At 39.2% G+C, this 144,179-nt stretch overlaps 1 protein-coding gene across 2 annotated transcripts; it reads right to left on the minus strand.

The window, feature by feature from the left end:
• Positions 1–4,404: 4,404 nt before the first annotated feature.
• LOC137103969 (leucine-rich repeat transmembrane neuronal protein 4) lies at positions 4,405–107,543 on the minus strand. 2 transcript variants are annotated; one of them, XM_067484749.1, is made up of 3 exons: positions 106,680–107,543; positions 96,575–98,136; positions 4,405–11,689 (listed from the first exon to the last, which is right to left on the minus strand). In XM_067484749.1, exons 1-3 carry the CDS (start codon positions 106,681–106,683, stop codon positions 11,369–11,371), a joined length of 1,887 nt encoding a protein of 628 aa, XP_067340850.1. In that variant the 5' UTR covers positions 106,684–107,543; the 3' UTR covers positions 4,405–11,368. The 2 variants fall into 2 exon arrangements, 1 of the variants encoding a protein (XP_067340850.1); XR_010911622.1 differs by having other exon boundaries at positions 11,552–11,689; positions 96,512–98,136.
• Between the last annotated feature and the right edge of the window lie 36,636 nt (positions 107,544–144,179).

Raw genomic sequence — 144,179 nt, forward strand, 5'->3', positions numbered from 1 at the left:
TCAGACCTTACTTTTAATCTTTCAGATAAGGTGTGTGTTTAGAAACGCCAGTATTCTTCCAAAGTGTAGCAATTTCGTGTATTTTGATATGATGCTGCTGACAGCATTTCATTTTATCTTGCATTTATGATTTTATGCCGATGGGACATATATTTTTCTTTTTTTTTATTGTGCTAAAAAAGATTAAATGTTCCTAGGCCCTTTTTTGATTACCTGTTTTGAATTAATAAAACAGACATGTTGCAACATGTTCTCATCCCAAAGTGTCGATAATCACACTTCCCATAGCGTCAAATTGCGTTCCTTTTTAACATCCTTTGCCGAATCATATTAACGCCACATCGATGACAATGTACCCATTTTGGACAGAAAAGACAGCTGGTATGACAGAGAAGTACGTGAAGCCATTTATGTTCGCATGGATAAGTAACGAAATGTTAAACAAAAAGAAAGAAATCCAGCTGACATGATTCAATCATTGGATAAACAAACCTGGATCTTTACCGATATATGGCACAACAACATCACAGTAAAATTAAGTTGCAAGACAAATTGCATAAAAATAAAATGCTACATACAGTGACAACATCATACTTCCTCACTACAGTAACCATGTGTGTCATGTTGTGTAACGTCATAGTGCATAACATCTCGCTCTAGAGTTGAATGGTCTACTTGTGTCTTGTATTTTGAGACTTTTTCAGTTTATATTCGACATCATTACTTTAGGCATTCATAATTTAAGCGCAAGTTTCCTGAAAGCTCCATATGTCGATCCCCGATGAAACGGGTACCTTAAGCGTCCACATGTAACGCGGACGGTCTGGACAAATTGTCCGTCTGCGTTGCCTTTCCTTGGCAATAATATTGGGCTTCAATTACTGTACATTTCTAGATCCAAGATTGCATGAATCAATGTGTGTATAGTCATTAGCAGTATCAGTTACTTGTTAGCAAGAATTGATTGGGTCACATCCAGTGTTTGCCAGCTGGTTTAATGACGAAGGTTTGGTGAATAAGTAGGATAACTCCTGACGTTTGTCGTGACGTTGCTCCAGAGGCTGTGTGATCATCAGAGGAGAAAAGTAAAAGATAGTAACACTCCATGTCTTGAAAACTGTTGTGAGCTGGACTGTGAACAGGCCTGTCATGTTCCTCCAAGGCAGTGATGCCATGATGGTTGCATCTGAAGTGACAGTGGGCTGAAACAAACAGATCTCCCATCTCTGTGACACTGACAGTACTCCTTCGCTGAGAGTATTTGGTTCACTCAGAATAAGTCAGCTGCATGCATCAAGTTTACTTCCTTGCTGTTTCCATGCCAGAACTGTCACCCAAAAGTTTGTAAAATAAACACTAACTCTGAAATGTAGGTTATCTGGCTGCTGTTTTTCCAATGACTTCTGCCTTTTCAGTAGTTTGGTGACTTACTGTGTGCGTTAGTTTGAGGACAGGAATAGTGCCAGGAATAACAGTCCACACAAGTAGTGGGGTACTGAGATTATACTCTCAATATCGAGTGTGTTTTGTGCCATCAACCAGTTTTCTGTGTGGATCAGCAGCCTAATGTCCAATAGCATCATAAGCATCTCAAGGAATAAGGAAGAAAAACCAAAAAAGCACAATTATATTGTCCACTATGGTTTACAGGTAATGCTAATTGTGGTTGGCCATGGCTAGAAGTTTACTTGTGCACTCTAAAGGTGTACTAACACACACAGAATTACATTGCTATAAGGGCAAGAAAATATAAATTATTCAAACCCTATTTATGCATAAACTCTGTGCTTAAATGCATGCTTCCTGCACTGAATCGTACACTGCTATGAGGTTAAGTGCACGCATCCGGCATCAATCATTATGTCCATACTTACACAAGCCTCATTCTGGTGTGGGCAGTATAGGGGAATAGAGAATATTTCATCATATGTTTAGATAATTAGCAAACATGGAACAATATGTGCTTATTGAAGAGGTTACAGAGAGGACAAGAAGACACAGGGTGTGTCTGTGTCATTACATACATAGCGGCATGTATTAAACTGAGATGGTTCATCACGCTGAGTCCTGTCTTCCATTGGTTTATGTTTTCTACCCAAATAATGGTTTAAACGACCACTTTGTTGAGTTAAATCTACTAGGATAAGGATTGGAAAATACAACTTAAAATTCTGGGTTGTTAGTGATTACAAGTACTTATTTTAATTTGGGTTAGTTTCATACTAAGAAAATTATTGTTAAAAATGAATTGTTATGATATGATGGAACAATAAAACCAACACAAATTGTCCCTGGGATATTTTTATTGCCACAACCAAAATGCTACATGCATTATTTAAAATGTATAAAACTGTAAAATGTATTAAAATCATGCGCCTCTGAGGAAATCTCTCAATAATTACATCACATTAAGTAAAAAACATTTTCGATAAAATGAATGAACTAACTTGTCACAAATAAAAACACATCTTGAAAATTGAACTTAACACATCTTGAAAATGAACTACTGAACCAGAGTGTTGCCTAGGTTCAAATCTTGGAAAATATTTCAGCTCTTAACACAACTTCATAAGCAAAAGGGATGGCTGCTCCAACGCTGTCCCATTTATTATCAAGATGCTGACCAAAGGAGCAGAATATAAAAAAAAATTGTCTTAACTCACAGGCTGGACATCAGTGAAGGCCATGTGAGTTTCCAGGTTGCTGGGGCGAAAAACTCTTTCCCACTTTGTGAAGTGAAGTTGGAAGCAAAGCAGGCAGCAGCTGCGATGCTATGTCACCTTATTGTTCTGTAAAAATAAATAGCTGTCAAATGTCTTTTCTTCCAGTGAATCCATAGAGGTCCATTTAAACTATGATGGACTCGATAAAGGTAGCTTTAGAATGCTCCAAATTGCTTACCACTGCTCTCTTAAAAGTTATGATTGACAAGATTTAAGCCCAAAAAATAAAATCATCTTTAGGAACATGAAGAATCAAATACCAATTTTAAAAATCTAAATACCTGCTGATAGCAAATCTATGTTGGCAGGAGGTTCGACTGTCTTCTCTTTTCTGGCCAGGTGAAGTATCTTTGTTGAGAACACAGGGTTTCTACTTTCTGAAAAGACTTGAGTTTCTTGTGGCACTTGTGGCATTGAATTCACCCACCTCCCGTAGTGCCGTCTTTTCCGGACATTGCAAAGGTGCTTCTCTAAATAACCTGTTGCAGGTTTATGTTTCTTCCCTGGGGTGAACCATGTGTCCTAAAATTTTGGAAGTACACAAAACACATTAGGAAAAGACAGATTCTTTCTCTGGGTTTAATCATAGTTTGCCTGTGTCATGACATTGGGGTCAAACGCAACCAATATTTAACCCAGCAGCCCCAACCCAGCTGACCAAACAAAAAAAATCTAAGCGAACCAATGATTTTAGTGATTTTTCAAACTTCCTTTTGAAGGAAAATCCTCAGGTCTTCCAGAAAATGTTGGATGATTTTTCTTTACCAACTTGTTTCTGTTCCCCCATATTCCTATGGATAAATCATGATGCTCTCTCCACTATACTTCAACAGAAATATGTTGTTTTTATACACCACATGTAATGTTGAGTGTTCTTTCCAAACTGTTCAACCTTGGTTTCATCAGCCCACCAATCATTGCACGTCCTTAGTGCACTTAACAACATAACCATTATATTTGTAGTTGAGCTGCTGTTTTGGGGTGTAGTCCATTAATGACCCTGAAGCTCATTGTCATTATGTTGGCAGGTTTGAAAAACACCACTGTGCTGTCTTAAACACATCAGAAACTGCAGCTACAGGGAATGACAATGTCCTCACACATTAAGGGGGGCATTGTCACAATGTGATCACAGACTACAATGTGTCTCACATTGATTCTTCTTTTGGTGCCTTCTGTGGATCACATTGCTATTCTGAGGAAAGCACAGTCAGGCTAACCACAGGCTGTCAGCGTGGTTTTGTTCTTTCTCTTTGGACCCTGTGATTGCACTCCTGCAGGTGGTGAAATGTCCAGATTACACTCATTACTGTGAATTTGTTTAGATGTTTGTTGAGTGTTGAAATAGCTTTACTTGTCAGTTAAAGTGCAGCCCAGGAGTATTTTTGGACATCTGATTATAACTGAAGTGAATTTCCCTGGACACAGTTGTGGTATAATTGGCTAAGGACATTTTTAAAATTACAATGGAAAAGGCAGCGATGAAGCTTGGAGACTAAAGAAATCAGATGTGTCTCAGTTACAACACATCAACTTAGCCCAGTCCCAAACAGCCAGAACTGGATTCACTGTAAAAAAGCCAGAAGCTTGTAAAATCTCTGCACAGGGGACAGAAACAACTCTAAAATGATCAGATGAGACATGTTTATTTTACCATTAAGGTTTTAAGGTTAAAACATGAACAGATATCCCCAAAAGCTGGCATTGTAAATTACTTGTACTGAGGGTAAAACATTTACTTGAACATTAACAGGGTTTTGCTTAAATTTCACTTTTTTATTTTGGAACCTTCAGCCATTTGGCATAATGCAGTTTTAGGAACCATTATCTCAACCCCAGCTATCTCTGGGAAACAGTACATTCTTGGCTTGGAACTCACATTTATTGTCATAGTTCTTCTTCATAAAACGTTTAATGCTATGGAATTTATTGTAATTGCAATTGTGAACTGCTTGTGGCTGGTTAAATTAGAAACCTTCCATTTTTCAGCATGAATCTATGATTCGTCACCTGGTCACCTAATTTGAAAGTTGACACATTCTGGACTAACTGTGTGTTGGTACTGTTAGGGTCACAGACTGTAATTTGTCATTTGTCATTGGCATTGATTGGTTGCCAAGGTTAAAAAAAAGAAGCCAGACTTACCTAATATGAGCAGGTCTGAGAGATGCGAGAAGGACAAGAGTACAAATTGATGCACAAGAATATTGCCGATAGCACAGATCAATGCACAGCTGACATCACAGGTGGAGGATACCAGGCCTGGTCCAAGAGAGACTGTAGGGAATGAGTGGGAAGAAGTTGTGCCAAAACACAGTTCATCCGGGTTTAGGCAAGTCTGCTTTTACTCGAGACTGTGGTCTGGCTATAGTAGCTGATAAAACAATAACACTTTGTTGCTAGGTCTAGACAACTCAAATATAACAAACAACTTATCAGTACTATAGTTCAGCACTGACCATTCCAGCCATTGCAGTAAATGATACAATCATAAATAGTGCTTGACCCATAAGAACCCACAGTGACATAGGTATTATAAACACTTTTGAATGCCTTACAAAGTAAAATAAAATACTGAATATGCTGAACATACATGCCTTTGGTGGTCAATGACATCATTTCCAAAATGTAGCAATGATTTGGAAGTTTAAAAGTTAAACAATTAAACAGTTAAAGAGAAGTTCCAAATTATTTAACAATTATAAAAGACACATTTTAACATATGTACAGACCTTTCAAGCTACGTGGAAGATTAAAACAATTCAGAAATGTGTTCCATGTGGTGTGTGTTATATTCCCCATAATTTTCCTTCAAAAAAGGTTAGGGATCTCATGGGAGCACTGTAGAATACCGGGGAATTTTTTGCTGCACATTCATGAAGTAAACTGAATAGTCAAAATTCAATAAGAGAGGCATTTGCCTGTGCGATTTACATTAGCATTTTGAATCTTTAAAGGCACAGTATGTAACTTTTATGATTTTGTTTCTTTTTGGCAGCAATGTGCTGCATAACTTAACTTAACATGGAGAGGTGCTGCCAAAGCCTCGTGTGACAGCCGCACAGAGCAGCACTGGCAGCAGTGAAGAGAAATTCCCTTCAAAAAAACTTTCAGCAAGGCCCAACTTTATAACTTATCAGAGGAGGTCTCACCCTGTACTATATGCCAATTCACATCTGATTGATAGCTGTATTTTCAAAGACTTTTGCTTCAGACAATAAGGAAGGTCTTCTAGAACCAAACATGATATTAATGTACATCAGCATTATATGTTCATACTATATAAAGTATAACTAGTCAACTACTGTTGATGTAAAACTGGTAATGTTCCTCTATAACGCAAGTGACAGCATACTATTTTCAGGTAACCAAGACATAACAAGTCCCATCTTTAGATGTTTATTTCCGATATCATCATCAAAATTTTTACAAAACATTTTCTGACAATAATATACTCAAAGGAGAGCCATATTTTTGCGCTTGGACCAGGTCTCCACAAAAATGCTTTAGGTCTGAATACAGTAAAAAGAACAAAAAAGAAGAACAAAAAAAAAAATTAAAAAACAAAACAAAAAAAAATTTAACAACAAACCAACTACCAAAGAAAACAATGCAGCGCATATTTACACCCCACAGAAAGCATTGCTCTCTGCAGGAAATGGATGAGAAGGAGACAGCAGGGATCCTATGGTTTATATGAAAAGCATTTAAGAGGCAGCAAAAAATAGGGAAAGTGCTTTGAGCCTGCAAGGAAAGACTAACTCTGATATTGCTTTCTGACAGTTTCTCTCTGCTTTCTCTCTCACTGCAGTCTAGGGGCCAACTGCAGAAGTAGAAAGCAGATCATTTAAATAGAAACTCCTTCCTTCCGTCGGTGTTCGCATTAAATCCAATTACTGGTGTAAACGGGCTTTGTCAGACAAACAAAAAAGTGTGTTTCCCTGACAGAGGTTAATGATCATGCCTTCCTATTCTGTGTCCCCTCTGACATGAACAATGGCAGAAAAACAGAGTCAGGACAATATGTGTCAGAGGTTAAAGACTTCCTGCTAATGTGGAACAGCATGGAACAATAACAATCAATGGGGACCGGGGCTGGCCTGAACATCATTAATGGTGATGTTGGTTCAGAGGAGGTAGAGGAGTAGGTGCTGCTATAGATATGTGCACACACACTCACACACACACACACACACACACGCAGGCTTTATGGATACATGCAGGGTACAGCAAACTCACTAGCCATGCTACCAGTCACTCTCCGTCAATTTTTAGCATGAAGTTAAAGATAAAGTTATTAATTATTACCTCTTTTCACTCTGCACTCACACTGATTAAACACACTCACACAAAAGACAAACTCAAATTGGGAATCTAGAATGGGCAGATGGGGTGCATTAGCTTTTTTTTTCTGCTTAGCTGCCCTCTCGATGTTTATACATGCCGACTCTCTGGAGTCATGGCTGTGTGCTGTGTGAGTATGCCCGGACGCTAGTGTACCTGCGGCTAAGACACAGATGTATGGTAAAAAGAGAAAAAAAGAGCTGCAAATCCTCCTCTGAATTTGTAAATAATTTTTTCAAATCTATTTATCAGGTAATGTATAAGAACCTGCTGAACCATCTCAGATGGCCTTGGGTGAACTGGAATGGATGGGAGCATCGAAACCTGCAGTACTTTATTTATCTATTTATTTATTTGTGTTGCCTGTGTTTTGTATTTTCTTTTTTGTTTTTGCGAGAAAGGATTTAGGTGTGTTTGTTTCTGCAGTTACAGACCAACAATGTTAAGCTGATTTCAAGTTATCTAGTGTAAATTATAATTTGGATTCAAATAAGGTGTTTAACCCATATGAGTGTCTTTGTAAGTTGGATGCACAAAACTTAAAATTTAGAAGATGCAAATATGACTTTTGTTTAGTCTTAGTGTTCCTGTATGTGACTGCAGAATGTGTGTGATGTGTCATTTCATCCAGTAGAAATTAAGCTGCCTGGGACATTTAGAAACATCACAAAGCCTTTATTTTCACAGAGCAAAATGTCCTTGCTGTTGCACATTTGTCCCTCTGTATCCTCCCTATTGTGCAGCATTTCTGGCTCTCCCTTTCGTCTCCTCTGCCTTTCCTCTCCCCTTCGAGATTTGCATTTAGCTTCTCCTCTGAGCATAAACACTGAAATATGAAAGTTTTCACTGCGATTTTTTTTTAGACCTTTATTCACCCCACCCGAAGCAAAAGAGAAAAGAGGAAGAAAAAAAAAAAAAGACAAAAAGTGCTCTCAGTGGGGACTTGAGCCCAAACTTAAAGAGAAAAAAAGTGGTGTGGAGCTCGGGGTGTGCAAAACCATAAACAAACATAGCAGAAGAGAAAATAAAGCCTGTTGGCATTGCGGGGCTAGCGCAGACGGTCCTGGAGTTCAGCTCAAACATGCATCATTAGCATGCAGTGCCTGTGCTTCCAGCTCTCTGATGGCAAAAGAAATGGACAAAAGACTAAATAATTACTGGCAGCAGGATTTGAACATTCTGCTGAACATATCTGATTTTATCAGGGAGGTAGTCAAGATTAATCAATCCCTTATTAGTAGTTGATTGAATTGTGAACAATTCACAGATTCTATTAGCTTTTTCTAATTACACATGAAGGGTGAAGTAGCTTTGATCATTGTGTTTAGAATGAATTTAACCATTATCAGTGTTCTGAAAACTGAAGTAATCCGTACATATGGGGTACTAGGCTTTAGCAGGAGACTATTAAATGGAAATTCTGTCCTTAGAGTAAGTCCTCAACGCAAGCCTCTTTCTCAGCTCAACCTATAGTGCCAGGGATTTCTGCTTTCAGTGAGACAAGGGGCAGGAATGGGTCAGCAAACAAGTAGCTTTAAAATCACTGAAATTGTCCATGACCGGGCTTCTGGTTCTGGGGCAGTCCAGACTCGAAACATCTCCTGCACTGTTTGTCTCTGGTTCAGCGCTCCTCCCTAACTGGGCATAGTTTCTGAAAATATCAGCATGCGGACAGAAATAGAACATTATTAAACAGGTTTACCCGAGTCACGAGAGGCAGACATGAAATTCAGGCCAAGGAGTTAGCAGGGGTGATATAGAGCAAGGCAAGACAATACATGGATAGAATTTGAGAGAGCTCCCATTATAAAGACATTGGCACAGCTGCTATTACAAAGTAAACTCCACCAGCACTATTAAGCAACCGTACTGAGCGAATCAACTGCTTTTATGCAATGTCCTGTACACGAAGGGAACTAAACCCTTCTTAATCATGGAACCATGGAGACTTTTAGGTCATATGTTGCATTGGGGCTTGTTTTTGGTAAAACATTTAACAAAATAATGGCACATCAACTAGAACATCCTTGACAAGTTGAACTTTTGGATTCAAGAACAGCACAATTCTTCTTCTCCTGAATCAGACTCTAAAATGGCAGATAGTGTTGAAATTGTTAAACAAGAGGAGTAGTTCAGGATGTAATTAACAACACATTATATGGCCACCTCTAGCATGATGGGCTCTCAAACTATTTCTGAAGTCAGAACAGAAAATATGTATGAGGTTTGACACTTGTAGTACATCAAGATAACTGGGCTCCCAATCTTCCCTTCTTTTTGCCAGTAAAATGACTGAATTTGAGAAATAATCTCAGTAACATAACTTTTTTTAATGGTAGAATAGTGACGGGAGCAGATAGAAAAATATTTATCATTGAAACAACAGGAGCGTTGCAGAAGGAACTTCTTCACCCATCATCTTGGTAACAGATTCCCACTGGAAAGTCAATAAGGCTCCTCTTCTGTTCACAAGCAGTTTGTGTTTCAGAAGAAGTGAAGTTCATACTTTTTTTTTTTCATATTTAAAGATTCACTATTTACACGATAAATAAGTTCTATTTGATTTTGTCTTATAGAATTTCTTGACATCATCTGTGAGCACGCCAAAACTGTCTCCTTTTTTCCAAGCCAAAAAGACAAAATAATTAAACAAAACATTAGAATTCCCTATTTTTTCTTACAGTATCTTGAAGATATGCCCACTTTTGTGGGGGAAATTTGGCCCCTCGCAGTTTCATCTGCAAATCATTCAGTTGCACTGTGGGAGGACCAAGTACAGTTTTCCCAACTCCCTGCAGTATGACCACTGACATGTATTAAACGACCCCGGCGCACTGCTTGGATTAAGCCGGGGATGATATCTGAGAGGCCATCCCAGCCATATCTGAAGTCTTTATCAGCCTCATAAGTCAATGAGTAGCAGCGCTCGACAAGATGGCCAAAGGGTTACCGAATGCAATAAAGTCCAGCACTTCAGGCACACTTTCTGAAAAAAAAAGGAGATGTCAGGCAATATTCTCAGTACAGTCCATGGGTTCATACGCAGGTCAAAGAGAAGTTAACGTGCTGGTTCAACATGCCCCCACTCGGCACTGTTGTTCTCTGTGGTGGAGGGGAGAGTGGAGCACAATGGCCAGCGGTCTGCTAGCCCAGCAAGATGGTGCTCTCCAAACTGTCCAGTGTGATAAAAGTCAAACATTGACTCAACAACGTTTCCAATGACTGGGGCAGTGAGAGCGGCTTGACCTTCAGTAAAGTGGGCCGTTTTTAAGAATATATACAATACTTTGCATTCAAATGTACTTATGTTACCATGATGTTCCTCAATGTTACCTTTTTAAAGCATAGTCTCATTTAGTATCATTCAGCTGGAGTATAGTCATACACAAAGATGTGATAAAGGGCCCCTGTGCTCTATGTTAAAGAAATGTATGGAACATGCCATTAAACTGACATCGGAGGGATACTTACTTTGTTGATCTGTGAAGGCAAGCACAGTCCATTTAAAACTGTCAGGAGATTTGGTTGTAATTGTAATTGTATATGAGTTTTTTTAGGAAAAGTAGCTCATGTTCGTTAAAATAAAAAAAAATATATAAGTAAACTCTTTGGTTTGACATGCACATTAATGGGAACCAAAATGAAATTCCACATCCAGAGAACCAAAAAAAGAAGAGATAAAATAGTGTCATCATTTGCCTTCAGAACATGACCTATCTTTAGGAAGCAATGAGAGGATTTTGTGTTTATTTAAACTATTGAAAAGTTACTTTAATAAGAATCACAGTTAGAATCCCACCGCTCATCACAAGACATCTAACACACTCTCATTTTACTGCTCTTACTTTCTTTGATGTTTATTGCACTTTCCCTTTCTTTCTTGACTCAGTGCAGGTGGACTGCCATCATTTAGTGAACAGGTGTCCCAGGATGTAGACATGGAATATGGAAAAACACCTGATTTGAACTGTTGGCAGGTTATAATTTAACTTGTCATAACCATAATTCTTGTCATATTCTGGATTACCTCTCTGTCAGTCGGCTGTGAGATGTTTTAAATGAGGTGCTTTGGACAAAGAAATCAAAATGATCAGAAAGAAAATTTTCTCAACCTCTATTGTATTTGACACTGTGTGTTTCAAATGGCAAGTCCCTCTTGGCAGAAATTGAATGTTTTGTCCTCTAGTTGACATGTTCTGAAAACAAGGCCCCACTGAATAACCAGCTCGCCTGCCCCTTCATTTCAAAGTAACGGTGAATCAGAGGCCCGTGCCCCACTTGAAAGAACCATGCTCGGCTCACTAGCGTCCAAATTTGAGCGTGCCAGTGCGCTCTACAGGAGGAAAAGGACCACTGGGACACTCAGTTGGTGGTCTGAGGGGTGGTGGAGGAGAGCGGGGCCCTGGCATGGGGGCACCTATGCTGGCAGCAGAGGGTACAGCGGGCAGCGCCACTGTCTGTATGGTCCCCCTTTCACATGGCCCCAGGTCCTCCAGGCCCTCCAGGCCTTGTGGGGGTCCCTCATAGCCCATGTTGAGCCGCAGGGGTTGATGGGCCTGGCAGTAATCTACAATAGGCTGCTCATAGCGGTAGAAGGTCAATGCGCCCATCTGGTGGGGAACCTGTTATAGATGGGCGGAAAGCAGAGAAGAAAAGAGAAAGAGCGTGATGGAGAAGATAAAGTCAGAATGGAGGAAAGAGGCAGGATTGGACAAGAGTAAAAAGGAATATAGAAAGAGAGAGACGGGAAACAAAAAAGAACAGAAAGAAAAATGTTAACCATACATGTTTTAAAAAACGACCTTCAGCTTTAACAGAACAGTAAAAAAAAGATGTATGTATGGTCCCAAACTCCCCAAATGTCCTTTTACAGTCAACTGAGCTAATAAAAAGGTGTATGATAACTACAGTAACAGGATAATGCACAATTAAGACCTTAGTATTCAAACTATAGCCTCCCTGACTCTGCTTGATTGTGATGGGCATTTTAGAAATCTTTAGAAAATGCACACAGTGTTTTTTTTTCCTAATTTTAAGTGTTCAAGGCCAAAACATCTTTCCAGAAAAGCTGTAATAATACCTAGGATACTCCCATCTGCCAGACCCAATTGAATTTTTATTAAACAAAAAAATTACAGATGTTTATTTTATTCTTTTCAAATAAATATGACATACTTTAAGTCAGTGTTTCATTTTTTCACCAGTGCAGTTTATTTGTTACAATACATCTCATTGTGCCTGTGTGAGCCCGAGCATACATCACATTTAGTTTGGCAGCTCGATGCTGACCCTATGCAATCGTCCTCACATGTTGACCACCTGAGCCTCCAAATTCCCCAAATATACTTGCTGCAAGAGACCCTCCAAAATGTGTTCTGTGAAGCATCTGCGACACTTTTTTGTTTACAGCTGTGAGAAGCATCTCATGTAGAAGTCAGAGTATCATTCCTGTCCATGACTTGCACTATAATGCTCACTGTGAATGTCAGAAGAATAATATGTGTGATTGCAAGTGCGAATAGGCTCACAAACAACAGAACACATGACAAAATCACATATGCTTTAGTGCCCTACTTATGATTTGAGAGATGAAGCAAATAATGGGCCTGTGCACTCTACATTGCCATGTCACCCGTGTCACAGCCAAGAGCACTTGTCACATCTGGCTATAAGTCTGGTCCTGTGCTACCTCTTCAAACTTTAACACTGTGCCAAACAAACAGATTTGATATGTGACACTCTGTCTCCCTAACTTTAAACCACACAGTTATTTGCCTTGGAAAAAGAGAGGCCAATTATGAGATTTCCAACAGGCCGTGAAAACAGCAGGGTAAGATGGCAGCTGACCTGGATTAAACACTGCATGTTTTGGCAGAGCGACAGTTCATCAGATCTGTACATGCACAGCAACAAGAAGCAGACAACAACAGCAGGAGCTACAGATATGACACCAACACAGAACACATGAATAATACAACCCCTGACTCTTCGGGAGGCGTTGGAAGCAGAACAAGTATCACAGCTGCACCATCTTTCATCCACATCGTTAATGTTTTATTTTTAACCTTAACCAGTGATGGTCCCCAGACTTTGAGAGGAAAATATAAACTTGTGATTGACAAAAATGATTTTTACAAGAGAGTTCCTCTGCTTCAAAAATAAGATCATCCAATTTACAAAAAAGCATGTTCTTCCTGGTGGCTCCTCTTCATGAATGTTTTCAGTTTATGTGCCAAGATTGTGAGATTGCTGAGTTTCCACTCTCACACTGTGGAGGTGAAGTGAGTTTAATTTAGGCTTCTCCAAAGCATAGAGAACGTACTTTTGAACAGCAACACCATCCCACCAGAAACAATGGTCCTGTTAACCTCGATATAAGACATCACTGCGAACAGAATTACATAAACAGTCATTGCCAGTGAAGAAGTTGGTATTATGGAAAACAAAACAACAAAAGAGCAAGAGTCAATGTACTGAACTTCAGCCCTGCGTGTTTTTTCAGTTTAAAAATTTCAATGCATACAGTGTTGAAGCTGCTCCCACTCTCACATTACACCCAACTCTAAAATCAGATACTCTGGTATAATCCCACCTCTGCCCAGCTTCTACATTGAGGTACAGAGCAGTAGGAAACTTGTATAGATGAAGTTGGCAATGCAGCCAAGTTAAGGAGCAATGCAGGACATTGATAGTGTGATTTAAACACTAACTAACTGATGAGCTTTTTGAAACAAGCACAGTCATGAACATTGTTTCCTTTTCTTCTACACAGATGAAGAAATACAATGCAGTAACCATAAAACCTAGTGTTCTGAAACAGCCTGTTGCAGACTTAATCGTGCAACAACAGATTCTATTCACATTCGGCATCATCCTCCAGTTTACAGATCACTATAAAACTACTGTCTTGCAAAGTTTACATTTCCAGCAGTCGCATTAATGTAGCTGCAGCTGCAGCATAACAGAATGTGTCATTTATCTGGTCATATTCCCGTCAGCTTGAAGTCAATTTGCGGGCAACACCTTCAGCCAATTAGAGCAGGAGTTTATAAATCATGCAAATGTTATGTTAATCGCTCAAACTGCCCGATTGGGGGCGAAGAGGAACCTGGCCTGTGTTCAAGTACAGATTTAGGGAAATCTAAACTAATATCAGTGAATAAAATGTCGTAGATATTTTTAAAACACATATAATAGTTATAATAAATTAGTCAAAAGGAACTTTGATGCCAGCTCTTTAAGTAAACGGCTGGCAACAAACATGTCTCATTCAGATATCGTCGAACTTTAGCAGATAAAACCAATTTATTATGGTACCAGCAATCCTTTATAATTAATAAAGTTAACATGTAAAGTAATTCTGATATGAAGTCATATTTGAAGGAACATAAGAGAATTTAGGACAAGATTTTTTAAAAGAGGACCTACTGTGTCAATGAAATGCAGATATATGCTGGCAGACAAGTGGGAATAGTGTGTGTTTCTGAGTGTGTGTGTGTGTGTGTGTGTGTGTGTGTGTGTGTGTGTGCGCGTGGTGTGTGTGTGTGTATGAGTGTATGTGAGAGTGAGAGAGCAAGCACAGATTTCAAAGTCAAATGGAAATAGTCTGCTGTAACACAACTTGGCAGTTCAGGAATTACCCCGAACCACGCAGCAAAGATAAAGCCACGCTGAAAGCATTAACACCAGTTGTGTTTTAGATAAAAATAGTGTTTTTGTAGCCTCGGGCTTTACTGTAACACGCTTCCATTATGCAGTGTAGCATATAATCCAGCAATTGCATAACGCTGTAGTCATGTATTCATATAAAACAGCTGCTGAGAGCGTGTGTTTGGTCTAATGATAATGGATGAAAGCAGAACTTTTTTATTTTTACAAAATCACCTTCCAGTCCTTCAGATATTCAACTACATCAGCACACCTCAAGAAGCACCACCGTCCTTCATTCCATACCTCCTACCTCCTCAAATGGACTCCATTAAGCGAGACGGACTCATTACATTATAGGCACTCAGTGGATTACTCCCCTCAGTCCCCTTCCAGTTTAAACCCTTCCCCAGCCCTGCTGCCACTGCCGCCACCACCTCATCTCCCATCACACATCCAAGACCTCCTCAGCTCTGCTCACAGCTCCCTGCTCAGGTCCAGTGAATTAATTAACCGATATTAACTGTTTCATTGGATTCTATCAAATATGTGTGTGTGTGTGCACAGATTAGTGCATAGATGTCTGTCTGTGAATGTATTTGACACTGCAGGAAAAACTGGGAGAGGGAACAGAATAAACTGTAAAAATAGAGAGATAGACCACTATACAGTGTATTAAGAGAGAAAGTTGGTTTGAAATTCTGCCTAAATATTTCAATATACAGTGCATCTCTTAAAAGAACAAGTAATACTGAAAGATGCATATCAGTCTGCCTGACTTGGCTTGTTGAAAATAATGCTTTTTGCCAGAGTCAGTAAAAAAAAAAAAAGGTGTTGATATTTACCAGCCATCCATGAAGTTACAATGTACAGCTAGCTCATCAGGAATGCTATCAGCCTCTCTTTGTGCCTTTCAGCATTAGGAAATTATTAGTTCCTCACAATGAATGGTCTGTTGATACTGGGGAGACAGCCAAATATGTAAATGGATAACATCTGGTCAGAAATACATACAAAAATACAAGCTAGACAGTTTTTTCCCCCAAGTGTTCTAAATGTACATGGTTTGGATGGAAATTAATTTAGTTAAGTTGGGAGCTTATCTATCAGGTGGATCAATGCGGAAAAGTAAAAAAACAAAAAAAAATCATCATCACAGCTCTTTTTATCAAGAGTCACCGACAAAATCCTTTTCCTGCCTGTTAGATTAGTGCCGACAAGGTCCACCCATCCATTATCTTTCCCGTTTATCCTGTTAAGAGTTGAAGTGGTGCTGCAGCTGATCCCAGCCGACACTGGGTGAGAGGCAGTGTACAGCCTTCACAGATTGCTTATCAGCATTCAGGTATCCCTCATCCAATTTGTGTTGGAGTGTTATCATGCCATTGAAAAGCAAGTTATCATTCTCGCCCCATAGCTTTGGTAGGTACAGTATTGTGCAAAGGTTAGTACAGCCCTCTTTTAATTCAATGTTTTTTTTGTGTAAAAACATGATAAAAATCATCTGATTGTAGTGGGTCTTAGTATTAGGCACATACAGCCTAAGAAGAAAACATACAGCTTTTTTTTCATCTTGCTATTATTTATTTAAAAGAAAAAGCAGGCACAGCTCTCCTAAGTTCCTACCACAGTACTTCAATTGGTTTCAGGTCTGGATTTTGACCAAGCCATTCCAAAACCATGATTCTTTTATTTTTCCAACCATTCTGATGTAGTTTTACTGGGTCTGCTTTGGCTCATTGTCCTGATGCATGACCCAATATAGACCAAGATTTAGCTGTTGATCCCCTCACATTTGGCTCTAGAAAACTCTGGTATGGAGGAGTTCATGGTCTACTCAATAATTACAAGGGGCCCACGTTCTGTAGCTGCAAAACAAACCAAATCACCCGTTCACTGCCGTGCATAATTGTAGGTGTTTGTTTTTCATCAAAAATGACACAGGGCATCAACTTTGGTCTCATCTGTCCATAGGAAATTGTTCCAGAGGTTTTCTACTGGAAATCAAACAAACCATATTTGTAAGCTCACATAGCTCTTTTCTTTTCTGAAACTAAATTTTCTGAAAAGGCCTTTCTTGTATTTCTCTGAGATTTGCATGGTCGGACCCTGGGGTGAAATGTGCAGGGACGTCGACTTCTGGGAAGATTGGCAACTGTCTTGAATGCTTTCCACTGGTGAATGAGCTTTCTAACTGTGGAATGCTGATTTCCGTTCCACACGTTTTCTTTTATAACTCTTACCAGATTGATGTGCAGCAACAACTTTTCCCTCTAAGACCATTGCTCATGCCTTTCCCTCTTGGCATCATGTTAACACACACCTGAATGCTCCAAACCAGCAAACTGCCAAAACCTCAGCTTTTAAAAAGGTCTTCACACCTCCTGATTATCAATTCATCAAAGGCTGATGATCAGGAGCACCTGGCTGTAGCTTCCCCTCTGAAATATTTACACTTGAAATGAGATATGAACACTAACTGCAAGGTGGAGCCCCGGTGAAGAGCAATGTGTAAAAGTGTAGCAATGGTTCACGTCACTATGAGTCAGGAAGCAGGAAAACACGGGACATTTGAAAGGCAAAACAATGAGCCCAGCACTTATGAATTATGTATTTTAGCTAAAGATGAAGAAGGCACCAGAAATTATCCTCTTCCTGAAAAGAAGACATGTAAGAGCCTGGCAATCAGGAAGGTTTATAGGGTGCGGGAAAGCTTTTCTCATTCTTTTGCTCAATCACTGGAAACATTTAGGTTATGTCGGGGACAGTCAAAGTGGGAACCAAGCTTACAGCATAATCTTACTGGGGTACAATGCTCAAAGTAGCACAACTTCCATGTTTGATACATAAAACATTGTCTGACTAACACACAAATCAATGCTGCTGTTCATGTGTAGTCTTAGTTGGTCCAGGTGCAGCCTACATGGTACGGTATATTGCATATTGCAGCTCCTACCTGTCAGAATACATTTGCATAAATGAAAAAAATAAACCTTTTATTCCCTAGGCTGCACCACTGGATGTTCTTTTTTCCTTCTTTGGATTCCTGCCAGCAGTACCAGCATGTGCTTCCACTGACAATGACTGGCATCCTGTCTCTTCCTGGATTTCTATCTCCATATGCCTGAATACAATGTGACCTTAGGCCTCAGAGCTTTGACATGTCCTGCTTAAAGAGATTAAGATATCCAGACCAGTGTCATCATTTAAATCCTCTCTTTCACTGGCTATTGTGGGAGTTCTGCAGCTTTTGAGTGCATATTTGAAGACATGAAGACATTCTGCTGTTAATATGGTTTTTAACGGTGCTGTTCAAATTAAAAGTACCTTTTGTTAAGACATTTGTTTCTGTGTAGGACCACCTCTGTTTGTGAACAAATTGTGCACAATCAGCCTCTCTGCCTGATCAGGACGGACTGTAAAGACGTGATCACAGATCAGCAAAACATTTGTGGATACTTTAATGTAGACAGTTTCTACATCATTTCCTCATAACAGCTTTAATTTTTAACAGGCGTCATCAGCGACTCTTAAAAGAGTCACAAATCCCATAAATTCATTTTTACAGTATACCAGTGTCCCTTAGAAGTTGTGTTTCTTTTTTGCATTCATGCTTTTATGAACAACTAAGGAGGCAGTAACAGTGCCACAGGCAGACAATGCTAATGCCTCCCTGGGCTTTAGAAGCATTACGGTTCAAAAGTCTGCCGCTTTCCAAGCCAAACACTTTGATCCTCTCAAGTCACAGTATTGTGGCACACAGAAGCATAACAAAATGAAGAGGAGGTGTAACAGACTCCCACTGAAATGTTGCTTAGGCTTTTACTTTTCCTATATTCTCATTAATGTTCAGTTCTTGTGTGTGTGTTGGGAATTATTATGTTGGGAATTCTTAGTTATATCATTTTGCGTATGAAGTTCCTTTTTTGTCACACTGTGAATATCACAGCATATACCAGATTTTTTATTTCATACATTTTTAATAGTTTGCAAGATGTTTCTGTTTGTCTACATTGTGTTTTTGGAACAATAAACTATGTATTCATTGCTTGTTTGTTTCTTGTATGAGTTTTTAAGCTCACTAGTCGTTTGGGCCTACTAGAAATATGTCTTCATTAAATATTTTCTTTCTCTGATTGTCTGATCCTATCCCTCTAGTCCTTTTTGTAGACGTCTAGAGATGCATTGATGCACCATTGATGTAAAGGTTCAGTGTTTATGCTGTTGAAAATATGTTCAGTATAACAGCTCTGTTGTTGTACAAACTGCCACTGAGAATAATTCCGAGCTTCCAGAGAGTTCTGGCTTTTGTGCTTTTATTATTTTTCAAGGCACTGCAACATCGTTTCTTTGGCTTACAATGAGTCAAATGTATTTGTACCTATATTTTGCTTAATTAAATACCAACTGCATGGGTTGTACAGTGTTTAGAAAAGCAACTGGCAAACCAATATCCTGTAACTAAATGTGTGATCTGAAAATAATGGTGCAGATTGTTAACATAATTATGATTGGAATTATTGTATCTTAATAAATTACCATGATTGACCGTGCTGAATTCATTAATTTGGTCAACACAACTTCCTGTTAAAGGAATTATAAATGTATTAATAGTGGGTTATAATTGTAGGAGCAGTGGTCATAGTATTGACAGTAGTATTAGTGAAAGTAATAATAATGATAGCTGCTGGGATTATGGCAGTGGTGGTATAAACTGTAGCTGTAGTTGTAGTCAAACCTGCTATCGATGCCATTTATTAACTGTTATCTATTATTATAATTACTATATCTATAGGCCCCCCACTTAACATTTTAAGGGCTAACTTTGGGCTTACCACAAAAATACACGCTAATGGTTTAGGCACAAAAACAAGAGGTAAAGGTTGTAGGTGTGGAATGTATTGCTTCTAATATGTACTAGTAGGTGGTAGGTGCCTTACCAAACTACTACTATGGGCTTATAATGATTGATAAACTCAACATTCACTGACATGATAGTTTCAGCTTTATTTTATCACCTAAGTCAGGTCATATGGAAGATGAGTCATAACAACTGGACTATTTTTGTCAGTACCAAACTTTCCAATAATTGTCCAAGTTGCATCTTCAGCCTGAGGAAAGTTGGAGGGACATTTAATCATTTACTAACAGCCAACCAACTGGGTGAAGTTTACAATCATTAAAAAACAGTGATGTGATGAGTCTATTCCCCCCTGATGATAACTGCCCTCACAGTGAAAATCTTCATTCTACAAATGTTTGGTATACAGGGACACACACCAAGTCATGTACCTTGGAAAAAAACAACCCGTCTTCACCCGTCTTTCAGCTATGTCTGAAACAAAACATTTTCTTTTCAATTAAATTTTAGTCTTTCTAGTGAATTTAACTAAGATTTATGATTCATATGAAGTACAAAAGTCAGTGACTTTCGGCTTGTCCTTTCAGGGGTCGCCACAGTGGAATGTTTTCCGCACATTGATTTGGCATTAGTTTTTATACTGGAAGCCCCTCCCATTTTATCTGGGCTTGGGGCTGGCACCGAGGTGGCCCCCTGGTGCCTGGGTGGGGTCACACCTGGTTGGGTGGGATTTGAAACTGCTACCTTCTGCAGCCCAAGCCAATGCTCTACCACTGAGCCACCAGGCCCCCATTCATATTATGCACAACACTGAATAATTTAAAATAAGAAATTTAACACAGGGTGTATGTACAAGGTGTTTGAATATGAAAAGTACTGTTTTTTTTTTTTCGGCTTATCCCGTGAGTTCAGGTTCGCCACAGCGGATCATTGTCCGCATGTTGATTTGGCACAGTTTTTTATGCCGAATGTCCTTCCTGACGCAACCCTCCCCAATTTCTACCGGGCTTGGACAGCTGCACGGCTGGGGATGAGAACGAACTGTTAGGGTTTCAGTGTCTTTCCCAGAGACACTTTCGACATATAGCTGGGATGAATGTAAAAAGTACTGTATATGTGCATAATTGTGGATTAACATGTGGGCACGTGTCATTATGTAGTTAACAATATGTACACTGTGAGTGTGTTTGACTATGCATCCCCATCTGGATAAGTGTTGCCTTTCAAATGTATGCAGCTCTAACATGCGGGGGTAGTAAGCACAGATGTTTCTAGGTGGGCATCAGTGACACACAGCCCACTAGTCAGCTTTTCAGCAGAGCAGTGTGCATGGACGTGTCTGAGGGGGTGTGAAGCTAAACACCATCAGTTTGTTCTCAGACAGCACATCCCGAGAGGAAGACTTCCCAGCTGCATATGCAAGTGTTTGTGTCTACTGTGTATGTCAGTGTAATAGACGTAGTGTGTGTATTGGCATGCATATGTCTATGTGTTAACATCTGTGATAATCAAAGGCTGTGTGAAAGAATGTTGGCGTTGGGGAATCACCATTTTAGCACAAAAACATTATTCTTTTAGACAAAACAACCCACTTTCTTTCTTAAATGCTCCCCACATTTTACTTGGAAATACACCAATCAGCAATAACATTAACCCCCCCAGGTGGTAATAAGGTTGTGGCCGATTCGTGTGTTTCGCAATCCAGCAGATAAAGATAAAGCTCTAACTGCTGGGTCTTTCAGAGCTGCAGCCATTGACTGAGGTTAAAAAGGGCTTTCAGAAATGTGCTGTTTGTAGAGTCATAAAGGGTCAGTTAACTTTAGAGGCAGAGCGTACAACCTTGACATTCCCTTGTAGAGCTGTGTGTAAAAATGAGCCCATGTGTCCACGTTTTAAACTAATAGATTCTCTAAACAAGCCGTTAGCCTCCCACTAATTCCTTAATGACTGGAGGTCCCTTTATGTGCAGTGACTCTTGATTACAGGTCTCTGACACAACACACATTCTCACACACACACACACACACACACACACAGACAATGGGCACAGATAGACATGCTGACAAGCATAAACAAAACTCCGATCAGGAAGCTGCAATAAAAAAAAGAAAAGTGACAGGGAAAAAGTGAGAAAACACAGAGAAGAAAAGTGCAAGATCGAGGCCCCCTTCACGCTTCGATAAGTAGCGATAGCTCATCGCAGCCTCCTCCTACTCTACTGTATGTACGGTAAAGGAGCTTCTGCAGACCACAGCAAATGAGCCGTGAAATGTTACTCAATGCTCAACATGTTCCTTAGCCCGGTTTGCTCTCTCACACACACACACAGTACAACAAACAATTACTAAAACTAATGAAGGCAGGCTGAGAATCTGTAGAACAATAGAAATGAGACAGAAAGCTGGCAGTATACAGTATGTGCTCAATCTTGTTACATTCTTGTTTTTGAGTTTTCTGTTGTTCAAATTTCTGTCGGTACGTATTAGGGCTGCAACTAATTATCATTGTCATTGTTAATTATATTTTCAATAATTAATTTTCTATGTTAACTGTTAGAAAACGAAACAAAAAAGTTTACTTCATGGCAATATTCAAATTTAGAAAGACATTAAAGAACTAAATCAGCAAACCTTCACATTTGAGAAGTTGGAACCATAAAATATTTGGTATATTGCCTTATATGGTGACAAACCAATTATTGTAGTTGCAGATTGCTTTCTGCTGACCATGTCATGGACAAAAAGACTGCTTGTATACAGGATTTAGCCAAGGGTGTAATTCAAACCATTAGAAATCCCATTTAAGTTCCTTCCACTTTTATAGTTTCTAGTTGTTGTTTTTTTAATTCCAATTTTTGCCCTGAGTTTTAACCTGTCAGGCTATAACAGCCATATCGTACTGGCGGACATTGTTTTAGTCTATTTAGCCTGAATGAACTCTGAAGTCCAGCCAATTGAAGTTAAATCCCAAACTAACAGGTTTACCAACCTCAAAACCCCATACTCTAATAGAACCCACAAAAGTGATCTTAATCTTAATCCTAATCTTAACAACATTTGTTGCCATAACATTAAAAGGCCATGTCTCACTATGGCAACAAAATGGTGGCTAGTGTCACCCAATCATTTTATCAAAACACTCTCAAATTCTCAATTAGTGTGCAAGGGAGGATTTGGTTGTGCGCTATATAAAGTTATATTTGGGAATAAAATGTATCAAGGATAAACTTAAAGTTATTGTGTATGTCATGCATCATTACATATGCAACATACTTGTAATCAGAGCAACAATAATAAAAAGCCCCAGGTGATGTTTTATGGATTTCCTGTTAAATTTACTACAGCCAGTAGATGCAAATGTCCCTCCTGTATTGCTCATAATGACTGTGCTGGTAGGTAGTCTTTTTGACAAAGTATCAGTATGGGCTGATAATAACAGATAAACCCACTATTTACTGGCATGAAAATGTGTTCGATTATTTTAGTTTCAACTTTTTTTTGTCTGTGAAAAGTCTCATCACCTAAGTCAGGTCATCTGGAAGATGAGTCATAGCAACTGGACCTATTTTCTGTTAGTATAAAACTTTCCAATAATTGTCCAAGTTGCTTCAACACCCTGAGGAAAGTTGGAGGGACTTTTGAAATAATTGTCATTTAACTAACAGCCACCAAACAAGGTGAAGTTTACACCAAATGTCTTAAATCTGGGGCTCCTATATGTTTACCTTCATTCAGACACGATTTCTGTGTTGATTTTATGAAACACTTGTTGTTCCAGTCATGTGATAAGTCTGTTCTGCCCCCACCCCCGATGATAACTGCTGTCTGGTAATGTTTGGTATACAGGGACACACATCATGTACTGCATAATAAACAGTCTGTCTTACTCTGACAAAGTGAATTGATGACTTTACTGTAACTCTTGTTTAGTTTCTGTATTTTTTTTTATTCAATAAAAATTATAACAAACTTGGCGATGATGCAGTAGTGGTGGAAGTAATACTGATGGTACAACCTCTAAGCATTTTGGTAAACGTACAGTAGTAGCAGAGAAACAACAATACAACCCACACTTGTTGCACGAACACCCACAGGCCATGTCTTATAATAGCAACAAAATGGTGGCTAGTGTTACACAATTGTTTGATCCAAACACTAAAAAATTGTAGATTACAGCTGTGAAGCAATGTAATAGGTTAGGTATTAAATAAAGATGGATAAGGGATAAGCACAAAATCACAGTGTATGCAACATAATGTCTTTGTGTTCACAGTAACAACAACAGAAAGTCCTCTGCTTTGTATATATAACTCGTTGTGTCTATAGATAATATGTGACCGTATAAAGTACAATACAGGTTTTACTGTAAATATTGCCAAAATGTAATGTGACTTATAGAGCCATATTTTATAGGACAAGTCTGTTTAAAACACACAATTCTTCTGGGGGCTGTGATATAACTTAGCAGGCTCTTTGTGTAGCCACAACTTTTATTTTTATGTTATCTATATACATGTAAATGCTCAAAGTCAGGAAATGCTGATGTAATTTCATGGCTTAACAAATAAAATTTAATGGCCTTCAGTTCTGTTTATACAGTAAATCTCCTGCACCAACTGTAGTGAGCCCAAATGCAGATTAAGAAGGCAGAATGACAGCTTGTGTCAAAGGAGAGTAGTTTGTAGTGGTTTCATTTCTGCTGTCCTGTAATGAATTCAAATTTCTCAAATCTCTTGGCTGGTAATGTCTTGCATTATGTGCAGCTTCCCGCCATGGCAGCCCTGGCAGTGTGTCTGAGTAATGAGCATGACCCAACATAAACGCTGTGTGGCCAACTTGGCTCTACACTGGGAGCGTCAGTCGCACTTTAATCAGGGATATTGGGGAGGAGTGTGCTTGGAAAGGCAGGCAGAGGGTTTTAAAGACCTGACTAATAAGACATGTCAAAGGGAGCTGGGCTCCAGCCAGAACTGATATGGAGACCTTCTTCCTATCTGCTTCCCATCCTGCCTCACCACGTGCCGCCTCAACAACATTCGGACACAGATGGCCTTTTAACAATGCTGGACAGTCGCTGATGCAAACAAACAATGAGAAGCATCTCATAGCAGCATGTGACATTCATGGTTAATGATTTTTCTTTCCTTCTTTCTTGGCTCTGATAAGACAATATAACCTTGTCTGACTGTAAAAGTTAAAATAAGGTCAAGAATTTTTATATATCCCATCAAAAATAAACACATTGTTTTTCTGAAATGTGTGAAAGCGCTGTTCATTTTAATTAATGTTTGGCAAAAACATGGTGTCTTAGTCATTCCTCAGTCTCTTGGTGAATGAATTAGCATAAAGAGTTTATGAATCTAATGCCAAATATGTATTAGATTTATAAAGTGAACGCCATGTAACACTGAAAACAATCCTTTTGGTCCACATAGTTACAAATTATTCAAATATATAATCTGACATGGAGAACCTGGCTTTAGTATATGGTAAAGAAATCACATTTTGTGCGGTTTAACTGAGGCAGAATCGTAGCCACTAATTTAAATTAAAGCGAAAACAACAACTTATTTGGCAGTAATTATGATGGATTGTGGAGTGTTGAATTAATGAGGAGGCGTATGTTTTCATCTGAAAAGGTAATTAGCCACGGGGCTTAAGTAATCGTGGGAAAATCCAGGTCGTTGCAGGCATTCCCAGAGGGGACAGTTTTGCATACACTCACAGCAGAGCAAATTCCTCAAGGGAGAACCTTTTCACTGAGAAACCTTGACCAGACAGTTCCTCTGATGCAGGAACATCTCTAGTCTGAATTTCAATCAGAAGCCATGCAAATGAAGCCAAACACCAAGAAATGTTGTCGTCTTGAATTCAGAGAATTTGTGGCAGACAGCCTCTTTTTGATCACCTCCATTGTCTCACAAGAAGCATCGTCTGATGTCGGTTTCACCTTACTTCATTTACTGTGATACAAGAAATGCAATTACTTAGCTAAGACTCTGAATGTATGTATCATCCATCTATGTTTCTATTTACGTCCAGAGGATGCATAAACTGGTTTCCAAACTACTTTGGTACAGCAAAATTAGAACAGAATTGCATGGTATTTATTATATCCCACCAATCATAACCCACTTTTTCCTCTCCTTCAGTTTTATCCTTTAAATAAGTTTTAAAGTTTCATCCTCAAGCTGGAGTAGGTGAACTCACTTTTTTGGACATATATTCTGCATTTCCAGGGGCATTTTTTTTACCCTGAAGTTTTGGGCTGTATATTATAGTGTAATCATGTGCCTCTACACTCCAATTCGGCCACTGCTGCAGCTGCCAACTCTCTATATTGTATTTGCCACATGACTATGTTTCCTGGAATTGATCTATACAGTGTTGCTATTTGTAAAGTCAAACTTACAGTACGTCACCAAACTCATTTTATGTACTGTATACACCTCCTGCACCATCACACGTTATAGCCTTCTTTAAGTTAAAGAAATGGAAGCATTTGCCTAAGAAGTCAGACCAATTTAACATGAACAAAGACCAACACATTTCCTTTGTTAGTTTACTGTGTTGTTCTGCTCATAATGCAAACTAAAAACAGAGCAAAACATGTCGCTGTAAGCAGAGACAAGCAAACATTGAATGACGGGACCGATGGCACCTCAGTAAACCTTGTGAGACGCCTGTTTAGCAAATGGTAATTAAAACTGCCTGAATCCTCAAATCCCTGATAAATATTTCATCAGGTGGCTCTTGGTGATTGCTATTGTAATGAAGCAACAATATTCAAATTGCCTTTAGTGAAATTACTGCTGTACCCCTATCAGCACCCCCTCATCCTCCTAGAGTTAACACACACAGAAATGGCACAACCAATGAACACAAAATCTGCACATTGTACAGACACATGTACACTTGCAGAGTGACAAATGACACTTGTCATGCTTGTACACAAACACGTTCACGTGCTGGCCGCTTGTTCCAAAAAATAATCACACTTGAGTTATTTTTAGCATAGTTTACAGCGATATCTAAATTTAAATGGATGAATAGTTCATTGCAACAACAAAAAGAAACCGATGCGTGTTACTGATTTTGATATTTTGCTATCCAAAGACACATGTTTTCAAAGTCCATAAATGCAAAGAATGGGTCTGCATAGAAAAAAAAAAGATAAATGTCACGCCACTGTGTTATATGTCAAAATATACTAAAAACTGTCAATGCAAATAAAAGAAACTCCACTTGATCTACTATCAAGATTCCCAGTGTGAATGATTGTCCTCTTAGACACACGTCACTGTTAAATATTGCAGTTGCAAACCATAAAATGACTCTTGCACCACCTGAGGAGTTTTCAACAGGGGCACTGCAGGATTTCAGAGCACTTCTGTTAACAGATGATGTTACACAGCCAGAGTGTGGAGGTGGTGGTGTTGGAGGGGGGGGTGGGGGTGTCCATGTGGGGTTCGAAACCTGACAGAATTTTTTAACAATGAAATACCCCAGCCTGGTGCACTTTGACCAGCTTTCTGTCCAATCCTGCAGCAATATGTTTCCATGCTCTGACAGGCTCCCTGTCACTGTCTCCCACCTCATGTCCACATTGTTCTCGTACCTCATCTTATTTTATTTTTTTCTCTTTGTCTCATGTGTACCTGATTCTCTTATCTTGTCCTTCCTCTTGTTCAGTTAAGATTGTACACATCCATGTGGGACACAGTGAAAGCAATCAGCATAGATTGTAAAGCTTTAAGGATGTGTCATCATCCCACTCTTATCTACAATATTTAACTCAAAGGAAATCTGATTAAAACAAATTCAAATATTTTTTAAACTTCCGCCGTCTATTCTATGCTTTGATTTTCTTGTTAGAAATGGAAATGTTACTTAATTTTTAACTTATTTTTCAATGGAATGGCTTCTCATGTCCCACTCTTATGCCTTTAAATCCATGTATCTATTAAATCTTTTATTTTCAAAAACTAATACTTTCTAATACTGGCAGACCCTTTGCAGTGCTTGCTTAATGCAAAACCAAATTCTGTTTAACTGCTTAACTGTGCAAACTTTCCAATGAGGAGAAGTGACTGTGATTTACAGTGCAGTTATGTTGTTTTTGCATTACTATTAAGTGCGGAGCTGCTGTTGCTCACTGGGGGTGAACGAAAAACCCCCAACACAAACAATCAAAGCACTTTTCTCAGGCTTTGAAGTTACACAAAGTTGCACGTTGACAGTATTGTGAATTTGAAGGTAAAATTGCTGTCATAATTTAATTTTCTCAGCTCAAAGAAATGTTAGGATAAAGCTGACAAGCCTGTCCTCCAGCTGACTAGCTGACTAATGAGCTGGCAGACTGCAGACACAACAGGCATGTTGTTAAGAGACATCAGATAGAACAGTGACTCAAGTAAACACACTTTAGTAGATGTCATGTCTTTAAAAAATTGCTTTTGTACTTAGTGACAATGAATAGTTGGGCTGTAGCTTGTAGGCATTTTGCTACAATGCTTCCAGCCAAGTCAAGTGTCAGCCCAAACTAGCACTCAAGAGTCCGTCTGGCTGATAGTGACACTCAGCTTGCCAGCAGATAACACGCTGAGTTTTGCTGTCTTAGCAAATTTGACAATCAATCGTTTATTCAGTCAAACTGAGCAGATATTCATCACTCAAATAGATCCACATGCTGTATATTAATACTGCACTATGAATCATTTTTTTCTGACTTTACATTTCCTCTTCCCCAACGAAGCCCACAGACAAACGAAGCTTACAGAAGCAAGCTCAATTTGTGTCCTGTCGTATACTCCAGCAGAATATTAAGCTGAGGGATGTAAAATAACTGGCAGGCTCTAACCTGACTACAAAATAAAACATCCCCCAACATCCTTGTTCTAAGCACATCTGTGGCTACAGCTCTCGAATTGGACAATGGATGGTGAGGGGTGTCGGAAATTTGGAACTGTGAAATAAAGACCTTAGGGTTGTCTCTTGTCCTTGGTAGAGTAACTTATCTTCCTGAAATGGCATCGCATAGAAATTATTTTATGGATATTAGAGAAATATAGAAATTCATTATTACTGCCAGAACTTCCTTATGGGCATGATCATTCTGTAGGCTACTGGAATACTAATGCCTACTTTAACACCCTTGAGACCTTGTCAGACTTTTAAGAGACTGGATTTTGGTTTCTTGTCAGAAAGGTTCATTATCTCTCAAACTAAACAATATAATGATAATGATCTCATAGCATCATTGCGTGGTTTCAGACTAATTTGGCTTTAGTTTTATGCCCTTTCTTGTTTCTGTCCCAGTTTTCTTTCAGGTCCAAGTTAATACAAAAAAACCATTTGTTTCCTTAATTAAACAAAAGCTACTTCTATTTGCAGAAGATTCAAATGCTGAATGATTGTGATCATTAGCATTAGTGCTATCATTTGTTTTGTTCAGTCTTCCTTTGTTTTTTTACGATGGATGTCCTTCCTGCCACAGCCCTCCTCTTTTATCAGGGCGTGGGGCTGGCACCGAGATGGCCCTTGGTGGCTGGGAAGGACTGCACCTGGTGGGGTGGGATTTGAACCTGCAGCATTCTGCATCCCAATGCTCTACCACTGATCCACCAGGCCCCCTCTTTTAAGGATAAGGTAGGCTACTCAAAAATGCTATCTATTGTGAGCCACACTGTACATTTTCATTTGCCATAATAATAACAAACAAACAAAAAAATTGTTTAATCATGGATTTTCTTACTTGAACATTATTGTTGCTCCAACGGGCAATAATTGGCTAAGCAGGTATACTTGCCTAGCCAATTATTTGACATTTCTAGAAAACTGCATTGAAAACTATGTTAATTGCTAATTGTTTTTCAAAGAAAAAAAAGAAAAAACACATTTTAAGGGTTTGTAACAAAAACATGTCATTATAAGCTTGAATATTGCCAGAGTTGCAATGCATTTACAATAATGATTTCATAGATTTTATAGATTTATGATTAATCATAAATGTCTTCTTTACTTACTGAGCATTTTCAGACAATAGTCCTGTTTGTTGGATAGTCTGTCCATTAACATATTAAATGCATACTAATACCTACCGTGTGAATATATATAAGTCTCTTTTGTCTTTCTTAATATTTTATGAGGTAGAGCTCTTTCGAGTTTCTGGCATTATATCTGGCATTGTAGTATAGTATCTACTGCATGTAATGTTCAATAAAGTGGCTGTTACTAATTATCAGGCACAATTGGAAGCAGTAAGAAGTTTCTTTTTTTCTAAATTAATCTTAAGTTTTTAGGATATGAAGGCATTTTGTTCTCATCCAAAATTAAATGAATGTACTATCACTGAGAAAAGCAATGTCTGAGGATCCTGATGCCTCAATACCTCAAACAAAAACACCACCTGATGGACAGAATATGCCACATTCGTGCTTATGAGTCGATTTATCTTTTAATTTAAACAAGCTAATGAAGATAGTGGCTGTAGTAAAGGTGCTTTCCACATATGTACATGACAAGCAGTCAACCGATGATGTTCCAAAAGCCTTATCACATCTGAACGCCTCAAAATGCAACACACTCCTATACGAGAAAAAAAAAAAAAAAATGAACGAAAAAAGGAAACAAAGATTGAGAACACTTTTTTGAAGCCGCACTGATGTGTAACATGGAGTGATTCCTTCACTTCCTGTGTTTTAGACATGAAGGGGTCTGATGGCTCTTACCTTTTTACTGCATTTTCCCCCAGGGTAATTGCAGTTTCTTCCTTACTTTTAAAGCCCTGTCAGTCTGCCTGAGCTAAATGACAGCCTAGTGGTAACCGAATTACAAGGAGGAGAGGGAGCCAAGAATCACTTACGTATCTCTGACTTGCTTGCTAAGTGGTCTGATGGTGTGGTCATGTCCTCTGTATTGAGATAACCATTGCCATGGTGATTTCTTCAGACACATATCAAAATGCTCTGTTGGAAAGCCACATTATTTCATTATTAAAGTTCCATGCCATAGCAGAAACTATTGCTTATTTTAAGACAGAAAAAAAAATCCCCGGAGTCACACATTTCACCCGAAGATGAAGTATCGACTACCGCTTGCTTCAGTTTCTTTTTTTTTCTTTTTTTTTCTAATTTGTTTTAATGGCAGTGAGGCTGGAAACAGGATATACTTGCAAAATAAATGACAAAAGCACAATGTTCATGTTGAGTGTCTTAGAAAATTATGCAAAATTGTTAAGAGGGTTTTCAGTGCCATCATACTGTGATGATTTGTCTCATTCGTGGCTACAAAATGCTGTTTGAAATCACACAATGTGGCACCCTGGAGGAGCTGTTATTAGTACACTGTTTATGCATAGACAGTTGTGTAAATGTTCAAATTTCTCTGCAGCGTGCTTCAACGGTTAGGGTTTGCTAAGTTGAATATGATACATCAGGTCTTAATATTAGTGGAAATATTTATCTTTGTAGGAAAGGAAGGAGCATTTAAACAAATATTGTAGCTGTGACTTCCTATTACACTTAAAGAAGAATGATAACCATCATACTAATTGAACAATGCAATATAGTGTATGTGCAACCTTTTCATTAGGTTGTAAAATATAGACATATGTTGTTTTTCTGTGTTGCAAATCAAATTAACAGAAGAATGAAAGTTAAACAAACTGGCAATGAAACTGTAATTTAGTCAGCAAGTCAAATGTAAGTTCTACAGAAAGAAAATAAGAAGTCAACAATATCATAACTGAAGGTTAAATATGCAGTTTGTGTAATTTAATCTATCCCAAGTTACTGTTGTTTGTAGCCGTGATCAGGGAAGTATATTCATCATATTAGCACTGGATCACATCACTGCCTGGTTTCCAATATTCAATGAAACATTAGTCAAATATATTGGCAGCTCGGCTATAGTTTAACTCAGCAGATGTTTGACTCTAGATAATTCCACCATTGGTTCCAGCAGGTTCTGGCTGGCTTCCTCTCCTTCTGCTCTGCACTGTTTGCTAGAATGTTCAAAGTCCCACTACAATCTGCAGCAACAACAAATCTAACAGCGGGTGAGCTATAGCAGCAGGACACTAGCACGTTTATGATGAAAAACTGTAACTAACAGTTTGATCACGTAATCTTAGCCCGTGTCGTTCAATCAATGGTTAGCTTAATTGCAGTGTGAGAGCAGACTGGAGGCCTGTATTTTTCCCCAAATGTAATTTGGACACTTGTATTTAAAGAAGTGATACTGTATTTGAGTTCTTTCTGAGGTCGTACCAGTTTATTACTCACTCCCAACTAAACCAAAGCGGTAATAAAAAACAACTTTATTTTAATTAAAATATTTTATTCAAAAACATTATGTAAAGCTGCAAAGTGCTAAAAAGAGAAATATAAAAAAAAAGTCAAGAAAATATTTAAACGGCACCAAATTAATTTAGTTTACATTTGTTAGAACTTTTACTTATATACTTACATTTTAGAACACGTTCTTCAACTAGAGCGAAGAATTTCCGTTAGTGGTTCTACTTGTACTTTTACTTTTTAGTACTTGGACTTGTGCTCGAGTATTTAGTTTGTGCACTTCCACCTCCCTGACACAGATTTCGGACCTGTCCAGAGTGTAACCTGCCATTTGTCCAATGACATCTGGGATCAGTTCCAGCAACCCTGCAACCCTTAACAGGATAACAGGTTGAACAATGGATGGATGAATAGACTTATATTAAAACTGATGACAATACTGATTTGAACTATAAAAAACAAAAAGTGCATGTAAACATGTGCATTAATGTCACAAGATGGAATTTGTGACATTAAATTACATTATAACAACATATTGTTCGTTTAGGGTCATACATAGCTGATGTTTCTTATTCATGTTGGGACATTTTTCTCAGCTATGTATATGCACAACCAAGATATATGTCACTGAACATCTTGGCAGGATTATTTTTAGTTGCTTATACTGACATGCATAAAGTTCTTGGTAGTGAAAAACACTGGAGTCCCTCCACTTGGATTTTGGGCCCACTCTTTGAAAGACAGCTTCCATGGCATATCGTTGTGCTTTGATGTGTTTTCATGAAATCCTGAACTGCTCTAAAGTGTCACACTGTCATGCCACCCATTGGTCCACGGTGCTCTAACATGTCAGGAGTCGCTCTCGCCCACCCTGTAGATTTAACCTGCCTGTCATTTCCATAGCCTTTATTTATACAAAGCACTTAGAAAACAGAACTCCAGTTTACTGTTACACATGCACCTGAAGTGGATATGAGGTTTTTATTTTTATTTATTATGCAGCACATACTTTTAAAGACAGGGGGAAAATCAAGCAAATTATATTAGGAAAGCAAGAAAATTGCAGATTAGACAAGCATGCCAAAAGCAACACAACTCAAATTCAAACAAAAGTGGCTCATTTTCTAAATGGCTTTCAAGTATCCTTAGTAATTTTCTCCATTTTGGTTGTTTTCCACTTAAGTGAATGGAAAACTGGCCTTCTAGCTAAATATATAAACATAGGTGATATCATCTGTCTGTTGATAAGAGCTTTACTGTATCTGCCCCAAAATATCACCATATTTATGTAAATGTACATAAGTAGCCAAAAAATCCTTCTATTATTCAAGCTGTTGCCATGTTTCAAGATACAGTAAACCTTAATTGCATTTATTCTTAATTTAGCATGTACAGTGCATCCAGAAAGTATTCCCAGCACTTAACTTTTTACACATTCTTATTCCAAATCGATCAAATTCATTATTTTCCTCAAAATTCCACAAACAACACCCCATAATGACAACAAAAAAGAAGTTTGTTTAAACTCTTTACAAATTAATTAAAAATAAAAAAAATAAAATAATCACATGTACACATGGAGTATTCACCATTACACCCAAAATTGAGCTCTGGTACATCCTGCTTCCACTAATGATCCTTGAGATGTTTCTACAACTTGATTGGTGTCAAGCTGTGGGAAATCAGAGGATTGACATACATCTGTCTATATAAGGTCGCACAGTTAACAGTGCATGTCAGAGCACAAACCAACCCATGAAGTCCAAAGAATTGACCTCAGAGACAGGATTGTATCGAGGCACAGTTTGGGGAAGGGTAGAGAAGAAATTTCTGCAGCATTGAAGGTTCCGATGAGCACAGTGACCTTCGTCATCTGAAAATGGAAGAAGTTTGGAACCACCAGCCAAACTGAGCGATGGAGAGAGAAGGGCCTTAGTCAGGGCGGTGACCAAGAACCCGATGGTGACTTTAAAAGAGCTCCAGCATTTCTCTTGAGAGACAGGAGAACATTCCAGAAGAACAACCATCTCTGCAGCACTCCACCAATCAGGCCTGTATGGTGCATAGCCCAGACAGAAACCATTCCTCAGTAAAAGGCACATGACAGCCCGTCTGAAGGCCTCTCAAACCACGACAAAACAAAATTCTCTGGTCTGATGAAACAAATAATACAATTTTTGGCCTGAATGCCAAGTGTCATGTCTGGAGGAAATCTGGCACCACTCACCACCTGACCAATACTGTCGCTATAGTAAAGCATGATGGTGGCAGCATCATGCTGTGGGGATGTTTTTCAGTAGGAGGAATTGGGAGACTAGTCAGGATTGAGGGAAAGATGAAAGCAGCAATGTACAGAAACATCCTTGATGAAAACCTGTTCCATAAGGCTCTGGACCTGGGGCGAGACTGGGGCGATGGTTCATCTTTCAACGGGACAATGTCCCTAAGCATACAGCCAAGATTACAAAGGAGTGGCTCCGGGACAACTCTGTGAATGTCCTTAAGTGGCACAGACAGAGCCCAGACTTGAACCCGATTGAACATTTCTGGAGAGCTCTGAAAATGGATGTGCACCGACGCTCCTCATCCAACCTGATGGAGCTTGAGAGCTACTGTAAAGAAGAATGGGAGAAATTGCCCAAAAATAGTTGTGCCAAGCTTGTAGCATCATACTCAAACAGACTTCAGGCTGTAATTGGTGCTAAAGGTACTTCAACAAAGAATTAAGCAAAGGATGTAAATAATTCTGTAGATGTGATTTTTTTTTTGTTATTTATTTTTAATAAATTTGCAAAGAGTTCAAACTTTTATCACATTGTAATTATAGGGTATTGTTTGTAGAAGTTTGAGGAAAGTAATGAATTTTTAATCTATTTTGGAACAAGGCTGTAAAATAACAAAATGTGGAAAAAGTTAAGTGCTGTGAATCCGGATGCACTGTAAGGGCATCTGGAAATATGAATAAACATGAGAGTAAATAGATTTGGGTAGAGGGAAGACACTGATATGCAGAGCAACACTTATAAATGAGAATGGAAATGGTGAGGAAACAAGAGCGATGAAGAGAGAATAAAGATAAATTGGGAATGGGTAAAAGTGAGAGGGGGGGGGGAACAGAGATGTGGAGAAAGGAGAAAGACAAAAAGGACACATGAGAATACAGTCATGCGCCTACTGAGCCGTAGCGCTCATGGCTGGGCTGTGGCGCTCATTATTGATGTAGTAGAAAATTTGCGCCGACAGGAAACGAAGCTGCCAGCTGTCCCCCCCATTATGACATTATCTCAGAAGGATGGCCGACAGCAGCAGTGTATCCTATCACCCGAGCCACCCCTTGGCATGTCCAGGGGGGAGCTCGGTCCCACATGCACACTGTGTATGTACACACACACACAATTTCAAGTATTCAAATACACAGGGCCTTCCAACAGTATTAACAACGTCCCATTGTGTGTCACCACGAGGCAATAAACACAGCTTGAATTAGAACAAATTGCTCTGCAAAACAGGATGTGACACTGAACCGAGTGCAATACTGTTATTAAAATAGTGAGCTGAAGAAAGCAGAACTATATATGCAGCACACGACAAATTTGCTACATTTAATGTGGTTAGTCTATAATATCCCTCCACTGTTCAGTTAAATGTTGACTGAATTCTAGATGCAAAGCAGGGCACAATAAACCTGCATGGGACACATATTAAAGGATTAGTTCAGCAAAATTACATAACATGTGAGTATAAATGTGGTTCATTTACTTTTGTCAACAGGTTTCTCGTGTTTGTGTTACTGTAGGCCCCTTAGTTCCAAGCAAGACAATCTTTGCTTTTGCTTTGCAGAAATATGTCTGACAATAACTTTACTTAACTGCTTGCAAACAGTCACTAATTTTTTGGTTTGTGTGTTTGATTTTTGTGACCCTGACCATGCTCTTTCCTCAATTTAACCAAGCACTTTTAGTTACTTAATCCATTAACAGATTGTGAAAAAAATAACACTCTCCCCACCACCTTTCCTCCCAGACTGAAAGAGACACAAAATGCCTACAAATGAGAGCATAATATCCTTTGCAGTCACTGTGTCTCTTTATGATAATTTTTTGTGTTTTAATGATAATTTTTTGTTCCTTTGAGATTGTTTTGGGTTCATTTTGCTCCTCTTTTAACTGAGCTCGCTAAATTCTAAACAAAAAATATTAGCACTCACATTATACAAAGAGATTTAGGCACGTGGACTCGAAATGCAGTGGGCAAGTTGGCCACAGTGTGTCTAATGTTCTTGGCTGTTAATGTTTCTCAAAAATCCAAAGGGTAATGACAGCGACCTCCTTGTAGCACTGCGCAATTTAATGATCGCATATTGTGTTATGATGAAAAAGATTAATCGTTGCATCACAAATCACTCTGTTTGGCACATGCTTTTCTCTACACGGTGGGGATGCAGCAGTGTAGCAATGCAAACACACATGGAGAAGAGTAAAGGTGACACAAAACGGAGCAATTCAGAACAGGAGGAGGTGTAAGCAACAGTCAGCAACAGGTGGGTTGGTTGATTCATGTTGTGAATCAATCAACATATCCTACATTTTATACAACATCTTTAACCATTACATGTGCTTTTATTGCTTAAATTCCTCTATATACACTTTACAGATGACTGGATCTTAAAGCACTTTCAAAAATGTAAATGAAGTACAACCAGATTATGCAAATGCTTCCCTTCACATAAAAAAAAAAAAAAGTGGTTAAGCCTGTAGCTTCTGTGCTCCAGGCAGCACCACACCTGTGCCCACGACACCACCATGTAAGAATTGTTTCAAACAGTACAGAAACAATCTGCACATGAAAGTCCCGAATGTATATTGTACATTTTGTGACATGGTTAAATGTTGCACTTAATTGTAAGCACATAAAATAATCAATAATAATTTAATATATATTTTTATATATATATATATATATATATATATATATATTTTTACTATCAGCCTGTGCAATTGCTTTTGTTGAATTTACGGAAAATATGCTGTAATGTATGTATTGTTATCAGGAAATGACAGCTCTACTTCCTTGGCTGCAACGTTGTGGGGATATGAAAGGGCAAACAAACAAGTCATCCTGATATGTAGTGTAACCCACGTTAAGGCAACAAACAGCCTTCGGTTCTTTGTAAAAGTGCTGCCATGATGTTCAACAGGTAAAGCAAAATCCAGTTTCACATGGGCGGTCTCAGAGGGTGAAAGGATGGAGCTGTGACAAACGGATAAAAGGTAGCTTCACATACTTGAATACAATACATTAAAAATACTGGTCAATGAAGGACTGATATGCACATAATAACACCACCTTGGCTGGAGGGGACAGTATACCATTTGTACATCTCGCTGCCACCTCATGTTTTATGCACATATTAATGAGTTTCCTCTTGCCAAGATAGTACAGGTGATGTGTCTGTTTATGGCCCGGGCTCATTAAAACAGAAGGAGGATGGACTTTTTGGGTAGTGCCTTGGCAGGTTCTGTTACTTTCCTGTACAGCGTTATGAGTAAAGTTGACATCCTGCCGAGAAGGAGCCACCTCACAATGCGCTGCAACAGGCAGAGAAATAAATGTGAACACTGCCCAGTAACCAACACTGCAGGTCCCTGCACCAAGTGAATGCCATGCCAGCAGGGAGGCTTCCCTTACGGCCAGGAAACTCCACCAAGCAGGACAGGCAGAACAGGATGGATGTGAATGAGACCTACACCACCTGATTTTCACTTTAAGTCTGCAAGTGTCACGCTGATTAATGACTTTTCTGGATTATTTTGGACTTCTTCCCCACGTGATGAGGCTAAAAAGGCAGTTTAATTGAAATCATGAGAAAAGAAAAAAAAAGAACAGCTATTATTCCCACATTCTTGACCACCACACACACCACCACATTCTTTTTGTAGCTTCTACTGCCACTCAGTCATCACCTGGGGAGATGGCGAAGCATTTTTTTCTACATTTTTTTTGCTACTTCGATACAGTCATGCACTGAAGTGAATTCTCCAAATATCATCAATGCACTGCCCAGTGAGATCTAAGAGTTATACACTTAAGTGCAAAATATCGTCATCACCAATCAACTAAAATTGGTTGCTGACCTCTGTAGTGTGAGTTTAGCTCGAAATAAGGGAATGGACTTTGGGAGATCCCATGTGCTGTGTGTGTTTCAAATCAAACCTTCCCTACTGTATCTGTAGCATTTGTGTTTTTCTTCCTGGGGAGTACTTTGCATAAATTTCAGAACTCGTATCATGTTTAGAGATGCTAATATTCTCTGTGAATTGCAAACGTCATCTCCATCAACCCCTGCTGTATTTTGATGATAAAGGGCGACTTCACCAATTTTCAACTTGCTCTCTGTGACTTTGGTTTCATGCTGTTAAAATATTTTTCTATTCGAGCTGAATAACTCCTCCAGATGACATCACCCGGAGGGGTTTTTAATCACTAGGAGTTCAGATGATGTTATCTGTGGGAGCTCTGGAAAAGGAGGTTGACCAGGATTACAAACGCCATAGTAAAAGCAAAAAGACAACATTATCTGAATGGAAGTTTCCTCCAAACTATGTCATCTGGAGGCGTTTTTCAGCTAGAAGTAGAGAGATATTTTGACATGGGGAAGTCAATGGGAAGTTTAATGCCACATATGCACATGTACTACCCAAACTACTAAAAGCAAATTTAATGCCTGCATGCTAAACTAAGGAGGTATTAGAGCAGATAAGCACAAATAGGTCAACATCTTAATTGTGACCACGCAAGCTTGTCAGCATGCCAATGCTTCAGTTAAGTAAAAGTAAATGAATAAAAAGTAAAGCGTCCCAGCTGCTAGCATGTTTGTATCAGGATGACAGTTTTCTCTGTGTATTTCTATTTTGCATTCTCAACATGACATTTCTGAGGTGACACTGTTCATTCACCAATTCAACATTCCGGTCTCTCCTAACTTCCTTTCATGGATATTAACTGTTTCGTTTCCCATGATACATTAAGTTGTGGCGTATGCACCGAATCCTAGTCACTTGTTACTTACTGTATGTGTTTGTAGAGTGCAGGTATGAATAAGGCAATTATAGCTCCTCAAATAAGTTTGTAATGTTAATATTTACAGTAGATATTCAGGATCAGAATTGTGTAAAATTATGAATCCATATTCTAGATATAATTACATGAAATAAACCAATAAAGTGTTATATATGCTACATTTTGCTATTTTTTTTTTTTTTTTGTTATTTTGCAAGATTGAGATAAATGCCACATAATATCTGCAGCAGATGCTTGTATTGGAAATACAAACATGTGTGAGGGGTCTCATGTTCATTCAGCAAATAGATAATGCAATGTGCTGTTTCAGCCACTTACATGAGTATTTACAGCTTGTCTCTAATGGGGGATGAAAAAAAAACAGGCAATTGATAACCAGGGCATCAAGCTCTCATGTAAAAAGAAACATTTCTCACTTTTTGCCATTCTGCTGTCGGGGGAGTTTCACATGGACTGTTTTTGACTCTCTTTCACCCATACGTTGCACAAGAGTGCATTCTGGAGGTCCAATGAATAAAAATGCCATGTCAACTAGGAGAGAAGAAAGAAAATCTACACTCCGAGGTGTCAGTGATTTTCCCTTCTTTCCTTTGCCATGGAAAGCTAGTAAAAAGTTCACCTTCCTCACATAAATTGGCTGGGAGATTTATTTCTCCCCTGACATTCTCTCTGGAGATGCCACCGGGAACCTGGGCATCTGCTCTTTGGAGGGAGATGACAGGGCTATTGTTAGGGGCGCCAGTAGTGGAAAGCTATTCCCTTGCCTCATCCCCTCCGTCCCTTTTCTATTTCTCTCTCCCTCATTCACTTTCTACCTCCTTATGAAGCCTGTCAAGAAGTGATGACACACACTTAAAAGGCAAAGGCCAAGACTCTATTTCACCTTATTAATTTTAATATCACATTCAAAATCCTGTGAGACAATCCAGCAGGATCACAGATGTCAGCTAGGAATGTACATGATGACAAGTGGCAGAATAATTTTTTTATTCTTCTATTACCACCCCCCTCTTCCTTGATATTTAAAAAAAAGTTAGATTTGATATGAGAGGGAAAGTATTTAACCACCAAGGGTATGGTTTAGGAGATAAGTGCCAGGCATTCTCTGCCTATAGGGGGCTAATGTGATGGTGTTATATTCAGGAATCTGTCTCACTCGATCAAATTGTGGATGCTGCTCCTCCAGTGCAGCAGTGGCCTCTGGGAAGGCGGTGTGGGTGTCAAGGCAACTGAGATTCACACACAGACATCACTAGGGCCAGATTATGGGAGTATGACAGAGCAGACCCCTAATCCATCATCTGGGAGATTACAGAAACATGACACAGCACACCACCAAATCCTTTTAATCATCCAAATGTTCCATTCTCACTCTGTGGGGCTGTTGGAAAAACAATAAGTTCTCAAGGGAGAGGAGCTGTCGCAGAATATTTTCTCCCTGGGCCTTGCCGACTTGCTTCATGACATTCACAAGCAGCTTAGGTTTCAGCAATATAGAAGAGCTACTCAAGATGGGGCCAAGTCAATTAAGCCAGACCAGTGTTTTTATAAGAAGGGATGTTAGAGAGACATCGTGTATAGGGATGAGCAGACGATGCTTGTCTTTGATGTCCCCTGGGTGCTTACAAATCCCTCTGTGGCACAGTTTTGAAACTGGGCAATTACTCTGATGAAGCGGGCGTGTCATCTGAGTCAATCTTATTACACCCCGAGAAAACAAACTGTCTCAATCATTTTGTTTCAGAACAAAAACATGCGATTTGTGTGTTACTTCAAAGTAGAAAAATGTGTCCACATGATGCACAGGGAAACAAAAGGAAGATCTAGACAGAAAGGTGTGAAACTAGTTTTCATACACATGTATAATACAATATGTAGGTTTGTCAGTGCCTTCTAGATCAAACCACATGACCAAGTATATAGTACAATCACCGGCCATATTGGGTAAACCTTTCTTGTACTGTGTTGTACCTTAATTCTTCATGGCATAAATTCGACAAGGTGCTGGAAACATTCCTTAGAGGTTTTGGTCCATATTGACATGACAGCATCCCACAGCTGCTGTAGATATGTCAGCTGCACATCCATAATGCAAACCTGAAATTACCTGGGCATAGTACTATAGCTGGAGGGACTGTGGATCAGCACTCGACCGTGACCACACACCCCACAGCAGTGTCCATACATCCAAGTCTGTCTGGGATGTTTAATCGCACATAGACTGTGTTGAACCTGGTTCTATTTAGCTTTCCTTTTTTTTTTTTTATCGTGCTTTTCTTTTCTGGTATGTATCCAATAGAATTTTATGGCTGCAAGCAAAAAAAAATATCAGTAAATAATGGCTCCAGAAAACCCCATTAACACTATTACATACATGGAAAATATACATACTGTATTATAGTTATCGAGCAGCTTTGCCCAAGTGTTAGTACTATGAACTATATAGTGCTGAATGCACCTACACTGTTTGTTGAAGTTCTATCATTAGCAAAGAGTGTAACCAGTGCCTGCACAGCAATTTGCTTTCTTTACCATGACTAGAACTGCCACCAGTTATGGAAGCTCTTCCTCAATGTGTAAAAAATGGCGTGCATTGCACATGCACTCTGCTCTTTCACATACTTGCACTATTATATGAATTATATACCTCTAGGAAATACTGTCAAAGCATATTGCATCTCCATTATTACTGCACTTCACTGAAAATGCTGTTTGCATTGTTAGGATTTTTTAGGTCAATTCAGATGAATGTGGTAAATATAAGCCTTTCTTTCTGCAGCACTACACATTTAAATGTTTTCCTTTTAGGTAAAAAAAAAGGCAGCATGAAGACATATATACAGAACATACTGTAGCATCTCATACTTTTAACAAGGTACCTCAGTTTTATTGATGTTTTAGTGGTTTTGCTGAATGTGTAATTTGCTCAGTAATGAACTTCATGCACTGTATTTCATATTCTGAGCTTATTCTACACCCACAATCTACTCTGCTCTGCTATGAATGATATGAATCATGCATCTGTGAAGCCGTGAGATACTAAGCATGTCATAAGGTTAGCCAAATTAGCAGGTAATGTTTGAATATCATTACTTGCACAGATGTGTTGATAGAAATTCAAGCTCTTTTCAGTGAATTTTTTCACTTGAAAAATTATTCTACCAGTAGCTCACAGAATAAATATAAAAAATTATGCAGTGAATCTATATTAAAATTTAAATTAACAATCTTGAGCACTGAAAATATGTCCAACACATGGCAAAAGGTTTACATTTCTAATTTAACATTACCGTGACAATCACCCGATGAGCAGCCTTTTAGTCAAATAATCAAAGCAACATCAAAGTTTGGTACTTGGCTTAATCTGTATTTGGAAATTATATTAACATTGCTGCCAGGAGCCTAAAACACTGTAAATCACTGTAGGTCCACTGAATTTAGCCTAAGTTTCCTTGCTGCCCTGAGGCAACATCAGTGTAGTTAGATCACTACAATGTTGAACACATAAAACTAATTGAATATAACTGAATATGAGAATAAGGATTCAGATTAGTCAAAATATGAAAATGATTCAAGTGTTTAATGGTATTAGGCAAAATACCATTACCAGAGTCATCTGGCAAAATTGTGAATTACTTGATTTTGGTCGATCGTACCGACTGTGTAGGAACTGAATTCAGCAGTTTCCTTTTATTGTGTTTTTTTCATGGCGTTCTATTACGATGAGCATAACCAATGTATATTTAAAGTTTCCATCATGAATGTTTTTTTTTAACTACAAAAAGTCTCTAAAGAGTTTTAACTCTCAAACAATGTATGCTGGGATGTTTACTAATTTAGTTTTGTTCCATAAAACACTATTTAATAATTTCTATAAACTTTGAGCAGTTCAGTGATTTAATTTATCATTTTATGGTTTTCAAAGACCTGTTATGTAAGATCTCATTCAATGTGTACTAAAGTTCAGGTCAGAACAGCTCTTTATAAGTATATATGTATATGTTTATAATTTATGAAGTGGTCTTACATGTTTTATTTATTTATTTGCATTATGTTCATAAGAAAAGCTGAGTTTATTTCACTAAACTCTTTATGATTTGCAGTGTAAACATTAGTTTAACAAATTACATATTCTGCTACTTTGTGCCCTGTGTTTTTAAAGTGATACAACCTGAACACAAATATGATTGTATGTTGTTAGGTTAAATGCAAGCACAAGAATATTCCTTTACTATTGATCTCCGGCTAATAATGTGTCAGAAAACCATGCAAGTAACATTACAACACAAAGCAATGATGTAAGTTTGAACCTTACAAACAGCGAGATTGTTCGTAAATGACCCCGTACTTCGAATTTCTGTTTAAATAAAATAATGTTGTAGTTGCAATATGGGAAACATAAAACCACTGACACAGTGCAGAATAGTTAGTATTGACTTGTGCAAAAAAATGATTTTTACTTCACTGAATTAAGGTAGTAAACTTGAAGCCTGTGTGCATTTTCAGTTCCATTGCTCAACAACTCAAAAGATGCAGCATATTTTATATATAAAAGCTGCACCATAAAACCACACAAGTGACCACTTTATAACTTGTTTTCTACAGTTTTCCTTTTAAAAATTCAGTACAACAGGCTTTTGGTGACATCATAGTAACCATAACAGTGGCATGTGTTGAATTTGGACTGTACTCATTACTTATCATGTTTGTTCTGGAGTTTGCTAACCTTTACACAAACTCATCATCCATTGCAATATAAACAATTCTTTTTCATCGTACTGTCACGATACTGCTCCGCATGTTTAGCTTGTCCCTGTTTCCCCACAGCTTCATTTCCTGTCTCCATCTTTTATTTTATAGCCTCTCAGCCTACTTCCTGTCTTTAGTGTCATCAGCCCCTAATTATTTTTACACGCTCCCCTGTCCTTTTAAACCTGGCTTTCCCCTCAGTCCCTACCAGTTCGTCTTTGTTCTTATGCTGCATGCTCCCGCACAGCAACCTCTGTTCAGCCTGGTCCCCGTATTTGAAATCTGTTTCTGCCAATGTGGTCTGAGGTTTGATTATTTATTTATCCATGTCTGTCAGCCTCTATTTAGACCTCTGTTTATTTATCCCTGTTCATTTACCTTTGCACTAGTGTGTCTTGATGATATTAGTTACTGTCCTGTCTGATCCCTGTTTGTACACAACCTTTAGTTTTTGTCTAGTCCTGATCCTGGTTGTTTAGTATGTGTGTACCCCTTTTTGGTTAGTTTGCTATTTTGTCTGACATTTACCACGTATGTATGCATGTATGTATCCCATTTCGAGTTCAAGCTTTATTCTTTTTCTTCTTTCTGGGTTTAATTTCCTGTCCGATTTTCACTGCCCCACACACACACAAATAAAAGTTAACATTAAACCCTCTTCTTGCTGTCTCCTTACCTGGGTCCCTAAATACTGAATACTAAATGTGTGACACATACATCCACTGTGAACATTTAACATCTATGACTGAGTCACTGCTTGTGATGGGTTAAATATGCTGCTTAAAAAATTCAATAGGCCTACATCAATATTTAACTAAGATGTTAAGAAAAATCAAAGACAGAAATCAAGTATTCATGTTTCTGGAAAATACATTATAGCTGACCTTTAGTGCCTTTTCTGCTGGTGTCATGCAGACATTTGCAATGACTCAATAATGACCTGAGTTGCTTTTATTTATGTTGTATTTAATATATTATTGTGAGGTACAACTAAAACTATTTCAATCTATGATACAAAAATAAAAGATCAACATTTGTTCTCTGGCATATCTATAAAATGACATTTGATTTCAGTGAAACCAGAGGCAGACTGTAAGAGTTTTGTTTTTCTTTTATTCACAGCCAGTGTTTTGGTGTCCAGCAGCGAGTCAAACTGACTTGACACATTTTCTTCTTACTGTCAGCTGAGACCAATATGCTGTGGCTGCTTCCAGGGACTGCACTGCAAATTGAGGAATGTAAATAATATTCCAGCACTCCAGCACATGTATATTCCTTAGGAGGATGCTTCTCTCAGCTGGATAAATACCCAAATCACACATCCACGTTACGACACATCACTGTTTTTGTTCATTTGTCATTTTTGAGTCATTTGTTAATTGCTTTACGCCAAGTGGCAGCTTGTTAGATCATCTTAGTTAGGTTTTGTTGTATTATTCTAACTAGCATGACAAATGCAGACTTTTATACAATGCAAGAACGACATTGTTGAGCTTTCATTGAAAATGTTCAGGCCTCATCACCTTAACTTCATATCTCTCACCTGTGGTGTGCCACAGCTGCGACAAATGAAGCGTGTTAATGAGTAATGCTAGTTTATTAAAACTTAAATCTTATATTAATGCTGAGATCTGGAAAAGTGGTGTTTACCAAAGTGTGAAAGAAATATTGCATGTAATTACCAAAGTAAGACCCCTTCTGATAATGTGGTATTATTCTAAATATACACCTGATAAAAATGTGCGCCTGATGTCAATTGTTTTTTTCTTTGCTACAGTATAACAAAAGCATGATTTATGGGTCCTAGAGTTTTTTTAAGCTCTTTTTTGTTGTTTTTTTTTTTTTTTTTTGCATCCATTTTGAGCTCATTACAATAGTATCTTGGTGTCAGGCTGAAAAGATCAGAACAGAGCAAAAGTGAGATGAGATTAAATTTAGCTTGGTCCTAAAGAACAAAAGCTGCTAGATTTAGTGAGGAAGAACAAAGTGCAAATTGTGAAGCACCTGAACCTGTTGACAGAGGCTTACATGAGCAGCAGTGAGACTGGAGCAATTGGCTGCATTTGCCTTGGTTTGGGTAGAGCTGGGGTGATTTCAGATTAGAGACACAAGCCAAGGCGCATCACTAGTCATCACCATTTCCCTCTTCTCCCCCCCTACTGTGTTTGTGCAAGACAATGTGGTTATGTAGGTGCTTGTAAGAGCGTGGGTGGGTGAGAGAGAGAGGGAGAGAGACAGAGAAGTGAGAAAGTCAGAGACAGAAGGAGGGAGAAAGTAAAAGCAGGAAAACAAGATGAGGGAGCTGCAGAAATGATGGAAGGATTTTCAGACATGTTTTCTTTCTCTCCCTTAAATGGAACGCGCTGAAAGAAAGGAACAATGACTAAGCAAATGCTTGTATATACGCTTATATATATATGCTTATATATTGTGTGTGTGTGTGTGTGTGTGTGTGTCCCTGTACGTGTGTAGTAATGGTGTGAAAGTGGGTTAACTAATGGAGAATGGCGTGTGTGTGGGCCCTGCAGTGCCATGTGACAGGGGACAATCTCCACACCTGTGCTCTCATCTGCTCTGCCGTGGGAGGACTGATATTAAGTCATTACTGCAGGCGCTGCCAGCACACTCCGATTGCGCACATGGCTGCCAGGGTGAGTGTGCTGCCATTGGATCAAGCAGGCTGCCTTTTTCATCATCTCGGCCTCCTGAATGAACAATAAAGAAAACAAAACTGCTGTCGTGGGCACTTACAAAACTCACAGACCATTTGGTAGCCGAACAGTTGAAGAAAAGTACAGGATGTTACTGTATATTATTCGGTTATTTTTTTAAGCCATTTTCTGGCATGAATTGGAAAGCAGAAGGGATCAAAAAAATCTGAAGCTGAAAAAAATTACCACAGTTCAAAAGTAAGATGGATGAATTTGTAGAAATACACCCAAGAGGGCAAACAGCTGCTTATTACCATCACTTGATTTCGACTGACACCTTACAAGTTGAAACCAGATGCAATCAGGCTCTAACAGGATTTTAATGTTCGTGAAGCGTATTCACAGTAGTACAATTATATTTGGTGTCATAAGAGAACAACGCCATCTAATAGCAATACAATAAAATCGGAGCCCAAAACAAAACAAAAACAAAAAAATCAACAACAACAACAACAACAAAATCACTGCTTTCAAGCAATGTGTCATATGATAACTGTACTAAACTGTACTGGAAGGCACAGTCGCCCGCTGCAAAAACACTAACACAGCAAAAACCATGTGCTGCCCTGAGGCAAAAGATTTCAAGGATCATGATGACACGATGATGACATAGCGATTCACTGGCAGATAAAACATTACACCGTTAGCAAGAAAAAAGCTATGTTTTTTTTGTTAATTAAAAGCGAGAACTAAAACATTGTCACACTACAAAAAAAAAAAGAAGTTAAATTATTAGTTTTTGAAGGACTGGTTTTGTGAGACCCAACCGAAATATCTGCATTAAAATCTGGGGTTGGAGCCTACTCCAGCTGTCATCGGGTGAGAGGTAGGGTACACCCTGGACAGGTCTCTAGTCTAGCACAAGCCCAACATGGAGAGAGATACAGAGACAAATAACCATTCACAATCAAACCTACATGCAAATAACCAAACATGCTTGACTTGGATACTTGGAGCAAAGCCAGGCCAAACAAAGGCTGAATATGCAAACTCCACGCAGAAAGGCTGCATGTGCCTGGGGATGCCAACCCGCGACCTTCTAGCTGTATGGCGGCAGCACTAATCACTCCACCACTGTGCCTACCCTGGATTAAAATGGCATTTTTTTAAGAACAAGCATACAGATGAACGTCCATGCACATAGTGATCAAATGCATCTATTACTGCTCCCACTCTCCCTAGAGAAATGTGTACCTGGAGTTTACAATAATTGTGTTTCCTGTTTCCAAGAATCAACCTCTGGCCATTCTATTGGTTTATTCATAAGAGGTATGGGGGGGAGGGGCTGAAAGAAAGAAGAGGGGACATGAGACATAGGAAGAATTTCTAACTAGAAAGAATGAAAAAGTAAACACAGTTTCCTGCAATTTGACTATCAATCAGGCCAGTATGTCTCAGGGAGAGGGAGCCTAATTACAGCCTAAATGAACATTGACTCTTTTCTAATGGAATAATTCAGACAGCCTGTGTTTGTATATGCTAGTTCTTTATTTGCTATTCTCATTCATTAAGTTGGCACATTACACATTGAGGGTCTTTTGCAAATGATTTTCAATAAGCACTACAGCCTGATGATTCTCAAAGAGAATCCCCCTGTCATCTCCTTCTACCTATACACAACCTTGTCCCCGTCATCATTTTCTCACCTTTCTCAGGGTGGCTTGGCAGGAAAAATTACTGTTATTAGCCGCCTTAGGAGCTGGGCATGAGGATTATGTCCGCTGGTAACCATATGTTAAAATAAATAAATAAATAAAATTAATAAAAACACAAGTGGGTTTTTGTGATGCTGGATGTAACAGGGCTGGGGCAACTGAGGGTAATGTGAGACAGTGGGACATTGTAGTCCTACAGAGAAGGATTTATTTGAGGGGAAATGGGGTTGAAAATAGACACTAAGCAAGAGTCAGGGACATGTTGGTGGGGGGAGAGTGAAGGTGGAACAAGAACTACACTGTCTGAACGGTAACGAGCTAAGGGATGTGAGTAGGAGTTGCAATCTGTGGACTTCACTGTAAATTATTCTAGGAACTAAACCAGGGGAGAGAGAAAGAGAAGTGGGGATAAAGTGCATGTTGTGCATGTGAGCACAAATGTAAGTGTGTGTGTGTGTGTGTGTGGTGGGGGGGTATCGTAAAAGCCCAGGCCTCATTTATGCCTTTGGACACCTCAGGCTATTGCTGCAGACTGAATGCATCTATTGTGCTTACAGTAACTTCACTCTCCAAAATGACCTCCATTTGAGTTATTTGAGGAGCAGTGGTATAGTTCAAGGTGGCTTGAGGCCATGCTCTAGCGAGTTTTCCGGGAGATATGCTCTCCTAGTTTCAGCTCACGGTCTTGGATGGCGTATTTGTACAAGGGAGAGACATCGCACAGGCGGCCACGCAGCATCCTCGTTTGGAGCCGACAAGGCTTTGTGAAGCTTGATGAAAGTCATCATTAAAGTTGCATAATGCCTCTTGACTGCCAACGACAATAACTTATGACATCTGTCTCAGTGTTTCATGTTGGCTGTCACAAGCAGTTAAGCGCCAGTTCTTGTGGTAGTCACTAAGAAGATGGATTACTGGGGATTTTGGAAGCCACTCCTACATTGTTTGCTGTCATATGGCAGCAAGATTAAAATGTTTTGAATAGAAAGGTAACACTGTCAGCTTAGCCAGTCACTAAATACATTTTAAACAGGGTAATTTCATAAGTTGTCATTTGATGCATACACCTGCTTTGTATGCAAACATATTTTTGGTTTCATTATGCTGCTTTGTAATGGAATAGAGGGAAATATACAACTGACTAGACGTACAAAAATATGGTACACGTCACTGCTTAATGGTGTAGAAATATAGATGGCACCAAACTTAATGGTAACATTGACGTGCTAGAGGGGAGCTGGTATTACCATCACACCTTGAATCAATCTGTCCCCTCTGTTTAGTCTGAAGTTAAAGAGAGAGAGAGAGAGTCAGATAGTCAGGGATGAAAGCCTTGATCAGAGAGGGAAAATGTATGCAGAAAGGACTTTGCTATGGGGTAAATCTATTTACAGCTGCGATGTCTTGGGAAATTGGAGGGGAAGAGAATTGAGGAAAAAAAGAGGGGGCTTCAGGAACAATTTCACCAATGTACACGGCAAACAAAGAAAACACAGAACATGAAATCAAGTGAGGACTAAAGCTTCAAAGCCTGCAGGTTGATTTTCAAACAGAATGTCATTAGCATTTTGTCAACTGAAGGACATCCCTTAAAACAGAAATAACAACAACACAGCAATTTCATTGGACCACATGATAAAGCCAATTACAGTTACAGCAACGGTAGCAGCACAATTACCTTATACTCTAATGATAATGATAATTAAACAGAGGCCAGGGAATCATATAGTGTAGCTATGCTGGGCTTAAAAATATGGTTAACAGAATTCATATGCAGATAAAGCACATGAGAGGCACTTAGTTAAATCATTAACACTAGATGAACAAAAGGCCTGTAGCTCATCGACTAAAATACAAATCACTCAGCCTCCCCTGGAAATAATTAAGTACTGTCACATCCATGAAGACAAATGGTACATGGTGATTCTGTTGAGGTTATGGCCTTAGACAGCAGCATCTCTGGGTTCCTTCTGAATCTGTAGCTTCTCAGCTTCCTTGCTCTCCATGTCTCGGTTTTACAGGCCCTTATGTCTCATTTTAGCACCTGTCAGATGTGTCAGTGCAAGTGTTGTGGATACAGCAGACTTCTCTTCTGTTGGTTACACATCCGCTTAACCCAAACGGCTCAGTAAATTGGGGGGGGGGGGGGGGGGGGGGCTTATGCAATTTCACTACGTTGCCCTGATAGGAACCAGAACAATTGCAACTTCCAGGATTTCCAATCTTGGAAATCAAATGGTGTCTGCTCTCCTGTGAAGCACCAATGTGAGAAGTGACTCTCCAAGCATTTTGGCAGATGTCTTATTCAGAATCTATCAGTGAGTAATATCCCACTGCAACTACTGTATATCTGATAACTGACGGTGCACAACCCTTCACTTCCTCCTCCATTTCCTGAGAGGAAGCTTTCAGAGGGAGCATTGCAATGCTGATAAAACTTGCACAGTCCTTTATTTGCTGGCTAAAAGATTGCCAGAGCAAAGAAGCATTGTATAAGTTGATGGCTTTCCTGGTACTGTAGCAGAAGTGTGATTTCTCTGCTCACCTCAGAGCAGACTGAACTGTGTTTTTACAAGACAGGGTGAAAATAATGGGATCAGATTCATCCCACTGCCATATTTTCATGGTCAGCAACTCTCTCTTCACACACCTGAGAGTACCACAGCCAAGTGTAAAACTCAGAAATGCACATTAAAAAAAAAAACCTGTCAACTACAAACTGGAACATCTTTTGCATGCAGTGCTTTTAAGTTCACAAGGCGGCGTGAACATTAACAGATTTAATATGCATCCACTTGGATTGTCACTGCTGCCTGCTGCTGTTAAGCATTCTTTGAAAGAGAAGAGAAAAGGCTCTTGCAGAATGGATGGCAGCCATCTGAGTGCACAGTGCACGGGGAAACAATTTTAGATGAAAACCCACACAGGGCAAGGAGTCTTTTCTGTGTGCTACATTTCCCTTTGACATCTTAAAAGCCATTAGTTCAGCAATGCACACCAATGCTTTACACAATAGGACTTGGAATGCTGCCTTTTAGACATTATATGGGGACAAACGACAGAGCACTTGCATAGAGGGATGCACAAAAAAGGACTATAAAACAGGAATACAGTACATCAGTGTGGAATGATTCAGGCAGGGTGGTGGAAGATAGAGAAGAGTAAAGAGTTTTAAAAAGAGAGAATCTTTAGAAACACAAAAGCTTTGGATTTTGCCCTGGCCAACTAAATCCATTAGGTTTTAATAAAAAGATCATCGCAAAGGCAATAAACTTCATAGAGTCTGTAAACCTTGGCACAGCTTGAATTGTTTTTTTATTGATTAACAAAGTATGCTCAACTACCTGCCAGATAATCTGTAAAATTAAAGTTTTAAATGAAAGGTAATGGTATGTGTTAAAACTGTATGCCTTTGACTCCTCTCCTGAAGATTACTGCGAACACTTCATGTCTTAAAGGAAATCTGCACAGGTCACATTGGTTAAGCATGAATGTACAAAATGGAAGAGATCGTTTGGAAGTTGAAATTATTTTGAAAAACTTTTGCATGAATGAACCAGACCATGGTCAACATTATCTGATCATATCTACTATTAATGTCAGTCAGGCAGGGGCAATCCTAGGGGAAGTCCAACCCCCCCCCCCCCCCAGAATGGTCTCCACTTTTTTTGAAATAGTCTTTAGGGGAGGTTTAGGTGTACATATAGTTGTCATTGTAAAATGTCTACCAGGGGCCCTTTTTCCAACTTGTTATGGGGGACCCCAAACATTTGCCTGCTTTGCCTGTCCTGTTGGTGCAGCACTGCAGTCAGATGTCATCAGTTTCCTTGTCTGACCTAGTTATGAGGCACAGCATCAGTCTCTCTGAAGTATCCTATGCCAGGCTTAAAATTCCCTTCCCTTTTGAGGTTCTTTTCTCTCTGTTCTCCAACTTTCAAATGAATCATTTTTGGTTATCTCCCTCTGTTTTTCCACAAGCTCTTTCCCTTTTTTCCCTGCCTCAATTTTGTCTGTATGTAAATGGATGCCCCAGATAGGAAAGCATTTGTTGTTCCCTTTACCGATATTGGGTAAGTAGACACAACACAGTGAAAACACTGCCATAACATGTAAAGGGTTTTTTTTTGGTTTGAAATGCATAATTTTGATATCTAAACAGGTTGGCGCATGAAATCTAAATTGAAGTATATGTCCCTGTAACAATACTTGCATCCAATCAGCCACAACATTACACCTTATGGTGTTGTGGTAGATTGGGGCCGTCACTAGCATTCTGACAAATTTGTGGCTACACAGGCCCATGTACAACAAGCTGTGATGCACTGTGTGTTCTGACAGCCGTGAATCATAACCAGCACTACATTTTTTTCCATGCTGACCTCTGTCCACCCCAACATTGCTACCAGACAGTTTTAATGTTGTAGCTGATTGGACACGAGGCTTGTTGCACCAGGTTATATTAGGGCCGATGTGTGTCCATCCATCCGCTATCCTAACAGCTTGTCTTATTCAGGGTCACAGGGGGCTGGAGCCCATCCCAGCTGTGATGGGCCATATGGTACACCCCGGACAGGTCACCAGTCTATCTCAGGGCAGAGAGACATACAAGGACAGACAACTATTCGTGCTCACATTCACACCTATGGGCAATTTAGAGTCCCCAAGTAACCTAACATGCATGTCTTTGGACTGTGGGAGGAAATTACCATTGCTGGAGGAAACCCACACAAGCACGGAGAGAACATACAAACTGCACACAGAGGCCACAGCCAGAAGGTAGATTCAAACTGAGAAGCTGTGAAGAAGCAGGACTAATCGGTTCATCATTGTTCTGCTTGATGTATGTAGAGGGTTTATGCATTTGTTTTCAAAAGCAACTGAAGAAATCTAGAATATTCTTGTTAGACATATTCGAGACTATTCGAGCACAGAAAATGCCATTTGCAGTACGAAATTTTTTTTTATTTAAGCTAATTGGTCTAAAAAGCTCATATTTTTCACAGAACATATGTTTACTGGCAGCTGGGAAATATGTAAAATATAGGACAATAGTTGAAAAGTAAACATTGTCAAGAAGCATGAAAACAAACAGTTGCAAAAGACAACATGGAACACAGATTTTAAAAAAAGCAAATAAAAAAAGCAAGATGAAGATAAACTGTGGTTGTTAAGTACGGGGTGTGTTTGAATTCAGGGCATGCACAACTCAGCATTCAGCAACGTTTACCACCATTGACCGAACAGCATCGTTTGATCAGCACTTAATGACACTTAACGCAATCGCTTCAAGAAAACCCTGCTTATTAAGAGTGGAACAGATGTTTTAGCAAAGAGATCTTGCAGCTTTAATTAGCCACTGATACTAAATGCATTAGCACCAGCAAACAGTGCAGTTTGAAAAATATCCCCATGCCACAGGAGTTGAGACATGTAAAAGAAAAATGTTAGGAAGTGCTGCGAAATAGAAGGAGGGGGTTGGAGATGAGTATCAATGGCGGTTGTTAGGGGCGCAGAAATTGTAGGATGCTGTCACAAACAGTGATTTGACCATATACTCAACTCGTCATCTGGGGGTTGAGCTGCAGTTAAGAAGATTCATAACCGAATCTATGGCTCCGAAACATCTGGTGGTTTATCTATGGATTGGGCCCCATGCTGTGGCTGTGGAGAACATCACTAGGAAGGAAACAATCACCATTTCTTTCCTCATATGATGCTGCTTAAAAGCACAATATTGTGCCAGCCATTATTCATTTGAACAGGTGTGCTCATGAGCCTGGTTGGAAATTCAAGAGTACAGATGGCTGCAGTTGGAGGAATAAAATACAAGTATCATTAACTGGAGGATTGGAAACCTATAGCTCAACGAAAAACAATTTCAGAAGCCAGTGACACCATGAGGTGCAATACGCTCGAAACTATCAATTTACAGTGGAGAATTATTGAGCGGCCTTATGCTTGACACCAAGACTTTATTCTAACTGCAACGAATTCTGAGGGGATTTTCCAATAGATGTCTGCTGAGGCTATAATACCAGTCCATCTACAGCAGCCCACTCCAGCTCCCCTGAAAGCAATTCTCAATGCCATACACAATTCCATTCTCTGGCTGATCCTCTTTTCACTCATACAGGAGCCTGTGCAGCACACACACACACACACACACACACAAACACACACACACACACACACACACACGCACACAAACAAAGGGGGTACAAGGCTGATTGCCTTTTGTCCACCCCTGAAAGGATGGCCACCTGGCTCCTGCTCACCTTCAATAGAGTTCATTATGGTGCCTCTGCACCCGTCCAGCTGCTGCTTAACACCAAAGACAAGCATCTGTCTTTCTGCTTCCACTGCTGGCTCTGCTCTGCTCTCACAGCCCTAAACCTGTCACCTTGGGTCAGCCTGTCATGCCACAAAAGCCCCCTGTGTTGTTACTGAACACTAACTGGGCCTGCATCTTGTCTCTAGTGCCCAAGGCCACATCTTCAACTAACACCACAACAATAGCCATCCCTCCTCCTCTAAAGATCTTGAGCTCTGTGTCTGTAAATTATATACGGCTGATGTGAACCGTTTTCCCACTTTAACGACAGAAATGAATCCCCTGTTAGAGATTACTGTGGCATGTAACAGCCCTTGAGCGGCCCAGTTTAGAGGGTTTAACAAGGTTAAATGAGTGTGCTGGGATGGATAGGAAACAAGGGGATGGGGGTCGACGATGTGGAGCGGGGAGGGGCGGGTGTGTGGGCTGAGTTTTCATGTCTGAATTTATAAAAGCATGATGATGCGTCATGTGGCTTTATAAACTCATAAACACCCCCGCTCAGACCACAGGCAGTAAAGACAGAGCGACAGGGGAACGACAGTAAATGCAGCACAAACAGACTCCAGGCCGGTGGCCGTCTGCATGTAAAATCAGACATAATAGGAAGCTTTTAATGGGAAATGTCCCCACTTAGACTTTAATCTACCCAAGCATCGTATTAACTGGACCTGGTAATGACTTAGGGAGTAATGCACATGGTCAGAGTACAGCGTGAGCTCGACAAAGACAGCAAAGCTCCTCCTGTGGGTTCACTCAGTTATTATCATTTCATATAACCACCCACCCACCCGTTGACAAGGATTATATTACTTAGACTTGACTGACAGAAGACAACTCTATGAATCTCATGTGGTGTAAAGCAGATACACACCTCCTTGGCTCTCCTGCACAGTCGCACTCTTTTTTTAACCTTGACTCTATTTACTTATTTTAATGCACAACCACCCACCCACATACACCTACATACACCCATACACACACACACACACCATACATTTTTTCACAGTTCCTTTAAACAAATCCCTTGAACATCCTAAAATATTAAGACCGTTCTCACAACCCTCTCTAAGAAAACCACACTTAAACGTTCCAACTCACACCTCCCTACAGGATGATACTGATGAAATAAGTGGTCTTCCCCTTGTATCCACATATTCACTTGTTCTAAAGGAAATATTTAAGCTGAGGTCCCAAAGATCTCCAAGCAAGAAAATATCTTACATTCACTAGAAGGGCTGAATTTGGTCTTTTTAAAACAATTTTTTTCCTGAAATGGCTTAAAAAAAATCAGCATGATGAACAAAATACCACATGCAACTTTCCACTGTGTTTTAAGAATAAAGATAGTTAAATACAGAAAAAAGGAAAGAGTCACTGTGGGACTTTTTAGCTTCTCTTAAAAACTATTATCAGGTGGAGGTGTAGCACAGGTGAGAAAACGAAACAGCTGATAAATACCAGGTGTGACAGCTGACTGCTCAGGTAGCTCAATTAGGCTGATGATGTCACCGATCTCCACAGCTTGTGTGATTTGACAGCAACACAGATTCACAGACAGCGCTCACAACATTATCCAAACAACGTCAGTTCCCAGGTGTTAATGTGCGACTGTGCGAGTGTGATCAGGGAGAGAGAGCAGGCTTCTCAGTGAAACTACCAAGAGTAAATAAAGGTTAATTAAGCTACTTGAGCAATCAGCTGGCACACCTGGTTTATTTGTTGATTCTTTGTCACCTAGCCAGTAGCTGGAAATTGCCACAATGCCTGTGTCCATTTTTTGGACTTTCTTTGCTCTTACAAGGTGGAAACTAAGTGTGTGCATGCATGTATTTGTGTGTGCATGTGTGTGTGAAGCTAAATGTGGACTGTCAGTTTGTCTATATATGTTTTTTGTGTGTGTGCATGTGTGTGTTTGATGAGAGCTATGATTGTGTTTTCCTTTCTCTTGTCCCCTGAGGAGGTGACATGGTTGGTATTGTAATTCCACTCTCATTTCCTACGTTGCAGTGGCGACTATGGGCTTGTCACTCAGGAGGAGCACAGAATAGGCCTGTCAATCAGGAAAGGCCCCATTACCAGAGTACCGCCTGAAAAGGCTGCATTTGCCTCCCCTTCTTGTTAGCATAACTAAATGTTAACACTTTGTCCATCTGCGCACACTATGATTAGCACCATGTGCTTTTGCGAAGAAATGACTGGGACCAAAAAGATGGTGAAGCCTAATGGAAAAATGTGTAAAAAGGCGGTCGTTTTACTCTGTTGAAAGACAATAGTGTGGCGAGAGGACTGTGAAACTGCAGCGCTTTGAGAGTGAAAAAGAAATGGAATAGCTCCTGACTAAACATCAGACAGCTAACAGGTTTACTGGAGGAGACGGTGTTATTACGGGATATTAACATAAGCTAAAGCACTGGCAAAATGCAAATGTGGAAAGAATCACGATGCAAAGTTTGAGACGACGATAGACTGTCTGACTGAGACAGAGCACAGGAAAAGACAAATAGTGCAAGGTAGCTTTGAAAAGGAGAAGCAGTTAAAGAAAATCTAAGTAATACAAGGTGACGCGAGCAGGGTGCGGTGCGTGACAGTTGGAGTGGGAGGTGGTGTGGTGCTTCTTTCCCGCTGTGTGCCTTAAACAGAGCAGAGCTCTAACCAGAATACCATCCATCACGCAGTCACTCACAAGTGTGACATGACAGGCGAAACCGTTCCCTGTCAAGGCAGAAAAATTCGAAAAGAGAGCACGGGCCGGGGGTGAGCTAAAACAAAAATAATAAAATATGAGAAAATAGAAACTGTAAATGATCGGAGAGGAGGTACTTAGGACAGGCAACATATTGGCAATAATGTCAGACTGGATGAAAATGTGTTTATGCCGATAAACCTGCCATGATTCAAAAATAACCCATATCTTTACTCAAAAGAAGAAGAAATGAACAAAACTTCTAGATTTGTTCACTGACCACTAATGTAACGAATATCCAGTGCTTGAACAGTGATATTTCCTTACAATTGCATTTTAAACACAGTGTTTGAGAGTGATATCCATTTGTGATTTTACCACTTTTACTCAATATCTGATGAGGTAATCTGCAAAAACAACAATCATCAAGAGTAATGCAGATAGACGAGTGAATGTCATGAAGACTTTCTGAATCTCACATCCCTTTTGCTCAAACATCTTGAAGTTCATCAACAGAGAATATTAAATATTGGTGCTGTCAGCACTCATAATGCAAGTCATGAGACACAAGGTGGCATCCACTATGTCAAGCTGTGCTGTCTGAGTTTAGCTGAAAGCCAATATTTAAGATGAATGAAAGCTATATTAACATTATCTCCTTAGAAAAGTACATTAAAAATATAGTGCACCAAGGACCACTTCATATCAAAGAAACCTCCAAGATGACAAAGACATTGAAATACATTGAAATACTAAAACACATGCAAAACAACAGCGTGAACATCATCACGCATACTATACTAAATCACGAAAACACTAAATACATTAAAAACACTTACTTATATCACAAATACTAAATACTGAATAACACCAAATAACATACATTCACTAAAAAACAATAATCTTTAGTCAGAAAATCAAATTTCTGAAGTAAGCGTATCTGTAGCTCTATAAACAAGACAGCTGAGGGCTGTCATACACTATGTCAGTCTTTGATGAGCATTGGAGATTTCCTGAAAACCACTATTGGAGAAATCTACTATGCCCCCAAAAAAGCCTTTTGTATTTTCATCAGTTAATCAACCCACTTGTGAAAATGTCAAAATGTCAGTTGACTGAGGAAAACACCTATGAGCCACTGCATTAAATCCACCTGATGGTTTTAATGTTGTGGTGGACAGGGGTCAGCATGAGAACCGTGACTGGTCTGCAGCTATGCCGCCCCATATACCCCATAAGCTACGATGCTCTGTGTGTTCTTGCTTATTTTCTTTCCCACACTGACCAATGTCCACAACAATGATAAAACCACCAGGTGGATTTAATGTTGTGGCTGATTGTTGTATTTTCTCATCTGCTTTACACCAAACAACAGGAACCATAAGAAACTTCTGTGGCTCTAGTGAAGAAAGCTGAACATCTTACAGCCAGAACATTTTTTTTTCCTAAATGTTAATGGAAAGTGAAGCAAAGCTAAATGAAATAATAAGATTCAGATTCATTACAACCATGAAACATGACCCTAAATTAATGCTTTTGTTGCTTCATGTCTGCTGGAAGTATAGCTAATAATGTGTTAGCCATAACGTTTTTTTTTAATGGAAATTAAAACCATGTGTTTTCATCTTGTTGGCACTGTGTGCAATAGTGCCGCATCTAAAATTGGCTGTGCATCCTTTTTGAATAAGAACATCCCACTAGGCCTTGATTTAGTTTGTTTCAAGTGGTGTGAGCAAATGACCAATGTTGTCATTTATTTCGAGAGGCCCTGCTGGAGACTGCGTACAGCATCAATTCTCACATGCGCCACTGAAATATTCAAAAACAGCCAAATTCCATTTAATGGTGGGTGTTTGGATTCCCCAGCATAATCCAGTGTGGACCCTGGAGAGAGAAAGAGCTCATTCAGCCTTGTAAAATGGTTATACTTTGTATTTTATCTTATGCACTTATTTTCAAGGCCAAGAGTTTTCTTTAATCGCTTTTTTATGTAAAACACAACAAAATTCACTTTTTCTTACTGCCAGACTGCATGTTGTAACAAAGCACAAAGTGTTTATGGCTCAAAAGGCCACAATTATAATTTCAGCACCGAGATGAAGAGCAAGACAAATGTTGTTTCTATGAGCGCTGGACTGAATGAGGCCACATGTGTTATCAAGTCCCAATTTGTTTGTGCTGTAAAGTACAAACAAGCGGCTGCTTGGATGAAACAAAATAAAACAACAAAACCCACAAAAAAAAAAAAACTTGTGTGATTTCATACAGTGGCATCTTGGGGAAAGTAGCACAAACTAGCCCTCTTGAAGAGAAGCCTCAGGAGCCATTAGGGTGAGGAAGTGCAAAACACTTAACCCTTTCACCAGTGGAATTTCATTCATCGCCTCCAATTTTTGTATTCCACTCCATCCCCGCTTCCTTTCCTTCACATGATCTCTCTCGAGGATTAGTCCCTCCTCTTTTTCTCCTTTGTGTGCTCTGGTCTCTCTCGCTTTCATTTTTTTCCCCTCTCTTATTCACTTTGTCACTCTATCTCTGTCTTTCTAGCTGCTCTTTTCTGCCGCTGTGGCTGCACAGAGCAAAGGGCTCCACATGGGACCAGTTATCGATTTAACTGAGTCAGCTATGTCCACTTTAATTCATTAAACCCCCACTGTCAATGCCTATTGGTTAATTCCAATAATGTAAAGGGACGAGACAGACCCTATACATGTCATGGTTATTCGCATGTGTATGTATAAGTACCATACGGAAGCAATAACTGCAAGGATGCATGCAATAACCGTCCTCTCCTTATTGGGTTTTGGTGAGAAAATGAGAATGAATAAATCAAGAAGGACGGAAATCCAATAATATTTTCTTCTAACTTAAGGGGATACCAATAATTGAACTGAAGAAATGCATATGGTAATTCATGCATGTCTTTGCTTGCATGCATGCATGACAATACCACCCCTCCTATTGCACTAGAGATGAAAACAAAATATTTTTTGGTGTTAGACAAGGACAGCCAAACATGGGCATAGGCTAAAAATGAGGCTTTATAAAGTCAACAATTATGCATACCAGCAAGTTATGATAAGTTATATTTTACTTGGAATGACAAGAAGTCAAATAAAGAGAAGTAGAAGTAGAAACAATGACAGTGAGGAGTACGGTACAGCTAATAAGGGTGGGCTTATCTTCAATCAGGACGTTGATCTGTTTCATATCTTCCTCGCTTTAAGGGGCGAGTGGTATCACAGTCACTCTGATCCCCCTCACAAGCTGCTCTTGCTGCTGTTTGAAACACAATATTAGGAAAATAGAAAGGGAGCCACTTGCGTGCAATCACATTACACACTTGTCAGCTTAAAAGGTCAACATATTAGTTTGGTCCCAAATGCATTTGCAAGTTGCTTCAGTAAAGTCATCATACAAAGTCAGCACTCATGTCTGTTTCACACTTGTGCTTTAAAAATATATATATACATATATAGAACTATTCAGCTTTTCTTTTTTTTTTTTTTTTTTTTTTTTTTTTTTTTTGCTGTGTAGCTGATGTCGCTGAATAAATTTTCAGTTTTTGGTAGGGAACAAGAAGGGAATTGTACTACTCTGGGGCTGGGATTCCATGCAGAGATGCATAACACAAATTCTGACAGAGGATGTTCCTGAGTATAAAGTGTATGACAGCAGCAATCCATTGAGTGCATCACAGCAAGGCGGCATCTCCACCGCTTCCACACTTCTGATCGATAGCAGAAGCAGGCACAGCATGTGTGAACATTATGTATGACTCTGCTTTCATCTGCATTGGTCAATATGAGGCAGCACTCATCTATCTGCATTACTCTCCGCAGATGACTCCCCTTTGCCTGATGTACCACCTCTGGATGGAACATATCACGCTACAGTCGTTGGTTGATAGGCAGCAAACACTAATATAGGCCCTGTGCAGTGTGTCACTGCTGCTGCAATCTTGCTGTTCCCTCCCACTCGCCATTGTCAGTGGGCTTTGTGCTTGACATGTGAGATGTGATAGCTCTCTTGTATTCACACGGCCCACCCTTGTTGCTCTTGTGTGGACAGTAATGGCACTGCAGCATGGCCGAGGGTTTCCCTGGTGGCCGTCGCTGGCAGACAATTTACCATTTATAGATTTACTTTTGAAGTAATTTAAAATCTAGAACCCATTCGTCAGTTTGCCTCTAAATCTTTATAATGTTAGACATGGGGGTGGGGGGTTGTGTGTGTGTGTGTGTGTGGGGGGGGGGGGGATTATATACCCAGCCTCAGTTTGTGCATATCCACCTACGCATGATTTGTGCTTCTACCTCCCTCTGTATACTTTGTGCACATGCGGCTGAAGATGTGTGAATGTGTATGTGTTCAGCTTCCTCGAGGGGATGAAGCAGTGGTATTCACCAGCCCTTATTAAAATGCCAGTCTGGCCTAACAGAGTTAGGAAAGGCACAGGCGGCTGTCCTTGATTTTTCTCATCACCCTCCAACCCTAACACACATACACATGCACCCAACCTTCACAGAGACACACACACACTGCCCAACAACCCCCACGCTCGCTTCACAGTAGGCCAAGACCATATGAACTATGTTGTTTTCTCTGTCCATCCCTTTCTATCTCACTCTTGCTCTCTTTGTCATTGTCTCTCCGTCAGCACAAAACAATAAGGTGAAAGCCTTGCAGGATTGAATTAATAGGTCTGCTTAAGCACAATATGTATGTGAGAGTCTACTGGGATTTCAACATACATAATTCATATCATGGGCATTAAATTGAACATAAATCCATCAGGGTGTTGTTATCCGTGACTACTTGGACTACTTTGTTGTCAAGAGTGTTTCTTTTTTGGCAGATTTGCATGGATATATTTCAATTATTGCAAGTGTTGCTTGCATGAAACAGTGCTAATGATAAGACAGCGGGAATCTGCATTATTAATTAGTATTTGCATTTATGTGGTTGGGCGTTAAGCCAAGCCTGTTGAAACAAAATGGAGACTTTAATTACTTTTCATTAGTCTTGATTTTGGTAGGTAGGAGCCATAACAGCAGCAAAAATTTAGAGAGCTCATTTTATACACAAATGCCAGCATTTATTTAAAGTGGACGTAATAACCGCTATCATCAATTGTGCAGCACTGACCTCAAAACCTTATGTTTGTACTGCAGATGAAACCTAATTGAAGTACTCCTAATACTTATAGAGTATTACGAAATGTTCCTTTACCTCAATTTTGCAAACACACAGATTCCTGCATGGCATGAGTTTAAAATATGAAAACCTGAGAGGAGAAAAATGCAATAATGTTACATATAATCAGTGGAAGAATGAGAAATTGTATTGGTTTGCTAAATTACTCAAGAATTGTAACAATACAGTTCAAATCTTATTGCTTACTACAATTACCTATTAGATTTAGGTCAGAAAAATTATAATGATTCTTTACACTTATTTTTTTTTTTAGTAAAGTAACAATCGTAGGTATGATATTAGAATTTTGAATGATATATGAGTTAAACCGCTAACAACACTGAGACTTTCAGGTTTTCAGTACGTTTTCTTGTGGAAAAAAAGGTTTGGCACTACAGTCTGGCATTTCAAACTGAAAATACATACTGAACAATGTAGATGTTTCGGATCATGAAGCACAAGCATCCCGTTTGACTGACAGCAACATTTTATGGTTGTGTTCAGGCTCTCACATCCCTTTGATTAGATTAAAGGTACACTGTGCTTCAGTGTAATAGAAAAACATTGAATATCGTCTCACACACAATATGTTTATTAACCTTTTGGACAAATCCACAATCTTTTCCCAACCTTAACCAAAGTGATTTTCTTGCCTAAACTTAACACACACAGCTCTGGAAACAGTTTGTGAACTGATAGTCCTGCACTTTAGACCCTTCTTGTGACTCACTTTCTGTTATTAAATGTAGTGCTTCATTCTTCATTCTTCTCTTTCTCAGAATATGTTGTGTTGGAACATAATACAATCAGTAATTGTGTTTTCTACAACAACAAAATTGTGTTTGCACTTTAGTTGCATACGAATGTAATTCTGAGCAGATATAGTTGAGTGTTTAGCTTTTCTTGTTGTTTCCTGTGCCCGTGTGCTTGCAAGCTGTGGGAAATTCAGGGTTACTGACCCATTGTTTGCTCAGTTCATGACTCCTCTATGGCTTCCAAAAGCATCTGCCGGCTAAAACCTACTACTGAACTGTCAGCTGTCATTGAAAATGGGCAAACATCCCTTTAGTATCTTAAGGGGTAAATGTGGCTAGTGCAATTTAAATGCAATTGCATGATGCTGATTTCTGCTTTATTGTTCTTGTGTAGTGAATATTTATCAGTACACACAAATTTAACAACAGTACTTATACATAAAGTGTACATTAATCAAAATGGAAGCATCTACCAGTTCTGCCCCTTGTGTTCTGCATTCACTTCTGACACTGTATTTCTATTTGTCACTCACTTATACAGAGGAAGACAAGTACCTCTAAAGCACCAAATCCTCTCACAGAGAGCTCACCTTCAGAGCCTAATGAACACGTTGAGATTCAATGAATTTTAATTTGCCGTTATATTAGGACAAGGGATAAAAGCTGGGGAATTTATTAGGAGGGAAATTGAAAAGAAAGGACTGCGCCTCTTGATTTCCTGCACATTCTCCATGAAAGGAATAAGGAAGAAGAGAAAAAAAAAATCTACTTTGAAGCTACAATCTCCATCTTATTGGATGGAGTGGTACTTAAAGGGGAGTCTTAACTTATCTTTCTTACTCAGTTATTCTCATCCCATCTAATAGGTCTTGGGTTGCCAAAGAGTAGGGTTCACACAAAACAAAGAAAATAGGAGAAAAACAACTAAAACATACAAAGGTAGGAGCTGATGTTTTGCCGTTATTCCACAGCACATGTCTCTTTGTGAAACTGTGTTTTCAGTGAAAAAAAACAGAGACAGATATATATATATATATATATATATTTTCTTTCTTACATTTCTCATACAAACTATGTTTTAAGGGCAGCAGGAATGTAGTGGTTAGCACTGCCTCTGCACGGCTAGAAGGTCCCCGGTTCGAATCTACCTGCTGGCTGCACTCTTTCTTTGTGTAATTTATGTGTATGGGCTTTCTCCACAAAGACATCTCTCGCTCAGTGTCATTTGGGATAAGCTCCAGCCGCACCACAACCCTCAAAACGATAATTGGTTACAGATAATGGATGGATATATGTGTGTCTTTTGAGTTATGTTCTTCTTATATACAAATGTATGTGTGTTTAGGTAGATATTAGGTACACAGGCAAACATGCACAAAATGTCTACATACTGTACTCACAAACACACACATACCCCAACCTCACCACACACAGGCTTCAAGCACAGTGGAGCCTGAATGTGAGCTTGTGCAGTGCAGTGTAGTTATAATTAACAACTGGCCTAGTAATTCTTCCCCCTCCACTTCTGCCCACCAGGCACACTACTCCTCCAACATAGATGGAATCAAACCACGGGCTGGCCCTGGCTGGATACGAACCATTTTTACAAACCACCCCACTTTACCTCAACATGGTAGCACTTCTCCAAAGTCTCACCATACGGAATTGCTGGTATGTGGCACAAGTGATTTTTACACTGCAGAGGATATCAAGTCTCCTTCCCATGGAGACCAGGCTGCAGGTAGTAGTCTGTTGGCAGCTATAAAGCATGGCTTTGTCACTGGGGATGTCAGCATGAATTGTCACCTGTGAGCCACATCCATCATGTGGAACTATCAGTCAGAGTCAGTGTCTCATCTCCCTCTCCCCCCGTAAGCATCTTCCTGTGCTGCTTTACTATTTTTCTTTGGATGAAAAGAAAATCGAAGTGAAGCTAAAAACTATATTGTTTTGCACATACAAACCCTAAACATGTTTTCATAGTTAGAGGTCCATTAGTTACATCAGTAACAACACTCACTACAACACTCACTTGACCCTGCATTAGGTACATCTGTTTAATCTATTGCAGCTCTGTAATATTTCTACTATTAGTGAGGTGGTCATGGGCAGTGGAGTCATGTCTGGAGTGCATTAGATTAAGAGGTGGTTCTGATATCTTGGACCACATCTTATTCCAAGTGAAGTGAGATGTAAATCTGTTTATAGCAACAGATTATTGTTTTCATCAAAAATCTCACAATCTTCCAAATAAGAAGCACTTAAAGATATTAACCAGATGATGAAGTTTATTCAACATTAACCAACTGTGGGCTTAGTATTCCTTTTTTAATCGTCGTTTGTCCTTAACTCCCCAGACAACCCAAAGAACCAAATAGGACGACTAGTTGCAACAACTGTAGCAGTTGTTTCACACTGAACTGAAACCCCAGTCTCCTGTGGGACAGTCTTGTGTTTTGTGACCCATCCACCCCCCCAATCTCTTCCAGACAAACCTTTGAGGGTCTAAATTCTATGCGATAGTCTTAAGTTCTAGTCTTAGATGTCACCCAACCGTAATATGTTGATCAGTAACCAGGTGATCGTTTTTGCCAGCAGTTACAAATAAACTACTCTTTGGTATTTCACAGGTATTTCCTTCCACAGTGTCCAAAAAATGAGGTTCCCTTGCAAAGCATTGGAGAAGGATTATATTAAAATCCATTTATGTTGGTTCACATTACAGCATGTACAAAAAAAATACCTTTATATTTTTCAAGTTGTACAGTGGAAGTTTTCTGTACCTGCATCTTATCAGAAGTTGAATCCTGTGAAACAGCTAAATACTGAATACTGTGGGACTTCAGCAGGTGCACTTACTGTATTTTGCTGCAAGGGCAATAAATTAAGCATGAATTGAATATGTGCCCACAGCTACACCTGCACAGTTTCTATACACTCCTTGTACCCTGCCACTTAAAAGGTATGAGATTTTACCAAAGGTTGTAAAATAAATATGGAGACATCTGTAACATCTGTATGGCTAATTAGGTTTATTTCTACTGAAAGTATTTTTTTTCCCTGCACTTGTTGGAAACCAGCAGTTATACCTACAACAACTTGTATCTAAAATAACTCTCAGGGTGTGGGTTGCTTCATAATGTTCTCGATGCTGTCTTGATACACCACGAAAGAGATTAAACAAAGGGTACCAGTTCTCCTATGAGTCTGCAATTGTTTATCCTTTTCTAAATGTCAAATTGGTTTGAAAAGAAAAAGCCGGTAATGGAATCTTGATAATGGAAGAATAATTGAGCAATAATTTAAAATAGTTTATTGGAATAGACAGTGCTCCCACCATCATGGGCTACTTAGCAAAAGAATAAAGTACATATTTCTAAGTTGAACCATTATTATGAATCACATGAAACAATTTTATCACATGCATTTCAGACTGACATGTTACATTCCAATAAAGAAATCTTTTGCAAATTACTGATAACAGTCAACTGAGAAATATGCATACAACTGAACAATTATTGGCCCCATGTGCCTTTAAAAACAATTATTTCCTTAAGCTGTCATTTTTTTCCTTTCAACCAATAAAAATCCAGCGCTGTTTCTGTGGCAACTCGATTTCAAAGCATCAGCACTGAATGCCAGACATGACTGGCTAAATGAAGGTTATGTAAGTCTGATGCATGGAAATTATTGCAAATTGAAGACTGGTGGAAAGAAAGAAAGCAGAAATGTTTAAATCCGGAGAAACAGCAAAGTCCAATGGCACAGGAAAGAAAAGGACATGTAATACACACACAAACACAAAAATTTATGTTCATGGGGAACTGTGCCTAGATGTCATCAAACTCCACCTATATGTCGTCCTTCTCCTCCTTCCCCATTCATCCAATGGTAGGAGTGATCAAGCCCCCCCCGACCCCCATCCCCACCCCCACCCCCCTCTCTCCATTGCTCTGTTTGCCCCTCACCCGATGGTAAACATTTCATCACTCCTCAAGGAGAGCCATAAAGCACATTCACTGCACAGTGGTGCTGATGTACCTTAAAATCCAGCAGTACATAGTTATGCATATAGAGGGAACGGATTGGTACAAATAGGGGGACAAAAATATTCAATGCGAGCCTTTAATTTTAAAAGTAAGAATGAGGTGTTCCCTAGAGTTAGAGACAGAGTAAAAAAGAGAGGAATGGAAAAGTTATGTGATTTTCTAGTTGCCTAGATACAGGGAAAAGGCTGGTCATCTCCTCTTATTGTTAGGTATCTAATATCAACTGTACATGAATTTCACAGCACAATCTCACCAATACCTACTTATCTACTTTGGGATTCATACTAATTTGGAAGGGAAAGTGTATTTATTTATTTTTTTTATTTAGAAATATGAAACAATTGACGAAAAAAATGCATAACGTGTAGCAGTTATGATAGAAACACATATAGTTTACAACCATTTGCTCATGTTGTTCATTTTCACCAATATAGATCTGTAAGATGCTCATACGGATTAACACAACTTCCCCAAACGAGTAATCCAATCCTCTCTCAGTTCTCTCAGTGGTACACATTTAGAGTGGGAGGCTGCTTTCATGGCGCTCTCATTCGTGTGTGAAGTGCTGATTTCTTGCTGCTGAGCCCAGAGGAGAAAGGAGCTCATTACGAACTCTGAAAGATTTATGAGCTATTACAGAATGACTCCAACTGTTCATTTACTTAGATGTGCTTTTATTTGTTTACTTCTGTATTAAAGCACGGATTAAGTGATTAAAACTAAACATATTAAAGGTTGCTGTTGCTCTCTGTGGGGGGAGAGGACTGCTGTGTACCTCTGCACTTCGGCTTGTAAAGACGCAGGATGTGAAGCCAGCGCGACAGCTTTGTGATGGGAGTGAAGCTTTACTGAGACAGGAAAAGCATATGCTAAGCCAGTAAATTAGCATCTAAAGTGGCCAGTCTTAATTTCTCACTGTCAAATGGAAAAGTCAACAGTGATGAGGCACATGAAACCTCGCTGGAATTGACTTTACCTTGCCTACTTTCAGCAATATAGCATTTGTTTGAATTCTTGTTAAGCTGATCACAGGCATCTGTTTTGTTACCTGGTACAAAATTACATTATAATTTGCTGGAACAAAATTGGAGTTTTGATAAAATGCTTTTCACATCCACGGGGATGTCCATTTTCATTTACTGTAATCGTTTCTCAGTCATGTGAAAAGAAACCAACTTCTAACCGGTCTTGTGAGACACCTGATCAAAGACACAGGTTGACTGGAAAAATGTTTTATAAAGAAGGCTTAAATCACTGAGGATAGTTTAATGGGGGAAAGAACTAATTACTAACCTATGCTACTACAAAGAAAATAGAAGTTTTCATTTAAATCTACTTGTCAAAATTTGATTTAGTACCATCTGTCTCATTTAACGTCAAGAAGATGCAGTATCATTAGAGAAAATTCCATCACAAAGTCCAGTAATTTTGCTTAAAATATAATTTTTGCTCAAACCAACTTTTTTTGCAACTTTGTTCTTATTTTTCTGCCATCAACTCTGCTAGATATGATAATATTATATTCACAACATTTATTTCTGAGGACCTGGAACAGCCTCCAATCCCAGTGGCCCAACTGCCCAATTGGATGTCTTTGACGTGTTCATGAGAAATTATCATCATAACAATGAAATTAACTTACCCAGGTTATAATAAAACCAAACTGTATGCCCAGGTGGTAAGCACAATCATTTGGAACAAGATAGATAGATAATTTGTAGAAGATGGGTGGAGGGAAGAGGAAGGAGCAAGAGGGGAGACAGGGTTTGCAGAGAGAAATAATAACTCAGACCTGCTCTCTGGGGTTAGGTCTCTAAATTACAGTGAGATGTGGACAGCTTGTCAATGCAGAGGCCTGAGCCAGAACTGTGGAGCAACACCCCACAACCCACGGCCTTTATGTAAGTCCACTCCACTGCTACCTTTCTATCTATCTATCTACTACACCTACCTGTCTTCCTGTCAGCGTACATTTCTAGTTACCTTTATTTATTTATATATTTATTTTCTTTGCTGACTCCAATCTGAAACCTGCATGTGTTACTACTAAAGCGTATCCCTCCAAACTTACAGCTAACACACTCACAGACATCTACTGAAGCAGAAAATTGGATGGCATCTCCAAATTCCACGTTGGCCACTTTCCCTTTTTCCAAAGCAGTGTTCTCAGTGCATTAGCAAAGGTCCTCCTGTCATTCAATTTGGCAGTTACAATGACTAGTGATTTGCACAGGAGTTGACTCGGATGTTTTTACGGTTCACCAAGCCTTCACCTTAACAATTCATCTTCAACAGACACACAGTTACATCAAATGTCTTAATCTGTCTTAAGGATATGGTAGTTGGATTGTGCAGTAACATTACAATTACAGTGTCCTCTTGCAAAATCAATTTCAAATACAACCCATTGTGTCTGGGTTCAATGCATGCAATTTTTCTCCATTGAGGCAGCTTGCATTAAATCAATAGGATGACCTCAGTGCAGACAATGTGTGACATCTACTGCAAATTAAAATGGATATTAGCTTTGGATCAGATATTGTTTATCAGCATTACTCAAGAGGAACTTTAACATTAATTGAAATGCTGTTGCCATTATCCTCTAGAAAGTTTGTTTTGGAGTTCTGCATAAAGAATATAAAGGAGATTCCTTTGAAGCAAGATCAGAAATCAGAAAATAAATTCACTCTCATGCCAGCATCGCTAGCTGAATAAGAGAAGGGCTGAGTGGAGTAGATTAGGTATCATGCTACAACAGACCTGACTTTACAAATTATAGATTATAACTTTAATTAATAAAAATAATGAGAAAAAAAGACAGTTTTTGATAATTTAAAAACACATGCAAAAATGTGATTTGGTGTGTTTATTTTGTGTCACAATTATACCACAATACACATTTTAAGGAGATTGTTTCAATTGTAAATTTTCTTTGATGTGGATGGCCCCACTGTGGCCCACCAACAGAAGCTCTGCATTGCTTTTCTACTTGTTTTGCTCCCTAAAAATGTTACACTTTATGTGTATATTTCTGCATATGTTATTTATCATACTTGTGTTGAAAAGAAAGAATGAAAACCTTCTACTCCAATTTAGAAAGCTAGAGGAAATAATTGTAACACATTATTTAATACTTGACTGATTCTTCTGCTGTGTTCAAAAAGAGCATCAGGCCCTGCTGTTTTGCTGCAGGTATACATCTCTATTTGTTCAATAATTCAACCACTGAAATGCTTTATTTAGTAGAACCCCTCAGCTCCATCTAATTCTTGTTCCTGCCATTACAGCGTGGAGACAGCAAAAACGAGAAAAGGAAAAAAAAGTCCACATCCACATGTTTATGGAAAAGACAAAGTGCGAATCAACTAGCTGAATTCATGCATCTCTGCCAACACATTCCTGCAGGATTCATCCATTCCAGGCTATCTACAGAGAAAAATGGTGGTGGGCTGCAGGCGTGCCATTTCATTTGAAGCCAGCCATCAACCAGCTGGAAGACAGTCAATTAGCCTGGCACCCCTCCTCACAGCAGGCTGTTAGTACCCTTAGTGTCAATCAGTGTAGATAGCTGTCAGTCACAGGGAAAGTCAATGAGAGAAGAAAATCCTAAGAATCCCATAATACCCCGCTGAGGCTTTAAGGCAGCGTGAATGATTGGAGATGTTGAATTGAGTGTCTGGTCTGAGGCCTGTTGGCCCCATGCCTGGCCCCGCCACTGCCATTATCCGCTTGCCCGCCCCACTCCTGGCTGTCTACTCCCATGCCCATTCACGGGCAGATTGTGTTGTTTATATGTAAGCCATTTTCTCTAGTCCTGCTACAGGCTTCTGTGCTTCCAGCTCCCTCCGAGAGGAAGAGTGGGAGACATATACTGTACCTGCTGAGTCGAGCAAAAGCTGCTCATTCACCAAGCTGATGTGCCACAAAGCACCACGAAGGATGTCCAGAACCTAAAGCAGTCTCTCAAGGTCCTAACTAAGAAGAAAGGCCTGAGAAAAAAAAATTCAAAGAAAGAAGACTTTGAAAAAGTCTTGCTTTGCAATGCCTTCCTTTGAAGAAGTTTTGAGCTTTAGGAAAAAAGGATGCAACAGATGAAGGGTGTTTGATCTTTCACAAAGTGCAAACTAGATTTATGTCATGTCATGTTTGACACTAATGGGAAAAAAAAGGACATGAAACTGTCTTTTTACTACAAAATGAGATACCAAACTCATCTGTGCATATGGATCCACATTTATAAGCCAAAGAAGGCAAACAGATTTCAATGGACATGCTAGTTTGCAACAGTACTGCTTCATATGTAGTTAGAAAGTACAACCTTTCTACCTCAGTGGAATGAACAAGACTAACAGCAGCATTACTCCTGCAGGACTTAGGAGTACATACAGTATGTAGTACAGTTTCCTCGGGACATAAAGCTGTTATTCATGTACTTCTTGCATCTACATTTTTTTAACATATAATGTAAAAAATATAAGTAGAATGTATATAAATTGCACAGTATTTTCACTTTTGAAGCTTATGTCCTACTATTCATACCCCTCTATATTTATTCTTCTTGTGTGTAGTGATTAGTAAACAGTGCATTTGTATTTAGCCATCTGCATGTAGACTAAGATACAAAGAAACACATTAGTGTTACCGCATTAGTTTGTTCTAATTGAGCAACTTTTGAACACTAAGCATGTTCATATGCATAATGAACAATGCACCATTTTTGTTTTTCACTTGAATCATGAAGGTCATGCTCACTGCATAATTAGATTGGAGTTTATCTTCACTACATTATTCTTAATAAGGTTTGAACAGAAAAGAAAAAAATAGCCAAATAAGGCAGATGTAACAGGGGTTTAGCTCATGGAATGTCCATTATTACAAGAAGAAGAAGTGTCAAACAAAACCTGACAATGCTGAAAAAGCAAAGCAGAGGGTTCATGGTTTTATTGTATCATTTGTCATTCTGGCTGTCCCAGCTTTAGAACAATGTACATTATTAATGACACATTACTTCATTCAGCATATGGCAGGCAGAAGACCACTGTTCACAGTGAAGGGTGGCATTTCAATTTGTCTGACTTATGCTCTCACTTAGGTCACATGAACAAGGTGCACACAGTGACAGTAGTAGACTGTAGTTGTAGTTTAAGTCATCTCCACCTGACACTGTAGTGACAGAAAACCACATGTAGACAGATAATAAGAGGAAGTGTAACAGAAGTCACAGAAGAGAACACATATTAATATGCCAATTCTCCTTTAGATCCAACTATAAATCTGTTTCCCCACTTTTCCCTCCAAAACAACAAAAAAATAAAGAAATAAAAGTCCAACTATTCCAGCTCTACTGGGGACAGAAGCAGACCCCCCCCTCCTCAAGCATCTGAGCACCCAACTCCCCAGGATAAGGTCTTCACACCTCCTGCAGTTACACAGCATACACCAGGGGAATAAGCGCTCCACCGAGACTACGACTGAGCTGAGTAGTGCCCTGAGTCTCAGTGCATAGCAGATGATATGAGCGAGGAGTGAATGTTGCAGAAACGGAGCCTTTACAAGAAAGGTCATTACAAATATGCAAAACATGCAATGCAACCAGTTGAGAATGCAAAAGGAAAAAGCTGATGGTGGTCCTAAAGATATGTTCATGCAGTATCCAGTCACATCATTCCTGAGATTTTACAACCCCAATTCCAAAAAAGTTGGGAAGATGCGTAAAACATAAATAAAAACAGAATTTAATAATTTGCAAATCTTATCAACTCATATTACATATTCACATTAGAACATAAACAACTTATCAGATGTTGAAACTGAGACATTTTACCATTTGCCAGATTGTTTTGTTATAATGTGCACCAAAATGTTTTCTATTGGTGAAAGGTCTGGACTGCAGGCAGGCCAGTTCAGCACCCAGACTCTTCTCCCGTGAAGCCATGCTGTTGTGATGGATGCTTTTGTTTAGCTTTGTCTTCCTGAAATATGCAAGTCTTCCCTGAAAGAGACATTTTCTGGATGGGAGCATATGTTGCTCTAAAACCTCTATGTACTTTATAGCATTGATGGTGTCTTTCCAGATGTGTAAGCTGGCCACACCATAGGGACTAATGTACCCACATACCATCAGAGATGTAGAATTTTGAACTGTCTGCTGATAACAAGCTGGATGGTCCCTCTCCTCTTTAGTCAGCAGAACAGGGTGTCCATGGCTTCCAAAAACAATTTTAATTTTTTATTCATCTGACCACAGAACTGTTTTTTATTTTGCCTCAGACCATTTTAAATTAGCTTTGGACCAGAGAATACAGCAGTGTGTCTGGATCATGTTCTCTTATGGCTTTTTTTGCATGATACAGCTTTAACAAACATTGGTGGATTGCACAGCAAACTGTGTTCACAGACAGTGATTTCTAGAAGTGTTCCTGAGCCCATGGTGTAGAGAATCCTGACTGTTTTTAATGCAGTGATGCCTGAGGGCCCAAAGATCACGAGCATCCAGTTTTGACCTTCGGTCTCGTCCTTTACACACAAAGATTCCTCCTGATTCTCTGAATCTTTTGATATCATATACTTTAGATGGCGGGATCTTCAAAATCTTCAAAATTTTATGTTAAGGAACATTTTTCTGAAATTGTTCCACAATTTTTAAAAGCAAGTTATCACAGATTGGTAACCCTCTTTGAAATGCTCCTTTTATACCCATTCATGTTACTGACCTGTTTCCAATTAACTTAATTAGTTGTAAAATGATGCTCTATTTGTTTTTGATTTGTGGCAATTACCCTTACAGTCTTTTGTTGCCCTCTTCCAAATTTATTGAGATGAGTTGCTGCCATCAAATTAAAATGAGGTAATGTTTTCAATAAAATGGTAAAATGTCTTAGCTTCAATATTTGATATATTGCTTTATGTTCTATTGCAAATAAAATATGAGTTGATGTGATTTGCAAGGCATTGTATCCCTTTTTATTTACTCTTTCACATCTTCCCAACATTTTTGGAATTTGGGTTGTAGATCATTCATCATTCCTTGAAAAAATTTCTATTTGCCAAATTCATGGTAGCGGTTCTTGTACAATAACTGAACTGCCTAAACAAAATTGTAAAATCTTTCCAATTTTTCTTGTTATTCATGGGAACCGATACATCTTTACCAGTAGTTTGTATGTAAATCCTACCATAGCATCATAGCATCACGGCATGCAATCAAAAATGTAAACAGAGAATAATTTCCCCCTCAAAAATGTAATGAAATTCCAGTCACAATTCAAACCAAAACTTCTGATTTAATACCAATATTATAATGAAAAATTCAAATTGCAACAATTTAGTAGCCAGAGGAACAGTCTAAAAATGTAGTCTAGGTGTTTCAGGTTTGTTAAATGATTCAAGTGATCTTGAGCAGCAAACATGTTGTTAGAATTTTCCCCGGCAGATGAAGAGGGGAGAAGCTGAGTACACAAGCACAATTTACCAGGGGGCTCGTTAGATGCACATCAAGTTTGTGCTTGTCATAACTGAGCAGTGTAAACCTTTGTGGCGCTAGGGGCCCTGAGCCTGCGCTGTTCACCTCACACCTCACTAATGGCCATCTGTGGTCATTAAAGCCCACCAATGAGTCATACCCGCGCTTCCGAAAGCAGCCTTTGCTCCACCAGGGCCACCGCCGTGGGTTTCTCCACAACATGAAAGCCACCACTGTTTGTTGTTGTTGCTTACTGTGGCTGTTGTTATTGATGTTTATCCTGTCATTCTACCCCCTCAAACAAACCGTAGTGACCCACCAGTATGCCAGCAGTCATGCAAGGCATTGTTTATCTGCCAGCAAGATGGGTGAGGCACACATACAAACACACACTTGCACACAAATACACAAAAAAAACGGACTCTCTAATGGAGGATCCTCTCACGCAGTTTCTCCTCACAAAGTATATCCTTTTCATTCTGGTTCAATCCCTTGCTCTTGCTCCACATCTCTTCTATTCAGCTCCTTCAATCTCTCTCTGTCTCTCTGCCCTCTCACTAGTATATCAGCCGGTGTCTGGGCCCAGCTGTGGATTAGATCACTGTGGGTAAACCCATAGTGGTGTTCCATCAGACCTGAGAATGGTGGGCTGTTTCATCAAAAAACTCATTCCTCATGTGAGAACTAATGCACTGTAGGCGAAGTCCCAACTGTGCCAGGGCCAGGATGTGTGGACCAGCTACTGCTGCCCCCAGATAAAACCCAAGCAGCAGAATAAAAAAAGCACAACCCATAAAGGGATGTGGGGGGAAATTTATCGGCCTGCAGCTTGGTCCAACGGTGACTTTATCTGTTTCTGTGCAGAGGTGGACAGCTACATTTGTGTGTCTACATGCCCTGCTGTGTGAGTGTGCATTTATAAGAGTTTTCACTGTCATGCATTGTGTGATGGGATGTCCAATCATGTCTCCAGATCAGTCCATGTGCATGAAGGTCCTGAATACTGGTTGGTACACATGGTAATAAGGTTGCAAAAAAGTGGCATGTATTTCTCTTTTCTCACACTAGTGGGCAGCTCTCAGCAGGTTTTCCACAAAGTATGAAATCTACCCAACCCCCCTGTGGCTCCAGTAATTACACCACCCATCAAGACAAAGACTGAAGACGAATACCAATGAGTAAAGAGAGTGAAGATGACAAAGCTTGTACAGCAGCATGGGCTCTCATTTATATGTAGCTGGACAAAGCCTCATCATGACTGAGGAGCCATTTCCAAAGTATGAGCCCACTTATGCCCGATGGAATATAACAGCATTTCCATACAAATACAATTACATACTATTCAGCTGCCGGAGGTGGGCAAGGGTAGAAGACCCCCACAAGAGGAAAACTGGATGTCAAATGAATTTTTCAAGACATGTCTGTTTTTTTTTTTTTTTTCCCATTTACTCTGCACACATTTCTCAAATTGAGAATTGTGGCACGTGGTCAATTTCAGCAGTTGAACATATAGAGAGACATTGCATGCAGAGTGACTGTGAGGATATATTCTGTCATTCATTTTAGTTCATACAGGAACTATCTTCTTTTGTAAAGGGGAGGAGCAGAAGAAGCCAAGGAATGATGAGGCAGCAATCATACGGAAGGCCCATCTGCCTCTGCCAACTACAACCGCCAAGGCCTTTTGGGAGAGTGAAAGATTCAGCTCAAGTCCTCTTAGACAGGTCATTATCTGGACCAGATTTCCTAACTTTCAGGGCAGTGCAGTAATAGTACCACCCCAAGGGGAGATATGAAGACCAACAGAGCAGGGACACAAAAGACTCAGAGAGAAATGTGAAATCTGAATCCCTTTTTGGCAGAAGCTATATGAAGAAGTGGTCCTGTGTTTTCATTGATAAATGGCTGCGGAGAGTGTGTGGGCAATGTGCCTCACTCTATCATCCAAACAACAGTATCTCTCTCAGGGAGTCCTTCCGCTTCCAAACCACCCCTACTGGCTTTGGCTATGGACATATCTGCCAAGACTTCTCGCCCGTATCCGCCAAACACAGAATAGTCCATTCCGTACTTGTCCTCTTCCTCATTTCCTTCCCTACTCCTCCTTCCCTATCGTTCTCCTTCAGTGGAACGCAGCCACTGACAGGCAGATGGGCAGATGGGCATCGACAGTGTTCCCCGGGCCGAAAGCTAATTGGGAAAGACTGGGTAAGGATTTGGCACTGATAAATAGTCCTGACATAATGAGAAAATCAATGCACACTTCCAGTGTATTTGCATCATGCTGAATTGAGAGACCACAGCCTAATGTTGTCTCTGCTGGGAGTCATTAAGAGTTTAGATTCAACTCTGACCCCTCTATGTGACAAGCCAGCTCAGACAGACACGGAGAGGTGGTGCATGTGCAGTGCCTGTGTTTTCCTTGAGAATTAGTATTGATATTCTAGCTTCTGATTAATTCCATTGAAGCGAACAAACAGTATAACTTTAATTATGTGACTAAGTGTATCAAAGTTGTAGCTACTTGTGTAGCATTGTATTTATGATAACAAGTGTGTGGCACATGGACTGATAAGAACAGATAGTAGGCAACTAAATAGATGACAACACTGAATAATATTTGTGAATACATAAACATTCAAAGCATAAACAGTCACTGATATAACGTTATCTTAAATACACCACACACCAATGCACGTGAAATCCTGACGGACAAAGCAATAGTAAAATATAAGAAGTAAACACTGCTTCCCAAACTGGGCATTTTCACCTACTTTTAGCGAAGACTAGATTGAGATACAAAAACTCTAACCACTAAAGGCTCTTGCCAAAGAGATAGTGAAGACAGATATTTCTGCTTTTAATTAAAATTTCACTAACAGCAGTTCTGCAGTGTCAAACAAAGAGATGCTTTTTTCCTTTTGACCAGCATCTTGTTGTTAGGATATGAATAGATCACATTTGCAAAACTAGTCATTTAAAGAAGCCAAAAATTTGCATAATTATAAAATCATACTTTGTTAGAATGTTAATGAAGCTCTGTGGTCAAGATTTGGATCACATCTTGTTATTAATAAGCAATTCAGATGGGAATAAAAATGTAGCACGTAAGTGCTTGGTCTCACTCTCCCATTTGTTCCAACCATCTTCTTTGCTACAGCGACTGCGCTGCAAACTCAAATGTCTCTGAGGAAGTAGAACTATGAGTCATTCATCACTGGATTCATACCATTAAATCCACCATTATTCGATTGCCTCACTGACATTTGAAAAAGTTATTTGCTATTGAAAATAAATATGTACGTTATATCTAAGAAATCATTGTGAAACAAAAATGCAATATATCGATATAGCACATAATAATCTGCTTCAGTGAAGGTGAAATGGACCTCGATTATAAGCACTACCCAAAGTAAATACATCTCAAAAGCAAAGCTTTGTTACTGTAGGTCTTTCAGTACCTCAGGAAGTGACTCAATGCCAGCGGGGCATGAGGAGTTAGAATCTGTGCTCCCAAAAAGAAGCCCACCTATAGCTCCCAAAATGAGAGATGGTGGAACATAACATAAATGTTCTGCCTTAAAATCAGTATGTCTACAGGGGACTGTCTCTCCCTGCATGAAACAGATTGGCCCCATCATTTTCCAACTGTGTGACAATAGAAAAGTGGCCTCTGATTCTGCTGGAACTCCCCTCTTCTTCTTCAATATCAGGTCTGATTGTGCCCAAACCGAACAATGCCTCAGCAATACAAACCCCAAAGTGCTTTGTATGGTGTTATACAGGAGATCGTATCTGAATCAGTGCCATCATTTACAGCTTCCTTTTAATAGAAAAGTCTCACATAATGCTGACTCTACTTTTAAGTGTAGATTCACCCAAATTACAAAAGAAAACATATTTTCTCCTACCTCCAACACTTTTACTTCTAATGGTGTCTGGGTTTGCAGATAGTGTTTTGATTTTATCTGCTGAGGTTTTGAGATATCTGCCACTGAGATTTATGCCATTGCTCAAACATTGGGGGAAGAGGCAGATAGATTTTTGTTTTTACAATGCTGGAAGATTACTTTTGAAAAATTCAACAATACAGTATATTTCCACTAACAATGTCCAGGTTCCTTTGAATTTGTTTTTTTAACTTTCTGCAGTTTTTTCTGGGTTTGCTTTCTTCTAAAGAACTTGTTCACTGACAGACTGTTATGTTGATTAACACTCCAGCTTTAGTAAGACACTGGTTCTGATTTTACTGTGTTTGGTATTTTATTTTTGTAATACATTTTTTGTTTTTTGAAACTTTGAGCCTTCATTGATTTAGGTGATGGCATAATGGAAAGAAAAACTACACCATCTGCATGTCTTGGCACTGCAACGTGTCAGATGCTTTGGTTTTTTTCGTGAAGCCACTCCTTTTGCACACTTTCACTTTACCCATCTGTAAGCAGAGGTTTAAGATTTTCCCTTTTTTCTGCAGCACTTATTAAACCACTCGGATGAAATGATTCACTGCTGTGTGTCAGTATGCAGCCGTGCCTTATCCTGGATCACAGCACTGATTCATTTCATCCTGGGGATTTCATCAGTAGTGCCTGAAACATCTTAAACCCCAAGACTTGTTATCTTTATAAAGCCTTTGGGATCTTAACCTGTTCCCCCTTTGCTTTGTTGGACAAAGCAAAACCTCCAGTGGCTATTAATAAAATACAATTGGCAAAACTTGTCTGACAATTTGAGAATGACAACTTGATTGTTTTGACTTAAACACAAGTAAGACATTATTGGCGCCATGGTACAGCAGACTATGAATTTACTCTTGCTGTCAGTGTTTGATGTAGAACAAGCGGAATGACGATCAAAAGGCCCAGCTTGATATAAGCAGTTAAACAGCAGCACAGAGAAAAAAAAGGGGGGGGATCATGAAAACTGAGAAAGATAAAAGCTTGTTTCTGGATTTTCCTCTCTTGATTTTCTGTGAAGGGGTGGCACATACATGCTACGCAAATCCGTGGGTGGGGGAATTCCCAGTTGTCATGGAAACATAGTATGTCCTGGTGACATTGCTCCCATTGTGACAGGCGCTTCTTTTACAACGACAGGTGAAATGAAAAACAGCCAATTCTCATTCTCTACCAGTCAGCCATTATATATGAACCCTGCTCTCTCCATCTCTGGTTCTCATTCGTTTCCCATTTTTTATTTGCTGCACCTATCGGAGGGAGATAAACCTCCATGTCTTTCTCCTGTTCTCTCAAAGAAACCCAACACAAACTCTGAGATGTTGTTTATAGTGCGCAAGCAGCTTCCTCCTGGGGTTCTGGTGTCCCAGAAAGCTTTTCAAATGCATTGGAGATTATCTTTTTGAGATCTTTCTTCCCCCCCCCCCTTTCCCCAAACACTGAAGAAACACATGCAAATGTGCGAAGGCAGCTGATCATTTGCTATGAAGTTATGCATTTAACACATGCATATAGATTTATTTTGTTCCCATCTCTGTAGGGAACATTTTAAGAAGAAATATTAGAGTGCCCCATGAGTTATATTGAGATGGCTGGCTCAGGAACACTGAATACACAGAGCTAATATCGGAGGAATATGAAGTTAGAAAGTCTGTGTAACTTGGTAAAACTGCAAATCATTTTGCACCCAAATATTTTAAACATGTTTTGAGGAATTCAAACTTCATTATAAACACTGACGAAAACAATCATGGATTTGCAAGCAGAAATGCAGATTCTTCTCAGGTGTAAGAAGCACAGCTGTCTTTTCTCAACTAGATCCAGCTGTTGCACATCTGAAACTGAATTTCAACAGGACAGTGACAGGTGGAAATATTCACACTACATGTTCTGAGGCAGTTATAAACATGGACAAACTCGAAATTTTCTGCACTTTCCTCTGTTGCAAAAACTACTGGGTAGGATCTAAAGCTTTATTAAACTATGTTTTTTTTTTTCACCATCTTCCTGTGGAGTATTTTGATAACCCATATGCTGTGCCAATCAGGTGGTACTCCCTAATTCTCTGAAACAATTTTTGCTGCTGCAAAATGACGTTTTTATTTTTCTCTCTTTGAGTCAGATTTCACACAGGATGTAGCATTTGACATTTAACCTCTCTATTGTATGAATGTAGTGGCAGAGGTGAAGGAGTAAAATTAGCAGCATACACTCTTACTCCTACAATGTACATCAGTACATTGTAGGAGTAAGAGTGTGGTGATTATAGACCACAGAGGAACTGAGTTTATGTAATTATTGCATTAAGTGTCTCTCTTGCAGAAATACGTAGATTCATTTGACCCTGCAGAGGTGTGTGAATTGCTTAGTCAAATATCCTAAAGTGAAGTATTCTCGATGATATGACAGGCATTACACAAATCAAGCCTTAAGTTCATTCAGGAAAGCCCACTGTTAGTCATGGCAAGAGAAGTGTTGCTCAAGTAAGTGCATGCTTGTGGGTATTAGGCAAACAGAAAGTAGGCCATGCAAATGATGATGAGAAGGCCCTGGGAAAGATATAGCTTTAGAAATAAATACAGAAAGAACCAAAAAACCCACAGAGAAGAAATGGGCCACACTGAGCAAAAAAATCTACACCAAAAAATTCAGATATTTTCAAAGGTGATGAATCACAGCGTCAAAGAAAGAAGAAATGTGGGAGAAAGAAACAGCAAACTGGAGCAGACTAAACAAATTTATGCTCGGTGCTCAGGGACTGTGATGGTTAAGTCTGCAGACTGCAGTGTAGTAGTGAGTCACTATATACACCAGTTAAAGCGTAAAACCTTTTTGAACCTTGAAAGCTCACAGATCTTAGACCCACAGCCTTAAAGTAACCTGGGATTACAGGCAGGGGTAAATAGTTTGAGACAAACTCAGCAAGCTGTAGCATAGAAACCACTGAGGGTGAACAACTCTGGCTTGTGTTTCATTCACATTTTTCCTCAGAGGAGTCTCACTATCCAAGGGTTTCCTGGGGGTGAGCTGTATGAAAAGCTGCCTTATACATAAAGTACACTACTAAAAATGTTCATGTCCCAATTGTAAACCTTTCAGTTTCTACTTGAAAACAGAGAGTCACTTGGAATAACCTGAAGAATTTTTTTTTTTATCACATCTGAAACCAAGTTCACTGCAAAATGCCACAGAAGCCTCATCTAATATGGTGAAGGCAATCACAGCTAAGGTTTGACATTTGGAGCATTATTACAGGGAGAGCATAGAGGAGAAGGGATTTTTAGCTTATGGAATATAAAAGACAACTTCACCTCGAACCTCTCTTGGCTTTTCCTCTGTCCACCTCTTAAAATAATACAAATAATAGATCAGAAATAAAGAATAATAAAATAAAAAGATGGCGATGATGCAAAACTGGCAAGTGTTGTGCGGAAATGCAGCAGGGATGCAAGATGACCTTGATACACAAATAGCCCAACTTTACAGGCGGAAAAAAAAAGGGAAGAGATGAAAAATCATCCCTTAAGATATTTATCACATTGTCCACTGGCATTAGGACAGATTTGTTTGAAGTATTTATCAGCTTGTACAATGTTACATTCATTAGGGGTTGGTTATTAAATGCCATTAAAATGCTCAATTTACTTTTTTAATAGACTATTTGAGATTAGCTTGTTTGGAAATTCATCTTGATAAAAACTTCAATAAGCCCATGTAAAATTGTTAGAAGGATGAGTGTTTACTCAGGAATAGTGTAATAATGTTTCTTGCCTAAAGGAATAGTGTGACATTTTGGGAAATGGGGTCATTTTTTTTTTTTTTTTGAGAATAAAACAAGAAATTGATACAACCCTTACACCTCCACAGTAAATATGTAGCTGCAGCAAGCAGCTGATTAGCTTAGCTTGGCATAAAAAGAGCATGCTTCTGAGAAGTAACCAAATTAACATATTTATTTGCTTGGAAGTTTTTTATTTGTTTTCCTATAAATACTATATACAGTAGCTCTGGGTAGTATTTGTCCAGGCACAGAGCAACATAATTAATTCTCATGTGTCTTCTCAGCTGATAAATGTAATTCTCTCTTTTTTCTTTCTTTTTTTAAGAAAATAACTTGGTGCCTTGTAACTTATAATGTCAACTTTATCTGTCTCCTGTTTTGTGCTATATAGAGTGAAATTCACTTCACTACAATAATAATCTCTTTGTGTGAAGTGGAGTATATTACCTTTCCTGTAAGAAAGACAAGCAAACCCTGATGAGTTAATCAGGTGGCTCATTATAAAGGCAGCATGGTGCATGAGAATGTAAACAGTTAGTCTTGATCAGTATTCACAGTGCAGTCATTTTGAATGGTCATGGCCACTGGTGGAATAGCTGCCTCATTATTCTGGGCACAGAGTGAGTGGGCTGGGCCTTAGCGTAGCACAGCAGCATTAAAGTCAGTATCTTTGAGCATAACAGGCTTAGCCCTGGTTACAGCTACTGCCATAGCCCGTTATCCAGCTACACTGGAGGGATGCATCCAGTGTTTTCCTGTGCCAGTGTTTGCAGATTACGGCTCTGATCTGCACACACAAGGTGCACCGCTTGGGGCAATGTGCCATCCAGCTGCATGTGGACCACCTGCATTTTGAGGCCCAATGTATATCTCTAAAGACAATATGGTGCAGGCAATCACCGGCGCTTACAGCTTTGCTTTTGTCTGGTCCTCTAGTGGCAGCACAGGCAATAGCACAGACAACCATGGCTTTGCTTAAGCTGCCCTCTGCAGCAGAATGTACTTGTTTATCACCTCGGAACATATTGTCACTTCTTGGTCAAGCCTGGAAAGATGGCAAACCAGACAGATCAGCAGAGAAAGGGGAAGAGTAAAACACAGTAACACAAAGTAATACACAGTAATATAGATGGGGAAAAAAAGAGCAGGGAGCATAAGTGTAAGACAGGACGAGCAGAGCAGAGTAATGAAACATCAGAACATTGGCGGGTGCGTCATGGACGGGAGAGAGACTAATTAAGGAAGGCTGGATTAATTAGGCTTCCAGTCTGCCTACCTCTCATACTCCCACTGAGCTTCATGCCAGTGCAGGCCCCAAACAAACTCCCAAAAGCCAGCCCATCTATTGTTCTACAGATTTTCCATTCATTCATTGGAATGTGTGTTTTCACAATCAATGTGGGCCAATGTGGGGTTTAACAGCTACACTGTAAATTCAGTAAATTACAGTAAACACTTACACTGGAGAGATACAAACTTGCAAAGATTTTTAAGGGCTTCATGTAAGGGATTTTAAGAAACATTTGGTTAACAAGGCCGAGATTTGAGGCTGAAATATCTTCTAGTTTTGGGACTTTGACCAGGTTGTTCAGTGCACTGCAAATTGAATGTACAGAAACAGTTTCTAAATATACTCTTACATGAATCAAGGGTTTTTATTTATTTATTTACCTTCTAGGAAAGGTTAGAGAAAATGAGGCAGGCCGCTGCACTAGAACTGAGAAACATAAAAAGTTGATGTGGATAAGAAACAGGTTCAAATGTTAACTTACCTGACTTTATTTTCACAAAAAAAAACCTCAGTGCTTTCTGACTGTAACTGACAAAACAGTTACAGTTAGAAAACTGTAACTGACAAAACAGTTACAGTTAGAAAGCACTGAGTTTTTGCAGACTACATGAATGGAATCCAAATGAGTTCATATTTTCTATTTATTTCACATCTTGAGAGTATGAAGGAGACTGGGGGAGAAGTAATCTTTACACTGCCATCTCAAGTTACATCATCACATTTGTTTCTGCTCCCACTCACTGTCCTGAGTAAATGAATTCAACGCCAGCACATCATGACGAAGAGGCTAAAGTAGGTGAAGAGGGTTCTTAGTCTTAGACACATATAATAAAGCTTCAGCACCATATTCAAGACGATGCTTTCAATGGCTCTTTCCTTCTCCTGCGTGATCAAAATGGAGTGAATAGGCCTAGCAGATGAAGAGCCAGGAAAAAAAAATACCCAAAAGAGCCAAAGAGACAAGTGCAGCCTTTACCCTGTTTTCAAATTAAGCAGAGAACTCAGCTGCTGCAAGAGAGAGACCTCAGACTTGCAGAAATCAATTTGAAAATGATATGGGCAAGGAACATTGTGGTGAGGTTGCAAATGTGATAATTAAGAATTCATTTTACTAAAAGTATTGATCCGTTTTAGAGATGCAAATAAAATAAGCTCCAGGTGTTGTCTACATCAAAAATTTTTATTCATAACTGATGTGTACTTAACTACTTGAGGTAGAATTATACATATTTTTCAAGTTTTGGAATTGCTCATATAACTTTTAGTTTTACCAAAATATTTATTTTCCTAAAATATCCACATTCTTGATATAACAGACGCTCCTTTCACTCAGCGATGTAACTTAGACCTGCCTTTAGTTCTCCTTCACCTAATATCCTTGGCCCTATCTAGGCTGGAATGTGATGGGATGAATATTTATTGTTGGTTCTGGCTTTGATATGCCGCAGAGAAAGGTTGGAAGAAAAAAAGAAAAAAAACAAAGTGGGAAAAAGCTGGTGTCGCCATTTCTAGCCTGATTGACGCCCCAGCTTGCACCAAGTAATTCATTCAGAGAGGGACGCACAAGTGCCTCTGCTCCTTCTCCCAGCACAAGTTTATGATAATCCTAATAAATTATGATGTGCTGCACAGACATTAGAAACTCTGATTGGCACTAAATCAAACAGTCCGTGCCTCTCAGGTCAAAGAGCTGGGAGAGTGACAGTATGTGCTCTTCCTCTCTCTCCCTTCCAACTATCAATTTCTCACTCTCCTGAAATCTTACATCACTGCAGCTTTCTCCCTCTCCTCTCTCCTTTTGTCTACTCTTTTCATTTAGTTCAGCTTGTAAATTTCCATTCTCCCTCTGTGCCCTTTCTGTATCACACCTTCCTATGCAAGTAACTTTAGGTGACAGCATGCTCCTGAGGAAAAAGTTTGGAGATATAGTATGAGGCCCTGAGTACCATGTGTTATTGTACATTTTCTGTTTTCCTCTCCTTCATTGCCTGTGTGCATTTGTATCCTTTTTTGCAGGCCATTCAATTGATGGCTGAATTTATAACCAGATTGACAAGCACTACTTTAATCTCCCCCAAGCACTCATGCACACTTTGCAGATTATTCTACCTCCATCAACTATAGCACTCATAGTTAACACAAATCTGGTTAGCCTGATGCTGATTAGTGCCCTGCGTTGACCTTTATTGTGAGGAAATCAAGAAAAAAAAATTCTGCTTTGATTAAAAAGAGTGGAGGAAAAAAAAAAATCAGCTTAACTCATGAACTTTTGGGAAGGTCATCCCTTTATAAAAAAAAACATTCATAGATCAAAAACACAACTGCTTCAGTAATGGTTCTCAGCTCAGAAAATAACACACTGTTGGAATCTGTTTTCAGACTCACAGGGTTCAGTAACAGTATGCCACACGAGAGAAGCTTTATTGTCAAATCAGACATGCATCTGATGCAGACTTGAACCGTTCAATAGATCAGTATAGTGTCAGAACAGAATGACTGGTTAAGGTGATTAATTTCATTTTCTTTTTCATTATTGATTGTGATGCACTTTAGAATGGCCTATGTTCCATTTTAAATATCAACACTACAAAAACTATCCACAAAAACCATTACAATCTCTGATGAATGCTTTAATGGGGAGGCTACTGACACCATCCATTCATAGACAGACTGCTTGTTAATGGTTATAATCAGCAAGAAACGAGCAATGGGGAGTATATCTCAAAGGCTGCACATCAGGTGAAGATGAATGGATGAAAGAGCAAGCAGACTTCAGATGGAAAATACAGCCTTTTTATAGTGAAACCTACTGAAAATATAGTCCCAAACTTAGAGATACTACATTTACAATGATATAGACGGAGGAGTGCAGCAAGTCCTCAGAAAAAGTTCTGTAACATGACCAGTCCACTCTAAAATAGAGTACTGCAGGTCATTTGAACGAGCAAGATGCAGGACGAATGACCACTATAGAGGAAATACAGTGGGGCAATGCACAGCAGCTGTAGTAAACATAACACAGTCAAGAAACAGAAACATTTGCCAGAAGGAGGTTTGGGTGGGGTAAACAGGTCAGCACAGCAGAGGATTTCCTCACATATAGCCATGTGGAGAAAACAATAAATTCAAGCAAAAATGTTGTGCACCTTTTTTTAACTCTTTAGAAAGAAAAATTGTGTTGCTCCAGCTGCCATTTTTGTGCCATAACAAGAAATGGTATCAGGCACCATTTGGGTCCCGGAAACCAAACATCAGGGACGTTAAGATGAGGCAGTTATTGTTGACAACTCAAAAAAAGCTTGGGAGCCGTTTTTTAACTCTTTTTTTCCCCCCAAAACTGTTTTGCAGCAAAAACTGTAGCTTACTGCACTTTAAGAACTTTTGGAACAAGCCAGCCACGGTGTGACATTACACTGGACACAGTAGGCAGCAAAAAGGTCAATATCAACCCCAAATCAAAATGTTTTTTTCAGATATAGACTAAGTGAGAAAACCTTTGCGCATGAATCACAATTGCAAAGTACATGGTACAGTTAGAAATTAACCTTTTTTGCCATGATTTCGAAAAAGTAAAGTAAAGCAAAATGTGCTGCAGCATTGCCTAAAATTATATCACCGACAAGCCAAAGTGCGCAAATTACCTGGTGACCAAAATCCCAAGAAGCCAAGGCAAGTTTTATTTTTCGTTTATTTTTTAATATCCAAATATTCTTCTTCCTTGAAAAATCTGTTACCCAAAGTGTACATTTCAACAGGTAAATTCAGTCAAATCTATATTGCCAATTTTGGAATGTGAAAAAAGTAATTTAATATAGACTAGATTCCCTGTCCTGCTTTCTATATGGAACCACAGCTGATAATGTGGCTTCCACCATGTTGGATGATGTCATCGTGGACATTTAGGCTGACCTAATTGTCAAAAAATGTTTATAACCCCAGATGGTGGAAAGTTGTTTTGACCTTCTGTGTCACTCTCCATGGAGTTAACGGGTGTTACCCAGCACATAACCATGCAGTCACAGTCTGCAATATGCCAAACCAAGCAAACAATTGAGTCTAAGAAAAATAAATAAAAATACTACGGAGGACACAAGGCCTAGGTGAGTTTTGCATGCTTCCTCATTTTATCATTTTATGGTCACCATTACCTGTGATCTTCTTTCAAATTTTGACAGACAGTCATTGAAGACAGAGAAGGGCATGGCACAATCAATTCCTAACGTATCCATTGTCAGTTTGGTCAATACACAGCTTTTATTAATCCAGTCAATAAGAGGGACTATTATATTTTACAGTAAAAGATACGCTCAAATATTTTGCATTTGTTATGTGATGTATGTTATATTGTAGAGAAGACATTACTTGAGCGTGTGCATTTGTAGGGCTGTTTGTATTTTAGACCTCATACATGGAAAAAAGTGGACAACAGTTTAGGACATATTCTTCGCAATGTGTTTATATCATAGTTATTCAGCTCGGACATATGGGACTGAAACTGTGGGAGAATAGACGTCATCAATCATGAGAGGTGTACATTTTCCTGCCGTTAGAGACTATACCTGCATCAGGCCAATGCAGTGAGGCCACAGAGTTGGATGCTGAAGGTTGACAAAGACAAGTAATTAACTAAAAATAATATGTTCTTGACACAGCAGAGGAAAAGGGGCTTTAAAATGAATAGGAGACACAATGGAATGGAACCTCAGAGAATTTAGCTGGGTAGATGAAGGTTACTTTGTACGCTGGCATGAGGAGATGCATCACATGCAGCCTGGCTGCTCCGACACCTACACAAGGATCAAACTTGAAAGGCATTGGAAATTTCATTAGATTTTCAACATCAATACATTTCACTCACCAACACCCCTTCATGTGAGCTCTTTATATATACAGCATAAAAGACTGGCAGCTCATCATAACAGCATTGGAAATTTCATGTCTGATTGCTTTTCCTACTGTGTTCTGATTCTTGTTGGTCTGCTCTTACATGTAGTGTAGTGTAAAATCACAACACATACTTTCCATTCTTTTTTGACAATGTATGTGATATGATTACGTTGAATGGAAACAGAAAAAAACTATGATATATTTTCATTCAATATTAGTTGTTTGTCCCTGCCATATCCCACAACCCACAAGCATACAGAATGTTTAATGAGACCCCCTATATGTATATTGAGGCAGGAACTGAACAATTTTTGATGTCAGCCACCAAAATGTATTAACGATCCAACTAGATTAGCTTCAGCATGTATTTGTGAGTAAACTAACAATTAATCTATAATCATACATGCCATTGCACTCTGTTTTTATCTCGGCTTTCATCTTTTTATTATCCCTGTCACCTAATTAACCAAACAAATACAAGAAAAAAAAAACAGTTTTAACAAAGATTGGCCTTTAATTCTGCCACACACATCATCCCCAGTGGATTGTGGTTTTGATTGGACCACTGTGGAAAACATGCCAATCTGCTGGACCTTGCCTCAGATTTATTATCTTATTTCAAAAAGCCTCTGAGCCATCACCGATCAGAGGACAGACAGCTGTCCATGGACAAAGGCCCGTGTGTCTTTGTGGACAGAGGCCTGCCAATCTAGCTGTCGACTCTGGATGACTGCCTGATTTCTCTAGCTTTCTAACTGGTTCTTCTGTCCGTCTGTCAACTGATCCATCCTGGGGAATGTTCCTCTGCCAGATTCACTCGCTTACCTGTCTTAATGCACTTCAAACCCTAGTTCCATCCTTTCTGCCTGTTAAATCCACTGAACAGGATGACTTAAATGATGTCAGGACCAATAAAACCACAAAGGTCTCTCCAGTTTAGGGAGAGGGAGAACTATTTACTTGAACCTGATACAATTATGCAATGAATTGTGAATTCATGCCACTGACATTTCCAATAGAAAGGAACAACGGAAATTTAGTTACATTTAAACTAATGAGCCCATCCCTATTAAGGTTACCTCCTTATTAACAAGATATTCTTCATTGTGTAGATTAATGATAATTGTGCACTTAGCGTTGTTATTTTGAAGATGTGATAAAACCTAATTTAGTCCTTCCAGAATTTCACAACTTTGTTAGTGACTGTTGTGGCTAAGATGCCAGATTTTGTGACAGCTTCGTGTCTTTAATAAGCTCTCAGCAGCTCTGCAGGAGGAGTTCAGGGACAGTACAGAGTGTAGGTTAAATTTGTGGATTGGAAGATTGTGTAAAAGACAGAGAAGATTGGTTAAATTTGTGTAGCAGTTGCAACATGACCAATACCTGAGGGGACTGTTTTGTGTAATACATGTAACACTACAGGACTACAAACTGCATTCTCAATGTCATTGCATCCTATTTTTAGGGCACTTTCCTTCTATGGAAGAGCTGCTGACCTCATGTGGAATGATGAAGATTTACGTTTGTATATCATAAGGTGCAAGAAATCCAGCAGGATATTTGGGCAGCTGTCAATCAAGCACAGTTTCTACATGCCCACACAATGCTGAGAAGTGGCATAAAACACCTGAGGGGATATATCAAGTGTATTCTGTAGAGATCAGGTGTTGGAGACCTCTACAAGGCCCCATAATGATTTCTGCATTAAGAAGAAAGAAGTTTTACTTTCTTTATACTTGTGGGCTTACGGACTGACTACTTTCACTTGTAAATATAAAAGCAGTATGCTTAAAAAGAAAGAAATGCCACTGGGAAGATCACATACAATGTTCTATGGTTAGGAGCTCAAGATATTTTCTGTTCTCTTTTTTTCTCTCTTAATACTCTATCCACCCACAGTGAACTGCAAAGATGAGGCATTTACCCTTCTTCTTTTGAGCATATTCCTCCCAATTACAGTAGTTAGTTAATTAGGACAAAAAATAGAATCAGATAAGAACTTTTCCTAGAAGTAATGAATCGAGAGTTTAGTTCCTTGAAGGAAGTAGTCATTAATTCTAAGAGAGTTTCTTATTAAAAAGAAACAGAAAATTGACTTTGGAAATCTAAAATATTTTCATCTGACAGCAGCGTTATACAAGGATGACAAGCTAATTATACTTAACTCATTGTCAATTCATTAAATAGCACATCATTTTCTGGTGAGAGGGAAAAAGTCTGCGCAACTTCAGCAGAAGTACTTCATTCAACAGTGAGTGGTTCTAGGGATGAAATGAGCGATTAAAACCGCCTATCACAGGGTCTTGGTTCCCTTTTTACTTCTTCATTTTATTGCACTTTTGCCCTGAGCAAATGCACTGCTGCAGGTACTTAGCGGTGTACTTACTGTAGATGCAGAATGATGATTACATTTTTCATCTGCCCCACATTTACTGATTAACAAAAATTGGAATTTTGTGACACATGGGCAAGGTGTAGTGGGCTGTTCGACCTTACTGAAAATAATCATGTGAGAAAAAATTAGTGCTTAATTGAGTTGGATACATGCTAATGTCCTCTACTTCTACGACCATGTATAACTACACCAGTGATGAAAAAAGAGGGTTGAGTTGTTTTGCGCGGTGCTTGTTTCTAGAAAAAATACTGTATGCTAATATCACAAAGCACATGCAATTGTAGCTATACATAACTTCTATTTTTCCTATTTAAATACTCAATCTATCAAAAAACAAACAGAGTCATTTTTTTTATTGTCAAGTTACAGGCATATGTAGCATGTAATTGTTTTTTCCATCCAAATGTAAGGCTGAATAGAACAAGCTGCAGAGAGCTGCAGTGCTTGTATAAGTAGGGAGTGAAGCAAATGAGGTAGTAAAATGGACAAGAGTTCTCTGTGAAACAAATAATGCAGAGCTTTGAAAAATGACAGACTAGAAGGGAAAAACTAATAATTGCAGAGTAGGTACAAAACAAGTGCATCAAATGCACATTTTTCAAGATTTTCAAGATTTATCATCGGAAAACAAGGAAATAAAACAGCAGCAGTGGTTTAGAAAGCTTAGCAATAATGATGCATGTGGGATAACAGAGAGAAAAGGAAGCAAGTCTTGCCTTATTTCCAGGTAATGTAATTGCTATGTATTGCTGATCCAACACCCTCGTTAAGCATGGATCAAACGGTGGTGCAGAAAGCAGTGGCATGGACACAGAGTGTGAAGCAGACAGGATTAGCAGATGAGAGAGATGTTCTCTCACGTGCAGTGCATGTTTGAAGGTTCCCACACGACTAATTGTCAAATGAAGGCACTAGCATTGAGAGGTTTAGCCTCCCCACTGAATTACAGATAGCTTACTTGCCCTTGGCTAGCCTCTCCGTGTTTGTGTAGAATTTTTTTTTCCCTTTTTTTTTTTTCTGAACAATTAACAATTTGACACTACGACCTTGGACTGTTGGGAGAGGACGAGAGAAACAGAGAAAATCTCCCTCATGCCTCTAAAAATAGCTGGTACTCTGCAATGGTACGTGGTAAATTAGTAACAATGTATGTTCACTTTAACATTTTGATATATAATAAAGTAATAACAATAAACACAGCGAAAGGCTTTTTCCAAAATTATATGGCAAGACATGAGACACTTTTTAGACTCAAAACTATTTTTAAGTCAGAAATTGGCCCAGACAGTGTGAATTTAAATCTCTCCAGCAGATTTGTATGCAGATTTTGAGACTGTTCTCAAAAGACAAAAAAAGCACAATTGTTTCTTTATATTGTTAAAATTTTGTACATATAAATTTTCTGATAAGAAACTACGAGAGATGGTTTGGTTTGAGATGGTTAGATGGTTGTACAATGCATGTAAACATGACACTGACTAAAATACAACAAAAAAAAGTTTTTATAACAATGAGAAAAATGTAAATTAGTTTTAGTTGCACACTCATGATTTAGTTTGTCTTTCATGTACAAAATGTTCTGTAATTTTTGAGTACCAGGCCAAAATGTAAAGGTAGAGTTGAATGCCTCCGTTTTTGGATCTTCTTAGTTGCATCCTTTTAAAAGTGAAAGCATGTAAATGCAAGGCCACACGGTTCCAAAGAATAGCTGAGAACAGTGAATGATTTACTGTATTAAATTGTAGAAAACTCAAGTAAATTCTCTCTTTAATGCAGTAAGTTTCTATAGTAACAAGTAAACCATCAGCACCTATCCAGGCTATGTATGATGCATTTAGGTAGAGCATAAGCCTATGTCTAGACAGCATACAGTGTCATTTTTTTAGTAAGAGGTGACTGTACTTTGGAAAAGTTAAGCATCAGTATAAGGAGATGGGTTGAGGAAGTGGAGTCAAGAGTGCATTTAACTGTCCTGATGGTAAAAATTAATTTCAGGAGTTTCTAAGAAAAGGCAGATAATAGACTATGGGATGAGATGGTAATGAATGAATCATGGGCCGTACTACTGGCAGAGCATGCCTGGCATATCATCAAAGCCCTTATCAACGAAAATGATTTCAGCCACTCTGTGTCAGCTGCAAAGACAGATGTTTGCTTAGTTCAATCAGTTTCAGACCACAAAAAGGAAGGACACAGTAAATGAGCCCAAATAGATTCAGGTGTTAGAGGTCAAAAGATTATGATAGGGTTGCTAGACGCAGAGAAATTGTACTCGGTGAAATTACATAACAATGGGACCATGAAAGAAAACATAAGTGCTATCATATTTTTAGGTTACAAGATGGGTTAGGAGAAATGGCATTGGAATGTAAAATTATGTTCTAATACATGAAAAGGTAACAGATGTGGCAATGACTCAAGATCCGGTCCACACATCACAAGTACCTATCAAAGGAACATAGAAATCTTTCTGTGGTAATGTTGAAGTGACGCAGGAAAATGCAAGCTCTGAACCGTATTCATACAACTCACTAAAAAAATTTCAAGTTTATGTCAAGTAGACCCGGGGCTGATAAAGAACAATCATGTAAAGAGGTTGAGCAATAGCAATGGTACAGAACCCAAATGAACGAAACGCTAAGAGTTACACAGGAGGAATAAGCAATTCCCTAGAGCCAGTATGGCCTGAGGAGAGACAGCGAGACTGTGAGGTGAAGAGGGTGCAGCAGGTGCTGCCATGTTCTGCCGAGTGATTTATGTCTACGCAAGAACAACAAAATGTAGAAACAAGATCGAGCCCAGTCTCAGATGAACTCAGGACTTTGTGGACTTTTGACTGATAGTTGCTGTCCACAGTCTGCAAGTTTTAAAATGAGACAGAGTGGCTGATGAGGCTGGAGAGAATTCATTTTCAAGGATGTCACTAAAAACAAAAAGAAGGAGACTGCAGGAATTCAAATTTAAAAAGCTCCTATTGTGACATGAATTAGCAGAATAATGTCAATAATAATCAACCTGTTGACATTAAAAGTAAGACGCACAACTAGCTGCATGGTACTTTATGTACTTCTCTATCTTCTGATCTAATGCATGGATTTACTGGATTAACTAAAAAAACTAGTGCAATAAAATGTCCTTCCTTGATAAAAATGATGCACTGAATAGCTATATGTTCAAGTCCAGTCATTTGATTATTTACAATGTGCTGCAAACGTATAGACATTTACTTATGTTTCTTCACTTAGTAAATGTGTCAGCACCTATTTCACCCCAAGCTGTTATACTCTGTACTAATGTTGATTTGGCCCTTGCTTCTTATTATATGGGTTAATTGCAGCTTTATTTGACTCACAGGATAAAAGAGTCTGCTAAATTGCCAAGTTCAATCAAGTCGAGATAAAAGGCGTATGATACATGCAATGATTTCATTGATAAACAGAAGGTCTGCTTCTAGCTTACACCAATAAAGAAATGGTGATGTGTGTGGTCCTTTAAAGTGAAAGAGGAGGGGACTTTTCATAGGTCACATCATCATTTAAAGGGCCTCTCCTGACCATGGACTTTGAACCTAAAAGTAGTCTAACCAACTGGTATTGGACATGAGGAAAATGTTATCTATTGTAATATGATATGCTGAAAGGCAACCAAGGCATTTTGTTGTTGTTGTTCTTTGCCTTTACCAAATGTGACTGTTGTTCTCCTATGTGCTCTTAATTCCTCCTGATCCAAACTGCAACAGACTTCCATTGTTGGCATAATATTAAACAGTATTACTGTTGGAACTGGCAGTTCTCTAACAACACATGGTACTATAGTACATGTCTAATGCTATGTTCACATTACATGCTAAAGCGGCAAATATCCAATGTTCTTCCGCTAGTCGTTTGTTTTTTCAAAGGTGTGGACAATTTATATATATATATATATATATATATATATATATATATATAAACACTCTGTTATCATTTTCAGCCTCTGTAAATGGAAAGCATTTCTAAAGCAATATCATTCTGTGCTCATGCTCTTTTTTTGACCTCAAATTAAAATCACTAAACTCATTTTGTTGTTAGCTATAAGACGGCTTAGCTGTGTTGATGCCACAAAAGATGTATCACAAGTGAATGAGACAGCAACATTTAAATGGAACGTATTGTAAATAATCAAACAGATCCACTAAAATTGTTAAGTGCAGCATCTCTCTGTTTTTGCACCTCTAATGCATCACACACAGTGTATCGTTTTCAGCTCGCAATAAACATAAAGCAGCATAGGGGTGAAAGCCTATACTAGAGGAAAACAACAGCAAAATGGCAGCTGTGGTTTGTGGTCCCTCTTTACAGTCTAACAAATGTGAGCAACTTGAAAGTTTAACACAGTACCAGGTGAGCTGCCTCCAGGAGAGCTAGATGGTCAGTGACAAAAGTGGAAAAAAATGTGGAGGATCAAGCCTTCCTCCACCTCCACATCCTCCTCCTTGCTGTTAAACTTCTGCATTTATAGGCATTCCTCCAGAGAGAATCTAGCAGAAATCCATGACATGGAAATGCCAAGAAAATCTATGGACTAGACTGAGTGGGCTACGTAGTAATGTGAAAATATACAGAGAAAAACAGGTTGTAGACATACATTGTATGTAGTTTCGGAATGTGTACTGTCCAATCATCCAGGTGGGCTTAGTGTATCCTTACACTGTTACAACAGGGCAGAGATAAGAACTAAAAATGTCAAACTTTTCTAGCAAAACTCTGTGGTATAATAAAAGACTTAATCAAAAATAGTGTGGCATATCATTTATGCATATCAGGAAAGCAAGATTAGAAAAGTGGTATTCCCACATTGTGCAGATTGTGTGTAAACACTGTTTTGAAGAAATTCACTTCCCTTTGTATAAAATATTTCAAAGGATTTGAAATCCTTTCAGGACCATCTTCTTCTTTAACTGTTTTTCTATCCCTGTGTACATTGAGGAGTTGATGCCCAGTGAAACTGGGCTTTTTGGTTTATGCAACATTTATCAGTTAAGTGAGTGAATAAACAAGTGTGTGGATTAACAATTCATTGTTCAAAGAAAAAATAAATAAATAGCAAAGTGCTCTGGGGGATCTATGAGCATTAAATGTTTCTACTATCCTGAGTCTAAGATATGTTGAGAAAAGTGTCACCAGCTTAGGGAAACCTCTATTCAGTAATATAAGTCTCTATTTGCAATTACATCTAGGGCCCAGAAGTAAATCTTACCACCATTCAACCATTTTCCCCACACATTACTGCTCATCAAAAACTCAAAAGCAGAAAGGCAAACACACAAAGCAAACCCAAAGCTCTGATGCCTGCACATTTAAAAAAAGCAAAAGGGAATCTAAACAAGCACACGTCTTACCATAACAGCACTGCTTAAACTTAATATTATGCAGAATAGGAAACGTAATCAGTTTGATTTATCTGTATCTCTGTACTATTCTGCGCTAAAACAAGCATATGTATCTCAGCAGAGAGTAGAGTTTAAGTGAATATATAAACACCCAACTGCAAACAAGAGAAATCTTGTTTTACATAAAGTGATTCTAAAACCATCTCTGCTTCCTTCAATAATAATCAGTATTTACCTAACCTGCTGTAGCAGACTTATCATCTGTCAAAGCAATGTAAATAATTACCTCTGGTTGCTTCACTGTGGACAGAGTTTTGTTTAGGAGGAGTGGCGGTGGTGTGGGTCATACCTCGCATTCTCGGGAGCCTGAGATGGTATAGGTGCAGGGTCCGGTTCCATTGACAAGCACATCCATGGCCTCAGAATTGTTGGGCTTGTAGTCCACATAGTACTCCTGCAATGGAGAGCTGAGGGTGCGCTCCGTCTCTCTAGCTTTCTTGCGGCGCTTTCGGGCTGCTGCCGAGTGCTCCTGCAGCTGTTTGACACTGCTGGGATAGCGCTTCCAAGACACGTAGATTACCAACAGGATCATCGCAACAGATAGAAAAAGGGCAACGCTTCCGGCAACAATCTTATGGAAGGACACCGGCTCCAGGTCTTGCTCTGGTGGAAGTGCTGCAGGTGGGGTAACAGCTGATAACGTGGGGCCTCTAACAGATCCTTGTCCTTTCTTTCCAGAAACAGTAGGCAAAGCAAGAATGGCCGGGCGATGCTCAGTCTGCACAGGGATACTGGATGGAGTTGGAGGAATACTCACAGTGAGCATTGTAATTGGGTTTGATTGACAAACACCAAAAGCTTCAACAGCATCCATCACTTTCTCACCCTGGGCTTTCTTGGGGGAGGCGCAGATCATGGTGGTTTCCTTTGCCCCTCTGAAGTTTCTCAGCCAGGCCACCAAGGGGCAGATAGCAGGGCCACAGTCCCATACATTCCCAGCTAAGCTAATTGTAGTCAAAGAGATCCAGGCATCGACTACTTCCTGGGAGACATTGGTCAGCTTGTTGGAATCAAGGTTGAGGGTCTGAAGGTTGGGTAGACACTGGTAAACTACAGCATCTATTTCCATCAGATCATTCCCAGACAGATCCAGTTTTTGGATGGAGGCCCAGGTCCACGTCAGGCCCTGGCTCATTGAGCGAATGCGATTCCACTGCAGGTAAAGGGCCCGCAGATTGTAGAGGCGGGGGAAGTGAGAGAAATTGATTTTTGAGAACTGGTTGTGTTCCAGATGCAACTCAGTGAGCTTGACCAGGCCTGAAAATGCATTCCGAGTTATACTGCGCAGGCGGTTGTAACCCAGATCCAAGAATTCAAGATTTCTGCAATCTTGAAAAAGACGCATTGGGATAATTTTTAGTGAGTTTGAGCGTATGTGCAGACTGAGAAGCTTCCGTAAGCCCTGAAACTGCCCAGGCTGCAGGGCTTGCAGTTTGTTGTATGACAGGTCCAAATTACGCAAATTAGGGACAGGGTGGAATGTTGTGTTGTGAAGTGATGTGATCTTGTTCGAACTCAGGATTAGCTCTTTGAGCCTACGAACACCCTGGAAAGCCATTCCATCTACAGAGGTAATGTAATTGTGGTCCAAGTAGAGCCAGATTAGATGATTGAGGCCTACAAACTGTCCCGCACGAAGACTGGCAATGCTGTTGTACCGTAAAGACAGGCCTTCACAGCCTCCCGAGAGGTTCTTGGGGATATCGCGAAAGGCGCTTGACTCACAGTAGACAATTTTTCCATCACAGCGACAGCTTTTAGGGCATGGGCGCTCACTCAATGATGGATTTGCCGCCAGCCACACCTGCATCAGGAGTTGGACCACTAGCCAGTGACGCCACAGAGCAGAGCCTGTGGGTGGGATAAGGAGGAGAGGAAAAAGAAAAGAGAAAGGTACACAGGTTTATTGAATACTCCAAAATGCCTCATTTATACTTTACAGTTTTCATTTTAGAAACAAATGCATAATACTTCTTTAGAGTGGCTTATTATATTCCAGTTTTTCAGTATTGAGAAATATAGTTTTGAGCAAATTATGTGAGGTTGCTTTTAAGACCAACTAATGATAAGATTTTTATACACACCCATATCTGACTTATTGCCTAAGAAAAAATGAGGCCCAGCAATGTTGGCAGCTTGCAAGTTCTGTTAGAGGTTTCCTGAGGCAATGATCGGGCATCTGTTGTTTTACCAAACATTCACAGTATTGATGCAAATAAACCTCTTTTTCAGTGATATGGTTAATGAGTCTGTTCATCTAAATGGGAAAGGAAGCTAGTCCCTTTGTCAAAAATAACAAATACTTGAAGTACGTCACCAAATCACATATGCAGGTGCCGTGAAAATTGAAAGAAATATAAATAACTGCCATTTACTAAAGGAAGGGAGACTTCTTTACATCCATTATTGTTGCAGATACTTGTATGTCAAAGCCTGAAATAGTAGGACCCCTCTTCAGGGCTTTTTTTAGCATTCTGAAATGGTTACATTGCTCCCACCTGTTAAGAGATGTCAGAGGCCTTTCCTACTGTAAGAGTAGTGTTTGCTCTCAGTATCAACATTCAGGTTTAGACTTATATTCATGAGAGCAACTTCCAGAGATCAGGTCTTTTCAATACCACCCTTCCTGTACCCTAGAGACTAGATTCTTTGCCTTTGCCTGTATCCGAGCAGCCAGAGCCAACGTCACGTCTCCGGGAGATGCAGTATGCAGGTGTATGCCCTTCCAGTTTAATGGGCCTAATAACAGAAATTATAGCAGCCTTTTTTCAGACTTAATTTTAAGTCTTGGCATATCTTAAGACTTATCTTCGATATAAACCTTATGATATATCTTATCTGAAATCTTAAGATAGACAGTCTATCAGATATTTTAATAGAAGAAAATTCTAAAAAACTTTAGGTAGGAATCCGATCATATCTTACTTCATTCAATCTTTTCTCAGTTTTATAGATTCCTAAATACTCTGTGCTTCAATTTGAATGTCTGTTATGTACCATTATTACCTTGGTTAAACTGTATGACATAACTTTTTGAAATAATTTAGCTCTGTTGGCTATTTCACTTTGAAAATATTCTTTAGCAATAAATAAATAAATAAATAAAACAAATACATAAATTAAGGGCATTTCTCTGTTGCACCACAACAGGGAGAGCTGCATGTCAGCCTCTCTAAGCTGCTCATAAATGCTTGGCTAAGGGCAGGCAGAGGTGCTCCGTGCCAGCAGGAAAGGCAGGCCACTGCTTAGGGCCCCAGGCCAGCAGGGGGCCCCTGAGGGCTGACAAACTATGTACAACTATGTACAGCACTAGCTGTGTGCAAAGTTTGCAATGACACTAAACCACCCTAAGAGGACCCCGACTCTCACTCTGTTGCAAGTAGCACGATTCAGTATAAACAATTAGGTCTAATGAAACGAGGAAAGAAAAACAGTTGCAGACTTCTAAGGGTTAAAGTTCAGAGAGTTTATTCAAGATTTGACATGAGAGCTAATTATCTGTAATGAAGTCCTAACTCTAGTTACCATAGTTACAAAAGAGTTTAAGATGGGATCTGCACATTAGCAAGTTTCTGTAGTATGGCCCCAGGTTTTCTATATTCTATAATTCATTCATTTCATATCCATTTTCCATCTCCGAGGTTGTCAGATATAATGTTAATATTTCCCCCTGACAATGACTCGTCCTCATCCTTCCTAACATTACTATCACAACTGGTGTCTTCCAGCCTGGAGAATCTGCAGCTATGCATGATTTTGATTTAGCTGAAGCCTAAAGAACCAAGTTTACTGGGTTGTAAAGTTCGTTGTCATACTATATTATATCTTTTGTAATGCAAAGTACATCTCATGAGCCCACATTTTACTGTTGGTCTTATGACTAAAACATGTACAGCACAGTTAGTGACCGTGATGTGACTTCACCAAAAGTTGTTAACCGTTGTATTTAATATATAAATTAAAAGATAAATGGAAGCAGAATTTTGCCGCTGTAAAGCTTGTCTGGTAACATTTAGCAATCCCATAATAATCCCACATCAATTTGGGGAATAACCTAAAACTCAACTTAAACACTTGCTTGTAAAATGTAGTATCTGACATTCATCCTTGTCTTAACTCTGCTGTGCAAGTATAAATGACTAGGCTGTCTTATTTACTCTTTGGCATTACTGATGACTTGATGTGATTGGTAAGTGAGTGACAAATTACACTTTTATATTATATGGAAAAGCATTTTATATTTGGAAATAAACTAAACATTGTGTAAAGTTATTACCCAAACAACATGATCTTGACTGTTTGGATTGATGTCATTTGTTGCACATTTAGAGCAACTGGCAGTTTAGCCAGTCATATATTGATCTGTATTTGTACTGAGTCATCTAATCATTATAACACCAATGGTACCAGCAGAAAAGTCATGAAAGGTGGTCTGTGCAGAGCAAATCAACATTCAAGAGCTGATGGTTGCTCATGCAGTCCCAGAGGCAGTAAATTTTGATTTAAACATGAAAGCCAATTCATGTTTAACCAAACAAAAGCCGGATAGGCTCACGATGAATCATCACTTCTGTTTTCCACAGGTTCGATAAAAAAAAAAAAAAAAAAAATACAATAAATAAATAAATAAAAAACACCAAAACCCCTATGGAATTACACAACTCCTCCTGCTACAGAAAGCAACTGCCTGAATGCTAAATCAGTCTGTGGAGAATGACAACATACTATTTCTTTATGGTGGTAGATGCTCTGTTTCAAATACTATTTCTAACACTTAATCTACCAGAATTTTATAACTACACAGATGGCCATAGCAGTCATTGTGAAACTAAAATACATTTGAAAATCATATATATATATATATATATATATATATATATATATATATATATATATATACACACACACACACATTACTGATGACTTGATGTGATTGATAAATGAGTGACAAATTACACATATAATTACACATATACATATATATACATATATATATATATATATATATATATATATATATATATATATATATATATATATATATATATATATATGGCCAGTAAAAGGTCAAATTACTTTGTATTTCAATGGGCCATGAGAAACCCACTAGTTCACATAATTAGGTTATAGAAATATGCGTTACATTATATTACTAGCTTATTAAAAAAAAAACACTATTTGCTTCATACCTGAAACAATATCCAAAAAATGACAGTAGATATAGAATTTCACCTGGCTTTTTGTACAAAGAAGAATTTTTGAATCACTCACTCAGCCAGTGTCAGATAAACTTTCCAGAAATCAGGACAAGGTTGCTAGGCACATGAAACACACCTTCAACAGTTGGAAAAAGTAGCACTGAATTGATACATCTGAATTGATACACCTTAACATGACTACTGTGGCCATTAAAGGTAGAAATGCTCATATCTCTGTTGTTGTTAGAAAAAAGTCAGGGTCCTTTGTCTACAAATGGTCAAAATCACTGTTGTGGTAGTTCTAGTGTTAAAAGTGTGAAGAAACAGTCAAAAGCTTCCTGATATCACTCCTTGTTCTAAGCTAAGACAGAGTTGTTTCCATTAAAATTGTTCCCCTTTACAGAGCCACTAATGACCTGTCATTAAGACACATTGATTTTCCCTTGAGGAGGTTGTATGAGGGAATTCACTACTTGTGTGTGTTTCTCAAGGCAATATAATCAACTACGGAGTGTATTACCATTATCACAGTGAGATAGGATTAATATGTCAGGACAAAAGTAGCCTAGGCTTTAATTAGCTTACGAAATGTATAATGTGTTGACAGGCTCCATGCTCACCAAATTCATTTAAATGGATGTGTCACATGCAGACATGTTACACTGATGACTGAAGAATGAATCTAAGGACTTCAGGGATACTTGTGGCACAGTCGAGGCAATGAGCATGATTTCAATTTTCCAGTATTTTTCGTAATCTTTGCAGGATTTGTCAGAAATAATTCCCTGACATAGAGTGCCTGAGAGGCATCATACAGCATATGCTATCTAGCATAGCCATTTCGCTCCTTGCCAAGCATCTGCTGATCCCATATGGATATTGTATGTGTGTGTTTGTGTGTAAGACTGTGATGGAGGGAAAGACACACTTACTGTTTGTTTTGAGAGGAATCTTTTATCATTCCTTACAGATGGAGGGAACCATAGAACTGTACACATAATTGTGCTGGCTATTGATTATACCCGCAGATACATCAATCATATTTCTTCATCTCGGATCCCACAATTGTGATACTTGCACATAAATATTTCAGAAAGAAAGATCGTCCGTGTTTCTGGGTGCAGCCGATTTTTTTTTTCTCAGATTTCTGAATGTAACTTTAACTCATTTGCCAACCACTCCGTGCCTCAAAGGCTTACAAGAAGAAAACAAATGTGGAGAGCGCAGAAGAATACTGATACAGAGCAATGTCTGTGTGTAATGTTCCATGTGCATTTAGAGCAATTTTAATAGACAACACTTTTGACAGGGGGAACACAATGTGATGGCTGTTAAACATGAATCCGTTTTTCCAGAATTTGTGTTTGACTCGTTTCTCAGGGGATGGAGACACAACCCCCTTTCGCTTTTCCTCCCCATGTGCATAAAAGGTCTGCTTTATTAAAAGTGACTCTGCCATCTCTTTTAGATTGAGCCGGCCTCACAAGACACCCCTCTCCCTTTACTGACACTGTATGTGGTTTAATGAGAGCTCTGTGCACTAATGCCTCTGTAAGCCATCTCCTTCCCCAGTACTCCTCTAATCTTATTCACAAAGGAGCACAAAGTCACCCTCTGAGGTGCCACTCAAGGGGTTCGTTTCTTTATTACCTCTTACCTGATATACCTCTTGCAATTACTGTTCTTTTGCTGCATCTACTTAGATGAACTACTTCTCCTTCGTTTTGTTCACCAGTGGAGGAAAAAAAAAAGCGCCTTAGGTATGTCTTTGAACCCTGCAGCCATCAGGATGTTTCTATGATATGAATTCTGTTATTATGCATGCAGTCAGAACCATCCTCTCAGCCTCACCACTTCTCCTGTTGGTTTCTATTTTCACTCCCACGACTGTCTGTCTTTCTTGTTTCCTTGCTTTCAGATACAACTTTCAGGATGAACATTCGTCTTGCTGTCTTTTCAAGGATTAAAATATTGAGACCTGTGCTTCTCATTTTTCACTGTCACTATCTGAAGTTATATGTTAAAATCTAATATGGATGGATGAGCCAAAACTAAAGTTTGTCTAAAGGCAAGCACGTAATGCTTAGCTATGTAGCAGACAGCCCTGCTGTCCTCAGCACGAGAAGATAGCTATTTCTGCCTCTCAACCCTAACACATAGAGAGAGTAAGTGCACTTTACTGCTGACCTAAAATAAAACCAAATGTAGCTTAATAACTTGGCAAATGGACTCGCTAACTGGTGCACTTTGAGTGCACACAAGTGGCTCATTGCTTTTTGCCGCTTGTCATTGACAAAACCGCTACCAACCTCAGCCTTGACTGCACATAGATGCTGGACTGCAGCCTAACACACAGGGAAGGACATCCCCAGACCAGCTTAAGCCATCCTATTAGTCTCCAATTATCTTTGAGATGATAGCGAGGCCTGCCAAGTTACACTCATTCCTACAGTGATCAGAAAACACTGTGTCCTGATGCGCTCTCTTGGATTTGTAGCACTGATTAGGTAGAATATAGAAAAGCTCTGCTAGTAGACCTGCCATTAATACTGTGCACTCAATGATAGGCACACACTCCGACACACATATTAAATATATACATATTGACTGTTTTATTTTTGCCCCTTGTCTAAGTCCTGATTTCCCTTGGTGGCAACAGTTCCATGAAGTCTTCACTGCAGTGGTCTCGGGCTATATCAAAACTCTGTTCTAAGCTTGCTACAGTATAGTTACTATAGCAATACAACACATTTATGAAACTACTGTAATATTACAGAATATACAAGCCTATTTAAAAGAACACTGGGTGAATGCACAGTAACAAGAGGAGAGCTTTCCTTACAGTATATTTACCTTTCTAAGTGAAATCATTCTAAATGATATTGCAGACTAGGTTTTATCTTCAAGTTTAAATGATGTTCTTGTACTGCTGGTGTGAGAGTTATTGTTAGAATTAGCATTAAGTTAGAATTAAAGGTTGGGCACTAGGAAACGCGTTTTAGAGAGGCCCCTTGATGTGCAACAATGTGCAAACACTGTACTTGGAAAGTGCAAGGTGCCTCTGTACTACCAATAACACGTTTTTTATTTTTTATTTTTTTTTCTGTTGAAGCTTCACACATCAGGGCCATCCTCTTAACCTGTCAGAACGAACTGCATTGAGCTCACCCTCCCAGTTTGTATTCAGCTTGCAGTTCAACACATCCAGCCTCTGCTATCCTAAACAGGATAAGCATACTGTAGATAATGGATCTGGATCCCAAGTGCCTCGCAAGCCATCGATTTGTTCCTCTAAAAACAAGCAAATGAAAATAAAAAATGCATGGATATTGTCCACAGTGGGCCTGTTGAGCCCTTCTAATTATCTTCTTCACCTGATATTTCAAGAACGCTGCCTGTTGGATGCAGTAGGGCCACCAGAAGGTCATCTGTTGTCTACATTGTGCTTCTCTGCACTCGTATAGGGGCCACAGGGGTTTGATTGGTCTCACACTGTATTTAGTTTTAACAGAGTAACGTTGCATAAACAGGTGGTCATAATATGTTTTAAATGTGAGGTTCGTGAAATGGCATTCGAGTCTCTAAATTTAAGCTCTGCAACTACATCTCTGGATGTGGCTTTTTACTGTCCCTACTGTTCTCTTTCTGAAAAGCAGATCTCTAATGATATGGTCCATGAAACATAAGTGTATTGCATGCTGTTAATGAAGAGCAGCACAGTCAGCTACACTGGTGGATAACTGAGACCATAGAACCATGTAATCATCAAATAATTGTGGGCAACAGCATGAAACTATATTGATGTCATTTTGGGCTGCTTTGTGCACCTGGACACAAATGTGTGCACATGTGTGCAACTGCATGTGAGTCTATGTAAAATATACTGCAGCTCAAGAATGTAGGCTTTTCTAAGAGGCCCTGGTGTTAAATTAAGAAACAGGGCAGATGATTAACCATATATGGTTGCTTTGAAGTACACATAAATTCCTTTTGAGCTCCTACAGCCTGTACTGTATGGCTTTTGTAGCTTATATTGATGTGTTGCAGTAACCCACTCTGGGTCGATATATATCATGTGGCCTCACAATTAATGGCACAGCACCCCCGGTGAACTTGGCCATCTGTATACTAGTTAGACTTGGCTGATGAGATTAGGCTACCTAAGATGATTGTATTAGACCGGGAGAAAGCAAAAGGTTATAGTAGATTTGGAAATTTGGGGGAGAAAAAGACAAAACAGCCATCATGTACATATGAAGACAGGGGCAGAGTGAAGCATGGGCCATGAAGGTGAAGGGTGGCTTATAAGTACAGGGTACATTCTCATAGAAAAGTGATAATAAGACGAGAAAAGCGTGACAGCACAGACATATAATCATGCGTAACTGAAGACCCCCCCCCCACACACACACACACACACACACACACACACGCGCGCATACACAGAGAGAGAGTGAGTGAGTTAGTGATACATGGGCGCAGAGATTTATGTTAGATTTGGAGAGTCCCTGACAGCAGGTGCAGAATTCGATGGCTTTGTTGAATGTGAATTAGTCTACTAAGCAAAATGTGCACGATCGGTGCCCTCAACCCTCAAGAGTTTTAGGGAGGCGTTGGCGCTGGTCTGAAACCGGACAACAGGCAATGTTGATTAGGAACAATCAATGGATATTCAGGACCACGCTTTATAAAGTTGACTGGCTTCCAACATTTTTCGTGATTAGCATCCCAGCCCATCTCAATGAGCCAGCCACTTTAACTAGTCACGAAAAGACGGACAGTCCTCACTTGGACATACAGTCTTTTTCTTTGCTCGTGATTTTGGAGCATCTCGTTTACGCGCACAGTGTTGCAAGAATGGAAAAAAGGAAAATACGTATCCTTAGTGTCTAATAACCATACCGCCAGGAAATGCAGGGGGGAAACACATTGCAGCTCTGCGACTAACAAGCTACAAACCAGGTTTCAGACACATTCCTCAATCTTTCCGAACCACTTAACAAAATGCACCCAAACCGTTATCGAATTTTACAAGGGTGCGTTTGAAAAGACGACTGTTTAATGAACATCTGATATTGACCGGATTTTGCCCGGGCCAGTCATGGTATTTTGTGCTCTATGATGACAAATAAGGACTATTAGATACCTTGTACCAACCCACGCTATCACAAAAATGGTAACATAAACACAACTTACCCATATCCGCTTGTCTGTCAGCTCCAGCCTACAGGTTTTAATGGCTTCTGGTGCGCGACATTCGAGTCCGCATGACGCGCTCTCCACAGACAGGTACCGTCCTAATCCACTACCCTGGTCTCTCCGCGCAGCCGCCGACTCCAAAGCGCACCTGCCCTTTACTCTGCCGGACCTGGATGTGCTATCCGGTTTAGATCTGCACCTATAACCGCACAACTGGTCCGGGGCGAATGTCATTTACTTCCAACTCCACATTTAAAGAGAAAAATCCGGAATCAGAACTCCCTATCCATTCCTTCTTAAAGAATTGTTCTCTGTTTTTTTTCAAGTTACAGCCAAAAAGAGTACTGCAGTAGGCGCAGACAACAACGATGCCACCTCCAAGTAATTAATGTCAGTCTTACGTGCGCATAGAGATTCTGCGGAAATCCGGCCACAAAACTTCAAAAATGCATTGACATAATATTAAAAAAAAAAAAACGGACGTAATTTTCCATAAGAGTCAAACAGCCCTTAGATTCCTCTCCCAAGTAAACCCTGGTGTTTCTGCTTATCAGGGTGCTCAGTCTGATCCGTGCGTGGCGCACAGAGAAAAGTAACGGTAGGTTATCCTCCAATCTCCATGAAACGTAGTCATCGAGTCTGGCGGAGCACTCACACATCCAAATATCCACCTTTCTGTCCAAATGTTTCCTTCGTTCTTGTTGTTGCTCGGTTTGCAATACAGCATGACGCTGTTGTTAATCACGTCTGCTTGTCAAAGCAACTTTGTCAGGCAGAATAGGAATGCCCTCTTCTGGCGAGACTGCGACCCATGAGCTTGTCCAAGGGTGCATCACAAGTGAAATGTTACGGCACCGTAATTTCGAAGAAGGCTGCCTTGTACGAAAACAGAATGAATCACCACGATGAATCTTAAACCAATCGTTGCAAACGATCTCTTTGTTTAAACAGCTCCACGGTTTGCTTTGGCAAAATGAAATGTGATTTTAAGAAATGGTATCACGGTCCAGTAAGTTTTCCTGGGGGAAACAAATGCATTGGTAGATGATAATAAATGAGTTATCATTCCTGAAGAGAATTCTCCACAGTGTCTTTGTGTGATTAGCATTATATGGTAATTGCTTCAGAGACAGAATATTTCTGAAAAGTGAAATCATGTTGGTCGGTCTTGACTGAGAGTTAGGACTTAGATCAAAGATTTGGGTGTTGCTTCGACGGTTTTAGTTACTGAATTAGAGGTCCTTAAATGCATCATGCTCTAAGGGTCTTTGAGTCAGTTGTGAGTGGGAGTGGGGTCCATAGTGAGACTGCCACACGCTGTGAACCAATGCGAACCGCTGCACAGCGCTGTCCATGGTACTGAACTGAATCACTGTATTCAAACTGACCTATTCCAGACAAACTGTCCAGGGACTGATTCTTTGTTCCTGTGTAAACAGGTTATGAGAAACGACTGTACTTGAAGCTATAAACAGAATTCTACTTAGCATTCTGCACTAACCCGTATTGGATGTGCAATGACACCTAATCGACATGGGCCTTCCCCTGACGTTTAAGGCTGGGTGTATTTAAGGAAGAAATAAGCAGCTGAATTTTTAATGTGCATTGCAACTGCATCTTGTTTCTAATTTGTGCTGCCCATTTGCCCATTATACTGGTATCCATACAATCTTTGGATGCATTTAAAGAAAATGCAATTAGAAGCTAAAACATAGTAAATAATTTAAGGAGCAAATTTAATGTCTTGGCAAACTTGTTGGTATATTCTATTTTGTACACACATACGTTAACTTCACTGCTTTTCAGAGAAAAATTCTTTTTGCCACTACAGTATATTTGCAGCTAAAGGTTTTTCATTAAAACTGAGCTCACTGAACGATACAGTCATTTAACTTCTCAGACATTTAAAAAGATCACAGTTAGAACTGCGGAGGCAATTACAAAAGATACAGTGTCACCAAACTGTAGTACTTTGTTTTTGGCTTCAGAACATGATCTGAGTACCATATTCACTACCAATATTTGGTTCTTGAAGATATTGCTAACCAGCACATGATTTAATTTGCAAGTGTTGGTGGGGAAAGCAGGACAATTTGAAGGTAATTTTTTCCCAGAAGCTTTTTTTCCCCATTTATTACACGGGTTTATTCCCTCTAGCATATTCTCCACTTAAGCTCAGCTAATCACTAAATGCCACTTTTCACACCATCAAGCAAACTCAAAGTGCTTTACAGATGATTGTCAAACTGATGAGTAAAGAAAAAAAAAAAACAACTGACTGAAAACAATCTGTGACTAATTCACAGAAAAATAGATTCAACAAGATTTTAAAACCAATATGGAAATGGACAGACAGCCAATATCAGGACTTTGAAGAAGATATAATGTGTTAATGTGCACTCAGAAGTGAGCAGTGTCGCATTCAGTTTTAATGATTTAAAACTTTCTGAATGGATATTGTTGTAATATGATGGGATAACCTTACACTTGCTAGACTGCTTTGGTAAATAACCACATATGACCCGTAAAGTTCAGCTGTGAGTCAAAGATGGCATTGAGGTTTTTGGCCTGCTGGATTGGGCTAAGTCCTAGAGAATTTCATTTTGTAGCCTGTTTCTCCCTCTGAGCCTCACAATCTGTAACGGAAATTTCAGTTTTATCCTGGTTGAGCTGTACAATGTTCAGGGACATCCAGGCACCGATACAGAAAATGTATCCAAAAGTGCATCATTTTGTCATGTGTCATGAGGACACATAAACCTTAATGTGTGATCAGCATAGCTATGGGAATTAAGTCATCTTATAGTGATCTTATGGTTATCTTATTCATGAATACTGAGCAATGTTGTAGATCAGTGTTGGTGAGAGCATCTGTCACATAAATGTCAATAAGGGCTGCAGCTTTCACAGCTCTGTCATGTCATCTTCACTGTACTCCTGCCCTGATAAATCACCAATTTGACATGATACCAACCCACTGACTATTTAGTGCTTCACCCAATCGTGGTGTAAGTGCTTGATACCTGGATTCAGAGCGGGTCTTAAAATGTAGCAAGACCTTACTCCAACACTGTCTTAAAATTCAGCATCTTGCACTGCTTCAGTATCTGCTCCCATGCAATTTGGCTGATGACTTTACTTCTGGATTCAGTTCAACAAGCAGAGGCCATTCTGCTGACGGCGCTGAAACAATTAATACCCTGTGAAGTTATGGAGATACAGACAGTGCCAGCCCACAGGCTACAGGAGTGATTTCTCTCCTCAAGAAATATAGTTTGGTATAGTGTACCCTCACCTTTTTACACCACCAATGAATTGGATCTGCTTGTTGGCCAAAGTGTGTGTCAGGTAGCTAGTATTTAACATTCACTCTCTCTTATATAGATCGATATATAGATACAGTATATCTATATCTATATCTATATAGAGAGAAAGAGAGAGAGAGAGAGAGGCCTTGAATGCAGTGCTCTCTTGTAAATTTGTTTTGCTTCATTGTGACAATATATAACATGAGTCATAAGTAATTCTGTCCTCCTGCAATAAAATACAGTTTTAAAAGGTAGTATTTACCAAAAAGCTCTTCCTTGGTTGAAACTCTGTTTGTTGCCCAGCAACATCCACATGTTGCAAATGTTCAGGCCTTCAGTGATTCCAGTCACACTGCTTTTTGAGCTCTCTCAGAATGTACTGATGAATCAAACACCCTAGATGAACAAGCTATGGACAGTTCAATGTCCGGCTTGTATGGGCAAACATATGAGCCTCACCAGTGCATGTGTTCTGTCTAAGTGATTCTGACAACAGAAAGTATTTTCAGGCTATCTCCAGGGTGAGAGACAGCTCCGATCTGTCCTTCCCGTGTTCACATTAGACTGGGACTTGTTCTCTCTTGTGTTCTTTTCCTTTTCCATTTCCTCTGATCTTAAGCCTGGCAGAATCATCTTAACCTGCCTCAAGGCAATTTTCAACCTGACACTGAGTTTCTCAAGTTCACCCATGAATGTGAATCATCGAGCAAATATCGAGGGACTGCTTATATGGCCATGCTTATACGGCCAACACTGAGCCATGTGGGGGGGGAAAAAATTTCCCTTTGGCTTTTGTTAAAAAAAAAAAAAAACAGAAGATATTTAGGTACAAAGAAAGTCATAATGCCAAGGTTGCCATAGCAGATGTGGTAGTTGTAAATTTCAGTTTTGCAGGTTGTTTCCATTAACCTTTACCCCAAGCTGGGTTCCAATCTGGAGGGCTGTGTTCCACACATTGCAGCTCAGGCTGGGGCTGAGGTGTTTGGCCTTGGATCTACATAAAACTAGACATGTGTAAATTGCTTGAAACACAAGCAGGATAAAGCACTTCCATTTGTACTGATCACAGAGGGAAGGAGGAGACAATATGGCATTGTTGTTTATTATACAGGAGCTATACAGGAGGACTGCATCATAACTAGAAACCCTCCACGTTACTACCTAGCAAACCACGGTGCTGTGTTTTAAAAATATGAATGCAAATATTTCGCTTTGCAGAACAACATACAGTTTGTCTTATTTCAGCATAAACTCTTATGGTTGGCTTGGCAACATGTATATTAACTGTTAAAGAAAACAAAATGTTTCTCTTATCTTAATCAAAGTTCTATTTTTGCCTAAATTAACAATACTAATTACAATACCATTCGCAAGTTAGTTGCATAGGAATGTAATTTCCCTACCTGCTGGTTGCTCGATTGTGTGGTGTGGTTTGCAAAGGTAAGAAACAAAGTTAACATAATAAGAAATGTTTTCACTTTCACAAGTAAAAGGTAATTTTCCCATGTATAATTAAGTAATAAAGAAAAACATTTGTTATTCTAGTATAGACTTTTCAAAGCAACCAACTCTTTATATTGCATTGATAATAATTGCTGATTTTTATACTATGTTGAATGTAATGGGAACCTTAATAATAAGTCTGGAGTATTGTTCGATTTTTGGGGGGAAAAAATTGCATTGGATTTCCTCTACAAAACATATTTCTTTTAAATAGATAAGATCACTTGGCCTTTTTTTTTTGCGTTCATACTAGTCTCATTTTTGTGTGCAAGGTGTGGAAGAGTTCCAAAAAGAGAATTCTTCTGGACCTTCCTATAAACTTAAATCTACTGAATAAAAAAACAAAAACAAAACGTCTTTTCTAGTCTTTCTTGCACTTGCATCTCGTGAAACAGAAACACTTCTTCTCATAGCACTTTGCTTTGATGTTTTTTCCTTGACTTAGATTTTGCCTTGCCTTGTACCTCACTTGTAAGCCACTTTAGATGAAAGCATCTGCCAAATGACTGAATGTAATGGTAATGTAAATGCATTAGGGTTCGGGAAAACCACTTTAGGGTAATGCTATGTTAAGAAACAGCAATGGTTAGGGTTAAGCACGAAAACTTCAGGGTAAGGTTAAGTCAGAAGAGAATTACATTAAAACTAAACAGTACAAACAGTGACAACAGCTCACACTTACTTCTTTTACTGTAGTCACCATGTGCGACAGGTTATGACATGATCAATCAAATTAATAAAGCACTATCTCGCACTAGAGTCGAACCCCAGTCTCCTGTGGAAAAGTCCTGTGTTTTGTTGTACCATCAACCACAATGTCCTCCTCCCTATGACACTTTCCCTCTACATATTGTACGTGATTGACTTACCTAAACTGAAGGGTCCAGGCATCAATCACAGATGCAGGTACCTGAAGTATCAGGACTGGAGAAAGAGACACTTTTTTAACACTTTGGTAATGAGAATGGGGTGTAACTGAACACATCAGAGAGACAGAGACACAATCTATAGGAAATATTGTGTCCATCACATCACCTGACAAAGTCAACAAAAACACAAGGTTATGACACCAGCTGTGTGGTAGATCAGATTTAAAAACTAATTTTCACAAAGAAGCTGTTTATGCGTCCATAGACAGTAGAATTTAAGTACTGTGGACTGAAGACAACAAGCAACTTTGATGCCTAGTGGCTGAAAGGGGGAATGTGCTGGTTGGATTTCATGACAATGCTTTAGATTTAAAACACATGCATTTGTATTGTTTTTAGAATTTTGAGGAAAATAAGGAATTTCATCCATTTTGGAATAAGGCTGTAACATAACAAAATGGAAAAAGTTAAGCGCTGTAAATACTTTCCGGATGCACTTTACATCTGTGTAAAGATCAGGTCTGACAATAAATAAATAAATAACCCGCCAGGTTTGAAATGTGAATGTAGCCATCACTGTGTAAACTCTATAAACTGCATGTCATTTTAGCGATTGTCCACATCTTTTGTGGCTTCTACACGTACATGGACATGACCCCAAAGAAAACATTCTATCCCAGACAATGATCACATTGTCTGTGCTCTTCCCCTCCACCGACTGTAAAGCAGAGCTGAGAATAGTATTGCTAATAATAAAATTACTGCCACTGATAAATTGAACTGTATACACACACACTACACTCTGTGTAAGTGTCAGTTCTGGGTTTTCCTTCAGTCCACATAAGATTTACATTTATTGATGGCATAAATCACCAGGAAGGTGTAGCCAATGATGGAACTATTCTAAATCACTCAAGTGTCCTTTCTGCCTTTGCTTCGCTTCCTTGCTTACTTCTTTCTATAATTTTCAGTATGAATAAGTATAAATTATTTTCACTAGGTATTTATATGCTTTTGTAATTTGAGTCTGAATTCAATTGCTATTAGAATGGGTTTCCATTATAACAAGTTCCAAAATGTGAGGTAATCAAATGTAGAAGAAATCACATCGAAACAAAATCTCGAGCTCTGCCTAGACTTTCCAAACATAAATCATACGGTTTGCAGTTTTGAATTGTTTGTAGTAATATATCCATTGCATACATGGTTGTTTATTTGTCAGACATGACAACATGAAAATTGTAGAATTTTGCTGATTTGACATGCTATGTCTAGATGTGTGCTGTTCTTCACCCAGATTTTGTTCACCCAACTGCTTAATTCTATGCCTGTTTCATGTGTTTTGTCTTGGCAAAGATGTGAAAGATAAGAGGTGGGCATCTGTGTATGGCAGTGCCTTGCCATCTGTCAACTGCCCATGGGGTCTCTGTGGACATAAGCTCACATGGGTAGAACATGGGTAGGCACAAAGTCTCCAGTCTGGTTTGATGTAGAATCTTTAGATTTTATTTTTTTTAATTAAAAGAATATATAGATACAAAACCTGCTGTATATAGCAGTTGGCACTATCAAATATACAGTAAGGATTAGCAGAAAATAAGGTCTTATATCATTGCTACTATTTCTTTTACAGAGAGGACCTTTTACAGGCATATGGGGTCAAAAGTAAAGACACAAAGGATGTCTGTGAATGTTGTTTGAGAAAGAAGAATTTACATAATGTGAGATGATAAGGATCTATGAGCCCAGCAGATCAATGAGGTCCAATTACAGGCCACTGGAGTTCCTTATCTGCTTCAGTTTAACTTTGTGCTGCCTGTGGTCCTCCACTTTCATTAAATCCCCAATGTGATTAGGGTGGCTGACTGGCACAAGTTGCAGATTATCACTGAACACAATCACAGTTTGCCTGCTTACTTTTGTGTTCAAAGACAAAAGAAAAGCATCCTCAAGGACACATCTTATGTTGTTAGTGAGACGTAGCGTTGTATGTTTCTGTGGATGCAATGTCATTTAGCCTTTGCCATATTGTATCTCATTATTTTCTGTAATTCAGCCAATGTTAATGAATGTTTAAATTGTGACCTTTGCTAAATGAACACACTCCATTACCATAAAAAGCAGGGTCACTCTTTTTTCCCGATCTTGCAGTTTTTTGGGGGGGGTCTTTTGGGAGGGCGGTGAGCTGTGGGGATGCACCTTTGTTAAAGTGCATTCACCTGTGAGAGAGTCAGAGCCAACCAAGGTTAGAGCCAGAAGGCATTGGGGGGAAAAAAGTGTTTTTTTTTTCCTGTGTAGGGGGCAAACATACAAATGCACACCTACACAGATTTTGTCAAACATACAAAAGGTTTTCTTTTTATGCTTCACTTTTGTCTACATTTATAATTCTATGGCTTGTGTGCTGTAGATTCATTTGTTTGATGTTCTCGTTTTCTGGCTTTCATCTCAGCTAAATGAATAGTATTTGACATTTGAAGAAAAAAAAAAGCTTTTCATCCTTTCCACCAACTTTTTTTTTGGCTTGTGGATCACAAGACTCTGTGGGAGCATTTCTTTCTAGGGCTGAAGAGGAAAGGGAAATAGATTCTTGCACATAGTGTTTATAGTGTCATGGTGACACGCTGGAGGAACGCAGATTAGAAAGGATCTAAAGAGCACTTCCATGTGACTCAGCATGTTTGGCCAATTACTCAGCGTGCTACCCGCTCCCTTTCCCCTCGACACACCCACTTTGTGCCACATTCCAACAGTAGTGGTAGCTCGTCTCACTCTGTCCCCTCATCCCGCCCGCTCTCCTCATTCCTCTATTTTTGGCATCAGACATTCTGGGCACGTAGAGCTCAGCACAATGTAAATTATTCAGCCTGGCTTGCCAGAGGCTGGGAGCGAATCATAAATCGCAGATGGTCTCAGGCTATTTCATACGGGTGACCGTGGTTAAACACCAATGTACAGAATCATTTTCAAAGCCACACAAATATAAGGTTTCATTACTTGTAGCTCCACAAGAGGGTATTTGATTTTGAACTTGTGCAATATTGCCTTTTTGTTGTATTCAAATGTGCACTGTGAGAGTGTGGCATCTGACATGTACAGCATCTGTGGTTTCTGGCTCAGATTCAAAGAAGATTCCTGCAGATGCAAATTAACCCTCAATGAATGAAGACTACCTACCTACCTCAAACAGTACATAACATAAAACATGACATAAAAAAGTTCATCTGAATAAAACCTAAAGGGCAACCATACTCATCTTCAGTTTGCGTATTATGGCTCTAGTTTGGGGAATAAATGTAGATGAACGACAAAAAGTTCTTAATGCTTTTAGCTGGAAAAGACCTCCAGATGACATCACCCGGAGGACTGTTTTAGTTCAGATTATGTCATCTCAATGCTCGGTAATATTGAGGCTGTAGTGCTGTGCGAACTGCTGCTCCTCTGGATGAAATCATCTGAACCCCCAGTGATAAACAAAACTCCTCCCAGATGATGTCATCTAGAGGAGTTTTCCAATTAGAAGAAATAAATATATTTTTAAATATAGGGAAGGCAGGCGAGTTGGAAAACATTACAATACATTTAGTCCCCAAACTATAGCCATAGGATACAAGTTGAAACTTGGTGAAGTCACCCTTTAATCTCTAAACGCTCTGATGCACTTCACACATTGATATTTTATTAGAAAATAAAGGATCAGTTCTTCACATCTCTCTTAGTGCTGTTGTTTTTTACTTTTCATAACATTTTCCTAAAGTGTACATAGACCTCTTCTTTTAAGTGTGCACTTTGCAGCTATTCGATACATGGCACCCCTGTGTTCTGGGGGGCACAGTATAATGAGGTATTCAGAGATGCGCTACTTCAGGTGAAACTAACTTTTTTGACTTATAACCTGTCAAGCCGATGGCATGGTGCAGCTCTTTTTCCCTGGCTTGCTCTGTGACTTCTTTGACAGTGCGAGGTGTGCCATGAAAAATGGGACAAGGAAGCTGGTCGGGTGTCAGGCACAGATGCCAGAGCGAGCGTGAGCTCAGTAGGGCAGCGTCCATGCTTAGTGAGACAGTTTGCTGTTTAATTACACACTGTGGGAGTCACCTTCCCCGGACCTCTGAGTTCACACGCTTAGGCCAAGGGCACAAGGCACTGGCCTTAACGACCTAGTTTTGGATGGTGTGGGAATACACAACACAAATGCACAACACACACATTTAAACATACTTGCGAGGACAAATTGTTGCCTGGCATTCATCCCTTGTGCTCCTAATACATTTATTTTGACAGTATCCACAGCCCCTATACATTGTGGAAATCCGAAGAAAAATGAATTGTATCCTAAAAAAGATGCTTCAGGTTTATTATATTAGACCAACATAAGGCAGACCACTGAAAATGCTTCTGGCACACAAAATCTGTGTAGACAGTAAATACTGTAAGACAAGCTGTTTCCAATCAAAATATTTCTAAACAGTTGTCCTCGGACGTGGCTAGAGACAGAAATACACTCACAGGCACAGATGACAGAAAAAAATTGCCCACACACACAATGATAATCATTTTCAAATTTTAGCTAATGAGTTTGCTTATTCAGCATTAGTGAAATGGTCCCCTCAGTACTCCGTGCGCTGCCTCTCATGGTCATACAGTACAAGGCTCAGTTGTTGTGACACCATATTTGGTGAGCACTGCTCACTTTTCACGATTTTGCTTCATGCAGCATTCGCACTCATTCCTTTCCCCGTTCACGCTAATTTCCACTAATGATTAGGCAAGGATAAAGAAACGATGAGGCTTTTCACACGTCGCTAACAAGTCGAAGGCTCTCACCCCACAAAGATTAAAGGCAGGCTCTTTTGTGCACTGTGGAGCGAAGACCAATAAATCCTCATTGATGCTCCAGCAGTGTAATTATCACAGCACCCGAAGGCAGAGATCAAATCACTGTGTGCTATTGACAAAGTAGCCTGATACAAACAGGTATCGGGCCACCAGAGTAACCACTGTGGGCTTTACCAGTTTATCAGTCCTTAGCTATAGAATCTGTAACTCCTCCTCTTTCTCCTTAGGGTTTTGACAAATCCAGAGAGGCCAATTGAAACACATTGTATGATTTCTAAATGTCAGAGATCTGATTCTCCTATGTACTAATCCACAGGGACAAGGTTATCTGAGAATAAAATAACGTGGCCAAAAACCATAAGTGCTACTAATAATGGGATGAATTCTGAGAGAACAGGTGAAAGCATGATTAAATGACAGAAATATAAATCATTCCTGATGCAACAAACTTGCAACTCTAAACTATGCCTATGTGTTGCCATAGTTGTGTTGAATAATATATTCTATCATTAATTTTGTTCTCTCTAAAAAAAAAAAAGATTCTCTTTTCACTGCTTTGCTTCACTTCTGCCGTGCTACACACAATAACCCCAGCTATTTTTCCTTTAATGCCATAGATTATTTGTAAAAACACAGCTGAAAGGTTTTGAATGACAGCTTCCCTCACAAATCCCAGCTTGATGGGGTTTGCCGCTGTGGAAGAAGAGGAAAACAAGATAATCTCTGAAAGGCATGAAGTATTGAGGGGTGGGAAAGGCAGGGAAAGATAAACAGCTTGGGAAAAAAGAGAAGCAGAGAGAAAGAGCGAGAGAGAGATTCAATTCGTCCCTTCTTTCATTCTCGGGAGGTGTGGTGTGTCTGCTCTGTATGCGTTTCCCTGCCTCCAGAAGGCCCGGTGTTTGTGTGCACACACTGATGATTTTGACAGCCAGGCTGTATCAGCGGAAAACAAGGCCTATAAATTGCAAAGGTTTCAGATGCGTCATGCAAGTATTGACTGCTAATATCTTGGCTGGGCCTCTACGGAAAAGCACATTTACATTTATATTTTACATTTTCAACGATGCTTTCTACAGTGGTAAGGAAGTCAACTAAGTCACGGGTAATGCTAAATACATTGTGCCTTGTGTTAATGTCAAAAAAACAATTATAATCTTCCCTGTTTGTGTAAAACACAGGAGAACCACAGCATTGTATAGATGTTCAAACCTCCTTTGGTATTAACCTCAAAAGGGCACTTTGTAGTAGTTGAGGACTGGGCTGCACAAAGTTCAGGAGAAACCTGGACCTCTTTTCTTACCTGAACTTACTGGATTTGAGCCACATTTGTGCCGCAAGACAAACCCTAACCCCATAAACATGTGTTTTTCTTCTTATTTGTCTTCCGCACTGGCTCTACTTTTTGATCCAGTGTATTCTCTTGGCTGTGTATATGCTATATACATACCATCACCTTCTCTTGCCTAAATGCAGGTAATTCTAAAGGTTTCGCTTCTCTTATCTTTCCACAATATGACTTCATTCAAATATGCTTAGCTCTTATGTTTGCATCCAGTGTATATGGATGAAAATCTTAGTTTTGCTGAATGTGACACATTTTTCCATGGATTTTACTAAATATTCACAAATTCTGCACATTCACCAAGGCTCTTCTGACTCTGCAAAACAGGAAAACTTTGGGGACTGCTTAATAATATGCATGTCTGGTCAATTTGTTAAACCACTTAAGCAGTGTTTTAAATGCAAAACACCAACAAAAATCAATCATAAATAAAAGTGCAACACAACAGTCGCTTAGGTAAAAGTGCATGTTAACAATGACCTTAATTTAAGTCATGACAGAGTGGAGATTATGTATTATAACCCTCATTATTTAAGGGAACCAGGTAATGATAAATTATATAAATAAATAAATTATAATGTCTTATGCCTCTCAGCTGATGTGTCGAAAATATGTTTGGGCCAGCGGTTCATGCCGTTAATCGGCTGCGATCGCTCGTTATCAACTCCATAAGTATGGTCCAAGAGGTACCTGCTCCATGTGCTAGTAAGCACAGTAGGCTATTATGCAGTAGTAAATTATATATTACTCAATAAAAAGACTTTGTATGAACTACAATATAAAATCCAACTTTTTAGGTGACCTGCCAAAACACTGCGGGGGGATAATAACTTACCATTTGATAGCATGATGATAATCAAATTAGCTGATTTTGAATTGAAAAGTATTATTATTAGTATTAAGCGTGCATTAAAGTGCAACATGTGGACACACCAGCAATGATGTGGACCTCCTGGGACAATCAGCAGGACAGGAATAGCTGGAGCTCACAGTTAAGATATGTCATTTCGATTTTGTCAGCTACTCAAACTGGGGATGGATGGAAACTTTAATAAAACATACAAAGACACACCTATAACCCGTATTTTTCTTCTACTGTCTGCTGTCATTGTGTCAGTCTTGGCAGTTAAACTAGACAGCATATCCAATAGAGAACAGGTGGAACAACATAGACGATCACTTTGTTGCTCACAAAACAAGACACCTGTCCCAAACAGTTAACCTTCAAAATATAGGCAACAGAGATCTTTGAGCAAAAATGCTAATGTGGAAGAACAAGTCGAAGTAAAACTGTAAAAGCTGCAAAGACAGCTAGGGTGAGCAAGGTAAACTAGAGAGATCTCGCTGCGCATTCTGCATTTCCTCATTGTTTTCTTTATTTGCTTTATCCAGCCAACGTATACCAGGGCTCATTCTACTGTAATTATGACCACATGACTGAGTAACAGGACTGATTGTCCAAGGAAGTGAGCAAGGCTGTATGTGTGACATTTATTTGTGTACAGTGAAGGGGTAGAATTAAAGTCTCAAAGAGAGTAAGTGAAATATATCTACCCACACCTAGCTCCAGTAAGACCTAATCTTTGTGCCTGAGTCAGGTTAAGAGGCTGTTGATCCAATCCATGTTGTGGGGATTACAGCATTCCAAGACATCCATTAATACTCATTAATGGGATTCTCACAGGCTTAAGGCTGAGGCTGATCTCCTGCAGCGGCTGGTGCTTTCTCTCCACCGCCAGCTGGGCTGACCAATGAGTGGATGATGAAGCAAGAATACTGCCAAGGTAGTTCATCAGAGTCTTGGCCAGGATCTGAAATTTGTTATTATTAGACAGAAATAAATCCCAGAGTTCATTTCATCAAGTAAATTTGAGGTATTACCCGGGGGTGGTTTGATTTATTTTTTTAAAGTGTATCCTGCACAAGGGACACATTTACCCAGACTATAAACACATTCAGGAGACTTTGTAAACTCTTGGTCGCCCCCATCTGCCTCTGTATTGTATATTGTATCATGTATATTTATGTACGTACAGGGTTCTCTTTTTAAATTCGTACTGTGGTTGGTTTCCCAGTATGGGATCTTAAAGCAGGGAAAATACAGTTGCTGCCCTGTTTGTGTGCATGGAGTCCTAAAGCTGGTCATTAATTTTCATTAAGTGCTGTCAGTAAGGACCATTAACCAGGCTAGAGAATAATCACCTCCCCAGAGTGGCGACCCGTTTATACTGTAGCACAGGTAAGGGTTAACAGAAACAGCCCACCTTAGATGTAGCAACACTGAACACAACACAGTACTCAAAATGATTCTGTATTGAACCATTTTGTTTTTATTAAAAGCAAAGTGTCTCTGAAAAGATTAAAACCAGAAAAGGATTAGGCTCATGTTTTTTGGAACCACCAACATATGGAAAGGTTGAAAAGTTCAGAGGAGAATTTTCCTTATCAGATAAATGACTTAAATCCCACTTATCAACGAGTATTCTGTTTAAAGCTATGACTTTCAATAACATTATTTGTATTAGATAAAAGTGTCACTTATTTGAATATAGTACTCACTTTTGCATGTTGACATGTTAATGCCAATAGTTTGACCTTAATCTACTAGATAAGAGCATTATTGACTCTATTTCACACTACTCCTGTCATCATCGGGATTATAGTGAGTTTTTTTTTTCAATATTACATTTCTGCAATTTCTTTTCATTCAAAGGTTTTCACAAGGTCATGTGATAAACAATGTGTTAGAAGTGTGTGCAGTCCTACCAGGGAAGAACTTCTTGCCTACACCAAAAGTTCAGATTTGTGCTGACAGGAGGTTGTGATCAAAAGTGCAAATATGTCAGTTCTTGACTGATAACCTCACTGATACGTCACTGCATTTATTCTGTTCAAAGGTGTAGTCTTCAGAGGGGAACTCTGACTAACAGAATCAATTAAACTGAGAAGGAAACACTTCTCTAAAACATTATGCTGTTGATCTAACACTTGAGTCAATCAGCACTTAGATCAGATGAGAGCCAGACATTTCTTATTATGCCTTCAGGTTTTGCAGTTGGTGGAGACTGACTACCGCACGTAGCTCAAAGCACTGCAGACAAGAAGATCTCACAAGGTTACTAATGCACATGTACAGAGTAAAGCCACAGATCAGATCGAGTCAGACAGAAAATCTGTACAGAACATTGTGCACTGTTCATCGCCTATCAATTCTGAGTGGAACGGGCCTATTATTGGCTCATAGTTATGGTTTGGCAGGTCACTTACTAGCATATAAATTAAGATTGAAAAATTGGCAAAATCCAGCAGTCGTACTAAATAGAACGTGCACCAGAGTTGCATGTGGTCATGTAAATCTAAATTGAAAAAGTTTGGGAAGCGGTCACAATGGATGGGGGGTTGACCAATCAGAGGACTTTGAGATGATAAGATAGATGTTTACAATTGTTACTTTAGTCAATGTCGATCTTTCCCTAACATTCTTGTTTTTGTTTTTTAACCAAAGGCATGACTTTGACTGTGCCTAAACCATAAAATTGACCAACCGCATTTGAACACCAATAAGTTAAGTAGTGATAATTGATTTTTGGGAATCACCCACCCTTCTGTTTTCTGAGAGGCTTGGGAGCTAGTTTACAAAAAGTGAACGCCCACTAGCCACTTGATTATTCAGACACTGGCAGAAGTTGAATAAATAGAACTTGACAAAACATACTGTGGGTAAAGAAGTGTTGCTGAAGGTTAAAATAAAGATGAGGATCATGAACTCCAACAAAAAAATACTGGAAAGGCTAAAAAGTTTTAGGTATGGTCGATGAAGTGTAGCTGAATCTAAAAAAAAAAATACAGCTTTGGGGACAAGGTACAGCTGGGTATCAAGGTATTATGAAGTGGGCCTAAAGGCTGATGCATGCTGAGCAAAGTGTGACAATTCAAAGCTCTGCACTTGATAGCTGGAGTCAGAGAGATCCACAAGTGCCCTAGCTTCTTGTGTCATGGTCAAAATTGTGTATGCATTGATTGAAAGAATTTCAGAACAAATTCCAAATATTAGTCTGCATCAAGTGAGCTGCAGTGGCCTCCATTAGTATGATAATACAATACCAATGTATCTAGCAACTTTTGAAAACGCACTTTTCAGAAGAATCCGGTTTCTACTCTTCTGTATGGAGAGGTTGAGATAACTGTGGGAATATTTATCTTGTAGGTTTCAAACCTTGGTAATCTCCACTGAGGTAATAGAAAACTCAGAGGGGACTCTGCCTGGGAGCAGAAAAGGTCATGTCTCAGTGAGAAAGGAAAGTGGCATTTCCCAGTCACATTCTTAGAAAAACAGTAAAATAGAGTTGAGACTTAGTACCTTTTAACATTCCAAGAGTTTGCTTATACAGCAATGCTTATGGGTCCTAATTGAAACTGGGTTACAGTCTCCGTTAGCACACTGAAGATATGTTGCAATTACGATGCGAGTAACGAAAATGAACACAAACATGTTGTTACAGAACACATTAATAATTTTCCCAGATAATGTTTTTTCCTTGCATCCTCACCAATCCAACCCATGCTCCTCCTTACAACTCACTTTCTGTTAATAAAGGATTTGCTTCATTCATCCATATTGCTTACTTTCGTGCCATACATTGACCTTTAACCCAAATAATGCAAATACAGTAGTGACACTGCACTGATTGCACATGTGGAAATATCATCCTAATATTGCCTTCTAGCATTGGCAATAGCTTTTCCACTTGTTAGTGTGGGACTGCATGCAAACCTTAGGGTGTATCTGTAATTATAGATGCTTTAGAATCACTCCAAATCCACAGCCCTCAGAATAAGAAAATGTAGAATGAGGGGGAAAGTAGCAGATCGAAATACTTACAGCTGTTATTGGATGTCTGTAAGTACAACTTATATTGTAAAAGTTTCTCATAATACTTTTCCAGATGGTGGGAAGTTTTATTGACTGTAAAGGCTGTTTGGGCCTCAGAGATAAGTTTTCAGCAACAACTCAAAGGCTTATAATAGACACAATAAAGAAGAAAAAGAAAATGAAAAGAAGAAAAAAACTTTCAATACAATGAGCACATTGTAGCATTTTTAATCAACAATAGTCTGCAGCGGTGTCCCTCATCACTGAATACAGGAAATGAATATGGCTGCACCCGCCCATTTCGGAGGTGCATTATGAGAAATCGACCATTTCCACAGCAGGCGTGAAGTGCAACGAGCTTGTCTTTGAAAAATAGCCAATAAGTTAGACAGCTAGAGAGGGAGCGCGGAAAGCTCAAGAAGCCAGTGAAAGCTAGCAGCAGATGTTTCACACCCAAGAGGGTAAACAGCACTTTTAGGGCATGAAATTGATTCCAAGTCTTTTGACGAAGAAAGAAAGGAAAGGGAGAGGAAATAATCATTTAGATAAAATGGAATCAACAGTAAGTTCAGGTTAATTGAAAAGAAAATGAGAAAACTATAGGTACATATCACATTGTATCGTCTGCCAAGTGACTAAATGTAAATGTATCAACTTTTATACACAATAGGAAAGATTTTCCTGTTCATTTTTGGCTCACTGAGGTTGGCGACTGCACTGATGTACAGTAAGGTGATCCTAGCAGGCACCTCTCAGTCTAAATACCTGAGCAAAGCTGTGTGACACACATATTGTGCATTTTCTTTGAACAACACTTTTTGTTTGAGAGGAAGTGACATTTTCTTAAAGTACAGTGAGGTGTCAAGTCCGAGGTTCTGTAAGTATGGCCTCAAGCATCTTTTAAATGTAATGTAAACATCGGGACATTTATTAAGTAGCATTTCCTTTTTTCTAATCCCAGATTAAACATAGGGTTAAAATTAATACTCACATTCAAAAACTACAGTATGCCTGATAATTCACACCAGCAGTCACACTTTTCTGAATATTTCGGGCACATAAACTCTGCGTTACTTCAGTGTTTTCAGTAGATTAAGCATCAATTTTGACTTCAGAGGCCTGAACCACCGCAGGCTGAACCACAAGTTCTCCCAGGCCAAACGCTGAGTTCTCTCCTCAGTAGTCCCTCTGTAATCCCAGATCAAAGGTCTCCAAAAATCACAACAGATTATCTTTGGTAACAGCCACATGATGTGAAGCTGTATTTTTATCTTGCCACCCTCAGGTTAGCTCCGGGTAATGCTTTCAAAATGCTCTTGTACTTACAGTATATATTTATATTCATATAATCAAATTAGGGGAATAGAAAAATCTGAATATAACAAATAGAGTCACAATTTTGGAGAAAAAGTCAGAAAACTCAAAGTACTGCAGGTTGTCTGTTACTGTACGAGTCTACAGTCATGCTAGCAGCTCTAACATCAGCAACCTAAAAAAATATAATAATGTAAGAGTTAGATAAATTAATTATTTATTTCAAATAATAACAATCTAGTTTCATAAAAGAAAAAACATTTAACTCATGGTGGTCTTATAGAAGAAAGCAAAGGTACCACAAACGTATGCACAAAATGTTATGCCAGTTTACATAGTACATGTTAAGAGAGATGACTCTCGTTTTCATAACGTGCTGGTGGTGTGTTAGGTGACCCACCAAGACAGTGGACATCATCTGGGGAACATAATTATCTATACAAAACTTTCCTGATATTGATGGTGCAGACAGTGTATTTGTTTTCCATTGAGAAGTCCACTCTTGCAGCACAATGTAGGGCAAAAGTTTATGTACTCACAACAACAAAAAAAGCCAATTTTATAGTATGCCATGAGGATTAGCCATTTACTTCCGACTTAATCATCTTCTGACCTCACTCTTGCGAAGCCTTTTGCAGTCTGACTTTCAGGTTAGAAATAGTGATTTTAATGACAGCTAGGAAATGTGTTACCACCACTGATATTGCAGTATTTTTGCAAAATGTGTAAAGTTCACATCTCTCTTTTTCCTCTCTTTTCTTTTCTCAAAAATCAAATGCAGCCTATAACAGATCCATCCAGCTGTAGTGTCAGTTTCATTTGGATTTGCTGTCGGGTTTCAAGTACGAATTTGAGGGTAAAAACAGTGAGTAGTTTGTCGACAGTTGAAAGTTGGAAATGTGAGAGTGGGTGGAGAGCGGTGGCCAAGCTGACGGCTTCATTTCTCACCAGGTCCTTCTGTGGTACTGAGCACATGTGCTGTGCAGGAGCTGTTTTTCTTTACTAGAGTAATGTGATGTCCTGCACAGGAAAATTCTGTGCTTGCCAAACACACAAACATGCACTGGCCTACCACCATAGCTTGTTCTGTTGTAAATCATTGCCCTCTTGCTGGTCTATTAAGATATGGAAAGCTTCACATGGGATTTATACTGTCAATCTATTTTACTGGTCTTTGGTCTCAGTGCTGCCATTGGGTTGGTTCCTTAAACGCCTTATCAGTTAAATGCAGCTGTGATGAATCATATGTTAGGCTGTAAATGTTACTTCAGGATGGATATAGAACTAAAATGTATTTTCTGTATATAATGAACCAAACAATATATATGCATACACAGACTATACAGTATATCCCCAAAACATATACAATTATTAGGGTGATGCCAAAATACCCGTTATGTATTGATGTTTATACGTATTTACATAAGTGACACTGTGTCTACTCTTGTGTGAGACTAACAACATTATTAAAATATTTTAAGAGGAATATTTGGTCTAATGTTTCTTAAGTGTATAAGACTGTGCAATGACTAAACTTCTGGACATAAGACTTTCATGAGACACTTACGTTTGTAAGAAGGCTGTAGTTTTTAACATTGGTATAAAGCAAAAAGTTAACTTCATGCTGCAACTTGAGAACTCTACTGCTTCATTCTGATTTTTATACTACTATCAGCATTTATCAACATGCTGACAATGATCGGCGGAAAGGAAAAAAAAAATCAGCGTGTATAAGAATCAACAAAAAAAAAACACTGCATATAAGTTACATTAACGCAAAAACTCATAATATCAGTGACTGAAGTATTGTATAAACAGGCAGCGCTTGTGTAATTAATTCGACTTGTTGATCTCACACATTAGATCAGTTTATTTTATTTTTCTTTGGATAAAGCTCCAAAGCTGTCTGTAATAATGTGAACTGCCCTACCTTAAAACTGGAGTTAATTTCTGCAGTGTCAGTAAATCCCACCCAGAGTGAGGTGCAGACTTGTGTGAGTCTCGAGATACAGTAGATCCACCAAAATAAAAATGCATCACACAACTTCTCCAGTTTCTTAAACATTATTCACCAGATGTCAGGCCTGATGGTCTAAAGCGTTTGGTGAACACAGTTTGATACACTGGAAAAAAGTAGCGTGACGTGATTTATTGTCGATGTCCCTTTTAGGTTGCATTCATTTTGGGGACCTTTCAGCAGATTCAGGAGATTCTTGATACATATTGTGATTAAAAACAACCACAGTTGTAAACACTTATATTTTTATCGAACTCATGAAAATGCCAGAGCAGTTGTCTTCCCACTCACACTGATGGATTCTCTTTTTTGAACAAATAGCCAAGGCAGTTAGTGTTAACGTTAAATGGAAGCAAATAATATCACCTTTTTTCTTCTGTTGGAAAGCGGATATTTTCCACACTGCAGCACACTGTTGCTGCAGTAATAAAGATTATACCATAGCTTGGGCGAAAAGCCTATTACACTCTGCCGTGCATTAGTGAAATATACAATAAAAGTGAAGAAAAAGGTTTTAAAGCCAAATCTCATTTGTTGAAAGGGTGTTGCACCACTGGATTGTGTATTTTTTGCTTTTGTAGGTTCCAAAATTAATGAACAAAGCCAGTATAGCAGAAGTGGGCTCCCACATCAGTTAGAATTCAAAACTGCATTAAATTGATTTAAACATCTAGGTATAATGTCAACTTTGCTGAATTATGAGAGTCAATTATGAGCCTTGCTGTCTTGAGCAGATGGATGTCAATGCCCTTTTTACTCATTGGAGGAATCAATATACCGAGAATGCTGTATGGTTGAACCCTTCTTTAATTTTCCATTTTATTCAATTTAGGATAAAAATGCAATTATAAACCACCCTAGACACTGTAGCGCATGGCTCAGTAAATTCTGGAGGTGAGCATTTCATGAAATCTTGCAGACATCATTGATTTAACAAATAATGTCACCAGTGCTGCATTTCTCTCCTCATCTGCCGCTGACTGCTCTGACCACAGCTTTACTGAAGCATGGCATTACAGTCTGTTGGATAACTACTCTCCCTGCACTCACACAAGATCTCGTATTGTTCACTGCTTTTTGGACATCTCTCTAATTTTTGGCACATTCTCAAGTAGGCAGCTTATGGACATTTAAGATTTTTTCCCCAAGATATTTTGTTATCTCTTTTGATTTGAATGGTTGCCAGAATTATAAAATACTTTCATTACTGTATGCCACTGCATGTAATAATGTTGAGCATGGTCTGAAGAGATTATATCAACTTTTGTGAATAACAATAAGCCTTCACCAACCACCATTCCACCCACAAAATGTTTGCACCATGTAGAACGTCCATGGACTACTAGTAACAAGGAATATCTAATAACTGCTTATTTTTAGCAGAGAAATGTTGTAAACATGCATGCAGGACAGCAAATAACAGCTGAATGTCGTAGTATTTTACAGATCAACTTGTTGGCATTTAAGACAAAATTGATATTTTGCTTAACTTGGCCCAAACACAAGGTCCTTGACACGTTTCAATAAATCGTCATGGGGTACGAAGACTGAATCTAGGCCAGACTAAGTCAGACAACAGGAGTTTGTTTTAAATCACCACAGGGCACATGGATGAAAAGGACATGGAGCAGGTGAACCAGCCAGTATGTTTTACCCAGTCGTCAGCTTAATATGTGCGAAACAGTCATACAGGCACATTCCCAAGACTGCATGGTAATCCCTTAAATTTACATTTAGTACCCAAGGTAAAAAAAAAAAAAAATATGAGTATGCAATCATTCAGAGACAAAGCAGTAAGGACACTACATGAAGTGAGAAGAGGCTAGACTCACTAAGGCTTTAGCGCACATTTTCTAAATCGTGTTTCATAGCTATTTAGACTAAACTTGAAGTTCTATCCTTTCCAACCAGACCTTCAATAAAACATAACATCGTCAACAGCATAGGGTCTTCAGTTGTCCCCAATCTGGAGGCCATTATTGATGACCAACTGAGTTTACCAACCCAATGTCTCTGTCTGTAGGGCATACAGATTTCAACATCAGAAACATCAGACCCTACTTCTTTGAAAATCCAAACCAACTCATTGTGCAGGCACTGGCCGTATGCATCTTGTCTCAACTACTACAGTGCCTTGTTTTCATGACTACCAGCATGCCCAATCAATCCATCCAAAAGAATTCAAAATGCTGCAGCACATCTCATTTTAACCAGCATAAAAGGACACATATCACACCATTGTTCAGCTCTGGCTCGTTGTAGCTGCCTAAATCACATTTAAAGCTTTGACTCTTGCCTACAGTGTGGCCAACTCAATAGCTCCTGTCTACCCCAGCTCCATCATCAAAGTCTACAATGCATCCCACCCATTGCACTCTACCAATAAATATTGTCTGGTGGTCCCATCACCATCCAATACAAACTCTGCATGCCTTGCTCCCTACTTTTCAAAAAAAATGTTGCTTCTCTGCAACTTCCTGTGAACTTAATATTATACCATATTCTCAAAAGCACTTTAATGTTGTTTCCTTGACTTAGATTTTTGCTGTCACTTGTAAGTTGCTTTGGATAAAAGTATCTGCCAAATGACTAAATCTAAACGTAGGTATCTGCTGAATTTACAAAAAAATTTACACTAACTATTTAAAAATGTACCATATTATCCTGTATATGTACATACACATTTCAGGTAAATTCTGGGGAAAACAGACAAAAAATTGAAATGACCAGGCACAAAATCAAAAAGGTAAAACATGTACCGGGATGGACAGCAGTCCACAGATGTTTCTCATCAATCTGGCAGTGCGCAAAGCCGGGGATGTTGGGTAGAAATGAAGAAAAAATAGACAAAGAGATTGGGAGGGGCTGAGGGAGTGTATGCTTGTTTGAGTAGAGCAGAGCTTAATTAAGAGAAATTGATCCAGGTAGGACTGTACTGTATGCTTCAAGTGCAAGTGAGAGGAAACAGGTGAGAAAGAGAGCAGGGGATTTATGGCGGGGGAAAAAACGAAGGATGAACAGAAGCAAATGCTATGCTCACACTTCAGGCCTCACTGCTTAGTTTAAATCTCTTTTTATGTTGAGCAAGGCACTTTATTCACCTTCTTGCTTTTAAATGACGTACATCCCACTGTGTTTTGAACTGTTAAAAATTCAACTTAAATGACACTCTAATCACTTGGTATGCAGTTCGGCCAAACTCAAAAAAAAAAAAAAAAAAAAGCCAACTCAATTTAAAAACTGCTAACACGTCATGTAAAATCTTTCAAAATAAGGCCAAGGAAAGAGGGGCTGACACTATGTGTGACTACACCTGGTAGAGTGAACCGATTAGTTTTCACCAGAGATTAATTTTCTTATAAAAATTGAAAAAGTGGAATATTACCAAATGTGTAAAGTAATGTGATTGTAATATTTAACACAACTTCGATTAGAAATGTTGTGGTGTAAAAATATTTTCCGCTAGATGTAGTGGAGTAAGAGTCAAAGTATCCACAATAAAGGTACTTAAGTAAAGTACACATACGTGAAAAATGTACTTAAGTACAGTAAGAAAGTATTTGTACTTATATTTAGAATAGCTGTGAAGTGTGAAAGCTCATGACATGAATAAGAATGTGCAGCAATTACCGATGGTGGATGAACCCCTCCTGGGGTTGGGCTGCTGGGAGCTGGAATGGAGGTCGACGTGGAGATTGGTGCCAATGACTAGAGCCATTAGGCAAAAGAGCAGGTGAGTTGTCAGACAACTCATGCCGGTCGTCCCAGGTGCAGGACCAGAAGAGGGAAGAGGTGTTGACTAACTTGGAGACAGGTAGGATGATGGTCAGCTCTGGAACAGTGGCAGGTTGAATGCTGACTGACTCTGGGACAGGAGCAGGTTCAGGAGCATACAGGATTCTGACCAACCCAGAAACAGACCAACTTAAGGGCTGGTCCTGGAACAGCCTGGTTCCTGTGCGGCTCAGGAACAGGAAGAACGTCTACTGACTTTGGGGGCAGAAACCGGCTCAGGAACAGAGACAGCTGTTGTGTTGGTCAGCTGGGAACCAAACTGGCGGAGCATTGGCCGATTTTGGAAGGTGGCTTGGGACCAGGCAAGGTGTTGACCAGCTTGTTAACATCAAATGGTGGAATGACTGCTGATGAAGAGGCAGGCCAAGGGACAGCTTTGATTTCGGCCAACAGGCGAAACCTTGGCCATCTCAGAAGCAGGCGAAGAGTCCTGGACAGGTGGAAGTTTTGCCCATCCACCCTCCCTCCTATAAGCGCTAAACGTTGCCAGCAGCATGGGCATCCCAGAAAGGTTTAACACCCAGGGTCTCGAGTAGAGGAGGTCCTCTATTCGGCGTGTTGCCATGCAGCGAGTGTCAGGATCTTTAGAGGTCTCCATGGTCCTTTGAAGGCTTGCTAGTAACTGAAGGACTACAAGCTAATGGCCTGGTCAAAGTCCGGGAAAGGTTTAGAAGGCAATTCAGTTCTTGGGGTAATGTTTGATTTAGGTTTGTAGCTGGAAGGTTCAGGTTTGGGGGTGTTGGTGTTGCAGGATCTCCGACATCTGGCCAGCCATTTCTTAGTTTCAGGAGTGTTGACTGGCTGAGGTGCTGTCCCTTCTAGGACAGGAACAGGCTCAGGGGTTGACTGGATGGTCGACTCAGGAACAGGTATATAGTTGACCAGCCCTGAAGAAGCCGTTGGAACCAGGGCAGATGAGGCACCAGTTTCCTCTGGCAAGGTCAGGAAAGACAGGCAGGTATGTCGGAGCTGGCTAGTTATTAACTGGTGTCTTGAGGTCGGAGGCTGAGGTGCGCTGATGGCCAGGGTTTTCGTCAGAGGCTTGAGTTTGCTTTTGCGTATGAGACCCTTGAAAATAATATGGGTCTACCTGATGTTGGTAACGAATGGCGAGACGGGAACCCTCAAAATAGTTTGAGAGATAAGACTGACTATCAGTTTGGAAATTTACCAAAACTGAACTAATACCAAAAAGGTGTGCATAAACAGGGACCAATAGGCAGGAATAAACAACAAAACTGAGTAGAAAACAGAGACCGGGGAAAAACAAATAACCAAACAAGGGCTTCGCAAGGACAGAAAGGCAGGGATAAACAAATGGCTGAACCTCACACCAAAATGAGTCCTCAAAACAGACATTTAGCAGAACAGAAGTCAGGGTTGCTAACAGGAAGACAGGTTAGCAGGCAGACTGATCATCCAGCAGTAGATGAGAGTTCAAAGCTCATGCAGGAAACGGTTGGGAAGCTCACTGTAGGTATGCAGAGAGACAATCTGGTAGGGAACTGAAAAACGAGATGGCAGGGGAACAGGTGAAAATAATTAGGACTGGTGATGAATAGTGAAGTTGCTGGAATGAACTAGGGACAGGAAGTGGGGAAGAATGGCTACAAAAATAAGATGTGTACTAAATGTGTACTTGCACATACATACAGTATAATATGCCACATGTTTTGAGATTGCAATAATATTTAATGCCCTGGGTGGGTTAATTTTGAGTCTTTTGCCATAGCTAGCTTGAGTCCCAAAAGTTGCATATTGTAGCTTTAACTAATAAAGATTCACAGCTAAAACATCAGTTTAGCTGCGAAAAACAGGAACAGAAAGGACAGAGGTGGACATGTTCATCCTTCCCATAGGAAGCTTATAACCGCTGTGTCTCAATTGGGTCTGAGACAGTGGCGGTGGTTAAAAGTGGGAATGTGAAACGCCACTACGAAACAAAGCACGAAATTACTTTTAAATTCTTTTGTGTCTGTGTGACTTTATATGAGCTAAAATTATGTGTAAGCAGATCAGCTAAAACAATCACAAACATCTTCAACTCTGCTACAAACACCTGAATAAAACAAGGTTGAAAAAAATAAATAAATAAAGATTTTTTTGGGGGGACAACTAAAGGACAACTCGTGCATTTGAAAAAGCTTGAATCAATAGGGAGGAACTTCAATTAAATCACAAATGGGAAAATTCAGAAAACAGTTTGTCATGTTTGAGTCATTGATCACATTCCCCCATGCTATGAAGTCAGACAGGTCCAAGTTTCTGTTCCTGTTTCCCCCTGCTAGATTGCATATTTTGGCATCTCCTCAGACAATAAACTGAGCAGAGGACAAACAGAACAGAGCACAAATCGATACCACCATTTACAACATGAAAATTACCTGTGGAGAGAGTGCGAGAGGAAAAACAACAATAATCCTCTGACTGTCATTCCCCTTGTACAAGGGGGAATCAATCACTGGTTGAATTTTATACACTGTGTACCCTGGAAATCACAATCACAGGAAGTAACTCCCAGCAGCGGAGCTTGATGGTGAACACACGAATAATAAGCCCACACACAAACACAAAGCACAGACCTTGTTACCTAGTGACCATTAGTTCTTAAAATGCCATTCATATTTGACAAAACTACAGTTAAGGGGAAGCTGTAGCTCAGTTGGTAAAGGCAGTCATCCATGGACCACAGGGTCAGTGGCTCGATCCCCAGCCCTGACTATATGTCGAAGTGTCTCTGGGCAAAACACTGAACCCCCAACAGCTCATTCCCACTCCCCAGCTGTGCAGTGCCGGTCCAAGCCCGGCAGAAATTGGGAAGGGTTGCGTCAGGAAGGGCATCCGGTGTAAAAACTGTGCCAAATCAACATGCAGACAATGATCCACTGTGGCGACCCTAAACTCACGGGATAAGCTGAAAGGAAAATATAAAAAATAAAAAAATTAACAAAACTACAGTTAAGATTATGTTTTGGTCGACAACATAATCACTCAGTGGACTTTGAATGAATCTTTCTCTGACTTCAACCAAGTACAGATAGTGTGTCAAAAATAACCATCACAATGTTTTATAATGCTAATTACAAAAAGTGGACAAATGTTATTTGTTCAGTTTCAAAGTTTTTGCAAACTGCCTTTTATATGTATTACTAACATATACTGTACTAATGGAAAAAATAATATGACAAAACACATTGTTAAATTTATTTTTAGGGGAGTTGGCTGAACAAATTCAAAAAAAAAGAAACAGTTACGAAATAAAATCGATACCTTCTACCAAAGATTAGACAACTTCTTTCTTTTTTTGCCAAATTAATATGATGTTGTAGGACAGTATCTAGTTATTATCCAGATATTTAGACTACAGTCCAGTGTTCTCGCTCTGTTCCTCTCTGAAGAGTGAAAGCGTGGGGGGAGAAAGGAAAGGAGTCACAGACACAAACTGTTAAATAAATACATATATTTATAAAAATAATCTGTGTTGGAAAGTAACTTATTTAAATTTACATTGGGTTAAAGATAATGGATGGATATATTGATTACACCACAATTTTACTCAAGTGCAGTTTTAGTCTCAAAATATTAAAATACTACTGCAGCAATATTTCTAAATGCTCACAGTAGTTTATAACACAAATCTGACAGTGGCCAAGTGGGACATGCTCAGACTCCATGATAACCAACCAATTAAGCAGACTTCATACCCCTTCTGAACTGCTTGTTGGATGGTTGGTTAGCCTTAATTGTACATCGTGACTCCCCTGAAACTACAAAATAACTACACTGCCAGAAGTTGCTCAGATTCCAGAATTAATCCAAATACAACATAGGCAAATCAGAGGTCAACTCACTGTTGATATACCGAACCATGCTGCACTGTGGCAGGAAGTAAGTGAACTCTTTTGGAATGCTTTGTTTTATTTGCATTAACTCTGATCTGATTTCCATGTAAGTCACACATCTGTGCAGTGTGTGCTGAAAATAATAACCCACTATTCAAGCATTTTTAGACTTCTTATAGAAATTCATTAATTATTCACAATGGCAGTGGTAAAAGTGTGTGAACCTGAGTAAACTTTATAACGAATATTAATGATGAAGCCTCAATTAACAGTAATGCTGGAATTTCAAACATATGCTTCTGCGGTTCAGACATGCACAAATTTTAGGAGGAATACAAGACAACCCCTCTTCAAAAAACTGCTCTAGCTTAACCATATTCTTAGGAGGGTGGGGGTGTGGCGCAGGAGGTAGAGCAGTCATCCATCAATCCCACAGTTGTTGGTGCTTCTCTGCTCACATGTCCTTGAGCAAGACACTGAAACCCAACTTACGTGCTTCTGGCTGCATAACAGCTCCCCCATCGGTGTGTGAGTGTGTGTGTGATTGTGAGCGTGAATGGGTGAATGAGCAGCAGTGTAAAGCGAGTGCCTGGTAGAAAAGTGCTATACAAGTACAGACCATGTATCATTTTGATGTGACAAGTTTTCTTGGGTTAATTGAAAAGCACCTCTGTTGAGATGCACCAAAAGGCCCAGTTTCTTTGCTTGAAGTCATTATGTAACTGATTTAACAAGGCATCAGAGTTTGGGTTGGAGGGTTCAATATATTTAACTCAGGAATAGGATGAGACAATATCGTTTTTATCAATATAGTCTGAGGCATCCTCTAGCTGTCTCTCATCTCTCATTTTTCAGACTCTCAGCAATACCCCACAGCAACCTGCCCCCCTCTGCCCGCATGGCTCCAGCAACATAGAAGAACACACAGCGTCAATGTCTACACCTGCTTTCCCCAGGTAAATTTCTCCTAGAGAACACTGATTTCTTTGGCGTAACCATGATTCTAATGGGCTTTTTTTTCAGAACATGACAAAATACTGCAGACAGAAAAAGCAATGGAATAAAAAGCTGACAGAAACGAGAGATCATAACACAGAGCAGTGCCTCCTGATTTTTAAATAAAATTCAGACTAAAACGTAATACAATGCTCCCTGCAGAAGTCTAAATGCCTTTAAGCCTTTTTTAAAGATTTTTATTTAATTCATAAAATTCAAATAGCATCGTCTCTTTCCCTGCACTATCATTCTACTGAGAGACACGTAACCCCTTTTCAAAATAAAGAATCAAAAATTGATAGAATCAAACTATAAAGTCACTGATAAAAGCTAATAAATCAAATACAAATCAAAGACAATGTGAACAAAAGAGAAAGCAATGTATAACAGACATTTAGCATATTAACACATAACAAGTATACAAGATTGCTGCTCAAGTAACTACAGCTGAGACATTCAAAGTTGCAGGAAATGTTGCATCTCTGGGCTTAGTACATTTATGAAATGGCCCTTTTCCAGTTTACCTGTTATTGTTTTTTTGTTTGTTTGTTTTGAAGGCAATTGTTTTCTATGCATTTTTGAGTAACGTTAGCTAATTCAACAGCTTTCAGCTTGTCCCTTCAGGGGTCGCCACAGCGGAACATCTTCCGCACACTGATTTGGCATGTGTTTTCACGACGGATGCCCTTCCTGCTGCAATCCTCCCATTTTTTTGTCCGGGCTCGGGACCAAGGCTTCCCTTGGTGGCTGGGTTGGGGTACACCTGGTGTGGTGGGATTTGAACCTGCTACCTTCTGCATCCCAACCCAATGCTCTTCCACTGAGCCACAGTAATGTTAGCTAATTAGCATTAGAAATTACAGTGTACGGCAAAGCACCAAAAAAATCCTAACGCTCACTCTGCCACACTTTACTCCTGGGATTATGTTGTCATGTCATGTTGACATGCTTTTATCTTTTCATATTAAACATCATAGCACTGCATTTTTTCCCCAAACAATTCATTCTTACCATCATCAAGGTTTATTGGATATGTGATTCAATATAATTTGTTTCATATTAGCTCAATGACATTGTCATTTGCTCATTAGACCTTTTATGAAGGTCTGAGTTTTTAGATACAATAAATGTACAGCAGATGATTCCGGATGGTATATTTTTGTCTGACATTGTATATTCCTAAGAATTTCTTGGTAGAATTCACAACTAAACCCTAGAATTTTCTTGCTTTATTTCATGAGATGCATGAGTGTGTGTGAGGGAGTAGAGATCTCATTTCACTCTGGCCCTGTGCCCCATGACTCAGAGACGTCCAGTGTCAAGACTTTGCCTCCGGGGCTGATGTCATCTGCAGAGCCAAAAGAATGAATGTGGCAAGCCAGCATCATACACCTCCCACTCATCATGCTTCAATGCTATCTCATCCCTGCTCCCCTAAGGATAATGCCCATGCTCCTGTCTGGTCCATGTATGTATGCACGTGTGTACAGTACCCACATACCCACATACCCACACACAAGTGACAGAGAGAAAAATGGGCGATGTGTGTAGAATATATTTAAAATATGTGCTGTTTATAATATAATCAGATTTTGGGAGACAAATAGGAGGTCTGAGCAGAGAAAAGCAGCAAGTGAAAAGTTATTTATCTATATATCCATCTAGCCACTTTTTTCTTTTTCCTGTTTCACATAGTGTCAGCGTTTCCTCTACAGAAACAAGATTTTCTTACTGATGGTGTTTACTGAACAAACCCAGTGGCTCTGACACTCAGCCTTTCGGTGGCCTGTCTTCTATTTTGTGTTTAACAAGGCAAGTTTGAGATATCCACTCCCCGCTGCGCTCTGGAAGCTGGTCTGAGGAAATGGTTCACTGGGGCTGAGGACGATAAGATGACAAGCGCGCTGGTAAAGAGAAGATGACTGTGAAGATAGCACATGGTGTGACAATAAATAATTGCATACAGCAAGGTGACAAAGCCTTGACAAAAATGGTTTGGTTCTGTGTCTGTTCATGGCCATGATAGGTGTTGTGTTTATCAGCAAAGGCATTTTGTGTATAAAGGTGTTCATATTTCTATCTCTATTGCCACTGTTTTTGGCAAAAATTGTTTACAGTGTAATTTACTGGTGGTTAAATGTAGGTTTACTGAGAAAAAACAACTGAAAAAAAGAGATCAGGAGAAGTGTATTAAAGTACAAACCTCATTTTCATACAAATTGGGGCATTTTCTATCATAAAATCGTAAAATCAACAATGTGTTAATCCTCTTCACAAAGAAATCATTTTTTCGTGTTTTCAATTAGTTATCATATTTTCCAAATAGCAAATTTAGAGTTTGGTATCTCAACATGCTCAAAAAAAGTTGGGACAGAGGTCTGTTCACCACAGCATTATGTTTCTTTTTAATTACGCTTTTTAATCAATCAGGAAATTAGAATAAGAATAAGAATAAGTGTTGTTTTCCATTGATTAGTTATCCATTCTTGCTGGACACAAAATTTCAGCTGCTCAATAATTTGTACTCGATGTTGTCTAGTTCTTCACTTCATGATGGGCCATACTGTGCATCCAGAAAGTATTACCAGCAATTAACTTTTTCCACATTTTGTTATGTCACAGCCCTATTCCTCATTCATTATTCATTGTTTGTCTCAGAATTCTACAAACACCAGCCCATATAGACAACGTTAAAGAAGTTTGTCTTTGCAAATTTAAAAATCACATGTACATAAGTATTCTCTTTTTCTACCTTTGCCATGAAACTCATTGATCCTCCTTGAGAGGATGAGGGTTGGATTGGAATCCACCTGTGGGAAAATGGCCACCTGGTAAATGGCCACTTATGTAGCCACATCACATAACAATGACGGTGGCTGCCATGCACTATGTTCACCTGACCCACTGTGAGCAACTTGAGGTTTAGTTTCTTGCCCAAGGACACTTCGACATGTAGCCAGGAGCGGGGATCGACCATTGACCCTGTGGTCCATGAACGACTGCCTTACAAACTGAGCTACAGCTGCAAGGAAATCAATTGATTGACATACACCTGTTTATATAAGGTCCCACAGTTTCTCTGGTCTGATGAAACAAAAATTAAACTTTTTGGCCTGAATGCCAAGTGTCATGTCCGGAGGAAACCAGGCACCACCCACCACCTGGTCAATACCGTCCCTACAGTAAAGCCTGGTGGTGACAGCATCATCCTGTGGGGATGTTTTTCAGTGGGAGGAACTGGGAGACTAGTCAGGATCGAGGGAAAGATGAAAGCAGCAATGTACAGAGACACTGAGAGCTTGAGCTTGAGAGCTACTGCAAAGAAGAATGTGAGAAAATGCCCAAAAATAGTTGTGCCAAGCTTGTAACATCATACTCAAACAGACTTCAGGCTGTAATTGGTGCTAAAGGTGCTTCAACAAAGTATTAAGCAAAGGCCATGAAAACTTATGTACATATACATTTTTTTTTTCACTTTTAATAAATTTGCAAAGATTTCAAACAAACTTCTTTCATGTTGTCATTATTGGTATTGTTTGTGGAATTCTGAGGAAAATATGAATTATTGAATGAATCAATTTAGGAATAAGGTAACAAAATGTGGAAAAGGTGAAGTGCTGTGAATCCAGGTGCACTGTAACTATTTTCATAACATGGTGGTTTCTCTTCCAGTGCCACCTGGGGGCTCAAAGGTTACAGTATGCATATTCAGCATTTTTTTACAGCCTTGACCTCTATGCAGATATTTCCACACTGTCCCCAAAATCTTCGTACTGTAGATGTTGAAAGACTTCAATTCATTGCAATCGTGCGTTGACAAATGTCTTTGAAATGACAGACAATTGTCTCCTAATGTCTGGCACAAAGTGATGAGCACAGAAACATTGCCTGCCAACGCTGAGCTTTTGATACCCTCATCTGTTACTAATTAACCTAGTAAATACACTAATTCATTTGATAAACTTTTCAGTCTTACTTTCCCTCTCTCCCAATAGTTACAGGCATTAAACTCAAAATGTGTCCACATGTACATAATACGATTAAATTGTCAGTGGAAACACTGAAACAATTATCCTCTACATGTGCCAGATACAGGATCATCAGTCACTACTCCTAATAATGAATAATAATAAAAATGATAAGGACAAGTCCAGAAATGGGCCTATACTTAAAACTCGCTCCTTTCGGGCATGTTTATCAAACATTACAGCAGCTTATGACAGGCAGGCTGGAGTTGAAATCTTAAATGCACAACTTAGGAAGGTTTCTATTGTCAACAGGATAAGTCTTCAAATAAGGGAATTTATTATTTATTATTATGTTTAGTATTACAATGAAAAACTATGTTTGTAGCTCACTTCCTCCCAGAACAATTGGTTACAATTGATAAAATGTAAAATAACTTTTAACAGTGACGCATACCAATAAAACATTCCTATCATGTCCAACCATTCCATGCAATAGGTACAGGTACACTTTGTACTTCACAGATGAGGTGTTATGGCTAAAAATGAACAGAGCTGTAGAACAAAAATTGTTTACTAGTTTTAGCCTGGAAATAATCACTATCCTGCTTTTGTTTTTTACTCTCAGCTTGTCCATCCATTTAGTATGTCTTTTAATATTATTGTTATTCACACAGTTCACCTGTTGAAAGATATTTTAACTCTTTTACGACACTTCATTTGCAAGTATCTGCATAATTATAACATCTGTGGTAAGCAATGAACCATCCATTCCTGCACAGTTCATATATTACCCACATTGAGCCTTTTTCACCTGGAGTTTCACATTTAGTTTACTTCAGATGTCAAACAAGGTAAACGCTTCTTTGGAAATGAGTAGGACTTTCTGAATAGTGACAGCAGAGAAGGCTTTTTGGAACTGAAGGAAGCTCAATGTCATATGAATACAGTCTGACTGCCTTTATCAGTCCATCAAATCGGCTGGTCTTTTGTCTCTTGTCAAAACAATAAACATGTCTTCTCCTTATTGCAAAGGCATATGCAGCTTATCATAGTACCCTCTAATAATGCTTTGCTCAGTTTCTTTTAAATTTGACTGAAGAAAAGAAGTAAACACTTAAATATAAGTAAAATCAGTCAACTCAACTCGTTTGTTACAAGCAAATGCTTTATTTTATTATTAATTTCATTTTATTTTATTGGCAACTTTCTCAATTTGTCCAGTGCAAAAATTATTGCCACAATGCCCACCCCCCTCCTTTACCCCATGTCCCAGATTAAAATGTAGGATTTTCCCTTCCGATCAAAAAGCAATAAACACATTAATATTCTTGCTTGCACTTATGCCTAATTTTATATTGTCACGTTCAGCCAAAACTAATGCCCTCGCTATTGTACTCCTACCCCTGGAAGACTTACATGGAGCGCCTAATGGAGAGGTCGGTGAAACTTGATCATGCTTATTAAGTCTGCTTGGCTTCATGTGTAGAATTGTGTTCTGCAGCAGCCTACAGGAATAGTGGAGCGTGAAGCTGAGTAGATGTGAAATGTGGGCACAAGCTGTGGGCGAGATCCACTTCCTCTGTCTCTACAGAGATGACAGGGAGACAGGAAGGCCCTCTGCACGCTAGGCCATCACTAATTCAAGATGGCAGCCACAGTCAGAAGTGCTGGCATCTAATGATAATGTGTCTGAGGAGGTCATTGCTGGTGACAACAGTGCAAAACATCTGTTTGTAGCAACTGTGTGAAATACCTTGTATCATTTTCTGCTTGATAGAACTTTGTCCACTGCCATCTGCTCGTAATGTAACATTTATCAGTGACACAGATTTGCAAAAACCGTACCATCTGCTTATGAGTGAAGGTCATTTGCCAATATTTGTCTTTATGACAATAGTGTCTAGGTGCATTAGTCTATTGAGGTGGTCCTCCCTCACCCCCCCAAAAAAAACACTGGTCTCTTAAAATTATGTTTTAAAAAATAACACTGTAGATTGTATGGATAACCTAAATTGTCAGGATTATGCTTTAATTAAGGCAAAAGTTTGTGAGAGGCTGTCTCAGTGGCAAAGGATAGTGTTTTAAAGATATTTACTTTGAACTAAGTACTTGATAGGTAACACTGTATTACACAACCTCCCCACATGTCTTTCCAGCATCAGAATTTAGGAGGGAGTGTCCAGCAATTTTGTTAACTTTTTAAACCTGACAATCATCCCCACATCAAGCACCGATTGATGTGTGGAGGCAAACCATGGGTAGGATTTACACTTATCAGGAACTCTTTAAATTCTTCACACAACTATATATTTTCCCTTTTTTTTGCTGTTAAAATGAGGAGTGCATCCATATAAATATGATGTAGGACACAACGAATGTGTGTACACTGATCAGCCAGGTAGTATTGATGCCGTGGGTATGTGCGGGGGGCTCGAGTCAAAATAACAAGACTTGACTTGCCATTCATAAACAGACCTGACCGACACTAAAGACAGATGTCTTGAGAAGACATGGTGTTTATTATTAAATGTTTGCATTTTCCTAGATGTTCTGAAGTTTTGTTTTCTAAGGTATGAATGGGTGATAAATGAAGTAATACAAACAGACTCCAACGTACTGTGTTATTATCCCGTGAGTTCAGTGATCATTGTCCGCATGTTGATTTGGCACAATTTTTATGCCGCATGCCCTTCCTGACACGCTAAAAGATGTCAATACAAACTTGGCCACCAACAAGCTTCAGGCTTTGTGAACAGGACATATGAATGTTTGGGTAGTCTGTGTGAGAACACTGGAGTTGACCCCATTGTCATGAAGACATGAGTAATCTTTGTGGTGTGTAGCTTGGCAGTGTTACTTTAATATACGTTCATCTGAAGTGACATCTGCAGACTGACAACTGGATCAGGTGTTGTCCATATCAAATATCAGTAAGATTTAAAAGATGTGAGTGAGCTGCAACAGTTTTTTTAATGTGGAAAATGCAACCAACTCTCATCACTGCTGTCTTTAACAGATAACAGATAACAGAGGTAAATAATCAGAATTTCATAGAACTTGAATTTTGACATGCAGGGACTTGACCACAGTGACTTGAAACTTCAGGGTATAACTTGAAACTAGTTTGGAACTCGTGTGACTAACTCTTTGTAGACCTCAACTACCTCAACCACCACCTTGTTGCTTTGTTTTCATTAAAAAATGTAGTGTGTTATTGATACAATAAATGTTATATTTGAACAACAACAGGTCAGTCTGAGTGGACTACAGGTGAAAGATGAGTCCAGAGCTGTTGTTGCCATTTATCAATAGCAACCTTGAGTCCACTTGTTGACAGCTGGCCTCAAGCAGCACTCTACCTGATTTATAACAGCTTCTTCAGTTTCGTGTTACCCCACTGTGGTTGGTTTTATTTACCAGAAACATCATTTTTAGGTAAACAAATCGAGTTCCCACCTGTCCCTTATAAGTATGTGTGACAAAAACCCGAAAAGCTATGCAGCAATTAGTAATAACAAATTAGGTGTATTTTTCATGACTGGTATTTAACAGAAAATTGCTTAATTTATAATCACAGTGAAGTGAACATTTTCATTTTTTTTCTGCATATTCTGACTCATCCAAGGGTTCATTTATTTAGGTGACAGGTCTGTAGTGAAAACAATGTTAATTGGTTTCACTTTCTTGTGTGTTAAAACATCATTAAAACACGAAGAATCTGTCAATTCCGAAGCTTCTAGGATCTTTAGTGTTGTGGTCTTTTAAGCGACATACAACCTCTGTGTGCCTCCCTTGGCTGCAGCGCTCAATGAAACATCTCATGTCAGTTGTGCCCAGGTGAAATATATCAATATCTGTGGTCTGATAACCGTTTAAGCCAGTTCGATCTCACTGCATCAGAGAGCCAATCCCTCACCTTTATTCATCTGGCTGGCCTCTGTCTGCTCCTGTCTGACCTGGGCCATTAATTACCCTGAAGCTGGATCCAAAAACTGGCAACAACACACAGTACGCCCCAATAATAGAAACTGATGAGGACTCGCTGGCTGTGTTTCTACACTGGATTCTCCCAGGGTAGGCTGTCATGCTTTTTATTTTTCACCATATATCTGACGTGATGCCTCCCTACCTTCCCTATGCTGCTTGGCCCTCAGTTGTATATGTTTTGTCAGGAGCAATAGGTTCATACTTTCTTGACATTGTAGCAGAGGATGGACTGTGGCATATTGTGTGTGCGAGTGTAACACAAACAATGACAAAGCCTTTATCTCTCTTGCTGGAGGAATCCAAGGCAAAGACCACAATCTTTGTATTTGCTACTGCTACAAATTTCTTCAAACCACTTTTGTAAAAGATTGAAATAGGGCTCTGAGACGAGTGCTTTGATGATAACAGTATAGAAAATGAAGTCAAGAAAAAACTTTTAAAAAAGAGACTTGGTGACTCAAAAGTATGTCATTTTGTCACTGGTGGAAACTATTATTCACCGCTTGAGACTGTAAACAATAGATCCTAGTGGGGATGAGGTTTGTGTGAGATATCACAAGGATGTTAGTAGTAACTCAGTGGTTAGTCATCATATTCTCAACAGCCTTTTAATAATGCATATTCATGCACATAAATTGTCAAACTTTATGAATACTTTATAATCTTTTAAACTTTACAAAGTTCTAATAAAGCCTATTTTTTTTGCTCTTAATACTGTGAGTTGAAGAAAAAAAGCAATTGAATAACTACGTTTTCATGATTTGATTTTAGTCAGAATTTGTAGTTTGTATAGCAAATCATCTAATCCCAAGTAATTTTTTGCATAGTATGACATAGGGTCTGT

The sequence above is a fragment of the Channa argus genome, chromosome 18 (genome assembly GCF_033026475.1).
Source record: "Channa argus isolate prfri chromosome 18, Channa argus male v1.0, whole genome shotgun sequence".
NCBI lineage: Eukaryota > Metazoa > Chordata > Actinopteri > Anabantiformes > Channidae > Channa > Channa argus.

Bases quoted from the DNA above. Each gene is read 5' to 3' on its own strand.
- LOC137103969 (XM_067484749.1), bottom strand. The intron at 11,690-96,574 runs GTATGACCCACA...CATCTATAACAG, and splicing joins CAGGCTCCCGAGAATGCGAG to GTTCCCCACCAGATGGGCGC.